Source organism: Mauremys reevesii, linkage group 23 (assembly GCF_016161935.1).
Source record: "Mauremys reevesii isolate NIE-2019 linkage group 23, ASM1616193v1, whole genome shotgun sequence".
In the NCBI taxonomy this organism is placed as follows: domain Eukaryota; kingdom Metazoa; phylum Chordata; order Testudines; family Geoemydidae; genus Mauremys; species Mauremys reevesii.
The window spans coordinates 1099959-1239451 of record NC_052645.1 but is presented as its reverse complement, the minus strand read 5'-3'; the positions used below and the strand labels follow the sequence as shown (position 1 = coordinate 1239451).

Genomic DNA, 139493 nt, shown 5'->3' with positions numbered 1-139493 from the left:
TGCCAGAATCCTGGCTCCAAGCACTTCCTGGCATTCCCCAGGCAGGCCCAGTCACCATGATAACTTTCTAGCCACTTATCAAACACTGTGAGGTGAAGTGACAGATTTTGCTTTTCTCTTCTCTTGAAAACTGCAGGAACTTCTGGTTTCATAGGGAAAATTCCTGCCCTGATTCCTTGTCCTAGATCTGGGGGGTGAGGGAGGTGGGAAGGGGTTTATCACTATCTTCCACAGCATTCTGGACTCATTCTTTCTGAAATCTGGATTCATTGAGAACATTGTTAATCCAGAGTCACTGTATGGAAAGACAGGGAGTGACTCCAGATGGACAGTGGGGCAAATGAGATTCTCCCTATGAAGAGGGGCTCTCATTAGCAGCTCTCCCCAGAGAGCTAAAGGAGGGAAGCTGCTCAAACGCTCTGTCCCTCTCTGCTCAGGACATTGGGGTTCAGCTTCCTGGGTCAGACGCTGCAGCCTCCATTGTGATCTGGGAGACCAGGCTTAGCAGCTGCTGCTCCCCCAGCGGGGTTCTGTGCTGGGAAGTGACCTGAATTAAAGCTGCTTCTCTGCCCAGTCCAGGTGATGACTTTCTGCAGCTGGTACTAGCAGCCCTGGGCTTTGTTAATACAAATTCTGAGCCACAGACTCCAGGTAACAGACAGACCTCAGAGAAAGTGCTGGGGACTGGCAAGAAAGTGACTCTGCACAAACAGCACCCCCCCCTCACCCCCCAATATCTCCTCTCATTAGTAGTTGCCAAGAGAAAATCTAGCCATGGGAGAGCAAAGAGCCAGGAATGGGCTTTCCCAGCCAGAAGGGCAGGGAGAGAGGACTGGGGAAGGAGAGACTGAAAGGGGCAGTGGGAGAAATGAGCGGGGGGAGAGATTTTCAGCCCTCTAGTCCACCAGACACATGTATTGCAACATCCCTGGGCAGAACCACTTTCCAGTGAACAAGAAAAGGATCAGACAGAGGAAAAAAGTCTTCCAGACTCCATATTCCCCCTGCTGGGGTGTGGCTGCCGTGGGGTCAGTGTCCGAGGGAATCCCCCACAGTGAGTCCTTTGGTTCTGCTCTTTTCTAGCCTTGTGTTCAGAGACAAAGGGCAGGTCTATGCTACCACCGGATCGGCAGGTAGCTCTCTCCCATCAACTCCAGTACTCCACTGCCTCAAGGGGCGAATGCGGAGTCGATGGGTTAGCAGCAGCAGCAGTCGGATGCTGCAGTAAGTCGATCTAAGTAAGCTGACTTCACCTCCGCTATTCTCATAGCTGAAGTTGCGTATCTTAGATCAACCTCCACCTCCAGTGTAGACCTGGGTTTTGTTATGGGATGGGGGGAGGGAGAAGGGAGGTTAAAAATCTCTGGGCTTAGCCTGACAGAAGAGGCCAGGTCTACACTGTAATAAAGAGATTGAGCATTTCTCAGCATGGCAGAATCTAGGATGTCTGTCTGCAGGGAAAGGGCCTGGGGGAATCGTGATGTGAAACTAACTAAAACCTGTTCTGTAACCCCCACAACTGCCCTTCTCGCCCTGCCAGGCTGCAGAATGACGTCCATGTTTCGCTCCAGCTCATCCCATCCTCCCACGGGATAGGGGAGAGAAATGGCTGCAGTGGAGTCAGCTAAGGTAGGGATTATCGGGGGGTTGCTGGTGGGTTCCTGCAGGAGGGAGAGGGACAGCAAGTACACCAGAGATGGGAAGGTTTGCCTAGTCTGGTTTGGAGGTTGGAGCAGGGCAGGAAATGCACAGGTTGGGAAAGGGAGAATGACAGATTGTGGCAAACCTGCTGGGAGTTGTTTAATAAATGGCTTAGACTCTAGGAGCAGACCCATGAGATGAGGAGGTTGAAATGCCCTCAATTCTGGAACAGAAAATAACCCACCTACATGGGGCTAGGAAAACTGACCAGACTCCCAGTGCTGGAGCCTGACCCGACTAACCAGCGGCTGCTGTGAGATATGAAGGGGGCACCCACCAGTGAGGGTTAGGGGAGATTCCCCTCCCTTCATATCCAGCTCCTCACAATGAGGAGAGTGTTGGGCTTCCTACCACCGAACTCTCCCTGGTCCCTGCTAGAAGCTCCATCTGTATCAGTCTGTGGCTAGTAGGTGTGTGATGGATCTGCTGGGAGAGACAAGGGGCTCTTGCTTCATCCCCTCACCCTGGTGTTTCCAGGATTCTCTGAGTGGGGTGGGGGTGGGACTCTGTTGACTATCATCCACAGAGCTTCCATTTGATTGAAAGTGTGAGTGGTGCAGCAGGTACTGAGTGCTGGACCCTTGCTCTTTCAGGGGCCATTGACCTTCGAGGAGGTGGCTGTGTATTTCACCAGGGAAGAGGGGGCTCTGCTGGACCCCACTCAGAGAGCCCTCTACAGAGACGTCATGCAGGAGAACTCTGAGAATGTGACCTCACTGGGTAAGGATTCCCATCCCTCGGTTCTTGGAAGGGGAAATGAAGAGAGATGGTTCATGCCACCCCCCAATGACATCCCTACTCTGCCCTGTTTCTGCATCACTGCAATATGCCAGTGACACACACACTGCCACAGACCGTCCCCTGCTGCAGAACACTTTGGGAACAGCACACAGGAGCCGTATCGCACAGTGTCAAATATCTCCTGTTTGCTCAAGTAAAACTGGGGTTTAGGTCCAGCATAACGTAAGAACATAAGAATGTCCGTGCTGGGTCAGAGCAAAGGTCCATCTAGCCCAGTATCCTGTCCACTGACACTGGCCAACTCGAGGTGCCCTGGAGTGAGTGAACCCAACAGGCAATCACCAAGTGATCTCTCCTGCCATCCATCACCCTCCTCTGACAGACGGAGGCTAGGGACACCATTCCTTACCCGTCCTGGCTAATAGCTATTAATGGAGTTAACCTCCATGAATTTATCCAGTTCTCTTTTAAACCCTGTTATAGTCCTAGCCTTCACAACCTCCTCAGGCAAGGAGTTCCACAGGTTGACTGTGTGTTGTGTGAAGAAATACTTCCTTTTGTTTGTTCTAAACCTGCTGCCTATTAATTTCATTTGGTGATTCCTAGTCCTTGTGTTATGAGGCATAAATAACACTTATTCACTTTCTCCACACCAGTCATGACATATAGACCTCTCTCATATCCCCATTGTCTCTTTTCCAAGCTGAAAAGTCCCAGTCTTTTAATCTCGCCTCATACAGAAGTTGTTCCATATCCCTAATCATGTTTTTGTCCTTTTCTGAACATTTTCTAATTCCAATATATCTTCTTTGAGATGGGGAGACCACAGCTGCATGCAGAATTCAAGATGTGGGCATACCATGGGTACATAGAGAAGTGATATGATATTTTCTGTCTTATTATCTATCCCTGTCTTAATGATTCCCAACTTTTTGTTTGCTTTTTGACAGCCGCTGCACGTTGAGTGGATGTGTTCAGAGAACTATCCACAGTGACTCCGAAATCTCTCTTGAGTGGAAACAGATAATTTAGACCACACCATTTTATATGTCTGGTTGGGATTATGTTTTCCAATGGGCTGCACTATGTGCTATCCTGACATCCAGTAGTCCTGAGATCCTGCATTCAGTGATCTCCCTGCCCTTCCTGTTCCCTTTCTCCACTGAACCCCACCAGCCCATGGTTACTGTTCCCAGCTTCCCCAGGACTCTCTCATTGTCTCTGGACCTCACCGTCAGCAAGAAGCAGTGGCAGGGAGACTTGCCCTCTTCTGGAGTCTTGGATTTCTGGGACATGGATTTACTTTCTCTGTGTTTTGGGAGCCTCTTTGAAATTGAGTGTCTGTGACATTAACCACAGTGCAATCTGGAGTGTTGAACAGCTGTGTCCCCTCAGTTTCCCAGGCTGGGGTGCCTTTTACACTGCTCTACTGTGAGAGCAGCCACTCCTGGGCAGGTAACACGCAGTCTCCAGTATGTAACTCGCTCCCAGCTACACAGTATTCAGTGCTGCTAGTCAGTGACTCACGAATTAGAGTACCCCATTGGAGAACCCCAGAACATTCTCTGTTCCCAGACTTCCCCCAGAAATGTGCATCTTGTCCTGTCCAGCACACTACAGAACAACGCAAGCTCATATGAAGTCTGTTATTTCATCAGTGGAAAATGACACGTGCCAACCTTGTCATTCCAAATGGAGTTTCCAACACACTTGAATCCAAACACACTGGTTAGGTAAAACAATAAAACAAAATTGTTAACTGCCGGAAAAAAATCTTTTCAGTGACTATGGGTAATGAGGCATAAAAGTCAGAATTGTTTACAAAAGAAATGCAAAGATAAAACACAAACTAACACCTAAGTTAACAAGCTAAAATGGATTCAAAGCAAATGTTCTCTCACCACGTGCTGAGACAGGCTGGTTTTCCTTTCAGCCAGGACTCCCCCTAACCTGCCCCTGCTGCCCAAGTTCAGTTCTTCAGGATTTGTCATGGGCAGAGGGAAAGGGGAGAGAGAGAGAGATTTTCCTCACTTCTTTTTATAATTCAGTCCTTTCTATTAGAAACAACTTCAGTTCTCAGCTGAATCATGGTGCCAGGCTGTCTTCTCGTAGATATGAGTTTCAAGTGTCCCTGTGATGGAATGTAAATGTCTTCTTCACACCTTCCCCCTGCCAGCGAATGGCTGTTTGACCAGCGGTTTGCCTTGCTGTCTCTGAGGAACTGGTCTGTGGGTGTTCCCAGAATTGTAACTTTTGTAATATCATACAGTAAAATCTCATAACTTTACATACAGTGTTACACATTTTAACAGGAGGATAATATTCAGTAGATTATGCAATTTCAAGTGATAGTTCACAAACCATACTGTGTACAAAATTGATCATAATTTTCCAGAAGAGTGAACATAGGATTACAGACTGACACAGGGCCTGTCTGTGTGTGTTCCCAGCAGATATGTGGCTATTTCAATCCCTCCTAAGCAGAGTGTTCTGCATCTTCAAGGACCTGGGCAGCTGGTTCTGGGAATTCACTGGTTTACTAAGTGTGACACTGTCTGGAATTGTGCGACACTTTATATTATTATTACTTTATTATTCCAATCTGATAAAATTGCAATGAATTGTGCTAGATATGCCATGTTAGGTGTCAGGGAAAATGTTATAATTTTCCAAGTATGATCATTTTGTTTGTATCACCTTTGTAGTATGAGCTATAGATACATAGGGTATATCTGTATTCCAGACTGTGGACTGTGATTCTGGGTGACACACCCAGATCTATTGGCATCAGCACTGCCTAGCCTGTTTGATGGTCCATCCAGGGTCATCAGCTGTACAATGAACCCACTGAAAGGATCAAGGGGATACACCTATTGACTCAGCAAGACATGCAGGGATATGCCTGTGTACTGAGACCTCCAAGGCTTTTCCATGCCCTGTGCAGTGAAGCTTGTGTTTGGGACACAGGAAGTACAAGCCACATGGCAAAAGGAATGTAAAGGGCAGCTGCATCATCTCCATTTTGTCTTCAATCCCTCTTCCTGCCTCTGGAGCAACTTCTCTACAAACCGACATAGACCCCGACTCTGTGGGTGCTCTGCACCCACCAGGGAGCTCAGCTGTTGGCAACTGCCAATCCCCTATTTAGCATGCTCAGCAGCCCTCAGCAGCTCTTTGGCTGGCTGTGGCCAATCAGCTGTTTGGCGCCAATGCCCGCCTATCAGCTGTTTTCCCTGCAGCTGCTGTAGCTCCCAGCTCCACTGCAGCCGTGTGTGTGAGTCCTTTTAATTTTCAGGGCTTGGCAGCTTCTGGGCTAGGGGTGGGGTGGGCAGCCTCGCGGCAGAGGGCTGGGGGGAGACGGCTGGGCAGCTTCTCGGCTTGCCCCAGGGGGCTGATGGGAGCAGTACGGACTGGGGGGGAGTTTCTCAAGGACTGAGCCAGCCATTCTCAGCCCACCCTGGTGTCTCCCCCAGGACCTGTGCTTCCCCCTCCAGCCAGGAGAAACCAGCGGTGGGCCCCCTTAGTGCTGGGCAGGGGGACAAACCAAAAGACATTGCTCCTTTAAGAAAAGCTTGCCCTGGTGTCTGATGAGTGAACTTGGCCTGAGGCCAGCTGCTCGCCTCCCCGTGCTCCAGCCGGGTGCACCCAGCCATGGCCAAAGGGAGAGGGGCTTCACTGCAGCCCTAGCCCCAGGTGCAGATGAGCAGCCCCCTTCCCGCCGGACCCTGCCTGTGCCCAGACTCCTCCCATGGGGCTCTGGGAGCTCCCAGCCCCTACGGCTCTGACCCAGGTCCCAGGGCTCTGCATCCATTCCCCATGTGTGGGGACAAGAGGGCCAACACACCACCAGTGCTTCTAGCCGCATCCTCCCGTGGGCTCTTCTCCATGGCCGGCTCTCATGCCTGGGAAAGTAACGCTTGCCCCCCTCAAAGCTGTCTCCCCCTCCCCTGCCCAGAGCAAGCTTGGCTGAGGGGCTTTTCCTCCCCGAGAGGAAGTTTATCCCTTCCCGCACTGACCAGCATCTGCATCAGGAAAGATTGATTTCCTTCCCCTGGATCCATCCACCCCCCATCTCCTCTTCCCTGGGAGCTGCATTCACCCCCGTGTATGAGCTTCAAGGCAGGAGACACGGCCCTGCTTCACCTTGGGATGTCTGAGCTTGTCTTCCTTCAGGGTGCTGGGCTGCTGCAGCCCGGGGGAGGAAGCAACCCCTCCCCCTGCCTTTGGCCATGATCCCATCAGGGCTCCCCGCCCACAACGTTGCAGAGCGGGTGAGGGAGTCAGCGAGCGAGCTTCAAAGTGGGGGTGGGCTGCAGCCTGGGGCACTGGGAGGAGCTGGAGTGACACAGCAGCCCATACAGCCGGATGAATAAATGGGCCATTTCTATGCTGGGCTGTTGAATTAAATTTCTCTCTCTGGCTCAGGGTGGGCAGTTCCTGGGCTGGCCACAGTGGGTGGGGCTTGGGGAAGACAGAGCTGCTTTGAGTGCGTGGGTGGGAGCGGGCACTAAACAGAGGCACCAGGAGGTGGGGAGCAGAAAGAGAGAGATGGGAAAAGGGGCCCAGGTAGAGAACAAGAACTGAGAAACATCAGGAAGGGGAGATACCAGTTACAGACACACTTTCAATGAGTACACTGGAAATGTATAAATATGCTGAAAATAGCCTCCCCTCAAAACTGGCAGAGCCCCCCTCCAGCACAAGAACCCTCGCCCTTACGGCAGGAAGGGGTGCAAAGGAGTGAGCGGTAGGTAGGAGGCATTTAGGGCAGGGGGTCAGTAAGGAGGTGGCATTCAGGAGAGTCTAGGGAGATGGGGCAAGAAGAAGTACAGTGGGGGCGGGGCTTTGGAGAAGGGGGCGAAGCCAGGATGGGGCACCCACCGGCAAAACCAAAAGTCAGCACCTGTGCAAACTGAAGCCTTGAACAAAGGACTGGATGACCCATCCAAGCTGTGGCTGTGTTCCAGACGGACTTTCAAGCCGGCAACTTACCAATACTGCTAAGAACCTGATATATAGATTTCTGAATGTATCTGACTCCTTTCCCATTTAACAACTTTCTTTCTGTTTCTGGTTCCTTTCTCTTTCTTATCTAAACTTTTAGTTTAGATGCTAAAGTATTGCCTGGCATCATGGTATTTTCAGTAAGATCCAAACCCATACTGACTTGGTAACGTGGCTGACCCTTTGGGGTCAAAAGAACATTTTGTTTATGTGCGCAGAGTTTTTAAATAACCTCTCACTGTACCGGACCTAGGTGCTGACTGGGAGTCAGAGAAGTGCAATGCAATAAAGGGGGCCGTGTAATTTCTTTTTTCAGCTTCTCAATAACCCGTGTGGGGGATCAGAAACACAGTTTGTGTCTGGTCAGTGAGTTTAACTTCAGTGTTAACCACCAGTTTGGGGAGCATCTGCTCACCCTTTTTCAACCTGCCCTGACCCAGGCACACCAGGTCACACTAAGCACTGAAGATAAATTAATAGAATGTTTTTTATGACCAAGTCTTCAGAAATCCACTGAACTCCTTTTGTTTTCTTTTATCTGAGCAGGGTTTCCAGTTTCCCAACCTGATGTGATCTCCCAGCTGGAACAAGGGGAAGAGCCATGGGTCCCAGACCTCCAGGGTTCAGAGGAAATAGAGATCCTGAGAGCTCCCTGCACAGGTGAGGAAACATTAAATCAACTCAGAATCTGTAAGTGCCTGAAGGAAACATCTGGGATGCCCTACAAAGCCCTTGGAAGGTCTCTCAGTTCATTATTATCCCTAGCAGGGGTCGTATCCTCAGGGTAAATATAGCTCATGGCTTCCTGTAGACCCTAGCAGACACCAGACAGTAGCTTCCTCCCTTCCCCCGTGAATTTGGATGGGATGTGGAGGCTGAATTGATCCCCTCCTCTCTCCTGTTTGGGGCAAGAGTTTGGGGGAGTTCAGTTCCTGATTTTTATTTGACTTCCCTTCCGCACTTGTTTTGGTTTAGCCTTCCCCTTTCCATCCCTGTTTGAGGTTTCTGTCTCTATCACAGCAGGTGACGCAATGGTAGGTGAGAAAGAGGAGCAGAATTCTCAGCAGGAAAATGTTGAGCAAGTGGATAAACACAGAGAATTATCGCAAAGATCAAAAAGAAATCTGTCGAAGAGTCATGAGCAGGGAAGATCCTGTGAGATTCAGCACAGACCAGAAAGAGAGCAGGGAAACCAGCCAGGAGAGAAAATGGGTAAATTTATTTCCTGTCGGGGAACTCAGAAGAGCATCAAGGAAACCACAACACAGCAGGAAATCCTCATGGGAAAGAGGGAAAATACATGCACTGAGTGTGGGAAAAACTTCACTCGAAGATCAACCCTTTCTGCTCATCAGAGAATCCACACAGGGGAGCGGCCCTATAAATGCCATGAGTGTGGAAAATGCTTCACTGTAAGATCAGCACTTTCTGATCATCAGAGAATTCACACAGGAGAGAGACCCTATGAATGCAGTGAGTGTGGGAAGAACTTCACTCGCAGCTCAAACCTTATTGCCCATCAAAGAATCCACACTGGGGAGCGGCCCTATAAATGCTGTGAGTGTGGGAAAACCTTCTATTGCCACTCAAAGCTTATTGCCCATCAGAGAATCCACACAGAGGAGTGGCCCTATAAATGCAGTGAGTGTGGGAAATACTTCACTGAGAGCTCAGCCCTTTCTGCACATCAGAGAATCCACATGGGGAAGACGCCCTTTGAATGCCATGAGTGTGGGAAAATCTTCAGTCGCAGTTCACACCTTATTAGACATCAGACAGTCCACACAGGGGAGAGGCCCTATGAATGCAGTGAGTGTGGGAAAACTTTCAGTTTCAGCTCACATCTTATTAGGCATCAGATAGTCCACACAGCGGAGAGCCCCTATGAATGCAGTGAGTGTGGGAAAACCTTCAATCGCAGCTTGCACCTTATTAGGCATCAGAGATTCCACACAGGGGAGAGCCCCTTTGAATGCAGTGAGTGTGGGAAAACCTTCAGTTGCAGCTGGAACCTTATTAGGCATCAGAAAATCCACACAAGTGAGAGAACCTATGAAAGCAGTGAGTGTGGGAAAACCTTAGGGCCCAAAGAAATTTTGTCCAACTCCACTTCCTAGTTCAGTGTGTCTCATTACCGTTCCAGAGGATACCAGGGTTAGATTGAGAACAACCATCCTTCACCGTTTGGATGCAAAGAGAGAGTGCTTCATAGGACAGTCCTTCCCTGTGGATCCCAAACTGGCTGCCTGGTTGGGTAACAAGGACTTTCAGGCTGTAGAAATGATGGTAACCAATGAGGCAATGAATGTGTCAAGCTCCAATTTCAGACTTCTGGATACTCGCATGCTGAGTCCTGATTCCAAGGTTTTGTGTCTGACGCTCTGGCTACACAATAAAGCTGATGTTGGTGCAGCTGTAGCACTGCTATTACAGATGCTCTCCACCAATGGGAGAAATCTCTTCCCTAGGACTTTATTAGTCCAGCCCCCACAAGTGGTGGTGGCTATGTCGGCAGGCAAAGCTCTCCTGCTGATGTAGTGTTATTTCACAGGGGAGGAGGGTTTTGTAACTACATTTCTCACCAGTGTGTATTTTTCATACCTCTGAGAAATAGAGTTACACCAATAAATGTCTTTAGTGTAGACTAGACCTTAGTTTTCTCTTGTTTTATGTATTTACATCACTTCTCTTTGAAAGATTAAAAAGTGTGACAAGAGAGTTATTTTCCCCCATGATGCAAACATTCCTATATAAGAAACCCCTTCCACCAACACACATGGCAAAAGAGCCAGGGATATATGAACTCACATGTAGTGTAAGGAGTTCTGGTAGAAAACCTCCCTCCAAAGGCTGAGATGGGAGAATGTGTGTGAGAAAGAGTGTATGAGAATATTGGCCCAGTATAGATTTAAATTTTTTGTATTTCAGATAAACTTTGAAGCTAAGCAAAATACGTTCTATTTCTATTAAAAGGAAAACTACTCGAGGAGACAAGTTGTATAACTTTTTACCCACTTAGCCTGTAAGGGTCACTGAGTTCCCCACGTCTCTAATTTGCAAAGGAAAGGCCTGACATCTGTCATAGGATGTGTCTAACAGGTAGGAAAGCTGCAATTGTCAACCATCAATATCAAGGAAAAGGCTGGACTCCACTGCCTTTCATGTCTAAAAGCCGGCTAGAGGCTGATCTACAATGAAAAGCTATGTTGACATAGCCACATCTCTCGGGTGTGAAAAATCTACTCCACAGAGAAGTAGTTAATGTGAGCCCCAGTGTAGACAGGCTTGGGTTGGGTTGTCAGAAGAATACTTCCAGTGTTTGAAATGTAGACATAACCTTAGGGCTGGTCTACAGTATGTGGTTATTTTGGAATTAGCCGAGTTAATTCAAAATAAAACTGATTCCGTCTATATGCCCAAATCTTTTTTTTTTTTTTTAATTTAAAGGGCTCTTTAATCCGGTTTCTGTACTCCACCTCAGCAAGTGGAGTAGTGCTAAAATCGAGATTGCAGTTCCGAATTAGAGGTACTGTGGACACAATTTGACATTATTGGCATCCGGGAGCTATCCCAGAATGCTTCCTTGTGACCACTCTGGACAACACTCTCAACTCCGATGTACTTGCCAGGTAGGCAGTAAAAGCCCCGGGAACTTTTGAATTTCATTTCTTGTTTGGCCACTGTGGTGAGCTCATCAGCACAGGTGACCATCAGGACAATCCACCATCACAGACGACCATGCAGAGTCCATCATCATGAGAGCCCACGCAGTCCTGGATTCACAGATGAGCTCCAGCATGGTCTGAATGGGAGGTACTGGATCTCATCGCATGTTGGGGAGACTCATCTCTTATGGGAAACACAAAAAAAGAAACACAAATACACCTCTACCCTGATATAACGCTGACCTCGGGAGCCAAAAAATCTTACTGTGTTATTGGTGAAACCGCGTTATATTGAACGTGCTTTGATCCACCGGAGTGCGCAGCCCCCGCACCCCACCCACCCCCGTTATATCTGAATTCATGTTATATTGGGTTGCATTATATTGGGTAGAGGTATATGTACGCTAAATTCTCCAGGGTCATGAGGGAAAGAGGCTACTCCAGGGACACAGAGCAGTGTCATGTAAAAATCAAGGAGCTCAAGCAAGCGTATCAAAAAGCTAGGGAGGCGAATGGGCTCTCTGGGTCACAGCCCCATACATGCTGCTTCTACCGTGAACTGCATGCAATTATGGGGGGTGATGCCACCACTACCCCACCACTGTCCATGGACGCGTGCAAGTTGGGAGTGTTGTACTCAAAGTACTATACAGGATCTTTTCAGGGGGATTAAGGCAAAACGCCACATTTATTAGTAATACAGGTATCAATTAATACTCTGATATGCATATGAGATATCTCACAGTCATGCATTCACACACACACACACAGACACAAACACACTCCGTCTTGCTGCTGTTACCAACTAGTTGCTCCCCTTAACTGCACTGGCCAGGTGAGTTAGATGGGGGAGGGGTGGAGCCAGGCTTCTGCCGATCCGGATCGATGCTCCGATGGTGACAAGACGAGACCCGGGGTCCTTCTGCAAGACACCTCACATTTATAGCAGCTTCCCTCTTATGCAAATCTAGACCAGATTCAAAATCTGGGTCTGTGTCCATTGGTCTGTGTCCATTGGTCTTTGTGCTGCTTTTCTCTGGGTGTTGTCCCAATGCTGCTCAAAGAGGGTGTTTTCTAAAGAAGGTGCTGGCTTCTAATCCCTGAGGCCGTCAATATGTCTGCTCTTCTTTGTTGGGCCCACTTGACAAGCTGTATTGTCCTTTGCTCCGGCTCCCATTCCCTCTGCAACTGTTGTAGCTGTCTGGAGGTGGGGGTCTTCCAAGCCTCACTCATTCACACCTCATTCAGTCAATAGGGCAATTGATTACAGAGTGGGGGGGAAGATCTTATTCTACTTCTAGCAAAAAGGCACATGTTTCTTTTACTTTAACTATACTATCCTTAGGGGCTATAACATTTGATACAAAGTTTTCTACCAATTTTCTATATAGGGATCTAATACAAAGTTGTATGAAAACAGAGAGGCCCAATGCCAAGTCATATGAAATACAAAATAACATCATGCAAGATGCAATGTCATAAAGATACTTAATACAAAATAACACAATGCAACGTCATAAAGATTTATAGAGATTGTTAATACAGAGATTTCTCTACAGGAGTTGCAGGGAGAATGACTTTTTGGAGGATGAAGAGGAGAAGGAGGAGGACAGTGCACAAGCGACAAGTGGGGAATCCGTTTTCCCCTATCAAGGTTCCCTCCCCACTCTGAACTTTAGGGTACAGATGTGGGGACCTGAATGAAAGACCCCCTAAGTTTATTTACCATCTTAGGTTAACAGTAAGGTGCCACCACCAAGTGTATTCCAAATCTTAGGGGAGAGCCACTTGGAACTCTGCCTTTCCCCAAATATCTCCCAAGTCCCTAACCTGTCCTTTCCTGGGCAGCCTTGAGACTAATCCCCCCCCCCAAGTCCCTACACCCCTTTTCCTGGGTAGGCTTGAGAGTATACCCTCACCAATTAGTCCTGGCAAACCTGGTGGCTGAACTTGGTGACTTTGTCCTCACCCATAACTATTTCACAGTTGGGGACAATGTATACCTTCATGTCAGCGGCACTGCTATGGGTACTCGCATGGCCCCACAGTATGCCAACATTTTTATGGGTGACTTAGAACAACGCTTCCTCAGCTCTTGTCCCGTAATGCCCCATCTCTACTTGCTCTGCACTGATGACATCTTCATCATCTGGACCCATGGAAGAGAAGCCCTTGAGGAATTCCACCAGGATTTCAACAATTTCCATCCCACCATCAACTTCAGCCTGGACCAATCCACACAAGAGCAGTATCAACAGGAAAGGGAAGCTGAGAGACTCTATGCACTGCAGCTTGCTGTGAATGGAGAGCTGGCTGCTAGAAGGGGGTGGCAGCGTGAATGGGGAACAAGTGTGCCCAAGGAGTAGAAAGCTTTGGCTCAGATAGCACCCTCAGAAGACTTCCCCAGACTGGTTTAGGGATGCCGGTGTGACCTCTCTTGGCAGCCCCCAAAGAAGGAACTGGGTGGACTAAATGGACAGTGCCCCTCTCTATCTGAAGCCTAGCAAGGGAGGTACGTGAATCCCACCAGAAGTTAAAATGGTAAGTAAGGGAGGGGAGGCTCTACTAGAGGGCCTGGGCAGCTTCAGATACAGTACAGGAGGATTTCCACTTCTGAGCCATGAAAATAGAAATTGACTTTTCCTTTCCAGATTTATCTAATATTCAGAAAGAGAATCTAGCACCTGCCTTCCAGATTTGAACACCCTCACAATTCAGGAGTGCTCAAGCTCAATTTGGGCAACTGTTATTTCATTTCTCCCAAATCAAATATGCTGATCCACTGTCATTTGCTGTAGAAAAAGTAGGATACAATTGAGCAACAAATGCTGGGGTCTTCCCAGTGCTAACTAGGGCTGGAATTGCTATTTTCAACAGCCATTACCATTTTTTTTGTTTTGTTTGTTTAAAAGGAAGACAGTGATATTGCACTGGCAAATTCCCCATAGAAACAAAGAATGGAACAAAAGAATAATAAAGGCACCTCAACTTTTCCTCATTTAGGTAGGACAGTCTTATAAGCTGGATCCAAACATCTTCCAAACACACAAGCTGAAAATTGTTCCACTTTACTGCAGTTCTGTAACCATGCGGAACCAGTCCTGTCTGTGTTCTGTGCACATCCAAAATCCCTACTGAATGCAGAAGTGCCCTGCTTTTGTGAACATCCCACCTGATATGTTCAGCCCTTGTGAGCGAAGCAGGTTCTCATTTAGTAATTGGATGGGAAGTCTCTCAGAAAGCGTTAAGTGCTGTAGGAGGTGTTGCTTATTCACTAGGTGAAGTGAGACCTTCCTGTTACACTAGTAAACCAGTGCTGCACAGAATGCACTTTGCTCCTAGAGTCTAGAATGGGCCCTTTGCTTCTATACACAGCCCATTAAAGACAATGAAAAGACTCCCACTCACTTCAACAGGCTTTGGCCAGAACTGGTTATACACAGGGTAACTCCACTGTCTGTACAGGGTCCTGGTCCCACAGCGGAGGGCTTGTGAGCTTGTTGCAGAGCTGCTGCTCAGGGATGGGAGCCTCCTGGCACCCCAGCCTCCAAAATCACTCAGGCTGCACTTTCTGCACGACTAGGTGCTGGCTGAGGGGCGTGGGAATTGGTGGCCTCTGCTGCAGTGATGGGCAGCTCAGGTACTTAAAGCCATGGCCTAGAGGAGGGGCTGAGGAGGATCTGTCAGAACTGATCAGGTATCTGCTGGCTGTGGAACTCTGAGCTGAGACTAGGACCACATGCCGTGACTGGTGACATAGGGGGTACTGGAGACATGGCTAGAGAGGGTCTAAATGAGGAAGGAGATACATCTGGGACGTTTCCTTGGTCACTGTGAAAGTTCTACTCACTGTGGACACTGGTAAACCCATGTGGGTGTACAGCTCAATGAGAAAACCCGGGGCTGAGGAGCTGTGTATTGCAATGCATATAGTCATGTAGGGTGTGTGATCAAAATGAAAAATGTCTCTGAGGTTCAGTACTGGCTATACTATGGCACCAATGGCACTGCCCCACCAGGTCCACACTCAGAGCCCACAGTGACTACATAGGGGCCCATAAATATGTTTAGCGCCAGGGATCAAAAAGGTTAATCCAGCCCTGACTGCCCGAGCACTATTTCAGCCCCACATTTTTGGGTGGACCTGCCACAGTGGGAGCTGCAGAGCACTCCCCCCACCACCACACACACACATACACACCACCCCCCTCCTGGTGTTGGGAGGAGAACAGGAGAAAGGACAAAAGAAGCAAGAGAAGAAGAGAAAGGAGGAAGGGAGGGATGGATGGAGGAAAAGGTGAAACGAAAAGGACAAACCCTAATGTCCCCAGTGATTCTAGGGGACAAAATTCCAGGTGCAGAATAAAATTCAGCCTCCTTAAGCTCATGTTTTCCATGCCTAGAATTCAACTGTCACCTGATGGATCAGGCTGAACAGGTTTCAAACCTTGAGGAGGCTCTTACCTTCTAAACAGGGACATCTGTTTTCCAGTAAAATCAGGAAAAGGGAAGGAGAAAACTTGAAAGAGGCCCCTCCTGGCGCTCAAGTACGTGAACCCGAATACTCTCTCAGTCCTCAAAGAGAGACCTGGAGAAGGAGACTTGCTGAAGCAAAGCCACAGGGTCTCTGAGGTTTCCCTGGCCCCTCGCCCCTGTCCTGCCTGGCTGATGTCAGCATCTCTCTGTGAGGTCACCACCTCCCCACCATCTTTGACCAATAGTCTGAGGTCCTTCAAAAGGCCTTTGTGATGTCACTACCACACCCCTCCATCGCTGTGCTAATGTCCTGCCCCTGGCCAGGCACTTTGGAGGTTTGAGCTACTCCCTGTGGATCACCCCACTCAAGGAGCGTTCGTTCTAGACAGCAAGCTGGCTAGACAGGAAAACATCAGACACTGCTCCCAATGCTACACTCACTTTTTCAGAAATTAGTCAACTTTATGGCCAGAAGAGACCATTAGAGCAGCTAATCTGACCCCCTGCATATCACAGGCCTCCTGTATGACACAATAGCTACTTTTGGGACAAACACATTCCAGAAAGGCAGCTAGTCTTCATTAAATGACATCAAGAGATGGAGAATCCACCACTTTCCTTGGTAGCTTGTTCCTGTGGTGAATCATCCTCGCTGTTGAATATTTGTGCCTTAGTTGTAATATGAATTTGTCTCTTTTCACGTTCCAGCCATTGGGTCTTGTTATGCCTTTCTCTGCTCGATTAAAGAGCCCTTTCATACCCAATCTTTTCTCTCCATTAAGGCACTTCAGCACTTCAATGAAATCACCTTTCAATCTTCTTTTGATAAGCTAAACAGGTTGAGCTCGTTCAATAGCTCACTAGAAGGCATTTTTCTCCAGCCCTCAGAACATTTGGTGGCTCTTTGCTGCCCCAGCTCCAATTTCACAACATCTTTTTCAAATGAGGACACCAAAACTGGAGGCAGTATTCCAGTATCAATCTCACTGATGCCGTGTCACCTCCTGTGATATTATTGACATAATCTGTAACTATAGCTCACTGTTGCAACCACTCATATATTTGCAGCCAATATTGTAGAAAGATTGTCGTGTAAGGGGTCTATGGAGAGGTTCTGATTGGCTGATTATAATGATACTATCTCTAGATGTGCATCTTTTTTGTAGTTGATGTTATGAATTTTGGCTCTATGCTGCCCGTATTTCAAACTTGTGCAATGCTTCCGGGGAACACCCCAGCCAGACAAGTTGGTGTCAGTTCTGCCTAGCCTGCTTGATGGCTCATTAAGGACCATGAGTTATACAACTGACCCACTGAGAGAAGGCAGATACGCCTTGTGACTCAGCAAGGTATGCAGGAACCTGCCTATGGACAGAACTCTAAGGTTTTTCTATGTCATGTGCTGGATAGAGTGTCCTTGGGACAAAGAAAACAAAGACCACATGGCAAGAGACTATAAAAGGCTTATGCCTCGTCTCCATCTTGTCTTCAATCCTGCTTCATTCCTCTGGAGGGACTTTGCTACAAACTGAAGCTCTCTACAAAGGACTGAATGACCCATCCCAGCTGTGGATGGACTCCAGAGACTTCATTTCAACCTGCAGTTTATTCCATCACTGCTACAAGCCTGACCCAAGAACTTTGCCATTACTGGATGTGAAGGGTTAAAATACATGTGCATTTTATATAACAACCCGGTTTATTTTGCCAGCTCTTTTCCAGAGCCAAAGTGCAGAGTATGGTCAAGGGACCAGAGGCCTAGCAAATAGTGATCAGCTAAGAGAAAGCTGGGTAAACAGAAAGCCTTGCTTGCTAAGATAGGCCTGGTCAGCAAATTGCCAGGTGTTGGAGCTAAGAACTAAAGAATTGTGTCTTATTCAGAGTTGCAGATTGAACAAAGAATCCCTGTTCCTATTGTGTTAGTCTCTTCTGTAGGGAGACGTTCTTCCCACAGATACAACCTTGAGTTTACGAGAAGTTGGCACATGTCAGTATAAGATATGGCATCCTTCCACCTCCCTTCCCAGGGACCAATGCCTGCCTTAAAACACACAAAAAACAATCTTTATTGCCATATACTTTCATTGTTTCTTTGCTTTAACCCCTAGGAATGTACCTGTTGGACAATCAAAGGAGTTGCTCCATTCCTATGGACCCCAAATCAGAATTCAAGATTCATATTTTATGCTAATAATATTTTATCAAAGTATTGTTAACTTGCTAACTTGAGACCATGGGCGGAGACATTATGTAACCTGTTAACAATTGGCTACTGTGCTATCTTGTCTTGCTGCAAAACCTGTCCCGGGGTGTGGAACTGCCTTCCCCATCACTTTCCCCCACCCATGGAAAACCTATATATTCTATTGTAATCAATTGACTGACAGCGTCTCTGAGCCTAATAAGCAAGGTGACACTCCGCCAGCGCTGTGTGTAATAAACTCCTCTGCTTGACCTCTACACGCTGTGGATTTACGTCCTTCAGAGAACAAAGAGAGAGGTGGAGGCCAGGTGACCAATTTGCCTGGGAAACAGAACAAAGGCCAGAAGAGGGACAAATGTATCCACCTCAAAACAGGGCAAACTGCAAAAGGCAAAAATGGGCCACTCATCTGGTCAGACTGAGGGATAACGGTGCTGCAAACAATTCAAACAGCTTCAAAAGTTACTGTCTGGGAATCAGGAAAAAATATTAAAGAAAAAAAGTCTGGCGAGCCCTAGAGGTGTTTATGGTGTTGGTCTCCCTGGCAGATTCTCTCATGGCTCACAGGGGCTGAGTGACAAGAGAAGCTTTTCACACAGGGCATTCACAGGGCCACTCCCTCTATGGATTCTCTGATGTTTAGAAAGCGCTGAGGTGTTAGTGAAGCATTTTCCACACTCACTCATCCCTTTCTGAACATCAGAGAATCCGCACATGGCAGAGGCCCTTTGAATGAGGTGTGTGGGGTCATGTCCCCACCTGGGTTAGGTATCGCCTGCTACATCATGTGGTGCTGCCAGCACAGCAAGGAGGTGCCTGGGGCAGCCAACGGAGAGGGGAGGCACGTCCAGCTCTTCAGCGGCAATTTGGCCCACTCAGTCCCTCTCGGAGGGAAAGACTTGCTGCCGAAAAAAGTAGAGCTGCCATCGATTGTGGACTCTTTTTTTTTTTTTTTTTTTTTTTTGATGCTTGGGGCAGGAAAAACGCTGGATCTGGCCCTGTTCCGTGGAAAACAAGTTGTTAAATCCCAGATGAGTGGAGTTATATCAGTTCTCAGCCTGAGTCCTTAGGTCTTAATCCTGAGGCTATGTCGGGTTCCTCCGGTGGGGGAGTGGAGCAGCTGTTCGTTTTCCTGTTCGCACTCCTCTGCGGTGTGAAAATCGGGGAGGGGAGGCAGAAGCCCCACTTCCCTCCCGACATGACACCCAGTGGGGGAAGCCAGGACAACAGGGCGGGGCGGCAAGTGGTGACCAGACTCTCACCGCCAGGGTTTAGTCTAGCTCAGGGTCCAGCTCAACCTCCTCCCCGCGCCACTGGCCCCCAGTCCCCTTCCACCACCAGGTCAACCCGGGCACTAGGGCAGGAACGGGGTGAGGCAGCAAGTCAAGCTGAGCAAGGCAGGCCAAAGTGAGTCTTGTCTTCATGGGCCGCTCACAATGACGTCCTTTTTGTGTGCGACTGCTACAAAAACATCCCAGGCAGAGAAGCAACAGGCCAAAAGGCTACTTATACAGCTGCCAAAGTAGCTCAGTTGGGAGAGCGTTAGACTGATGATTTGAAGGTCCCTAGTTCAATCCCAGGCTTTAGCAAGCCCTTTCATCCCTCTTTATGCAGGGGTGGCTTGTTTTCTGGGAGCCCAGTGGTGCCTGCACCAAGGGTGAGTTCCTGAGCTTGGGCTCTGCAGTAGGAAAAGATACTGTGGGCTTCTGCTCCTAGTTGGCTGCCTGACCTTTAACAATGAGGGACAGGAACTGTCTCTCCTACATGAGTTATTGGTGGACCCAATATGGCAGGAAATGAGTGACAGAGGCTGGCCCTCATGGGGCCCCTGCAGGGCCTGGGACAAATTGCCCCACTTGCCCCCCCTCTGGGTGGCACTGAAGGTGAGTCTCTGATCTTTGCTCTGCAGTAGGAAAACACAGAAGGGGCTTCTGCCCCTAGTTGGCCCATCTGACCTTTAACAAGGAGAGATGGGAGCTGTCTTTCCCAACATGGCAGGAAGAGAGCAAGGCAGGGTGACCCTCAGGAATGGTGCCAGAGGGCTGCTAGGCAGTGACAGGCAGGGACTGGGGGATGGAAACTCCTCTGTGCGGCTGAGCGAGGGCAGTGCCAGGGAAGAGTCATCTGTGAAAATGGCCATGTGGAAGGTGGAACGGATTTGGGGGCCCAGGAGGCAGCACTTGATGTTCATTGCCTTGGAGTAGCTGGACTTAGACAGGGTGGGTGTTCATAAAATGCACATTAACAACTCTAGGGTAGCTTGATGGTGATTGGTGGAAGGGCCCATCTCTCTGGTCCTCCAGGCCAGTGAAGAATGATGGGGTTGGAGTCTTGTTCTTCACATTCATGGTGCGAGTACAGAAAGGGCTGGAGCTCCAACCAGGGGGGGCATTACTGGTGGGCGTTGTGCTCTGTAGCACTGGTTATGGCTCTATTAGTGCGTATGGTCCCCAGTTAAGGCGTGAAAGGAAAGTTCTATGAAGGAACTGGCTCCCTTCCTCTGGACCGCACGGTGTTTGGTGTCAGGGGGGATTTCAATTGTTGCACCGGCCTGAGGACTGCTGGTCCTGGTTTCCCAACTGTCAGAGGAAACTCTTCTATGATGAGCACTACCTGGCGCAGGTCTGTAGTGAGGTCGGCTTAGAGGACGTGTTTCTCCGTAGTGGAACCAGTGGAGGGTGGGTGGTAGCCTCCTATTCCTCTGACCCGAGCTCACACCAGCCGCAGAGGGGATACACCTTTCTGCGGGGACAGGCCAGGAGTCGCACTGACCGGATTTACATGAAGGAGAGCACGTCGACAGCCCAGTGCAGGGTGGTGCCAATGGACTGTGCGGATCACACACCTCTCACTGTGTGCTCAATGTGGGCAATTCCCTGACCCAGGGCAGAGGATATTGGAAGCTGAACATCCAGAGCTGGCAAGATAAAGGAGCAGGGGGGTGAGGCCTGTCAGTGTTGGCAGAACAGGAAAGCATCAGAGGGTTCTGTGGTTACCAGGGGGATTGGTGGGAGTCAGTCAGGGAGGAGTTGGGGGCTTTGTTCCGGTGGCCGGGGAAACACCACAACATTAAAGAAACCAACAGTGCCAAGTCCTGCAGTGTCACCTGTGGGATTTCCACAAGAGCATCCAGGCAGGGGAGCCAGTCAGCGTGTGACTGTACGATCGGATCAAGCGACAGCTGCCCGAGTTCCAGGAGATGAGGCTGCAGCTGGCTGATATGAGCGGGAGCACCGAGTGAAGGGAGGAGCAGACTCCCCTGACATTTTTGCAGCCTGCAGGGAATGGAGACAAAGCAGGGGGATGCAGGGACTCAGGGCAGGACCCGTGGATCCGGTAGTGCAGGACCACAGTCGCTGGAGGAGGAGAGAGAGTCCCGCGAGAGGAAGCTGCTGGTGGGAAGCAATAAGTGCAGAGTGCAAACCAGCCAGCTGAGAGTCACAGGGGTCTAGAAAATGGAACAGCAGTAGGTCCCATGGTGTAATGGGCAACACTCAGGACTCTGAATCCTCAAATCTGAGTTCAAATCTCAGTGGGACCTCCTGGAAATATGCAATTTTGCTGCAAAGCCCTGGAGCTCAATGTGCTTGGCTACCCTCTCTCAGGGTGAACTAGAGTGAGTTTTTTCCCTCCCACTGGAGATAGGTCTTTGGTCTGGCTGGTTCAATGGGCTGGCGGCTATAGGTTGGGGTCCTAGAACTTAACAGTCTGGCTAGAGAGTCCTGTGGTTTGACCATATGGTTGTTTCTCGCTGCTTCACCTGATGCCCACAACTTTGGTCCCTGCAGCTGCCACACTCTTCCTCTTGCCCACATGGTATTTAAAGGAAGGAGGGCCAGGGCCAGGCTTCATAGTCAGGGCTAGGCAGGAGGGAGGCAGAGTCCCAGGCTGGAGCCCAGCACCTCTCCTCCTCTGGGGACCTAGAGCAGAGGCGGCTGGTGCTGACAGCTCCAAGGGAAGGCTTAAAAGCCACAGAGCAACCAAGGGCAGGGCAAGAGGAGGGGAGAACCATGCCTATGCGTGGCCAGCAGACAGCCACAAAGACACCCGGCCAGCCTGCTCCCTGGCATGCCAAACCCCCATTGAAGGCCACCCACAGACCAGCATTCATTCTGCAGCAGCATCACAAGGTGGTTGGAAAGCAGGACCAGCCCCCGAGTGGAGCCTCTGTCCGTTCCCACTCAAGGGGCTCCTTTTGGCAGTGGGGCAGGAGACATTTCCCCCAAGAGGCTTTTTCCCAGCTGCTGAGAAGCACAGAAGTACCTGGTGTTTGCTCTTGCGGTGAAAGGGGTTAATACGTTTAGCCGGCCTGGCTAGCTCAGCTGGCAGCACCTCTGGCTCTTACTCTGAAGGTTGAAGTTACAATTCCCTGTTTGGGTGCTTGGGGCTCCTCTTCAACAATACAACACACAATCTGCCTAAGCCCCCACCCAGTAACCTGGGGAAACTAACCCTGGCCACTGGGTGCCTCTAAGAGGCGATACTTTCCCCACTCACACGCTCTGAGTGTAGAAGAGAAACTTTAATAAAAAGGAGGAAAATCACCTTGTATTAACTTGGGAAAACACCACAATCAGGATTCATAACACAACACTATGAGCAAAACACCCCCCCCCCCCAGTGAGCTGGGTAGTGGCCTTTTGCCTCGGGCTCCTAAATCCAGACACCAGAAGCTCTGTGGATGTGCTCCTCCCTTCACTGCACCTCACCCACAGCTGCTGTCCTGGATCAGTGAAAACCCAGAGTTCACCTCTCGCCTCCTGGGGGGAAAGCCCCTTTCTCCCTCCGCTGTCTGGCCACATTGCCGGTCACTTGCCGTTCCACCCTGTCACCGCTCTGCTGGCCACCCTCTCTGCTCTGGGACGTCTTGTGGTCCCACCAGAAGCAGGGCAGGCTCCCTAAAAGCAGGGCTGCCCAGAGGATTCGGGGGCCTGGGGCAAAGCAGGAGAGCGGACATAAAAAAAGGTGCCACCCGCTGCGATGCTTCTACTCACTGGGCAGCGGCCGAGTCTTCAGTGGCAGCGGGTCCTTCACTCGCTCCGCGTCTTTGGCAGCACTGAAGGACCCTCTGCGGAAGTGCATCCAAAGACCCGGACCGCTGCCGGGTGAGTAAAAATTAAAAAGGCGCCTCTAGCCAGGGAAGGGATTCTCGGCCAGGGCTTGTGGGGCCCCTGTGGGGTCGGGGCCTGGGGAAAATTGTCCCATCTGCCTCACCAGGATGGCCCTGCCTAAAAGTGGTGGCCACCAGAGCCCAAACAGTAGCCCCATCCCTTCCATTTAAGCCCACACCCCTGCACCACCCCACTTCCCAAGGCCCCACTCCTACACTGCCTCTTCCCCAATGATCCCACCTCCCTCTCACCGCTCTCCATCCCTTCCCCCCATCATAATTAACAGGTGCTCCAGTGGCACAATTGGTTAGCGCACAGTACTTACAGGGCAGTGCTGAGAGAAGCTATGCTGAGGTTGTGAGTTCAAGCCTCACCTGGAGCACTGGTTTTCATTGACCACAGGGCATCACCCCCTCATTTGGCCTGTGGAATGTAGAATTCCAGCCAGGGGGACACTGAGGAGGAGTCAATAAAGGCCCCCTTCACTTATTACCTCCTCTCCAGAGCACAGGTCAGACTCTACAATCCTTTCTACTCCCAGCCCCTGTGCCAGGATCCCTCAAGCAGAGCCTGGAGTCCTGCCCCTGGCGTCTGTACTATTGACAAAGACTAAGTGACAGGGACAAAACACTCAAATCCCGCCTGGTGCGGGGAGCCAGGTTTGCTCTTCAAATTCTGTCGTTGGTACATTTCCAGGCCTGGGAATGTCCCACAACAGCATTGAATGGGAAGCTGCCTGCAGAACAGTTACACTGCACAGAGCTCCTGTGGAGGAGGGGTGGGAATTAGTAACATTTTGAGGATCGTTTGGGAAATGAGCCTTTGCTGACAAGGTTTGTCTCTGGTCATATTTCACCTTCAGGTGTTATGTTGAGGGATCTTTAGTGTATTTTTGTGAGGTTAATAACTATCTCCTCGACTTAAAAATTGGTGTCACTTGATTTTTGCATCTCCCTGTGACAATACAACTGACACGTGTGGCTTTCTACAGGGGGTCATGATGTTACAGTTGGGGAATTCAGTCTCTGTACTTCTTGGGGGGAGGGAGGTTGCTTTTTTACAGCTGCCTCACGGCCAGGCACACCGGGCTGTTAGCTGCACCCACTGTCCTTGCCAGGGGCCCCTGCTGAACCCTGGGCGGCTGCACTGCCGTGCTGGGGTGACTCTGCAGGGGGAGAAGCTGCTGTGGAGCAATGTAGAGCAGGTGCAGGAAGGAGACGGGGTCACTATTCACATTCTGAACTGCACAATTTTCCAAATTTGGGAAAAGATAAATAGATTCATAGACTTAAGGTCAGAAGGGACCATTATGATCATCTAGTCTGACCTCCTGCACAAGGCAGGCCACAGAATCTCACCCACCCACTCCTGTAACAAACCCCTAACCTATGTCTGAGTTATTGAAGTCCTCAAATCGTGGCTTAAAGACCTCAAGGTGCAGGGAATCCTCCAGCAAGTGACCCGATCCCCACGCTGCAGAGGAAGGCAAATGTCCGAGAACAATTCTAAGGGGAAGGTGAACGCAGAGCAATGACACTGGAGATGCCCAGACCTCCAATAGGGGCAATGTGGAAATTAATAATGGGAAGATCATTTGCGAAATTAGTCATCACTGACAAGATTTGTCTCTGTTCCTATTTCACGCTGTGGTGGTAGTTAGAGGAATCAAGACAGATTTTTTTACTATATTGATTAAACACTTAATTTTATTTAATCAAGCCAAAAACTTAGTGTCACTTATTTTTTCTCTGTCCTAGCAAGAGTGAATTGAATTTTGTGACTTTCTGGAAAGTGCAGCAAGATTAAATGTGGGGAATTCAGTCTCTGTGGTTGTGAGCTGATGTTTTCCTCTCACAGGTCAGTGCCTACATTGAAATGCCAAGAGGGATCTAAGGGCTGGTGTACGCTGGGCACTGAACTGGCAGAGCGACGTCTCTTAGAGTGTGAAACCCACCCCCAACCCATAGAGTTAAGGTGACCTAAGCCCTGGTTAGATAGTGCTAAAGAAAAGGAAGAATTGTTCTGTTCATGTAGCTATTACAGGGATTGGAAAACCCTTCCAGTCATCTGCCTGCTCACTCCAGTGGCTGCCGGCCCCTCCGCATGGCAGGGTGGGGTGGGTCTGTGCCTCCACGCGCTGCCCCTGTCCCGAGCCCCTGCAGCCAATGGGACACTGTGGGGGTGATGCCTGGGGGCAGCAGCACATGGAGGCCCCCCAGCCTGCCCTGCCTTGGAGCCCCAGGTAAGCGCCACACCCTGACCCCTTCCTGAGCCTGCACCCCCACCCCTTCCCACACCCCTCCCGCCTACTCCCAATCTTCCTCCCACAGCCCACAACCCCACCCCTACTCCTGTTCCCCCTTCCTCCTGCCCCAGCCCAGAGCCTGCACCAGCACCCAAACTCCATCCCAGAGCCTGCAGCCCAGACCCCCTCCCCAACCCAAACTCCCTCCAAGAGCCCAGCCTCTCACCCCTTCTGCACCCAAACTCCCTCCAGAGCCTGCACCCCAATCCCCAGCCCCAGCCCAGGGCCTGCACCCTAGACTTCCTCCCCCCACCCAAACTCCCTCCCAGAGCCTTAGGCAGGTGAGGGGCAGAGGGGAGAGAGTTTTCCTGTGGGTGTAGTTAATCCACTTCCCAAGAAGTGGCAGCTATGTCAGTGGGAGAAGCTATATCGGTGGGTGTGCAAGCTGTGGTGTTTGCCACATTTAAGAAGTTTAATCAAACCCCATTTTGAAAACCACCTGTGGTCTGGGAATGGCAAAGGAGCTCGATGAAGCAGGGTCTGTCCTTCAAAGTCCTGGAGATCACAATTCTATATTCCTGTTGTCACGGGGGTATAGCTCAGTGATAGAGTGCTTCTTGCTGCTCACAGTGGTACTTGGTCAAACTCCTGTGTTCTCTTATAACCTTTTTCTTTTTTAAAAAGGAAAACATTTTCATTTCCATTCTCCATTATGTTCAGGAGCTCCTCTATACGGGGGTGCTTGATATGAATGTAAACACTCAACATTTTGCTGTTCAAATGCATAAAAACCTAGCGAAGCTGTCCATCAGCTGAAATCAGTTCCAATCCTCTAAGTGTCTAGTTTATGTTTTCATCAATTAAACAAAGGTATCATACGAATGTACATTTGCAGATCCCTCCTCTCCAGGAGCTGTGCTGTGCAGAAGAACAAGAACCACATCCAGCTGCAGTTGAGAAGTCTGATAACGAAAGAGCCAACAAATGTTCTGAGGGCTGGAGAAAATGCCTTCTACTGAGCTATTGAACGAGCTCAACCTGTTTTGCTTGTCAAAAGAAGATTGAAAGGTGACTTCATTGAAGTGTTGAAAGGCCTTAATGGAGAGAAAAGATTGGGTATGAAAGGGCTCTTTAATATAGCAGAGAAAGGTATAACAAGACCCAATGGCTGGAAGGTGAAAAGAGACAAATTCATATTACAAATAAGACACAAATATTCAGCAGCCAGGATGATTCACTACAGGAACAAGCTATCAAGGAAAGTGATGGATTTGCCATCTCCTGATGTCATTTAATGAAGACTAGATGCCTTTCTAGAATGTATTTGCCCCAAAAGTAGCTATTGTGTCATATGGGAGGCCTGTGATATGCAGGGGGTCAGATTAGATGCTCTAATGGTCTCTTCTGGCCATAAAGTCGACTAATTTCTGAAAAACTGAGTGTAGCATTGGGAGAAGTGTCTGATGTTTTCCTGTCTAGCCGGCTTGCTGCCTAGAACGAACGCTTCTTGAGTGGGGTGATCCACAGGGAGTAGCTCAAACCTGCAAAGTGCCTGGGCAGGGGCAGGACATTAGCACAGCAAGGGAGGGGTGTGGCAGTGACATCACAAAGGCCTTTTGCAGGACCGCAGACTATTGGTCAAAGGTGGTGGGGAGGTGGTGACCTCACAGAGAGATGCTGACATCAGCCAGGCAGGACAGGGGCGAGGGGCCAGGGAAACCTCAGAGACCCTGTGGCTTTGCTTCAGCAAGTCTCCTTCTCCAGGTCTCTCTTTGAGGACTGAGAGAGTATTCCGGTTCAGGTACGTGAGCGCCAGGAGCAACCTCTTTAGAGTTTTCTCCTTTCCTTTTCCTGATTTTACTAGAAAACAGCCATCCCAGTTTAGAAGGTAAGAGCCTCCTTGAGGTTTGAAACCTGTTCAGTCTGATCCATCTAGTGACAGTTGAATTTTAGGCATGGAAAATACAAACTTAAGGAGGCAGAATTTTATTCCGCACCTGGGATTTTGTCCTTTAGAATCACTGTGGTCATTAGAGTTTGTCCTTTTTGTCAAGTATCAGAGGGGTAGCCGTGTTAGTCTGATCTCTGTAAAACAAAAGAAGAATGGTGGCACCTTATATAGTCTATAGGTGCCACAGGAACACTTTGTTGCTGTCCTTTTGTTTCACCTTTCCTCCATCCATCCCTTCCTCCTTTCTCTTTGTCTCTTGCTTCTTTTGTCCTTTCATGTGTTCCCCTCCCAACACCAGGAGCAGTGTGTGTGTGCGTGTGTGTGTGTGTGTGTGTTGCGGGGGAGTGCTCGACAGCTCCCATTGTGGGAGGCCCACCCAAAAATGTGGGGCTGAAATAGTGCTCGGGCAGTGATCCCCACTGGTGGCCTGGCCATCCTTTGGGCTCTCTGGTGAGAACCTCAGCCTCCCGTCCTCAGTCTCTACCCTGATTGGCTGAGCAGGGGGTTATTGACAGGGAGGAGACTCAGGTCCTTGTTGTTCTCTTTTAAGACCAAGGAAATAAGTCAGAACCAGTCATATGTTTGATGAATTTTGCTGCTTTGCTGCATTAATGGTCTCTGAGCAGTTCATGATTCTCTCTAACATTGCAGTTCTCCTCAAATACTTGCTGAATAATTATTGTGCACTGTTGTTGGTCTGGAGCTCATCCGAGAGCACTTTATTCAGGTCATTCAATGTCTGAAATTCAAGATGTGATGGTTAGTTTGAAAATCAGGGCTCTTGGGTCCTATTCCCAACTCTGCCATGGGCTGGCTGTGTGACCTAAGACAAGTCAATTCTCTTTTCTCAGCCTTAGCTCCTCCCTCTTTCAAGTAGGGATAATAATGATCCGCTCCTACCTACCTCAACACACTCACTGTCTCTCCCCACACACACAAAGTCTCCACACTGCACTTGAAAGGCAGCTGGCAATCTAGTAGGATGCCCACAAAACGATGGGAGAGAGAAATCTGCATCATTGAAAGTACAGCCATGGAGACACCACACACCAGCCTTCCCTAGCTGGCAAGAATCAAACTTCCACAGAAAAACCCCTATGGTGTCATAGCCCAGCTCCCTAAGCCCTCAGCCACAACCACTTAACACATGGATCTTTCTACACTCTGGTTCTGTTCTCACTGAAGGGTCATTTCCAATTGTTTGCTCAGACCAGCTTCCCCAGCACACTCACTGTTGTGCAGCTCTGTACATGTGGCCATGGCTGAGCAGCAAGAATTCCTGCCCTTTTCCCTACTGGCTGGAGCATGGCTAGAGTGTGTCTGTGGTTAATGATGTTACTGTAGATTGTTCATTCCCTGCCTTGGCAATTCAGACAGTCCCTTTTCCCAACATATTTCCAGCACATCAGTCTCTGGCTGGTGTCTCCTGGGCAGTGGAAAACATCCCTTGTTTGGTGCTGCCAAGGGGATCGTGCAGAGCTGAGACATCCCTCGGCTTGGAACAAAGGGGGAGTTGGATGGAATTTATCACACAACCCTCCCTGCTCCCCAGAGCCCCATGGGGAGAATCTAGAGAGGGGGGAGTCATTCCTCCCCTGCGCTCCCAGAAGAGCTGCTAGGGCTCCTTCCTGCCAGCTACTCACCCCTGGATACACCCTCAGCTCCTGGGAACTTTCTGCTCCAAAGGCTCCAGAGGCCTGGGGTGGGGAGGGCGTCACTGCACAGTCTGAAACACAAGGGAGGTTTCTGGAATTGAAGGAAGGAGCAGGAAATGGAGAGGACAGAAACAGAGAGAAAACGCCTCTTCTCCTCCCCTCCCAGCAAGAAATGTGACCAAGGACCAGCGTTAGGGAAATGGTGCCCGGGCAAAACTTGTACTTTGGCACTTCCCATTGCCCCGGACGATCCGCCTCCCGTTTACAGCTAGCTCCTGCACTCCCAACCCTTGTGCCTCCTTCACCCCTAACTCCTGCCCCTCCTGTGCCCTAACCCTACACTGTCGCCTTTGCCCTTAACTCCCGCACTCCCCTCCTGTGCAGGGCCGACTCCAGACCCCAGCGCGCTAAGCGCGTGCTTGGGGCAGCATCCCGTGGGAGGGCGGCAGGCGGCTCCGGTGCATCTCCTGCAGACGTGCCTGCGGAGGGTCCCCCGGTCCCGTGGCTTTGGTGGAGCATCCGCAGGCATGCCTGCGGGAGGTCCACCGGAGCCGCGGGACCAGCGGACCCTCTGCAGCCACGTCTGCAGGAGATGCACCGGAGCCGCGGGACCGGCGACCGCCAGAGCGTCCCCCGTGGCGTGCCGCCCTACTGGGGCGGCGCAAATCCCAGAGCCGCCCCTGCTCCTGTGCCACCAGCCATTGCCCCTCTGCTGCACCCCCTTCATCCCTAACCCCTGCACCCCCTCCTGCACCCACGTGGGGACACTGACCTGTGTACATGGAGCCGCTGGCATTGCTGCCTGCTCCTCCCTGGGATGCTGCTCCTCCGGGCACCCCGAGGGGCTGCAGGGCGTGGGGAGGGGCGAGAAGCGACATCATCCGAGCTCCCTGCATCCAGGTCACTTTCCTCAGCCGGGCTGCATCAGGGGAGGGCAGAGAGCAGCAGCTTCTGATGCTCCCCTCACAGCACAGCCCAGCTGGGGAAAGTGACCAGGACGCATGGAGCACATAGTGTTGCTCCTCGCTCCCCCCACCCTCTGTGGGGCCACGGAGGAGCACTGGGGCAGGGAGAGCAGTGAGCACCTTTGCACTGCCACACGGTGCCCTTTGACCCCTTGGAGCCCTGGGCGGCTGCCGGGGGCCCCACCCCTAAGGCCGGCCGGGCTCCCCAGTACGAACAGCAGAGACACAGGGAGACTGGCCACCCACTGAGCAGAGGTAGCCTGGGCGGCTCGTAATGGAGGCTCGGGGGGCTCAGCCTCCCCAAACCTTGCGTCGCCCAGGGGGCAGTGGGGCCCATGACTAGGGGCCCTGGCCAAACTGGGCCCCCTGGAAAACTCTCCCCCATGTCGGCCCCAGGAGTGGAGGAGCTCCCACTCCCTGCTACGGCCCGGGGGCTGCAGCAGGGGCACAGAGCATCTCTGGTCTCGGGGCCCCAGCGGGGCAGGGGTAAAGGAGTGACAGGGTGGGGCCAGTGGGGGAAGGGGTGGAACAGAGGTGACAGTGGATGGGGCCGTGGGTGGAAGGTGTGGAAGGGGGCAGAGCCACAGACAGTAACGGGGGGTCATGGTTCCAGTGCTGGGGCCCCGCACTTGTTCTCCCTTCCCTGGGCTTTGGCATCACTAGCCCCTGCTTAGCGAGTAGGGTTCAGTGGTCCCCAAAATGTGGGGCATGACTCCTAGGGGGACACAGAGGAACATTCATGGGGGCACCTCAGGGCCTGAGCCAGCCCCCATGGAGGGAGCAGCGCTCAGCCCCACTCTGTCCCAGCTCTTCCCCAACCCCACCCTCAGCCTGGGCCTCTGGCTCCCTCCTTGGCCTCGACCCCCTTACCCCTGTCTGCACCCCTCTCCCCAGCAAGCAACAGCCCCACTCCCAGCCCCAGCCTCGACCCACTTACCACTTACCCGTTTCTCAACCGTGGCTTCTGAAGGTATGATGCTGCCCCGCGCAGGAACGTGCTGCGCCGCTTCACCCCTTCCCCCCCCCCCGCACAAAGCGGCTGGTCGGGGCGGGGGCCGGGGGGGAAGCTCCTGCAGCCGAAATGCCCCACCCCCGGCACAGGGCAGGTCTGTGCGGGCGGGTCCGGCTGGGTCTGGCTCTGTCCGGGACTCGATCCTGTGTCCACCCCGCGGGATGTTCCCGGCGCCCCTTGTTCGCTGGGGCTGTAATCCACCCCTGCATCTGGGTGTGAGCGGGTCTGGGTGGGTCCGCTGGCCTCGGCACTGGCTGCGTGTCACCCCGACTCCCGCTGCCCCGGCCCCGCCCCTCCCCGGGTGAGCCCGGCTGTAAACACCGCAGACAGACTTGGCCTTCCCGCAAAGCCCTGCCCTGCCCCCTCATTCCCTGCCCCTGCTCCCCATACCCCCAAAGCTCTGTCCCTGCCCCCCCCCGCCTGGTCACTGCCCACCCCCGTGTGGGGGCACCAGCACTGTGCCGGGTCGTGATGGGAAATTGTCCACGCTGGCCCAGGAGAGACGTGTGTGTCCCTGCTGCCCCCTGCTGGTGGGGCTGAGCCCCGCTCTGTGTGTGTGGTGGCTTTGCAGGATTTTGTATCCTGCAGCAAGTGACACACACACACACATTGACGCACAAAGGGACTCACACAATCCCAAGAACACACACACAACACACCCAGAGGGGCATGCTAGCCCAACCCCCCCAGAGAGAAACAATCACACCCCACAGCCGCACTCTCAATCACACACACACACACCAGAATATTCGCAATCTTGCACAGAGACACAACTGCACACAGTTCACGCCCACTGCTCCCAACACAAGGACCTCCTGCCCCACACAGCCTGTGCCGAGGCCTGTGGAACTCACTGCCACTGGACAGCTACCAATGAGAATGATCCCCTCCTGCTGGATCATCTGCTTGGCCCCCCAATCCCTCTCGGGACGTGTGTGGCGTGGCTGGGGATTGTGCAATGGCCCAGCACCAGGCAATGCAGAACAGACACCACACGCCCTGCTCAGCCTCACCTGAGCTGCTCTCCAGGTGCATTGGAGCCCAGCACCCCACACCGTGGCACTCCTGCCCCACAGGGGGTGAGCTGCAGCCCCTGCCACACTCCGCGGAGGGGAGAAGGGTCAGGCCAGCCAGCCCTTGTAAGATGGGGAAATCACCATCGGGGTCAACGGTATGGGGGCTGTGACATATTGAGAAACGGTTGTTGCACTGGCAGAGGGCAGCAGAGCATGCGCACACACACACAATTGCAAACATACACAAACACATGCATGAATCCAGCCACACACACACAATTGGTAATGTACACAAACATCCGCACAAATCCAGCCAACACCAACACAAGCCTGGGAGCCAGGGGAGCAGAGCAGGCTGGGGCTGGGTCACTCCACTTCCTGCAGGAAGTAGCCAGCCCCCCTGGTCCCACGATGGCCTGGGACCAGCCCCCCTCTGCTTCCCCCCACAGAGACCTGCGGCCCCAGCCTGCTCTGCTCCCCTGGCTCCCAAACTTGGGAAGGGGGGAACTGCCCCACAGCACTCGCCGGCGGCGTTGCTGGGAGCAAGGGCAGTGGACCAGGCTGGGGCTGGGTCACTCCACTTACCATGCAGTGAGTGCAGGGGCAGGGGCCATGGGGACGAGCCGGGCAGCCCCCCCTGCAGCAGCTCCCCTCCCCAGCTCACCTCCGCTCCACCTTCTCCCCTGAGCTCGCCACGTCTCCCGTCTCCCAGGCTTGTGGTGCCAATCAGCTGTTTAGTGCGGCAAGCCTGGGAGGGGAGGAGAATCAGAGCGGGGGCGTTGTGCTCAGGGGAGAAGACGGAGCAGAGGTGAACTGGGACAGGGAGCGGTTCACCTGCACGCTCCCACCCCTGTTACTTGCTGTGGGCAGCCCTCCCCCCGCACCTCCCAGCCCCCTGCCCCAGCTCACCTCCACTCCCCCACCTCCCCATAATGCGTTTTTTGGTGCCCCCAACCACTTGGCACCCTGGGCGGCCGACTAGTTCGCCTAGTGGTTGCACTGGCCCTGGCCACTGCCTATCAGCAGGATTCCCCCTCCTCCTCCTCAGTGAGAATAAATCTCCACACCTAGACAGCTGGTCCGTCCGTAGCACCACAATCCCCCATGCCTGAGCCTCCCTGCCAAAGCCCTGCACCTGGCTCCAGAGAATTAAGTCTCACGTGTCACTGGGAACTCGACTTCTTGTGCCCAAAGAGTCTCGGCCCCCCTCAGTAGCTGACCTGAGAAACACAGTGTCTGCAAAAGCAGCAAAGAGTCGTGTGGCACCTCACAGACTAACAGACGTATTGGAGCATGAGCTTTCGTGGCTGAATCCCCACTTCGTTGGATGTGTCAGTGTCGGCCTTTTCCAAAGAAGTGCCTGGAGGGCCTTTTTTTTCTGTGTAACCACGTGGCCTAATGGATAAGGTGTCTGACTTCGGATCAGGCGATTGAGGGTTTAAATCTTTTCGTGGTTGTGCTCGTGCAGTTTTACCATTGTGCTGAAAGTCCTGCTCCCTTCAGGGCTGGAACTTCTTCTTGGCGGCTCAGGCCAATGCTCTGGCCTGGAGGATGGAGACCCCAGCGACTGGTGACCTGGTGACCTGGTGACCCGGAGACCCAGCTCAGGAGTCACAGCCAGTTCTGGCCAGTGAGAGGACAATGGGCTGCGGGGAGAGGACCCCGTGACCAACCTGTTCCAGCCAGAGGGGGACGGAGAGGAGAGGAGGCCCAGGCAACCCTGTTTACCTGGAGAAAAGACAATGGACAGAGGCGGGGCCTGGGGCCGGGGATATCGGAGGCCCAGCTGGGGAGCAGGGGGGCTTGGGGCTGGCGAGGGGAAGCAGGCAGAGCCCACCTGGCTGCAGGGGGACTGGGATGTGCTGGGCTGAGGGAGGCCAGGCCTGAGGCCCTGAGAGTTTCTTGTGCTGTGTTCAACTCTCAATAAACCCTCCTGTTTTATGCTGGCTGAGAGTCACTCCGGTCTAGAGAACAGGGGGCAGCAACCCCTTCGGGGGTGAGGAGGCCCAGGGGGTCCAGAGCGCGTGGACTCCCTGAGGGGCCCACGGCGAGAGACAGACGTGCTAAGGCTCAGAGAGGTGCGGCTCCAGGAGGTGGAGGGGCCTGACCCCGAGAGAGAGTGGACCCCCGAGAAGGGCTGTCGCACTGAAAGGGGCACCCCCCACGGACCGCACGGGGCCATGAATGGGCACGATCTGTGAGTCCGTGACAGGCAGTGACATCACAAAGGCCTTTTGCAGGACCTCAGACTATTGGTCAAAGGTGGTGGGGAGGTGGTGACCTCACAGAGAGATGCTGACATCAGCCAGGCAGGACAGGGGCGAGGGGCCAGGGAAACCTCAGAGACCCCTGTGGCTTTGCTTCAGCAAGTCTCCTTCTCCAGGTCTCTCTCTGAAGACTGGGGGAATATTGGGGTTCACGGACGTGAGCACCAGGAGGAACCTCTTTCGAGTTTTCTCCTTCCCTTTTAGTGATTTTACTAGAAAACAGCCGTCCCTGTTTAGAAGGTAAGAGCCTCCTCGAGGGAAGGGGTGTCCTGGGGGTGTCACAGTTCGGATGCCAGTGGCCCCCCTACACTGTAAGGAAGTTCCCGCCACCGGCTTTGTGTTCGCAGTGCGGGAGAGAGCAGCATCCATGGCAGTGATTTGCTCCTGGCTGCCGGAGCAGAGCAGCAGGCTCAGCTGTCAGGACTTCCCAGAGCGATTAAAGGGGAGGGGCCCATGGCTCTGTAGCAGGAATGCAGGGCAGGCGAGTTCACGGCGGGCATTGTGGGATACTGGAGGAGGCCAGTTATGGTGATATAATGAACAGCAGCATCTACACTGACACACAGGGTACGTCTACACTACGGGATTATTCTGAATTTACATAAACCGGTTTAGCAAAACAGATTGTATAAAATTGATTGCGTGCGGCCACACTAAACACATTAAATCGGTGTTGTGCGTCCACAGTCCGAGGCTAGCGTCGATTTCTGGAGCGTTGCACTGTGGGTAGCTATCCCGTAGCTATCCCATAGTTCCCGCAGCCTCCCCCCCTCGTTGGAATTTCCGGGTTGAGATCCCAGTGCCTGATGGGGCAAAAATCATTGTCGCGGGTGGTTCTGGGTACAGCCTCACCCCTCCCTCCCTGAAAGCAGCAGACAACCGTTTCGCGCCTTTTTTGCTTGGTGAACTGTGCAGACGCCATAGCACAGCAAGCATGGACCCTGCTCAGCTCAATACCGCAATCGTGGATGTTTTAAACACCTCACGCATTCTCGTGCAGTATATGGTGAACCAGGACCTTCAAACCGAGGCGAGGAGGAGGCGGATACGGCAGCGCGGCGATGACAGTGATGAGGACGTAGACACAGAATTCTCTCAAACCACGGGCCCCTGCGCTTTGGAGATCCTGATGGTAATGGGGCAGATTCTATCGATTGAACGCCGATTTTGGGCTCGGGAAACAAGCACAGACTGGTGGGACCGCATTGTGTTGCAGGTGTGGGACGATTCCCAGTGGCTGCGAAACTTCGCATGCGTAAGGGCACTTTCATGGAACTTTGTGACTTGCTTGCCCCTGCCCTGAAATGCCATAATACCAAGATGAGAGCAGCCCTCACAGTTGAGAAGCGAGTGGCGATAGCCCTGTGGAAGCTTGCAACGCCAGACAGCTACCGGTCAGTCGGGAATCAATTTGGAGTTGGAAAATCTACTGTGGGGGCTGCTGTGATGCAAGTAGCCAAAGCAATCACTAAGCTGCTGCTACGAAAGGTTGTGACTCTGGGAAATGTGCAGGCCATAGTGGATGGCTTTGCTGCACTGGGATTCCCTAACTGTGGGGGTGCGATAGATGGAACCCATATCCCTATCTTGGCACCGGAGCGCCAGGGCATCCAGTACGTAAACCGGAAGGGGTACTTTTCAATGGTGCTGCAAGCTCTGGTGGATCACAAGGGACGTTTCACCAACATCCACGTGGGATGGCCAGGGAGAGTTCATGACGCTCGCGTATTCAGAAGCACTACTCTGTTTAAACGGCTGCAGCAAGGGAATTACTTCCCAGACCAGAAAATAACAGTTGGGGATGTTGAAATGCCTGTCGTTATCCTGGGGGACCCAGCCTACCCCTTGATGCCATGGCTCATGAAGCCATACACAGGCAGCCTGGACAGTGGTCAGGATCTGTTCAATTACAGGCTGAGCAAGTGCAGAATGGTGGTGGAATGTGCATTTGGCCGTTTAAAGGCGCGCTGGCGCACATTACTGACTCGCTCAGACCTCAGCCAAACCAATGTCCCCTATGTTATTGCTGCTTGCTGTATTCTCCACAATCTCTGTGAGAGTAAGGGGGAGACCTTTATGGCGGGGTGGGAGGCTGAGGCAAATCACCTGGTCGCTGATTACGCGGAGCCAGACACCAGGGAGATTAGAAGAGCACACCAGGAAGCGGTGCGCATCAGAGAAGCTTTGAAAACGAGCTTCATCAATGGCCAGGGTACACTGTGACTGCTGTGTTTGTTGATTAACACCCCCCCCCCTTGATTGACTCATTCCCTGTAAGCAACTCACCCTCCCCCGTCGAGTACAGCTTACTTATGCAAATAAAGTCACTATAGTATAAAAATCAGGAATTCTTTATTAATTCATTATAAAAAGAGGGAGAGAAGTAAGGGTGTGGTTTGGGAGGAGGATAGGAGGGATGGAGAAGGCCATTTAAAAATTTCACAGTAATGACAGCCTTCTGGTTGGGCTGTCCACGGGGGTGGAGTGGGCGGGTGCAGGCCTCCCCACGCTGCGTTCTTACACGTCTGGGTGAGGAGGATGTGGAACATGGTGAGGGTTGAGGGTGGTTATACAGGGGCTGCAGCGGCACTCTGTGATCCTGCTGCTGTTCCTGAAGCTCCACCAGACGCTGGAGCATGTCAGTTTGATCATGCAGCAGCCCCAGAGTTGCATCCTGCCACCGCTGATCTTCCTGCTGCCACCGCTGATTTTCCTGCTGGTCTTCCTGCCGCCACCTCTCATCTCCGGTGTCTTTCCTGTCCTCACGTTCACTGGCATCTTTCCTGTAATTTGATACCACGTCCTTCCACTCATTCAGATGAGCTCTTTCCTTGCGTGTAACTTCCATAATATCTGAGAACATTTCATCTCGCATCTTCTTTTTCCTCCGCCTTATCTGTGCTAGCCTTTGGGATGGAGGAGGGACACTTGAAAAATTTGCAGCTGCATGAGGGAGAGAAATATTTTAAAAGATACATTTTACAGAACAATGGTTATACTCTTTCACAGTGAACAGCACTATTCACCTTACATAGCACATGTGATTTCCCTACAAGGTCGCATTTTTCATCTTAATACTGAGTGCCTGCAGCTCTGGAGTTACAGATCTCACAGACACAGGTCCAGGCATCAGAATTCAGCTTGCATGCGGCCATGGTAAGCCACTGTCTTTCGGCTTCTGTAGTGATTTACCCCTCCCCCCAATGCATGGCTAATACCATGCTAGCTCCCTGCTAATCAACACCCTTCCCACCCCGCCACCCACTGCGTGGCTGGTAGCTTGGGGAAGATCCCCGCTGACCAAACACGAAAAAGATCATCGGCATTTCACTCCTCCCCTCCCCCCGCTTGGCTAAGTGCAGGAAAGTTTTTTTTTAAGCTGCTGCAGTCCACGAACCCAGTAGGAAAATGGCCATCCCCCTTACTTAAATTCCTGATTTTTAACCAGGTTATCCTGAACGATATCACTTTGCTGAGGATCACACAGCGAGATAAAGAACGGATGCTTCTTGAATGCCAGCAGTCACCGGGACCATACGCTGCTATGCTTTGCCATGCAATGATACCTGATTACTTGCTACATGCATGGCGTGGTAAAGTTTCCTACCATGGTGGGCGGAACAAGGCTGCCTTGCCCAGAAACCTTCTGCAAAGGCTTCTGGAGTACCTCCAGGAGCGCTTCATCGAGATGTCCCTGGAGGATTTCCGTTCAATCCCCAGACATGTTAACAAACTTTTCTAAGTAACTATACTGTCTGCGAATGCGTCCCAAGTCCTCAGGGCAAATCAATCATTAAAAAACGCTTGCTTAAAAAACAATGTTTGCTATTTGCAAAGGTTCACTCACCAGAGGTCCCTTCCATGGCGTCATTGTCTGGGATAGTTGCTTGGGAGGGCTGGGAGGAGGGTAATTCCATCAGGGTGAGAAAAAGCTCCTAGCTGCTGGGGCTCATGGAGTGCTGTGTGCTCTCTGCTAGGTCATCCTCCTCTTCTTCATCTTCATCTTCCCCGTCCGCAAAGTCCTCAGACATGGCAGAGATTACGACCCCCACCTCAGAATCCACGGTCAGGGGTGGGGTACTTGCGCAGCCCCTAAAATTGCATGCAGCTCAGCATAGAAGCGGCATGTTTTTCGACCTGCCCCAGACCTACCGTTTGCTTCTTTGGTTTTCTGGTAGGCTTGTCTGAGCTCCTTAACTTTCACTCTGCACTGCAGTGAGTCCCTGCTGTGGCCTTTATCCGTCATAGCCTTAGAAATTCTTTCAAATACTTTTTCATTTCGTCTTTTGGAACGCAGTTCTGTTAGCACTGAATCCTCTCCCCATATAGCGATCAGATCCAGTACCTCCCGTGCAGTCCATGCTGGGGCTCTTTTTCGATTCTCAGGAGACTGCATTGTTACCTGTGCAGATGAGCTGTGCGTGGTCACCTGTGCTGATGAGCTCTCCACACTGGGGAAGCAGGAAATGAATTTCAAAAGTTCGTGGGGCTTTTCCTGTCTACCTGGCCAGTGCATCAGAGTTCAGAGTGCTGTCCAGAGCAGTCACAGTGGTGCACTGTGGGATACCGCCCGGAGGCCAATACCGTCGATTTGTGGCCACACTAACCCTATTCCGATATGTTAATCCCGATATTAGCGCTACTCCTCTCGTCGGGAGGAGTACAGAAACCGATTTAAGAGCCATTAAAATTGATATAAGGTGCCTCCTAGTGTGGACGGGTGTGGCGTTAAATCGGTTTTATGCTCCTAAAACCGGTTTAAACGCCTAGTGTAGACCAGGCTTTAGAGACGCCGAGGACTGGAACTGATTTCAGCTGCTGGACAGCTCTGCTAGGTCTTTATTCATTTGCACAGGAAAATGCTGAGAGTTTAAATTCATTTCAACCCCGCCACTCCCTGCCTTCAGCAAACTCCTGAACATACTGGAGATGGGTCTGGAAATCGATTTTCATTTGAAAAAGCTTTTTAAGGGAATCACTTGGATTGGAACTAGGAACCCATTATGCTGTAGGGAAACATTCACCCACTGAGCTATACTCTCAACAAAGAGTGTCATGTATAGCCCAGAGCAGGAACAGTTTTTAATGTGGGGGTTAGTAAACTTTATCTCTGTACAAACACCACAGCTTACAAACTCCCCACCCCCGCTCTGTGTCACCAGAGCACAACAACAACTCTCCTTGGAGCACACACAGCTCCCCAGCTCCCTGCCCGTCAGTCTCTCCAGCATTGCTCCAATCCCTTAAAGCAGGGTCTCAACCTCAATTTACCTTAGGGCCAGGGCCAGTCCTCCAGTCCTCCCAGTGGGCCAATAATGTCACTCATACTGCCCAGAACCCATCCCCCAAAACTCCATTCCCCAACCTGCCTAAGGCTCTGGGAGGGAGTTTGGGTGGGGAGAGGAGGTCTAGGGTGCAGGCCCTGGGCTGGGGATTGGGGTGCAGGAGGGGTGCAGGCTGTGGGGGGAGTTTGGGTGCAGAAGGGGTGAGAGGCTGGTCTCTGGGAGGGAGTTTGGGTGGGGGAGGGGTTCTGGGGGGCAGGCTCTGGGATGGAGTTTGCAGCACCGTAACATGGGCGAGGCGAGTGAGGCACTTGCCTCGGGCGTGCAAAGTGGAGGGGCACAGCTCTACCACGATCAGCGACACTTCGGCGGCAGCTCTACCGCTGCCACTTCTTCGGCAGCAATTCGGCAGTGGGTCCTTCTCTCCGAGAGGGACTCAGGGACCCGCTGCCAAATTGCCACCGAAGGATGAATGAAGCAGCGGTGGCAATTCAGTGGCAGGTCCTTCCCTCCAACAGGAACTCAGGGACCTGCCGCCACAGAGCCTGGAGCCGGCCCTTGCCTCGGGCACAAAAATTCCTTGTCATGGCTCTGGGTGTTGGGGGGCGGGGTGCTGGCTGTGGGTTGGGGCTGGGGTTAGGGGGAACTGGAGGTGGGGTGGGGTGCACGCTCTGGGAGGGAGATTGGGGCAGGCGGGAGGGGGTGTGTGGAGGGAGAGGGCACAGGCTCTGGGAGGGAGATTGGGGCAGGCGTGTGTGGACCGGGGTGCAGGCTCTGGGAGGGGGTCAGGAGTGTGGCGCTTCCCTGGGGCTCCAAGGTGGGGCAGGCTGGGGGGCCTCCATGTGCTGCTGCCCCCAGGCATCACCCCCACAGTGTCCCATTGGCTGCAGGGGCTCGGGACAGGGGCAGCGCGCGGAGGCACAGCCCCACCCTGCCCTGCCATGGGGAGGGGCCGGCAGCCACTGGAGTGAGCAGGCAGACGTTGCTCAGCTCCGCTGCACTGACGGGGCCCCTGGGCGGGGGGGAAAGCGCCTGGGGGCAGCAGGTGGGGCCAAGGGAGTGACCCAGTCCCAAAACTGCTGGAGCCGTACGGGCGAGACCTGGGGACCAGGACTGCCAGCCAGACAAACACCTTTAAGAGGAGGCGTCCCTCTCCCTGTCAAAAACTGATCTTCCTCCTTCAGTTCAGTGACAGCCTGAATTAATCCGGCAGAGCCAGAGGACTGAAAGCAGCAACATCAAACCCCTGTGTAGCTCGCAGGAATGGACATAAACACTCCCTGGTGTCTGAGGAGATGTTCAGCTTTGCCCTTGGTCAACTACAAGGCCAAAGGGAAAGGAGGTGGCACCAAAGGGAAAGGAGAGTGAAACACGACACATCATAGTTATGCCCATGGTGGCTGCAAAATCTTTTTATGTACTTCCTCTTATCAGCAGTGTATTGTTTTCTCTGGAGTCTAGACCTTGACTATACCTTGGCCAAGAAATTTGTACCTTGATAAAATAATTGACTGCTCTTGTGAAGACAATGGACTTGACACCCACTGGGGTGTCCCTACACAGGTACAAGTACTAACAACAGTGGCTGCCTTTTAGCCATAGATTTTAATCAGGGCAATAAATACAAACCCCTGTTAAATCATTTCTCAGCCCGAGTCCTTCTCCCACATTCCCTAGAGCATTGGGCCACCATGTGGATGTTTCATTTCCTGCCTCAATTTCACACAGAGACACAATTTCCTTTGCACAGATCCATGAACAGCAAAATCTTCCTGTGTCTCTGGTCTGAGCCAGGGCATTTGATTTCAGTGAACCCTTCACTCCTGCACTGGCGATAGTCAGACAGCGGGATCATGGCACCTGCATCCCTGCCAGGAGATATTGGCTCGGCTCTTTCTTTCTGCTGCTGTTGTTAGTCCATGAAACATCAAGGGTGGAATGCAAGGCTGAGTTCATGCACCAGCCCCCTGAAAAAATTTCAGTGCCCCAGAGAAATCCTGTCCCCAGCTATTGGAACGATGTGCTGGAGATTTGACTAGGAAAGGGACTGTCTGAATTGTCAGAGTGGGGAATGAACAACAATCTTCAGCAATGTCGTTCACACAAACACACTCTCATCCTGCTCCAGCTGGAAGGGAAATGGGCAGGAATTCTCGCTGTTCACCCAAGGACACAAGTACACTAATGCACAGCCGTGAGTGTGCTGGGGAAGCTGGTCTGAGCAATTTGAAGTGACAATTCAGTGAGAACAGAATCATCATGTAATAGAACAGCTCTATATCAAGTAGTTGTGGCCAAGTCATTAAGGGAATGGGTTAGGCATCTATTGGGGTCACCCTGCACAAGTTCAAATCCTGCCAACTATGCAGGCACTGTACTGTTGTTATTATTACTCTAGTCTTAGTGCCTGAGCATCCAGAGTGCAAAGTGGAACCAGATCTACTTTCACTCTGTCTACACTTAAAAGGCTGCTGTGGCGCTGCTATAGCACTTTGGAGTAGACAGTGACTGGAGGTGTTTTCCCATCCCTGTAAGAGCTCCATGGGCAGAACAATTCTTCCTTTTATTTAGCACTATCTAACCAGGGCTTAGGTCACCTTAACTATATGGGTTGGGGGGGTCACACCCTGAGAGACGTCGCTCTGCCAGTTCAGTGCCCGGCGTACACCAGCCCTTAGATCCCTCTTGGTATTTCAGTGCAGGCACTGACCTGTGAGAGGAAAACATCAGCTCACAAACACACAGACTGAATTCCCCACATTTAATCTCGCTGCACTTTCCAGAAAGTCACAAAATTCAATTCATTCTTGCTAGGCCAGAGAAAAAATAAGGGGTCATTCAGTCCTTTGTAGAGAGCTTCAGTTTGTAGCAAAGTCCATCCAGAGGTAGGAAGCAGGACTGAAGACAAGATGGAGGCGAGGCATCAGCCTTTTATAGTCTCTTGCCATGTAGTCTTTGTCCCAAGGACACTCTATACAGCACCTGGCATAGAAAAACCTTAAAGTTCTGTCCATAGGCAGGTCCCTGCAGACCTTGCTGAGTCACAAGGCGTATCTGCCTTCTCTCAATGGGTCGATTGTACAGCTGATGGTCCTTAATGAGCCATCAAACACGCTAGACAGAACTGACACCAACTTGTCTGGGGTGTTCCCCGGAAGCAGAGCACAAGTTTGAAATATGGGCAGCATAGAGCCAATATTCATAACATCAACTACAAAAATGATACACATCTAGAGACAGCATCATTATAATCAGCCAATCAGAACCTCTCCATAGACCCCTTACACAACAACCTTTCTACCATATTGGCTGAAAATATAGAACAGTGGTCGCAACAATGATCTATACAGTTATAGATTATGTCAATAACGTCACAGGAAGTGACACGGCATCAGTGAGACTGATACTGTAATGCTGCCTCCAGTTTTGGTGTCCTCATTTGAAAAATATGCTGTGAAATTGGAGCTGGGGCAGCAAAGAGCCACCAAATGTTCTGAGGGCTGGAGAAAAATGCCTTCTAGTGAGCTATTGAATGAGCTCAACCTGTTTAGCTTATCAAAAGAAGATTGAAAGGTGACTTCATGGAAGTGTTGAAGTGCCTTAATGGAGAGAAAATATTGGGTATTAAAGGGCTCTTTAATCGAGCAGAGAAAGGCATAACAAGACCCAATGGCTGGAAGGTGAAAAGAGACAAATTCATATTACAACTAAGGCACAAATATTCAACGGAGAGGATGATTCACCACAGGAACAAGCTACCAAGGAAAGTGGTGGATTCTCCATCTCTTGATGTCAATCAATGAAGACTAGATGCCTTTCTGGAATGTGTTGCCCCCAAAAGTAGCTCTTGTGTCATACAGGAGGCCTGTGATATGCAGGGGGTCAGATTAGATGCTCTAATGGTCTCTTCTGGCCATAAAGTCGACTAATTTCTGAAAAACTTGAGTGTAGCATTGGGAGCAGCATCTGATGTTTTCCTGTCTAGCCGGCTTGCTTCCTAGAACGAATGCTCCTTGAGTGGGGTGATCCACAGGGAATAGCTCAAACCTCCAAAGTGCCTGGCCAGGGGCAGGACATTGGCCCAGCAAGGGAGAGGTGTGGCAGTGACATCACAAAGTCCTTTTGCAGGACCTCAGACTATTGGCCAAAGGCGGTGGGGAGGTGGTGACCTCACAGAGAGATCCTGACATCAGCCAGGCAGTACAGGGGCGAGGGGCCAGGGAAACCTCAGAGACCCCTGTGGCTTTGCTTCAGCAAGTCTCCTTCTCCAGGTCTCTCTTTGAGGACTGAGAGAGTGTTCGGCTTCACGGATGTGAGCGCCAGGAGGAACCTCTTTCGAGTTTTCTCCTTCCCTTTCAGTGATTTTACAAGAAAACAGCCGACCTTGTTTAGAAGGTAAGAGCATCCTCGAGGGAAGGGGTGTCATGGGGGTGTCACAGTTCGGATGCCGGTGCCCCCCCCCCAATGTATGGAAGTTCCCGCCACCCTGCTCTGTGTTCGCAGGGCGGGAGAGAGCAGCATCCATGGCAGTGATTTGCTCCTGGCTGCCGGAGCAGAGCACCAGGCTCAGCTGTGAGAACTTCCCGGAGCTATGAAAGGGGAGGGGCCATGGCTCTGTAGCAGGAATGCAGGGCAGGCGAGTTCACGGTGGGCATTGTGGGATACTGGAGGAGGCCAGTTATGGTGATATAATGAACAGCAGTGTCTACTCTGTCACTTTAAGTTTGCTGCAAAAAGCTCTAGACCTCTCATCAAAGTCATTTTATTTTGTCAGCAAAACAGGGCAGTTTTGTCGCCAGACGTGGTATTGCAGTGTGTACACCAGCCACAAGCTGCTGACTGAGGGAGCTTAGTGTGTTTTTCACACACCTGAGCAATATAATTCTGCTGAAACAACTTTGTAGTGCAGACCTGGCCAAAGATTGACTCACACACAGCTTGCAAGGAAAACCTCACCTGCTCCGCTGCTTTGCAGAATCCAAACACAAGCAAAGCTTGTCAGGTCCCGGTAGAGATGGCAGGGAGTCAGGTGTGGGCAGGGCCGGCTCTGGCTTTTTTGCCGCCCCAAGCAACAAAACAGCGGGGGGAAAAACGGCACAGCTGGAGCGGCAAAGTTGGAGGGGACAACACAAAAATGGGGGGGGGGGGCTGGAGCAACAAAGCAGGGGGGTGGGGGGAAAAACAACGGCACGGCCGGCAAAGCAGGGGAAAAACAAAACAAAAAACCCTCCATGGCGGCCAGAGCCAGTGGACTCCCTGTGCTGCACAGTGCGCACCCGGTCTAGCGGGGGGGAAGGGGAGGGAGTGGGGGGAGAGAGAAGGGGGGCGGCCAGCGCTTCAGCGGGGCACTCACCACGTGGCCCCGACCACCACACTGCCTGGTACCCTCACTCCTTCTCTAGACTAACCAGTCCTAATATACTGTAACATGGTTATATTCCACCTCCTTCACTGGTCACACCCAACAAAATTAATTATACAGCAGACAGAAACAATCACAGAACCAGACAGAGACCATGCAAATAAACATACAAAACAATACAGAAGGGCGGATTTCACAACTATACATCTATACATATATCTATCTCTTCTGGCCATAAAGTCGACTAATTTCTGAAAAACTTGAGTGTAGCATTGGGAGCAGCAACTGATGTTTTCCTGTCACAGCAGGAAAGAAACAATCACAGAACCAGACAGAGACCATGGAAATAAACATACAAAACAATACAGAAGGGAGGATTTCACAACTACAGATATGCCTTGTGACCTTGCTGAGTCACAATAGACAGGGTTTTCCAGCTGGGTCTATTGATAAGTGAGTTCTTGCCAGACAGGATGCTACCAAACTAAGTTTCCCTTTCTCTGGAGGTGATGGAATATCAGGACAGGATTGTATTCCTCACAGCCCAATAGCACCTTATTTCAATGTGACTAGTTGGGAATGTGTGAATGTGACCAGACACTTCCCACCTTATGGCTGCCTTTGCTGCTTAGCCGAAGAACCAGGCCTCAGACTGTCACAGTAAGAGAAGGCCATTACACAGACAGACAATGATTTTTTATTCTCTCTTTTATATCTTTATAACTAGCTAAGTGATAAAAATACACCTAAATTCTTAAAGTACAGGCCTCTGCAGACAGGCCTGAATCTCTGTATCCTAACAGTCCTCGAGGTCAGGCAGCCTCTGGGTAAGGGGGTGGGGACTCAGATCCTTCCACAGGCCAATTCCACCAGGGTCATGTATAAACCAGGGAAGTTTGCCACAATAGCCAGACCAGATGCCCCCTTTACACTTGTGCTCTGTTCTCATTGCTTCTCTGTCTCTCTTCCCCTCATCTCTGCTGCTCCCCCTCTGGGCTTTCTCAGCACCTGGCCCCTCAGCGCTTCCTGGCAGCAAGAGACTGCGCTATCTGCACCTGCAGCCTCTCTCCTGCTTGCTAAGGAAAGGAACCTTTCCAGGAAATGGCCACAGCTTCTGGGAATCCCTGTGTGGCTGTGAACAGAGTTTGGCTCCTGGCACACAAGGCAACTTAAAAGCTGAGCGCCCAGACAGGGGCTTGAACCCTGGACTCTCATGTTAGTGGCATCAGGCATCTATACTAGGCCTGAATGAGCCAAAGTTATTTTGTGCTTGTCCAAAGTCCCTCCATGTTAAACTTCAGTTGAACTCCTAGGTTAGAAGTGAGAATGGAATGTGTAAAAGCTTCTTATCAGTGTAACTGGCACCAGCAGATAGTAAAAAGAGGCCACTCGTCTCTGGTTTAGGAGGAGGAGGAGGGGGGGAGGAAAGGTAATAAATTCAGAAGTAAACTAACCTAACAGCCCTGAAAAGTTACTAAGAAAATGAATTGCTTGTTGTCAAGAATGATTTAACCTGTTTAATGTAATCCTTAGCTATACAATGTGTCTATTATATGGGAGGGGACTTATAGGATAGGAGGGGGGAGTAGATAGTGGGGGGTAATAGGGATACCTAGCTGGACTTGTGTATAAGAAGAGAGACACAGCTTATGTCTGGGTTGCTCGATTTGAGATGTGTGTGTGTCTCCGAGCATCCTGTTATTTGAGAACTCAAATAAACATTTAACTGCTTCTCCACCTTGGTGTGTCTATTGGAGCGAGATACACCGGGCAAGAACCACTGTTTGCTGCCTCAGGCCTTTTAGGTCGGCAACAGTCTTGGCGTCCCTGGGTGGGCTCGAGGCTAAAATCTAGCCTTGCCCGGACCCCTCCTGGAGGTCGACGGATTGCGGCGACGACCGACGCCCAGCGCGCACCGGTGATTTCATCGGGGGCCTCGGCGAAGACGCAGTGTGGTCGACCCCGGAGGGCACTACGGTGCAACGCGCTCAAATAGTGGAGAAGCAGCTGCGGGCGACAGTGGGGAACCGGTCCCGTGGATAAGGTAGGAACAGTCCAGTGCTGTTAACCTTTTGTTTGCCTGTTAAGACCTGGGGACGCCCAGTGTCTTCCCATAGGTATGGGGCAGGAACAGAGTACAGGCAGGGCACGGTGTACACCCTTAGAATGCATTCTGATTAATTGGAAAGTGTTTGAAAAAGATCCATTGACTAAAAGTAAATTGAAAAGATTCTGTACAGTAGACTGGCCTCAGTACCAGCTAGAGGGCCAGGAGAGGTGGCCACCGGAGGGATCACTTAATTACAACACGATCCTTCAATTAGCTTTGTTTTGTCAGCGAATGAATAAGTGGAATGAATTTATGTATGTACAGTTGTTTATGATGTTAAGAGATAAGTCAGATCTCTTGTTGAAGTGTAATTTGACTCCGACAGGTTCGGTAGTCACTAGTGTTAGTTCCCCGAACCCCTCCCTGGTTGTAATGGCAGAGTCGGTGTCCCCTTCGGCTCCTACACCCCCACCATATAAAGAACAGGTACTCTGTGCTCCGGGGATTTCCCCCTCAGTGGGACTTTATCCGTTGATTACTGAGACTGTGGTAGCCCGACATGGAGCGGAGGGGCGCCAGGCCACTACTATGCAGGTTTACACGCATGTGCCTTTTAATCCGGTGGACCTAGCAGCCTTTAAGGTACAGGCAGGGGAATTTTCAACGAACCCCAGCAAGTTTATTTCGGTTTTTGAGGGATGTTTTGCCAGTCACAAGCCTGACTGGGATGACTGTAATATCCTTATGAGGACCCTGTTGTCTGAAGTGGAGAGGAATCAGGTTATAGCCAAGGCAAGGGAGGAGGCACAGCAGAGGCATGATCGGGATCCGGTTAATGTCCCCATTCCTGCCGACATGGTCCCCACAGCAGATCCTAGGTGGAATCCTAATGATCCTAATGGTCAGACCCGCCTCACTGTGTACAAGGAGCTGCTTTTGCACGGACTCCGACGCTCAGCTGTTCGCCATAACAATTGGGCCAAGCCTTATGAGCTCATACAGGAGCCTAAGGAAAGTCCGGTCGCTTTTCTGCAGCGCATCCGGGATGCCATTCGGCAACACACTAATGCAGACCCTGATGCTGAGGCAACTGAGGCAATTATAAAAGGTATCTTTACCAGCCGTGCGGCCCCTGACATTAAAAGGAAATTGCAGAAAAAGGAGGATTTAATGGGAATGTCTATGGCTCAGATTTTGGAAACTGCAAATAGGGCTTATAGCCTTAGAGAGGGAGAGAAGGAAAAGAGGCAAGTGAAGATGATGGTTGCAGCAGTACAGGCTGGTGGCAGAAGAAAGTTTCAGGAAGGAGGTGGAAGGGGCCGGGGAATGAGAGGCCGTGGACGTGGGCGCCCTGGCCCACAGGAAAGGCGTTTGGGTCGCAATCAGTGTGCCATATGCCGAAAGGAGGGACACTGGAAAAATGAGTGCCCCGAGAGGGAAGATATTCCTATGATGGCAGCAGAGAATCAAGACTAGGGGTGTCAGGGGAGACGGACTATCCTGCCCCCGGAACCCCGAGTAAAAATGCGGGTGGGAAATTCAGAAATAGACTTTTTAATAGACTCTGGAGCAGCTCGAACCGCTGTAAATCAACCCCTTCAGCTGCCTGTGGCAGATTCCCTCACTGTGGTCGGTGCTACAGGGAGAGGAACCAAGTGTCCAGTGTATGCCCCAGCAGAATGTGCTTTGGGAGACAGAACTCTCTCCCACAAGCTGGTTTACCTCCCTGACTGTCCAACGCCTCTACTAGGACGGGATCTGCTTTGTCGCTTAGGTGCAACCCTGCATTTCACCCAAGATGAAATCACTCTCACCCTACCCCCAGAGAATGCCTGGATAATGACTCTTGCAGTTGAGCCCTCAGCCATGCAAGCCCCAGAGTGGAGCCAGTGGGAGGACCAGGTTTTTCCTCTAGTATGGGCATCGGGGGTCCCAGGAAAGGCAGCCCATCATACCCCCATTAAGGTTCAGCTCCTGCCAGGAAAAGGTCCAGTGCGGATCAAGCAGTACCCGATCAAAAGGGAAGCCAGAGAAGGGCTGCAGGAAACTATAGATCAGTTTTTGAAGTATGGGGTACTGCGAGAATGTCAGTCAGCCTGGAACACCCCCATCCTGCCTGTTCGAAAGCCCAATGGCACCTACCGGTTGGTCCAGGACCTGAGGGCGGTTAATGAACGGGTTAAGACTCTGCACCCCCTTGTTCCAAACCCGTATACACTCTTGGCATCTATAGGGGGGCAGTACACCCACTTTTCGGTCCTGGACTTAAAAGATGCTTTCTTCACAATTCCGGTTGATACTCAATCTCAGGAGATTTTCTCCTTTGAGTGGGAGGATGGGAAAAGAATTAAGAAACAGCTTTGCTGGACTGTGTTACCTCAGGGATTTAAAAACTCCCCTACCCTTTTCAGCCAGGCTCTGGCTAGAGATTTGGAAGAATGGGATAATGCGGACAAAATCCTCCTCCTGCAGTATGTAGATGATTTATTAATTGCAGCTGTGGGTCTGACTCCTTGCCTTAAGGCTACTGTGAGCCTCTTGAATTTTGTTGGACTCCGAGGATATCGGGTGGCTCGGAGCAAGGCTCAAATTGCCCTCTTAGAAGTACAGTACTTAGGGTTTCACATACGGCAGGGAGAGAGACAGCTCTCAAATGAAAGAAAGGAAGCAATCTGTCAAATCCCTGTCCCCAGCAATCGTAAACGGCTTAGGGCTTTTCTGGGCATGGCAGGCTTCTGCAGAATATGGATCCCAGAGTTCGGATTGTGGGTTAAACCTTTGTATGAATGTGTTAAGGGAGCAGACCACGACCCCTTTCACTGGTCCTCAGAAGCTGACAAGGCATTTAAAGTGTTAAAGAGAAAACTAATGGAAGCTCCAGCCCTCGGTCTGCCTGACCTTTCTAAGCCGTTTCAACTGTATGTGCATGAAAGAAAAGGAGTAGCCCTGGGAGTACTTACTCAATTATTAGGAACCTGGAGACGTCCTGTGGCATATTTCTCTAAACAACTGGATCAAGTTGCTAAGGGATGGCCAGCATGCTTGCGAGCGGTCGCAGCAACTGCCCTAGTGCTTGGTGAAGCGGAGAAACTGACTTTGGGGGGAACTGTGCAGGTGTATACCCCTCACATGGTCCAAGCCCTGCTGGACACTAAGGGTGGTCTCTGGCTTACCCAGGCTCGGGTAGCTCGGTACCAGGCTAAACTCCTAGAAAATCCTGAGGTTTCCCTGCAAACCTGCCCCTCCCTTAACCCAGCCACTATGTTGCCAGAAACAGAGGAGCAGGAACATGACTGTTTAGAAATCATAGATGCCCAATACTCCAGCCGTGCAGACTTAAAAGATCAGCCACTCCCAAATGCAGACCATGAGTGGTACACTGACGGCAGCAGCTTTGTCACAGACGGACAAAGGAGGGCGGGTTATGCTGTTGTAACTCTCCACGAAACTGTGGAAGCAGAGGGTTTGCCTGTCGGAACGTCAGCCCAGTTGGCTGAATTGATAGCCTTAACCCGTGCACTCGAATTGTCAAAAGGAAAAAGAGTTAACATTTTTACTGATTCCAGATATGCCTTTGGAGTGCTGCATGCTCATGCTGGTTTATGGAAGGAAAGGGGAATGCTGAAAGCTGAAGGTTCCCCAGTTAAACATGGGACACAGATCCTCCGGCTTCTGGAAGCGGTGCAGCTCCCCTTGGAGGTAGCAGTTGTACACTGCAAGGCTCATCAACGAGAGGATCAGAACGTAGCCAAGGGCAACGCTAGGGCCGACAGGGAAGCCAAGCGAGCTGCCACCCTGAAACCATTGGGAGCTGAGGAGGCCTATATGCATGCTCTCATCCCATCAGTGGGTGAGCTCCCAGCCCCTCAGTACTCTCGCGAAGAAAGGAACTTGGCTAATTCACTTGGGCTCCAGGAAAAGGAGGGATGGCTCCACTCCACAGAAGGGAAAATCCTCCTACCTAAAAGCCTAATACGGCCAGTACTACAGAAACTACATCAGACTACTCATGCTGGAAGGGAAGCTCTCACCCAGCTTATGAATAAGTATTTTCTAACCTCTGGACTTAGACCCCTGGCTTCCCAGGTACAGGCTGAGTGTTTAGTCTGTCAAAAGAATAACCCTCGGCCAGGAGTGTCAGTGCCGCCAGCCACTCTGGAACCTACCCCAGGACCAGGATTGGTGTGGCAAATAGATTTTACTGAATTCCCCCGAACCCAAGGCTTCAGATATCTCCTTGTCTTAGTGGATCGATTTAGCGGATGGCCTGAAGCCTTCCCATGCCGTAACAACACTGCCAGAACAGTGGCTCTCAAGTTTGTCAAGGAGATCATTCCTCGCTTTGGACTCCCCCAGTGGATGGAGTCTGATAATGGAACACACTTCACATCGCAAGTTATTCAGGGGATTTCAGATGTCTTACAGATCCCCTGGAAGCTCCACACTCCATGGAGACCACAGGCCAGTGGAGTAGTGGAACGCACTAATCAGACACTCAAGCGGCATCTCTCAAAGGTCTGCCAAGAGGCTTCTCTTCGGTGGCCTGATGCCTTACCCCTTGTTTTGCTCCGAGTTCGTGCTCTCCCAAAGGGCAGGTTAGGGCTTAGCCCCTTTGAGATTATGTTCAGAAGGGCATGGCCTATGAATGGTACACCGGTTCTGCTAGGGGAGTGGGAGGTAGGCTGCGGTTTCTTATCTCAGTACATGTGCTCTCTGTCTGCTGTTCTCTGTTCTCTCCACAGGTATACCAAAGATTTGCAGCCTCTCCCGCTGGATGCCCCTGTCCACTCCCTGCAGCCCGGTGACTCCGTTCTCGTTCGTACCTGGAAGGACGAGCCTCTTCAAGAGAAGTGGAAGGGACCCCACACCGTCCTGCTGATCACCCACACAGCAGCAAAGGTCGAGGGATACAAGAACTGGATCCACCACTCTCGTCTGAAAGCAGTACCAGCTCCTGAACGGTGGACTGTCCAGCCCGCGGAGAAGACTGCCAGCGACGATCTGGGACTTAAGCTGTTATTCAGGCGACAGTAAGGCCTACTGGGAATGCCCTGTGACCCCTTTGGACAGTTACAGCGCACTCCCCGTGAAAACTCTGAGCGTTGGCTGTGTTTGTTTTCACAGGGCCAGCCTAACTTGTGGGCCTGGTTTCTTTTGTTTTTAATCTGTTTGTTATTGGTAGTTGTTATTTTGTGGATATTTGGGGAATTGTAATTGTTAGCTTAGAGTTACTTGCCCAGTATGGATTTAGGCCTAAGGTTTGCCACAGTGTTATTCTTTGCTATGGGAACACTCCTCTTGTTAACCCCCGTTTCTCCCCAGGTACATGCGGGATGGAGGGGAATCCCTAACAAATTAGAAGCAAATACGTACGAGGGCCTGAAAATTTGTTTTGCCCAAGAGTTTAATCTCTCTAACTGTTGGATATGCTCCCAAATCCCGCACCATGCAGCTGGGTTGCCCTGGAGGGCAGTTCCCCAAAATTGGTCAGATCTTTGTTGGGGATGGTTTAGTAGGGGAAGAAACATTTCGGGTACCCTCTTGTCACAAAATTGTACTATTGAATCACAGTATGCATTGAGGGATGACCCCTGGGAACCACAGGCCAACTCAACACGTATTCCTACCCCTATTAGGTTGCGGTCAGTGGACCCTGGGTTGGTGTGTTATCGACAGTTTCAATCTGACAATCACACCTGGTCCGCTGGAAATAGCACCTGTCAGTATTATTTTTCCCTTGACAGGAATGATTCTCTCCCGGTCTATGTTAATGGCAAATCTAATTCTACCGCCCGAGTTGGAACTCTTAGTGGTGCCCGAGCAGAACAATGGAGAAGTGGGAATAATGGGTTGGTAGGAAATGGCCACTCCTTTTACATTTGCGGTACCTCTGCCTATAAGTGGCTACCGCATCGGTGGTATGGAAGTTGTTACGTAGGATATCTTGCCCCTCCCCTTCGAGTGCTCCCTAAGCTGCCCCCTGGCCGTCCCAGGCAGCGCAGGTCCTTGTATGCCACCCCAGAGCCTATTAAGGAGGGAGACAGACTTGGTATGATTCTCCTCCCATCTTATGGGGTGGGACGGCTGTCCCAAATTTACCGTAAGCTCTCTATGTTTCTCACCAAGTTTGCCAATGAGACCCTGGCCATAGAGAAAAGCCTTAACTCAGAGCTTTATCAGCTCCGGTTGCTGACCTTGCAGAACAGACAAGCCCTGGATTATGTTTTAGCTTCTCAGGGCGGGGTATGTGCCCTTATTGGGAACGAATGTTGTACTTATGTCCCAGAAAACTCACAGGACATTAATAAACACATCCTGTCAGCCGAACAGGCTTTCAAGCAGTGGAAGGCCCAGGAAGGGGAACCTACAATTTTTGATTCCCTTTGGAGTTGGTTGCCCGACCTAGGAGGATTGGGAAATGGCCTTGTGCGTCTCCTCCTCATAGGTGTGGTACTGTGCCTAGTCACCCTCCTTTTGATTACTTGTTTTAAACTGCTTCTTCATAAGCTTTGTGCTCCCCGTGCCCCGAAGGTCCCTATGTACCCTCTCATTGAGAGCCCCAGCTCCAAGGCACTCAATCGCATTTTGTCCACAGTATATGAGAACACTCAGCCAAAGGTTTGTTGAGTATTCTCAAAGGAGGGAATTGTTGGTGGCATCAGGCATCTATACTAGGCCTGAATGAGCCAAAGTTATTTTGTGCTTGTCCAAAGTCCCTCCATGTTAAACTTCAGTTGAACTCCTAGGTTAGAAGTGAGAATGGAATGTGTAAAAGCTTCTTATCAGTGTAACTGGCACCAGCAGATAGTAAAAAGAGGCCACTCGTCTCTGGTTTAGGAGGAGGAGGAGGGGGGGAGGAAAGGTAATAAATTCAGAAGTAAACTAACCTAACAGCCCTGAAAAGTTACTAAGAAAATGAATTGCTTGTTGTCAAGAATGATTTAACCTGTTTAATGTAATCCTTAGCTATACAATGTGTCTATTATATGGGAGGGGACTTATAGGATAGGAGGGGGGAGTAGATAGTGGGGGGTAATAGGGATACCTAGCTGGACTTGTGTATAAGAAGAGAGACACAGCTTATGTCTGGGTTGCTCGATTTGAGATGTGTGTGTGTCTCCGAGCATCCTGTTATTTGAGAACTCAAATAAACATTTAACTGCTTCTCCACCTTGGTGTGTCTATTGGAGCGAGATACACCGGGCAAGAACCACTGTTTGCTGCCTCAGGCCTTTTAGGTCGGCAACACTCAGATTAAGAGCCTGATACTCTACCACCTGAGCTACCTGGGCTTGTTAGGAAAGAACTTCACCATTCACCACAACAGTGATTATCCCAGTGTGCAGGCAAGAGTGAGCAGGCAGGCAAAAGAGAGGCAAAAAAAGTCCCAGGAACCCCTCCTCTTTTTCTGCACAGCCACTGCCTGTCAGAAGGATTCCTCCTCCTCCTCAGGGAGACTAAATCTCTGTGCCTAGACAGCCAGTCCATCCGCTGCACCTCAATCCCCAATGCCTGAGCCTCCCTGCCAAAGCCCTGCACCTGGCCCCATACAGTTAAGTCTCACGTGTCACTGGGAACGTAACTTCTTGTGCCCAGAGAGTCTCGGCCCCCTCAGCAGATGACCTGAGAAACACAGTGTCCGGCTTTTCCAAAGAAGTGTTTAGACCCCCTCATCATGTGGCCTAAAGGATAAGGCATCTCCCTGTGGATCGGATGATTCAGGAGTTGAGTCCCCTCGTGGTTGTGCTCACTTTGTGCTGCAAGTCCTGCTCCCTTCAGGGCTGGAACCTCTTCTTGGCCGCTCAGGCCAATGCTCCGGCTTCAGCTAGAGCCCCGGGAAGGAGTTGGGGGTTGGGTGTCACAAAGGCTGGGGCATGAGCCCCAGGTGCTTCCAGTCTCACCTTTGCCCTTCCTGACTTGCCAAAGAAAATGGGCGGCTCCACTTCCAAAGTCAGCACCATGAGTGGGAACGGTCAGAGGCCCCACCAGGGGGGCTGGCCCTGCTTTCCTACCCTCTTCTGATGTTGGCCACAGAGCATCAGCAGCCGCCCTGCATGCTGGCCTGTGGGTGGCCGTCAGTGGGGTTCAGCACAGCAGGGAGCAGGCTGGCCCTGTGGCTGTCTGCTGGCCACACATAGGCATGGTCCTCTCCTCCTCTTGCCCTGGCCTCTGTGGCTTTTAAACCTTCCCTTGGAGCTCTCAGCACCAGCCGCCTCTGCTCTAGGTGCCCAGAGGAGGAGAGGTGCTGGGCTTCCGCCTGCCCAGCCCTGACTATGAAGCCTGGCCCTGGCCCTGCTTCTTTCAAGCGCCAGGTGGGCAAGAGGGAAAGCACAGTGGCAAGTGCCAGACTTGTGGGCACCAGGTGAAGCCGTGAGAATCCCAACCCTCAGGTGTCAGTTCTAGAGCCCTGACCCATCCAGCAGGAGGGGAAAAAATGGCACTTGCACAGCTGGAGACAGGGAAGTGGAGCAGTGGGAGCTCCAGGGCTTTACCACAAGGTCCCACTGAGATTTGAACTCAGATTGCAGGATTCAGAGTCCTGAGTGCTGCCCATTACACCATGGGACCAGCTTGTGCTGCTTTCTCTGCACATCAGTGACCCTCACAGGGCTGGCTCATGTAAGGGACTGTTGGCCCCTTACTAAAACTTAGTGGGGATTTTGGTTGGCTAGTTCCCTGTCCCAGTAGAAGGGGGAAGGGCCAATGGGAAATCAGGACCCTGAGACTGACAGGCCCCTGGGCAATGGGGAGAGGCCAAAGCTCCAAGTTAGCTGCACTGACAGGCCAGGCAGTGTAATGAGGGAGTCACCAGGCCAGGGGGTCCCATCCTCCGTGGGAGCTGGAACTGCCTGGGTCAGAGTGGGGCAGAGCTAAGGAGAGAGCAGGAGCCCAAGAAGAGCCGGGGAGCAGAGCTGCGCAGGTGTAGTGCCAGAAACTGCTCCCTGTAGGACTTTGCTACCTGTAGCAGTTACTGAGACCTGAGGTTGTTCTTATTTGCTGACTTGTCCTAATTGGCTAAAACTTGACAGTGGTGGGGGATGGAAGCATAAAGTCTTCGTCCTCCAAACGACCCTGCCTGGTGTCCATCTGTATCTATTACCTCTTAACACAGGATTGTAAAAAATAGAGTGAGGTCATTTAAACATCATTTATTTTGCAGCTTCATTTACTGTGCTAACAATGTAGCATCCTGACACCGATACTTCTGCCCATGTGCCCTGTGGGTTGGATTCATTTTAGTGGGATGTGGGACATGTGCAGGATAATTTAAACTCTTAATTTCCTTATGGTTTCCCTGCAATATACTTCTCTGCTGGTGCGATTTCTGACCATTGCACATCTATTGTATTTATTACAATAGCACAAGTAAGTCACACAAGTGACATAGTCTAGGGGCTTGGCTACACTTGCAAGTTAGAGCCCATTAAAGCAGCCCCGGGCGCCCTAACTCCTGAGGTGTCCACACTGGCAAGGCACATGGAGCACCTGGGCTCTGTAGGTGGAGCGCTCCTGGTAATCCACCTCCATGAGAAGCATAAAGCTCGCTGAGTCCTGCTGAAACGCCCGGGCATCACTGTGAGTGCGGATCTCCCTCAGCCTCCCCCGCAATGCTGGTCAGTTGTACTGGCACTGTGATAGTCGGTGCTTCCCTTCAGGGCCGGCCCTAGAGGGGTGCAGGGCCCAGGACAAATCCTCCCTTTTCTGCCCTGTCTCCACTCCACCCCTTCCCCCAAGCTCCCACCCCTGTCCCCTCTATTCCCATCCTGCACCTTCCTGCCCCATTCCTCTCCCGCCCCCACCTCTTCCCGTCCCTGCTCCTCCCCCTCCCCGCCCAGCGCCTCCTGCACCCCACTGAACAGCTGATCACTGGCAAGTGGGAGGCGCTGAAGGGGAAGAGGAGGAGCTTGTCAGCAAGGCCTGTAGTGGGGCGGGGGAGGGAGGAGCTGGCTGCCAGTGGGCGCTGAACACCTATTTTTGCTCTGTTGGTTCTGCAGCCCCGTAGCTCCCATGGAGTCACTGACTTGGCTCCTTTCACACTCTAGAGAGAGGAGCAGAACCAGGGCTATGGCTGATCTATGGGGCACCAGGTGAGTGGCAGAGGCTTCAGGGGCTGAGAGTTTGCCCGACCCCTCAGGGACGCAGTGTGAGGGGGTGTCCCAGGGATCTCTATGAAAGGAGCAGAACAGGATTTACTTGGGGTGGGGAGAGAATTGAGAGTGTCTCAGGGGGTTGTACAGAGGTGTTGCCTGGGTGAGAGACTGGCTAAAACACAGACCTCGCTGTGAGCAGGATTCAAACCTGTGCAGGGGAACCTTATTGGATTTCAACTCCAACGCCTTAACCACTCGGCCATCACACCTGTGAGCACAAAACTGTCCCAATGCCAGAGAAACTGGTAAAGAATCACAATGCCCAGGTGTGAAGTCATCTGAACTACAGAATTCCCACCACAAACCTGGCTCCCAAAGCACAGGGGGGATTGGGGGTTTGTTCTCTTTGCTTAGCCATGTGAAGTCGCACAGAGAGCGCGTTTAAAAGTCTCCCGTCCCACAGAGCAGGAATGGGAAATGATTCTCAACTTGAAGCCTGACGTAGGGTGACCAGACGTCTTGATTTTATCGGGACTGTCCCAATATTTGCTCTCCCCCCGACACACACTCTAACCACTGGCCCCCACACCCCTCCCAGGGCTGGAGATAGAACCCAGGAATTCTGACCACCAACCCCCCTCCCCTGCTCTGACCACCAGACCCCACACTCCCCTTTTAGATTTTAGGCTCACTGCCTCTTCTATCCATGCACCCCACCTGTCCATCCCTTTGCTGCAGCTTTTTAGGGTGTCACCCCTGCTCTGCACTCCCCCAGTGCAGCCCAAGGCTTTTCCTCCCCCCAACCACACATCCTCTCCCCACACTGAGTGGATTAAGCACATCTTCAGTGGGGGTTTGGCAAGGCAGGGACAGGGGCAGCTCTAGGCATTTTGCCGCCCCAAGCATAGCAGGCAGGCTGCCTTCAGCGGCTTGCCGAGTCGCAGGACCAGCGGACCCTCTGCAGGCAAGTCGCCGAAGGCAACTCTGCCTGCTGCCCTTGCAGCGACCAGCAGAGTGCCCCCAGTGGCTTTCCGCCCCGGCCTGGAGCCGCCCCTGGGCAGGGAGCAGGCTGGCTGGGTGTCTTTGTGGCTGTCTGCTGGCCACACATAGGCATGGTTCTCCCCTCCTCTGGCCCTGCCCTCATTTGCTCTGTAGCTTTTAAGCCTTCCCTTGGAGCTGTCAGCACCAGCCACCTCTGCTCCAGGTGCCCAGAGGAGGAGAAGTGTGTTGGGCTCCAGCCTGGGACTCTGCCTCCCTCCCTGCCTTTCCCTGACTAGGAAACCTGGCCCTGGCCCTCCTTCCTTTAAATGCCATGTGGGCAAGAGGTAACGTGTCGCTGCAAGTGAAATGGCCAAACTTGTGGGCCTCATGTGAAGCAGCAAGAACGCCAACCACCTGGTCAAACCACAGGCATCAGGGTAACACATTCTAGATCCCCAACCCATTGTGGCCATCACAACCCAAGACCTGGCTCCAGTGGGTGAGTCACCCAGCTGGAGGGGGGAGATTGGTTCTTGCACAGCTGGAGACAGGAAAGTTGAGTACTGGGAGCTCCAGGGCTTCACCACAAGGTCCCACTGAGATTTGAACTCAGATTGCAGAATTCAGAGTCCTGAGTGCTGCCCCTTACACCATGGGACCAGCTCACATTTCCTTCTCTGCACATCAGTGACCCTCACGGGTCTGGCTTGTGTAAGGGACTGTTGGCCCCTTACCAAAACTTAGTGTGTGTGTGTGGGGGGGGGGGGTTGGTTGGCTAGTTCCCAGCACCAATAGAAGGGGGAAGGGCCAATGGGAAATCAGGACCCTGAGACTGACAGTCCCCAGGGGCAATGGGGAGAGGCCAAAGCTCCATGTTAGCCGGACTGACAGGCCAGGCAGTGTAATGAGGGAGTCACCAGGCCAGGGGGTCCCATCCTCCGTGGGAGCTGGAACTGCCCGGGCCAGAGTGGGGCAGAGCTAAAGAGAGAGCAGGAGCCCGAGAAGAGCCAGGGAGCAGAGCTGCACCAGCCAGGGAGAACCAGAGCAGATCTGTGCTGGGAGCCGAGCCGAGCCGCAGCAGCACGAGCCATAGAAGCTGCCCAGGGAGCAGATCTGTGCTGGGAGAAGAGCTGCAGCAAGGGGAGCCAGAGGAGCAGCCCAGGGAGCTGGAGGCAGAGCCGCAGCAGCACTGGGGCTGGAGGTGGGTGCAGGGAGCAGTGTGGGAGAGCGAGGGGGACCCTGGGCAGAAGGCCCAGTGCAAGGAGATGCCACCCGTCAAGAGACCTTGCAGGCCAGACTTTTGGGGGTGGGGGGATCATATCCCCTACATGGGGGCTGACACTGGGAGCAAGGGGCCTGTGACCTAGAGCATGTGGCCACCACCAGAGCAAGTGTCCAGCCCGTGGTGTCCCTGCAGCACAGCCAGGGCCTGGGGAGGAGGCCTGGGACATGTGAGGGAGAGACTGTGACCTGCCCTGACCCTCCAGAGACGCTGGTTGTGATCTCCCTGCGCCACAGAACAGGGTGACGTGTTTTCCTTTCCCATCTTTCCTTGTGTTTTACATTGATTGCTGGGTAGTAAATGGTGTTTGCTTGAAGCACATGCAGTGAGGAGTGGGTCAGGGAAGTGCCCAGAGTGGAGACACTGTAGCCCCCGTTCAAGTGATCATGACAAGGTCGGGGGTCATCAAACCCCCCAGGATTCCTGGGCCCAGCCTTGTTGGGGTTACGAGGTCTCTGCCACACAGGAGAGTAGAAAGAGCCTCCTTGGGGTCAGGCAGCCTCTGGGTAAGGAGGTGGGGACTCAGATCCTTTCTCTGGCCAATTGCACCAGGGTCGTGTATAAACCAGGGAAGTTCCCCACAATAGCCAGACCTGAACCCCCTGTACACTTGTGCTCTGTCCTCATTGCTTCTCTGTCTCTCTTCCCCCCATCTCTGCTGCTCCCCCTCTGGGCTTTCTCAGCACCTGGCCCCACAGCGCTTCCTGCCAGCCAGAGACACTGTGTTCTAGGCCTGCTCCTGTGGATGTGGCCTCTCTCCTGATTCCTGAGGAAAGGAACCTTCCCAGGAAATGGCCACGGCTTCTGGGAATCCGCATGTGGCTGGTGGACAGCACCAGGAATCATTTGGCTCCTGGCACACAAGGCAACTTAAAAGCTGAGCGCCCAGACAGGGGCTTGAACCCTGGACCCTCAGATTAAGAGCCTGATGCTCTACCAACTGAGCTACCTGGGCTTGTTGAGATCATCTTCACCGTTCAGCACAAGAGCGAGCAGGCCGGCAAATGAGAGGCAAAAAAAGTCCCCAGAACCGCTCTTCTTTTTCTGCACAGCCACTGCCTGTCAGCAGGATTCCTCCTCCTCCTCCCTCCTGTGCCTCAGTGCGACTAAATCTCCAAACCTAGATAGCCGGTCCGTCCGCTGCACCCCAATCCCCCATGCCTGAGCCTCCCTGCCAAAGCCCTGCACCTGGCTCCAGAGAATTGTCTCACATGTTGCTGGGAACTCGACTTCTTGTGCCCAGAGAGTCTCGGCCCCCCTCAGCAGATGACCTGAGAAGAACAACGTCCCCCTTTTCCAAAGAAGAGCTTGGAGGGGTTTTTATCATGTTACCAGGTGGCCTAATGGATAAGGTGTCTGAGTGTGGATCAGAAAACTGAGGGGTCAAGTCCCTTGGTGGTTGTGTTTCTGCAGTTGTGCTGAACATCCTGCTCCGTTCAAGGCTAGAAACTCTTCTTGGCCGCTCAGGCCAATGCTCTGACTTCAGGTAGAGCCCCGGGAAGAAGTTGGGGGGTGGGAGTCACAAAGGCTGGGGCATGAGCCCCAGGCGCTTCCAGCCTTTGCCCTTCCTGACTTGCCAAAGAAAGTGGGCGGCTTCCCGGGCTAGCGTGTGCGCCTGTCCCTGTGCTGGAGGGGGGTTGCTACATAGCGTCTTCTGAGCCTGGGTGTTTCTCTGCTTCTTGCCAGCTGGGGAAAAGCCTCTTGGGGTAAAATCTCCTGCCCCACTGCAAAAGTCAGCACCTTGAGTGGGACCAGTCAGAGGCCCCACCATGGGGGCTGGCCCTGCTTTCCTACCATCTTGGGACGTTGGCCACAGAGCATCAGCAGCAGCCCCGCATGCTGGTGACCTTCAGTGGGTGTTTGGCATGGCAGGGAGCAGCCTGGCTGGGTGTTTTTGTGCCTGTCTGAAAGCCACACCTAGGCATGGTCCTGCCCTCCTCCAGTCCTGACCTCAGTTGCTCTGTGGCTTTTAAGCTTCCCTTGGAGCTGTCAGCACCAGCCGCCTCTGCTCCAGGTGCCCAGAGGAGGAGAGGTGTTGCTGGGTCACTTTTACAGATGCCCCTTCCCTGGTACTGCCCTTGCTCAGCTGCGCAGAGGAGCTTCTATCCCCACTCCCTGCCTGTCACTGCCCAGCAGCCCTCTGGCACCATTCCTGCCTCACTCTCTTCCTGCCATGTTGGGAAAGACAGCTCCCATCTCTCCTTGTTAAAGGTCAGGTGGGCCAACTAGGGGCAGAAGTCCATTCTATGTTTTCCTACTGCAGAGCCCAAGCTCAGGGACTCACCTTGGGTGCAGGCACTGCTGTGCTCCCAGAAAACAAGCCACCACTGCACAAAGAGAGATGAAAGGACCCACCAAAGCCTGGGATTGAACCAGGGCCCTTTAGATCTTCAGTCTAACGCTCTCCCAACTGAGCTATTTCGGCAGTTGCTTAATAGTTTTTTGGCCTGTTGCTTCTCTGTCTGGGATGTGTTTGTCAGCAGTTGCACACAAAAAGGACAGGAAAACGAACGGCTGCTCCACAGCCCCACCGGAGGAACCCGACGCCCTTAGCTGTGGGGAGTAAGAAGTGGCTGTTGGCTGACAGGGCCTGTCCCCGAGGATCTGGAACAGCAGCTGCCGCCTCCCCCTCGGCTCCAGGCTGTGGGAAATGCTCATTGCCTGGCTGCATGGGCGGCTGCTGCTCCGTGCTCTGGAGAGGGTCTGTATTGCTCTGTCAACCCCCCGTCTTCACTGAGCCAGTCTGGTAAGGTCCCAAGTGCCCCCTCCGGCCTGGCAGCTGAGAGTCTGTGCAGACATCAGCCCCCCTGCCAGCCCCACAGGCAGCAGCAGCACCAGCCCCCCAGCACCACAGGGGCACTCAATGCACTTCCCGTGGGGAAATGGCTCCTTGGCGTCCAGCTGCTAGAGTGAGAGCCAGGGGAGAGCAGTGTCTGGCTCACCGTGGGGGAGAGAAGAGACCTGGTGAGTGCGGATCTCCCTCAGCCTCCCCCGCAATGCTGGTCAGTTGAATTGTCATTGTGATAGTTGGTGCTTCCCTTCACAGCCGGCCCTAGAGGGGTCTGTGACAAATCCCCCATTTCCTCCCCAGGCCCTGCCCCCACTCCAACCCTCCCCCCCATCCCCCCCCCCGAACCCATCTCTTCCCACCCGGCACCTGCCTGCCCCATACCTCTCCCTCCCCCACCTCTTACGGTCCCTTCTCCTCCCCCTCCCCGCCCAGTGCCTCCCTCACCCCACTGAACAGCTGATCACTGGCAGGTGGGAGGGGCTGAAGGGGAAGAGGAGGAGCTTGTCGGCAAGACCTGTAGTGGGTGGGGGGGAGCTGGCTGCCAGTGGGTGCTGAGCACCTATTTTTGCTCTGTTGGTTCTGCAGCCCCGTAGCTCCCATGAAGTCGCTGACTTGGCTCCTTTCACACTCTAGAGAGAGGAGCAGAACCAGGGCTATGGCTGATCTATGGGGCACGAGGTGAGTGGCAAAGGCTTCAGGTGCTGAGAGCTTGCCTGACCCCTCAGGGACACAGGGTGAGAGGGTGTCCCAGGCATCTCTATGAAAGGAGCAGAACAGGATTTCCTTGGGGTGGGGAGAGAATTGAGAGTGTCTCAGGGGGTTGGACAGAAGTATTGCCCGGGTGAGGGACTGGCTAAAACACAGGCCTCGCTGTGAGCAGGATTTGAACCTACACAGGGGAACCCTATTGGATTTCAACTCCAACGCCTTAACCACTCGGCCATCACACATGTGAGCACAAAACTGTCCCAATGCCAGAGAAATTGGTAAAGAATCACAATGCCCAGGCGTGAAGTCATCTGAACTATAGAATTCCCACCGCAAACCTGGCTCCCAAAGCACAGGGGGGATTGGGGGTTTGTTCTCTTTGCTTAGCCATGTGCAGTCGCACAGAGAGCGCGTTTAACAGTCTCCCCTCCCACAGAGCGGGAAGGGGAAATGATTCTTAACTTGAAGCCTGATGTAGGGTGACCAGACGTCCTGATTTTATCGGGACTGTCCCAATATTTGCTCTCCCCCCGACACACACTCTAACCACTGGCCCCCACTCCCCTCCCAGGGCTGGAGATAGAACCCAGGAATTCTGACCACCAACCCCCCTCCTCTGCTCTGACCACTAGACCCCACACTCCCCTTTTAGATTTTAGGCTCGCTGCCTCTTTAATCCATGCACCCCACCTGTCTATCCCTTTGCCGCCCCTGGGCAGGGAGCAGGCTGGCCGGGTGTCTTTGTGGCCGTCTGCTGGCCATGGTCCTCTCCTCCTCTTGCCCTCAGTTGCTCTGTAGCTTTTAAGCCTTCCCTTGCAGCTGTCAGCACCAGCCGCCTCTGCTCTAGGTACGCTGAGCAGGAAAGGTGTGTTGGGCTCCAGCCTGTGACTCTTCCTCCATCCTGCCTAGCCCTGACTATCAAGACTGGCCCTGGCACTCAGGGCCGGCTCCAGACCCCAGTGCACCAAACGCGCACTTGGGGCGGCCTTTTGCCGGCAGGCGGCTCCGGCGGACCTTCCGCAGTCATGCCTGCGGGAGGTCCACCGGAGCCGCGGGACAGGTGGACCTGCCGCAGTCATGCCTGCTGGAGGTCCACCGGAGCCGCGGGACAGGTGGACCTGCCGCAGGCATGACTGCGGATGCTCCACCGGAGCCGCGGAACCAGCGGAACCTCCGCAGGCACGTCCTGCTTGGGGCAGCAGGATTGCTAAAGCCGCCCCTGCTGGCCCTCCTTCCTTCAAGTGCCATGTGGACAAGAGGTAATGTGGCTGCAAGCAAAATGGCCAAACTTGTGGGCATCAGGTGAAGCTGTGAGAATCCCAAGCATCTGGTCAAACCACAAGACTGCAGGCATCAGCAACCAGGGTAACAAGTTTTAGAGTCTCAACCCATTGTAGCCATCACAACCTGGCCCTCGTGGGCGAGTCACCCAGCAGGAGGGGAAAGATTTGCTCTTGTACAGCTGGAGACAGGGAAGTTGAGCCCTGTGAACTCCAGGGCTTTAGCACAATCCAAAACAAGGTCCCACTGAGATTTGAACTCAGATGGCAGGATTCAGAGTCCTGAAGGATGCCCGTTACACCATGGGACCAGCTCATGCTGTTGTGTCTGTGCATCACTGACCCTCACGGGGCCGGCTCAAGTAAGGGACTGTTGGCCCCTTACTAAAACTTAGTGGGGTTTTTGGTTGGCTAGTTCCAAGCACCAATAGAAGGGGGAAGGGCCAATGGGAAATCAGGACCCTGAGACTGACAGTCCCCAGGGGCAATGGGGAGAGGCCAAAGCTCCAAGTTAGCTGCACTCACAGGCCAGGCAGTGTAATGAGGGAGTTACCAGGCCAGGGGGTCCCATCCTCCCTGGGAGCTGGAACTGCCTGGGGCAGAGCTAAGGAGAGACAGGAGCCCGAGAAGAGCCGGGGAGCAGAGCTGCACAGGTGTAGTGCCAGAAACTGCTCCCTGTAGGACTTTGCTACCTGTAGCAGTTACTGATACCTGAGGTGGTTCTTATTTGCTGACTTGTCCTAATTGGCTAAAACTTGACAGTGGTGGGGGATGGAAGCATAAAGGCTTCGTCCTCCAAACGACCCTGCCTGGTGTCCATCTATATCTATTACCTCTTAACACCGGATTGTAAAAAATAGAGTGAGGTCATTTAAACATCATTTATTTTGCAGCTTCATTTACTATGCTAACAATGTAGCATCCTGACACTGATACTTTTGCCCATGTGACCTGTGGGTTGGATTCATTTTAGTGGGATGTGGGACATGTGGAGGATAATTTAAACTCTTAATTTCCTTAGAGTTTCCCTGCAATATACTTTTCTGCTGGTGCAATTTCTGACCATTGCACGTCTATTGTATTTATTACAATAGCACAAGTAAGTCACACAAGTGACATAGTCTAGGGGCTTGGCTACACTTGCAAGTTAGAGCCCATTAAAGCAGCCCCGGGTGCCCGAACTCCTGAGGTGTCCACACTCACAAGGCACATGGAGCACCTGGGCTCTGCAGCTGGAGCGCTCCTGGTAATCCACCTCCATGAGAAGTATAAAGCTCGCTGAGCCCTGCTGAAATACCCGGGCATCAGTGTGGACGACATGTTGCATCACTGCACTATGTTTGGCATCAGGAAATGTCCCATAATCCCCTGAAGTCAAGTGCCCACTCTGGTCATTGTTTTGAAATCGGTTGCAGGCATGTGGATATCCCCTTTCAAAGCTCCGTTTCTGACAGCCGGCTGCTTATCTGCTCTGGGACAAAGCAACCATTAGTGTGGAATGCTGCTGTTGTGAGTGTGTGTGAGAGAGGGGGGGTCTGCTGCTGTCCGAACACACAAGACAGCATGCTGAGACACTGTCAGCCCCCCAAACACACTGCCGCTCCCCCCATGTACACACAACACACTCCCTGTCACACTCCATCCCCATCCCCCATTTGAAAAGCACGTTGCAGCCACTTGCACACTGGGATAGTTACCCCAGTGCACTGCTCTCTGTGGCATTGCCAGAGCTGCTAATGTGGCCACTCCAGTGCGCTTGCAGCTGTCAGTGTGAACACATGGCAGCGGTTTCCCTGCTGTGGTTTCACTCCCAGTGCTCTACATCTGCAAGTGTAGCCAAGCCCTAAATTTGCCAGACCAACCAAACTCAGTAACTGCCCTCCACCACCATGTGCAGTAAGGAGGGGCATGGTGAAGCACACACCACACTTGCTGGCTCAGCCTTGGGCATGGTGGGGTGGCCATCTCCCCGTTGATGAGACCTGGTCCCACCATCTCTGTGGAGCTCCAGGCTGCCCTGCTGCCATCCCTGTCTGTGTTGTCTTCTCTAGCAGTTGACTGGAAGGTGAGCACTGGCCGCATGCCATGTAGCTGTGTTGTCTCGAAGGGCGAAAGCAGGAGGAATGGTGCCTTCATAGCCCACCCAATATTCCATAACATAGTTAAGGAAAATATTTCTCAATAAACTCAGTAAAAGATCAGAAGCAGCCAGTGTCCACATCAGTCTACGAGCATTGGTATTTTCTTGAAATTTGTCAGACCAACCTAACTAACACCTAACACACATTTGAAGTTCTTCTTTTCACACTGTTGCTCATTCTCAGGTTCTGCTTTGTCTCCAGACAGATCCAGTCTCTTTCAGAACTGCCTTGCTCTTTCTGTCTCTTTCGCTCATGGATGTTTTGGAGTAAACACTCCCCTTCCCTCTATTCTCAGACAAACACTAGTATTAACTGTTTGCTGCTGATGGGTTTAGAAAGCATTTGTTAAGTGGAAGATTGCTCCCAAGATCCAGTACTTTGGGTTCAAACGTCTCCCAGCTTCCTTGGGGAAAATAACACCAAGGCTTCTTTGCAATCTACAAGAAGAAAGGCGTTTTTCACCCCAGATGGGACTTGAACCCACAATCTCTGGCTTAGGAAGCCAATGCCTGATCCATTAGGCCACTGGGGCCCTGAAAAGCAACAAAAACAGGGATGGAAATTCCCTCTCAGGATTGCACATTCCTCACATTCATTCAGAAGCCAAATACCCCCATTTAATGGCCTTACAGAAACGTCTGCATCCCGAGGCAGCTGGGCAGGTGGCTGACAGAGCTGAGCACCACGTTTCTGCCAGCCATCTTTAGAGAAGAACCCCACCCTAGAGTCACCCCTCCCTCCTTCAGCACCTCCACGGCTGTGGCTCTGAGTGGCAGTAGGATGATTAGGGGGTGAATCCGGGGCTGGAACGGGGGTGAGGTCGGCCTGTGAGGAGGAACCAGGTGGGGCAGACCCAGGGGGAGGCTGTGGGCTGCTGGTCGGTTGTTGGGATCCGAGCTCTAGATCAAAGCTGCACAGGGACCTGACACCCAGGGTTATAGGGCTGACATAGTGACCCTCTTACTGGCCTCGGTGACCCCCAAACCCTTGTTACTAAGGGCATTGAGGAGTCTCTGTCCCTTAATAACTTCTGGGAGCTCCCAGCAGGCTGCGGGCGTCAGCCGCCTCCTGCCTCACAGGTTAGACTCTTGGCGCTGTGCCAGCCGCCCCCTCGCTTGCAGGCCCAGTGTGAGAAGCAGGAGGCCCGGTGCTGGCAGAAGAGGGTTTTGATTAATCGAGCTCTGTGTGATGGGCACAGGACGCTTCCACTCAGTAGCATAGCTGGGGGGGAGCAAGGGGAGCAGCTAAGGGAGTCGGGTGCCTCCGGTGGGGGTGTGGAGCAGCCGTTCGTTTTCCTGTTCACACTCCTCTGCGGTGTGAAAATCGGGGAGGGGAGGCAGAAGCCCCACTTCCCTCCAGAAATGACGCCCAGTGGGGGAAGCCAAGACAACAGGGTGGGGCGGCAGGCGGTGGCCAGACTCTCACTGCCAGGGTCTAGTCTAGTTCAGGGTCCAGCTCAACTTCCTCCCCATGCCACTTGCCTCCAGTCCCCTTCCACCACCAGGTCAACCCAGGCACTAGGGCAGGAACGGGGTGAGGCAGCAAGTCAAGCTGAGCAAGGCAGGCAAAAGCGAGTCTTGTCTTCATGGGCACCTCCCAATGATGTCCTTTTTGTGTGCAACTGCTGCAAAAACATCCCAGGCAGAGAAGCAACAGGCCAAAACACTGGCATACAGTTGCCAAAGTAGCTCAGTTGGGAGAGCGTTAGACTGAACATCTAAAGGTCCCTGGTTCAATCCCAGGCTTTGGCAGGTGCTTTCATCCTCTTTGTGCAGGGGCAGCTTGTTTTCTAGAAGCCCAGTGGTGCCTGCACCCAAGATGAGCAGGGTTTCCCTGGGGTAAAGCAATTTTGGGGGCCCCTTCCATTAAAAAAAAAGTGGCAATACTGTATTCTCACGGGGCCCCTGCAGGGCCTGAGGCAAATTGCCCCACTTGCCTCCCCTCTGGGTGGCCCTGAAGGTGAGTCTCTGATCTTGGGCTCTGCTGTAGAAAAACATAGAATGGGCTTCTGCCCCTATTTGGCCCACCTGACCTTTAAGGATGAGAGCTGTCTTTCCCAACATGGCAGGAAGAGAGCAAGACAGGGTGACCCTCAGGAATGGTGCCAGAGGGCTGCTGGGCAATGACAGGCAGGAATAGGGGATGAAAACTCCTCTGTGCAGCTGAGCAAGGGCAGTACCAGGGAAGGGGCATCTGTAAAAGTGGCCGTGTGGAAGGTGGAAGGGATTTGGGGGCCCAGGAGGAGGTGCTTGATGTTCAGTGCCTTGGAGCAGCTGGACTTAGCCATGGTGAGTGTTCAGGAAATGCCCATTAATAACTCTAGGGTAGCTCAATAGGCAGAGGGTGATTGGAGGAAGGGCCTCCTGGCCAGGGAAGAATGATGGGGCTGGAGTCACATTCGTGGTGCGAGTACAGAAGGTGGTGGAGCTCCAACCAGGGAGGGCATTACTGGTGGGCTTTGTGCTCTGTGGCACTGGTTACTGCTATATTAGTGTGTATGGTCCCCAGTTAAGGCATGAGAGGGAAGATCAAAGGCTCCCTTCCTCTGGACTGCATGATGTTCGTTGTTGTTGTTGGGGGGGGGTTAATTGTGTCAGCCAGCCTGAGCACCGCTGGTCCTGTTTTCCCAACCGTCAGAGGAAACATTTTCACAATGAGCACTACCTGGCGCAGGTCGGCTTAGAGGAGCTCACTCCAGCCACAGAGGGGGTTCACCTTTCTGCGGGGACAGACCAGGACTCGCATTGACCGGATTTATGCTTAGCTTCTGTGTCTTTAGCACGTTGCTTCTCAGATTCTTTCTTGGCCTGACTTGTTACACTTTGACACTTAACAGGCCAGAGTTTGTGCACCTTCCTATTATCCTCACTAGGATCTGATTTCCAAATTTTGAGGAATGACTTTTTGCCTCTAACAGCCTCCAGTACTCGGCCGTTTACCTAGAGTGGCGTTCTGCTGGTCGTCCTATTGTCATTTCTGATTTAGGGCAAACGTTTCATCTGAGCCTCTAATTGCGGCGTTTTTAAACGGTCTGCATGCTGCTTGCAGGCACCTAACACTTGTGACAGCAGCTCCTTTTAATTCCCATCCAACCATCTGTACTTATGCCGATAGGTCGACTTTAGGTCTTTAACTTTGAGCGGTAGCTGAGAAGATGGTAAATCGGGCAGAAACCCATTCGACAAACCTCTTCATTTCCTTGTTATTTCCTGACTTCTTCATTCATCCCCTTTTCCTTATTTCCTGGCTGAGGCGGCGGCCTGCCAGGGAGCTCCCCGGCACCTCTGGCTGCCTGGGCTGAAGGCAAGAGGCAGGCCTGGGGGTGGTGAGGGCCTCTTGTCCCGTAATGAGGCCGCAGTGCTTCCTGGTCCCCTTTTCCCACCCACACCGGCAGGCGGCTGCTGCGGGAGAACACGAGGGAGGCTCTCGGGATGCTAGGCAGCGCTGTGTGGCTGTCAGGGGAAAGAGCCTTCTTCTCTAAAGATGGCTGGCAGAAAGGTGGTGCTCAGCTCTGTAAGCGACCTCCCCAGTAGCCTCGCTGCCAGGGGATGCAGACATTTCTGTAAGGTGCAGAAAGAGGTTATTTGGCTTCCAAGTTAATATGAGAAATATGCATTTAGGAGATTGAATTTCCATTTTTCCACAGGGCCCCAGTGGCCTAATGGACAAGGCAATGGCTTTCTAAGTCAGAGATTGTGGGTTCAAGTCCCATCTCGGGTGAAAAACTGCCTCTATATTGCAAGGAAACCTTAGCCTTATTTTCACTAAGAAAGCTGGGAGATGTTTGAACGCAAAATATTGGATCTTGGGAAAAATGCCCCAGAAATGGGCATCTTGACAAATGCTTTCTAAACCCCTCAGTAGCAAACAATTAATGCTAGTGTTTGTCTGAGACTAGAGAGAAGAGGAGTGTTTACTCCCACACCTCAGTGAGTGAAACAGACGGAAAGAGCAAGGCTGTTCTGAAAGAGAATGGATCTGTCTGGAGACAAAGCAGCCCCTGAGAATGAGCAACAGTGTGAAAAGAAGAGGTTGAAATGTGTGTTAGATGTTAGTTAGTGTTAGAGGGTTTATCCCTTCACCCTCCCATTACCGGGTCCTTCTTGCGTACACACAGAGCAGCAATACGCAAAGTCCCAAGGTGCAAACAATTAGATGTTTATTGGGTTGAACTTCCAGCAAGCAACGATTCCAGTTTCCTTCCTCAGTGTCCCCATCCCAGCCCTGACGCCACAGAGCCTTGCCTGTGTCCCTGTTCCCATTCTCCCCCTTAGCAAAACATAGGACATATGGTGACACATTTCCTGATAGGGCCAGGCATCAAGGTGGAAGGTGTTGATATTCCATTTGTCCCACTGCCCCTTGCGTAGTGCAGTGCCCTGCACCTTCTCTCGTACAGGTGGGCCACACCTGTTCCAATTAGCGTTCCAGACTTCCCACTATAGTGGGCCCGGGAAGGTTGCGTCCAGGTTGTCTAGTACAGGGGGGGGGGGGCTTACTCCATTACTTCTCGGTTATTTCCACAGGCAACGTCACACAAGTATACTTAGCAATACACCAGCTGCTGTAACAATCCACAGCAACACCGAGAGACCTGAGCACTGCAGCATGGTCCAACATCCCGGCCACCACCGAAACACCTCCTCTCCTCCTTCGACGGGGTCAAGCTCTTAACATGCCCAGTTGCAATACGCTGCCGCTGCAGGTTTTCGTGCTTTTGTCCATATCATAAGTCCATTGAATGTCCACAGAGAAATGGGTTATTGTCCAAACCAACTTAACCTCATGGTGTGGAATCAGACTGTATGCTCTGGTTCGATTATTCACAGCAGTAAGATTCACAGGTCTATCTGTGCGCCAAAGCCCAGAGAGCAGTGTGTAGTGTGGAATTTGGTTAGGGGCTGGGGTAATTGTGCCCCCAGTAATATGTACATTTCCAGCAAAACACCTCATACACAGTACACCCAATTGTCCACCCCTTGCCACGGGCCATTGGGTGTGCTCCTCCACGGCCATCAGGGAGGGGCACATTCAAACATCTTCTCTGGATTTACACCATTTTACACACCCCTCCATTGATTCCCAGCGAGCAAATCCCCTTCTCATTATTCCCATAGGGCTTGTGGGGCCCACCTTAGCTGCCGATTCACTTCCAGATACCACGGTAGCTATTACACAGGTGCTGGCCTCCTTGTCGAGCATTTTGAATGTCCACACACATCTTCCCCCAGGTCAGCCTTTTGAAGCCATCCCCACCCATGTCATGAGGTTTTCTGTTCATTGAAACACAACAATGCTAACAACAAGACAAATACCACAGACAAACAATACAAAACATAGATTCATGGTATTATGGTTTAGTCTTTTGCTGGCACCAGCTTGCTCGTAGAATGTCTGAAAAACAAAAGAAACAATTTCCACACACACCCCCCCGTGGGGACAGATTAGTGCTTAATAATAATAATACCACTTCCTTTTACAAATTTCCTTGCTAATTGCAGGAAAAACAGAAGAATTCCCTCCAGGCTGTCCTTATTTTGTTCTATAGTCAGATAGTGAATTACTCCCCTCACTGGTCATTTATGAAATTCATGAAGTGGTGTGCCTCAGTTTCCCCTCTTGTACAACAGACCAAGTTTGCAATAGTTTCTCTGCTGCACCAAGCATTAAGTTTATCCTCAGGTAACAGCTGAGAGACAGCTTTAGATTTAGCTTTAGCACTGTACACACACACACACACACACTCCTTAGGGTTAACTGTCCCCCTTATTTTCAGGCTTGACTTGTTTTTTCACCCCCTTTCCTGGAGGGCCACAATCTGAGTCTTCCAGTAGCTTGTTTGCTGACCAGATGTATTTATTATTTGCAGCTCCTTTGTGCTGCCACTGATGGGCAGTTCTCTCCTTCCCCCATCAGCTAGGTCATTTGCATTCACCCCGGCTTTCGGGCTTGGCTTTTGGATCCAAAGCCATCAGCAGCTCAGAGACTGTCTTAAAAGGGACACAATCAACTTCCACCTGAGTTCTGATTACTTTCCACTTTCATCTTCTGCTTCAAAACACACAGATCTGAAAAAGAAACCACAGCCTATTGTGGCTCCCTTTGGAGCCCTAATAGGGTTTGAGCTAAGTACCATGTTTTGTTTGCATTTCTTTTACCCCTTCTCCAATATACACTGCACACGTCCTGGGAAAAAGCACATTCCTTCCATAGTTTAACCTTCATGACATTATATTACAAACCATAAGTCTCAGTTTAGGTTTTTAAAACCTTACACAATTACACAAAACATTTTGTTTTGTCTAACAGCCCTTGCACTGCAATAATTTTTTTTACACAACTGTACCCCGATTACACGTCCATCTTGTACAACCAGAGCCAGCCAGGGGCAGGCAAGTTAAGTGCCAATAGAAACCCCGGACATTCCTTTAGTGATTTTGCTTACATTACCCAGGAGTCAAATCATTTTGATGAGATCATCTCTCCGCCTGCTGCCTGCAGCCATCCCCTATAGACCATTTCTGTGGGCAAAGGGCCCATTTCCCCTCAGAATGGCTGTAAAGGCTTCTCGGGACAAAACATAGTAGTGGTAGCAGCCACTTTACCTGACCCTCTTGTATAATTTAATTACTAAGCTTCCATCCAACAGGAGTGCACAGAGCTGCACATACAGTTACCTTTATATAACTGGGTTTTATTATTAAACCAAAAACTGCCCTTCTTGTAACACCACAACTGTTGCCTTTTCCTATTTCCACAACTCACAAATGTTTACTTTCCTCCAAACTCTGTATTATTAATTTTTGCAAAACCCTGGGCGACTGCACTGCAGTGCTGGGGTGACTCTGCAGGTGGAGAAGCTGCTGTGGAGCAATGTAGAGCAGGTGCAGGAAGGAGCCGGGGTCACTGTTCACATTCTGAACTGCACAATTTTCCAAATTTGGGAATGTCCGAGAACAATTCTAAGGGGAAGGTGAATGCAGAGCAGTGACACTGGAGGTGCCCAGACCTCCAACGGGGGCGGTGTGGAAATTAATAATGGGAAGGTCATTTGCGAAATTAGTCGTCACTGACAAGATTTGTCTCTTCTTATTTCATGTTATGGTGTTATTTAGCGGAATCAGGACATATTTTTACTATGTTAATTAAATACTTAATTTTATTTAACTGAGCCAAAAACTTAGTGTCACTTATTTTTTCTCTGTCCTAGCAAGAACTAAATGAATGTTGTGACTTTCTGGAAAGTGCAGCGAGATGAAATGTGGGGAATTCAGTCTCTGTGTTTGTGAGCTGATGTTTTCCTCTCACAGGTCAGTGCCTGCATTGAAATACCCAGAGGGATCTAAGGGCTGGTGTACGCCGGGCACAGGGGTGTTCGCAGAAGGGGCGGGGCCTCAGGTGGAAGGGGCGGGGCAGGGCGTTAGTCTCCCCCAGCTGGCGGTTCTCGCCCTGCCCATGGTGTTGCAATGACAGAGGCTGCCCAGGCTGCACTTGTAGTGAGGTTCCCCCACTACGTGGCCGGGCAGAGGCTGCAGGAGACAGGCAGGTGGCAGCAGGGGAAGTGGCGACACAGGAGCTCTCAGCAGCAGGGTGAAGGACAATGCCGTGGAGCAGCAGCGACGCAGAGTGAACAGGGCAAACCGAGAGCCAGTTGAAGGAGTGGCAGCAGCAGAAGCTGAGGTTTCGCTTGATGCCTTCCCTTCCCTCCCCCACCCCTGGGGCTTTGCTGCCCAAGGGGAGTGGGGGTTGGGGGAAGGAGAGCGGAGGGGTCTGGTAAAGGAACATTGGATTGGCCTGTCACACTGCAAGGTGAGAAACTGAGTCACAGCACTGCCCAGTGTACTTTGGGGTGGGGGGGTTGCTGATGAGCGTAGATTTGAATGTGGTTGTGGGGTTTTCCCAAACTCAGGCTTGATTCTCTTTCTCTTTTAATAGAAGTTCTCATTGGCTCTCTGCCCAAGCAGAGCTGGGGAGTGGGGGCCTGTTGGCTTTTCCACAGGCAGCAGGGTGACACCTGCCTGGCGAGTGAGGGTCGGTTTGGGTGACCCCCACTCAGGGCAGGCTAAGGGCAGGTCTCTGCCCTTTACTCAGCCCAGGAGGAGTTTTTTGCACTAACATCCCAAGTGTGCAAGTCCGTCCCCACAGAGCAGCCCCATAGGGTGACCTTAAAGCAACTGAGGAAAACGGGACGGGGTGGGGGGCAATAGGCTCCTATATAAGAAAAAGTCCAGCCAAACCGGCCTGTCCCTTTAAACATGGGACATCTGGTCACCCTGGAGCAGCCCCACACTCCTGCTCCCCGGTTGGTGCGTTTGTAACCCGGGGGCTGAAGCCGACCCGAGAAAGGGAAGGGAGCGAGCTCGGAGCTCTCCGGCGCCACCTGCTGGGAGCAGAGGGCAATGACTGAGCGATGTCCTGGCTAATTTAAATATCACCTGGTTCTCTGCCGGGTGGCTCCACGGCAGAGCTGGGGAGAGGCCTGAGTGTGGCAGCACCTTATTTGCATATATTAAAAGCAGCAGTTTGGGGCCATTGGGTTAAAATAGGAGTAAGTTTTGGGGTTGGTCCCCACATGTTTCGTGCAGGCTGTGGGGAGCCGGGCTGAGCAGAGCCTGCCCCGACGGGGTGTGTGGTCACCCTGAGCTGGGAGCGTGTGGCCAGACATGGGGAAGGGGGGAGGGAGGGAGAAGGTTGGTTGTGGAAAATAGCAGAAAGTGTTTCCCTCTTTTTTGGGTGTCTGGTCGGGGTTCTTGTTACCTAATGCAGAGCAGTGGTGGGGGAGGGGAATTGAGACTCTGCTTTGGGGGTTGCTGGGGGGGGCGTGACACGAGCCACCCGCCGCTGGCTGCTGCTGTGGGGCATAGGACAGGTGGGGGGGCGGGGCTGTCTGGATCCTTGAGATGAGGGGCGGTTCCCGGTTGGCTGGTGCCGGCCTGCCTAGTGTTTTCTGACAGCTGATCTCCCATTGGCCCTCGTGCGGGGCGGGTCTCTGAAAGCTGGTCTCCCATTGGGCCCTCCCCACCTGACGTTTCTGACAGGCTCATCTCCCATTGGTGACGTTGTCTGACAGCGATGCGGGGCGGAGCCGCCAGGGCCTTGTGCGCTCAGAGCTCAGCGCCGCCCGCGAGAAGCGGCGCGAGGCCGCGCGGGGCGGGTCCCGCTGCCGGGCGGAGGGACCGAGACCGCAGCCGCGGCGCCGCCTCCCGCCTGGCGCGAAGCCGCAGCGCCGGGGGGGGGGGGTCACAGGGCGCGAGGCGCTTCCGCGCGCGGCTGTTTCCTGCCGGTCGCGGGGTGACGGGTCCTGCCCGGGGCGGCCGCGGGGTCCCGATGGCAGCGGGGGGCTCTGGCATCCGCCCGCCCGCGGCGGCTGGGAGCTGCGGGGCCCCCTGCACTGGCCGGGGGCTGCGGCTCCTCCTCACCCCCCCCCCCGCCCGGTGACTGGGAGCTCCGGGCTCTGCCTGCGGTGTCTGAGCGCCGGGGGCTCCTCTCCTGCCCGGGGCGGCCGGGAGCTCCCGGGGCTGCGGCTTCTCCTCACCCCGGTGACTGGGAGCTCGGGCTCTGCCTGCGGTGTCTGAGCGCCGGGGCTCCTCCTGCCGGGGCGGCCGGGAGCGCCCGGGGCTGCGGCTTCTCCTCACCCCCCCGGTGACTGGGAGCTCCGGGCTCTGCCTGCGGTGTCTGAGCGCCGGGGGCTCCTCTCCTGCCCGGGGCGGCCGGGAGCTCCCGGGCTGCGGCTCCTCCTCACCCCGGTGACTGGGAGCTCGGGCTCTGCCTGCGGTGTCTGAGCGCCGGGGCTCCTCTCCTGCCCGGCGGCCGGGAGCTCCCGGGGCTGCGGCTTCTCCTCACCCCGGTGACGGGAGCTCCGGGCTCTGCCTGCGGTGTCTGGCGCGGGGCTCCTCTCCTGCCCGGGCGGCCGGGAGCTCCGGGGCTGCGGCTCCTCCTCACCCCTCCCGGTGACTGGGAGCTCCGGGCTCTGCCTGCGGTGTCTGAGCGGGGCTCCTCTCCTGCCCGGGCGGCCGGGAGCTCCCGGGGCTGCGGCTTCTCTCACCCCGGTGACTGGGAGCTCCGGGCTCTGCCTGCGGTGTCTGAGCGCCGGGGCTCCTCTCTGCCCGGGCGGCCGGGAGCTCCCGGGCTGCGGCTCCTCCTCACCCCGTGACTGGGAGCTCCGGGCTCGGCCTGCGGTGTCTGAGCGCCGGGGGCTCCTCTCCTGCCCGGGGCGGCCGGGAGCTCCCGGGGCTGCGGCTTCTCCTCACCCCGGTGACTGGGAGCTCCGGGCGCGGCCTGCGGTGTCTGAGCGCCGGGGGCTCCTCTCCTGCCTGGGGCGGCCGGGAGCTCCCGGGGCTGCGGCGCTGCAGGGTCTGTGAGCAATGACGTGGGGCTGCAGGGTCCTCACCCATCAATGCCTGTTGGGAAATCCTGGGTCCCTCCGCAGCGGCCGGGAGCTCTGGGGTCACTCGTAGGAGCTGCAGGGTCCATACGCAGTGGGGTGGGGCTGTGGGGGCTCCCCGGCCACCCATGGCTGCTGGGAGCCCCAGGGTCTGCCTGTGGGAGCTGTGGGGAGATGAGGGGTTTGGGGTGGAGGAGGGCTCCAGCCTGCAGGATGGGGCCGAGGATTCAGAGTGCAGGAGGGGGCTGTGGGTTGAGGCAGGGGGTCGGGGTCCAGGACGGGGTGATGGCTCTGGGGTGGGGGCAGGGATGATGGGTTCCAGGTGTGGGAGGAAGCTCTGGGCTGGGGCAGGAGTTTGAAGTGCAGGGGGGTGAGGGCTCTGGGGTGCAAGAGGGGGCTCTGGGCTGGGGGGGTTCAGGGCTGGGGCAGGGGGTTGGGGTGCAGACTTACCTCGGCGGCTCCTGGTCAGCGGTGCAGCAGGGGGGACCTACTGGCCACTTCCAGGGCGCAGCGCGGTGCCCTAGGACACGTAGGGACCAGCCTGCCTGAGCCCCGCAGCTCCGCTGACCGGACTTTATAACCCAGTCATCCCACTGGGAGCTCCAGGGTCCCCCTGTCACATGTGGTGGCTGGGAGCTCTGGGATCCACCCACAACAGCTGGGAGCTCTGGGGGCCTCCCGCTGCTCACAGTAGCTGGGAGCTGTGGGGTCCATCCGTGGTGGCATGGGCTTGTGGGAGCCCCTTCCGACACTGGTGGCTGATAGCTGTGAGGCCCCCACCGGCCGACAGCTCCAGTCTTGCTGCCCCAGGGCTGAGGTGGAAAATGTCACTGAGATCTCTGAAAGTCACAAATTCTGTGACCCCCCTTTATATAATCTTAGCCTTAATAGTTGTTGACTGTCTCTCTCAATCTAGTGGTCTGCTCTAGCGCAGTTGGGACAGGGAAGAAAGAAACTCACTCCCCAGCACAGGTTTGGGCAAAAATGGCTCTTGGGCTATTTGCTGAGCATGCAGAGGACTTGTCCAGGCTGCTGGAGCAGCTCAGCCAGATGAGGAGCTGGAAGAAGGAGACCGGAGCAGCCTGGAGATCCCACTTTTTCTCCACAGCCACTGCCTGTCAGCAGGATTCCTCCTTCTCCTCAGTGAGACCAAATCTAAGCACCTAGATAGCTGGTCTGTCCGCTGCACCCCAATCCCTCATGCCTGAGCCTCCCTGCCAAAGTCCTGCACCTGGCTCCAGAGAATTGTCTCACATCTCACTGGGAACTCGACTTCTTGTGCCCAGAGAGTCTCGGCCCCACTCAGTAGAGGACGTGAGAAACACAGTGTCTGCCTTTTCCAGATAACTGTTTGGAAATGTTTTGTTCATGTGGCCTAACGGATAAGACGTCTGACTTCAGATCAGGCGATTGAGGGTTCGAGTCCCTTTGTGGTTGTGCAATTTTACCTTTGTGCTGAAAGTCCTGCTCCCTTCAGGGCTGAAACCTCTTCTTGGCCGCTCAGGCCAATGCTCTGGCTTCAGCTAGAACCCCAGGAAGCAGTTGGGGGTTGGGTGTCACAAAGTCTGGGGCATGAGCCCCAGGTGCTTCCAGTCTCGCCTTTGCCCTTCCTGACTTGCCAAAGAAAATGGGCGGCTGCCCGGGCTAGCGTGTGGAGCAGTTTCCCTCTTCCAAGTGTGCGCCTGTCCCTGTGCTGGAGGGTACTTGCTACATAGCGCCTTGGGAGCCGGGGTGTTTCTCTGCTTCTCACCAGCTGGGGAAAAGCCTCTTGGGGTAAAATCTCCTGCCCCACTGCCAAAGTGAGCACCTGGAGTGGGAATGGTAAGAGGCCCCACCAGGGGCGCTGGCCCTGCTTTCCTACCATCTTCTGATGTTGGACAAAACGCATCAGCAGCCACCCCACATGCTGGTCTGTGGGTGGTTTTCAGTGGGGGTTCGGCATGCCAGGGAGCAGCCTGGCTGGGTGTCTCTGTGGCTGTCTGCTGGCCACGCATAGGCATCGTTCTCCCCTCCTCTTGCCCTGCCCTTGGTTGCTCTGTGGCTTTTAAGCCTTTCCTTGGAGCTCTCAGCACCAGCTGCCTCTGTCCTAGGTGCCCAGAGGAGGAGAGGTGTGTTGGGCTCCAGCCTGGGACTCTGCCTCCCTCCTGCCTTTCCCTGACTATGAAACCTGGCCCTGACACTCCTTTCTTCAAGCGCCATGTGGGCAAGAGGAAAAGTGTGGTAGAAAGCACAAGGGCCAAACTTGTGGGCATCAGAAATCCCAAACACCCAGTCAAACCATAGCCACTTCTAGACCCCATTCCAACCAAAGACCTGGCTCCAGTGGGTATGAGTCACTCAGCACAAGGTAAACAACTCATTCTTAGACAGCTGGAGATAGGAAAGCACTTGGATCTCCAGGGATTTACCACAAGGTTCCACTGAGATTTGAACTCAGATTTTAGCCTGCCAACCCTTACACCATGGGACCAGCTTGTGCTAGTTTCTCTGAACATTGGTGACCCTATCATAGAATACCAGGGTTAGAAGGGACCTCAGGAGGTATCTAGTCCAACCCCCTGCTGAAAGTAGGGCCAATCCACAGACAGATTTTTATCCCAGATCCCTAAATGGCCCCTCAAGGACTGAGCTTACAAACCTGGGTTTAGCCGGCCAATACACAAACCACTGAGCTCTCCCTCCCTCACAGGGCCAGCTTGTGTAAGGGACTGTTGGCCCTTTACTAAAACTGAGTGGTTTTTTTTTTGATTGGCTACTTCCCAGTCCCAATAGAAGAGAGAAGGGTCATTGGGAAATCAGGACCCTGAGACTGACAGGCCCCTGGGGCAATGGTCACCAACTGGTAGGGAACAAGTGAGAATTTGTTAATGAGTAAAATTCCTGGTGAAAATTGGCAAAGCTGTGGAGATTTTGAAAAGTTCCAGTGAATTTACACATGAAGATACAAACAGAGAGACAAATAGAGAGAAAGAGAACATCACAGACTGCACAGGCCCACACAGACATAAACAAAAACCAAACCCACACAGCACACACAGCCATATACACATAAGGGAAAGCCACACAAAACATAGAACAAATCCACACCAAAAAATACAGCAAAAGCCCACAAGAGGAAAGCACAAAAACCACATACCAAAAGAATACTTAGCAAAAAACAATCTGCATGCAAAAGTCATACTCACACACACACAAAACTATGCCAGGCATCCACAAAAATCACACAGGACCCACATGCACATCAACACGACAGACAAAAAAACCCCAGAAAGCCAGGCAGGGTTTGAGTCTCACAGCGAAGAGGGTGAGCACACAGGTGGTTTGGGGAGTCGGGGGCAGTGCTCTGGGCTCTGCCTGACCCCTCCTGACACAGGCGGCTGGTGGAGAGCAGAGCCTGGTAGATCTGTGGAATCTGCCCTGCTCTCTGTAAAGCAAGGGGACCTCGGTGTCTTCTGAGCTGCAGTTGTATTTTCTGCAGGGCAAAATGATTGGAAGAAGCCATTTGCTTAAAGGAAACTAGCGCTGTAGGTGAGGTTTGAAGTCACAACCTCAGCATGACTCCACTCACCACTGCTCTGTAAGTACTGGGCACTAACCCATTGCATTACTGGACTCTGTGTTCAGGAGCTTGTCTCCATGTTTCATGGATGGATTAGGGGTTGAGGGGGGTTGCATTAGCTAAAACAAATCCTTATTAAAGGCTGCAGGATGGCAGCAGCAGAGGTGGGGAGCCTCCTTCCGTGTGATAGAGCTGGTTCCCCCTTCCATTGCTGAGGGGAAGGTTGGTGCTTTGAGCCCACCCGGTGCTGGAATGTCCCATGGGTGAGATTAACGGGACTCTTGGGAAGGGAGGGGAAGTCTTTTCTATCCCTGCCTAGCTCCATTGGTCTCTTGTGGCCCTTTCGGCTCTCTGCTCCCCTGTTGGGGAGATGCAGAGACAAGCCCCCATCGGGGTGAGTCACCCAGAGGCTGTGTCCCATGGCATGTGGGGGGGAGAGGGAGAGGGGTGGGATGGGGCTCAAGGGGAGAAGGTTCTGTGTGACAGTGTGTGGGGAGGGATAGAAATGATGGAAAACACAGGGGCAGTGACAGTGAAGCCCCGTGTCTGAGTGTTATGACCCTGTGTGGTGCCGCCATTCACCTTCCCCTCCTATGGTCTCAGCTTTCATTGAATCCAGCATTTTTTCACCCGTCCTCACCACAGAGGTGTCCCACGTGCCTCAGCTACCGAGTGTCCCTCTTAGAGACGCCGAGGACTGGAACTGATTTCAGCTGCTGGACAGCTCTGCTAGGTCTTTATTCATTTGCACAGGAAAATGCTGAGTGTTTAAATTCATTTCTCAATGAACTCCTGAACATACAGGAGATGGGTCTGGAAATCGATTTTCATTCGAAAAGTTTTTAAAGGGAATCACTTGGATTGGAACTAGGAATCTATTACCCTGCAGGGAAACATTCACCCACTGAGCTATACTCTCAACAAAGAGTGTCATGTATAGCCCAGAGCAGGAACAGTTTTTAACCTGGGGGTGAGTAAACTTTCTCTCTGTACAAACACCACAGCTTACAAACTCCCCACCCCCGCTCTGTGTCACCAGAGCACAACAACAACTCTCCTTGGAGCACACACAGCTCCCCAGCTCCCTGCCCGTCAGTCTCTCCAGCATTGCTCCAATCCCTTAAAGCAGGGTCTCAACCTCAATTTACCTTAGGGCCAGGGCCAGTCCTCCAGTCCTCCCAGTGGGCCAATAATGTCACTCATACTGCCCAGAACTCACCCCCCAAAACTCCACCCCTCACCTGCCTAAGGCTCTGGGAGGGAGTTTTGGTGGGGCGGGGGAGGAGGTCTAGGGTGCAGGCCCTGGGTTGGGGCTGGGAATTGGAGTGCAGGAGGGGTGCAGGCTCTGGGGTGAGTTTGGGTGCAGAAGGGGTGAGAGGCTGGTCTCTGGGAGGGAGTTTGGGTGGGGCAGGGGTTCAGGGCTGCAGGCTCTGGGATGGAGTTTGGGTGCAAGGTGCAGGCTCTGGGCTGGGGCAGGAGGTAGCGGGAACAGGAAGAGGGGTGGGGTTGCAGGCTCTGGGCGGGAGACTGGGGGCAGGCAGGAGGGGGCGTGTGGGAAGGGGGAGGGGGTGCAGGGTCTGGGAGGGAGTTTGGGGGCTGGGGGCATGGAGGGAGAGGGTGCAGGCTGTGGGAGAGAGTTGGTGGGCTGGGGAGGTGTGGGAAGGGGGTGAAGGCTCTGGAAAGGAGTTTGGGACTGGGAAGAGGTATGTGGGGAGGGGGTGAGGGTGCAGGCTCTGGGAGGGGGTCAGGGATGCAGCGCTTACCTGCGGCTCCAAGGTGGGGTGGGCTGGGGGCCTCCGTGTGCTGCTGCCCCCAGGCATCACCCCCGCAGTGTCCCATTGGCTGCAGGGGCTCGGGGTGGGGGCAGCGCGCGGAGGCACAGCCCCACCCTGCCCTGACATGCGGAGGGGCCGGCAGCCACTGGAGCGAGCAGGCAGATGCTGCTCAGCTCCGCTGCACTGACGGGGCCCCTGGGGGGTGGCGCCGGGGATGGCAGGTGGGGACAAGGGAGTGACCTGGTCCCAAAACTGCTGGAGCCCCACAGGCGAGACCTGGGGACCAGGACTGCCAGCCAGACAAACACCTTTAAGAGGAGGCGTCCCTCTGCCTGTCAAAAACTGATCTTCCTCCTTCAGTTCAGTGACAGCCTGAATTGTTCCATATCCCGGCAGAGCCGGAGGACTGAAAGCAGCAACATCAAACCCCTGTGTAGCTCGCAGGAATGGACATAAACACTCCCTGGTGTCTGAGGAGATGTTCAGCTTTGCCCTTGGTCAACTACAAGGCCAAAGGGAAAGGAGGTGGCACCAGGTATAAAGAGTGAAACACGACACATCATAGTTATGCCCACGGTGGCTGCAAAATCTTTGTATGTACTTCTTCTTATCAGCAGTGTATTGTTTTCTCTGGAGTCTAGACCTTGACTATACCTTGGCCAAGAAATTTGTACTTTGCTAAAATAATCGACTGCCCCTGGTGAAGACAATGGACTTGACACCCACTGGGGTGTCCCTACACAGGTACAAGTACTAACAACAGTGGCTGCCTTTTAGCCATAGATTTTAATCAGGGCAATAAATTGAAACAACCCCCTGTTAAATCATTTCTCAGCCCGAGTCCTTCACCCACATTCCCTAGAGCATTGGGCCACCATGTGGACGTTTCATTTCTGACCTCAGTTTCACACAGAGAAACAATTTCCTTTGCACAGATCCATAAACAGCAAAACCTCCCTGTGTCTCTGGTCTGAGCCAGGGCATTCGATTCCAGTGACCCCTTCTCTCCTGCAATGGCGATGGTCAGACAGAGGGGACGTGGCACCTGCATCCCTGCCAGGGAGATATTGGCTCGGCTCTTTCTTTCTGCTGCTGTTGTTAGTTCATGAAACATCAAGGGTGGAATGAAAGGCTGAGTTCATGCACCAGCCCCCTGAAAAATTTCAGTGCCCCAGAGAAATCCTGCCCCCTGCTATTGGAACGATGTGCTGGAGATTTGACTAGGAAAGGGACTGTCTGAATTGTCAGAGTGGGGAATGAACAACAATCTACAGCAATGTCATTAACACAAACTCACTCCCATCATGCTCCAGCCGGAAGGGAAATGGGCAGGAATTCTCGCTGTTCAGCCCAGGACACACTTACACTGATGCGCAGCCGTGAGTGTGCTGGGGAAGCTGGTCTGGGCAAACAATTTAAAGTGACAATTCAGTGAGAACAAAATCATCATGTAGTAAAACAGCTGCATGTCAAGTAGTTGTGGCCGAGTGGTTAAGGTGATGGACTAGAAATCCATTGGGGTCTCCCTGCGCAGGTTCGAATCCTGCCAACTACGCAAGCGCTCCGTTGTTGTTGTTATTATTGTAGTCTTAGTGCCTGAGCATCCACAGTGCGAACTGGAGATAAATCTAGTTTCACTCTGTCTACACTTAAAATGCTGCTGTGGCACTGCTATAGCACTTTGGAGTAGACAATGACTGGAGGGGTTTTCCCATCCCTGTAATAGCTGCATGGACAGAACATTTCTTCCTTTTCTTAAGCACTATCTAACCAGGGCTTAGGTCACCTTAACTCTATGGGTGTGGGGGGAGGAGGGATTCACACCCTGAGAGATGTCGCTCTGCCAGTTCAGTGCCCAGCGTACACCAGCCCTTAGATCCCTCTGGGTATTTCAATGCAGGCACTGACCTGTGAGAGGAAAACATCAGCTCACAAACACAGAGACTGAATTCCCCACATTTAATCTTGCTGCACTTTCCAGAAAGTCACAAAATTCAATTCATTCTTGCTAGGAGAGAGAAAACATAAGTGACATTAAGTGTTTAATTAATATAGTAAAAATCTGTCCTGATTCCTCTAACTAACACCACAGCATGAAATAGGAACAGAGACAAATCTTGTCAGTGACGACTAATTTCACAAATGATCTTCCCATTATTAATTTCCACGCTGCCCCCATTGGAGGTCTGGGCATCTCCAGTGTCATTGCTCTGCATTCACCTTCCCCTAGAATTGTTCTCGGACATTCACCTTCCTCTGCAGCGTGGGGCTCGGGTCACTTGCTGGAGGATTCCCTGCACCTTGAGGTCTTTAAGCCACGATTTGAGGACTTCAATACCTCAGACATAGGTTAGAGGTTTGTTACAGGAGTGGGTGAGAGAGATTCTGTGGCCTGCCTTGTGCAGGAGGTCAGACTAGATGATCATAATGGTCCCTTCTGACCTTAAGTCTATGAATCTATGAATCTAGTCCCAAATTTGGAAAACTGTGCAGTTCAGAATGAGAATAGTGACCCCCGTCTCCTTCCTGCACCTGCTCTACATTGCTCCACAGCAGCTTCTCCCCCTGCAGAGTCACCCCAGCACAGCAGTGCAGCCGCCCAGGGTTCAGCAGAGGTCCCTGGCAAGGACCGTGCGTGCAGCTAACAGCCCGGTGTGCCTGGCCGTGAGGCAGCCGTAGAAAAGCAACACCCCCTCCCAGAAGTACAGAGACTGAATTACCCAACCTTAACATCATGACCCCCTGTAGAAAGCCACACGTCAGTTGTATTTTCACAGGGAGATGCAAAAATCAAGTGACACCAATTTTTAAGTTGAGTAAATAAAGTTGAGGAGATAGTTATTAACCTCACAAAAATATACTAAAGATCCCTCTACATAACACCTGAAGGTGAAATATGAACAGAGACAAACCTTGTCAGCAAAGGCCCATTTTCCAAACAATCCTCGAAATGTTACTAATTCCCACCCCTCCTCCACAGGAGCTCTGTGCAGTGTCACTGTTCTGCAGGCAGCTTCCCATTAAATGCTGTTGTGGGACATTCCCAGGCCTGGAAATGTACCAAGGACAGAATTTGAAGAGCAAACCTGGCTCCCCGCACCAGGCAGGATTTGAGTGTTTTGTCCCTGTCACTTAGTCTTTGTCAATAGTACAGACGCCAGGGGCAGGACTCCAGGCTCTGCTTGAGGGATCATGGCATAGGGGCTGGGGAGAAAGGATGGTAGATTCTGACCTGGAGAGGAGGTAATAAGTGAAAGGGGCATTTTTTATTATCCCCCTCCTGAGGGTTCCCAGGGCTGGAATTTTACATTCCACAGGGCAAATGAGGGGGTGACTCCACTTGGTTAATGAAAACCAGTGCTCCAGGTGAGGCTTGAACTAACAACCTCAGCATAGCTCCTCTCAGCACTGCCCTATAAGTACTGTGCGCTAACCAATTGTGCCACTGGAGCACCTGTTAATTAAGATTCTCTGAGACTCCTAGGTTGATACAGGCGAGGGGTGACCCCAAAACATTCTCAGTGGGGTTGAGAGCAGGTAGCGACAAGTGTTGTACTCGGTGGGGTGGATTCTTCTTAAGGGTTCTAGGCCCCATTTGACCCTTTTGTTCTTCCCTGTGTAATAACAGAGCTAGTTAAGACTCAATGGAGAGTCTTGCTGCAGACCAACAGATCTGAAATCACTGAGAACCAGCTCTAAGCATTAGTCCTGCTTTGGGACAGTGTCTCTCCTGCAAGAAACTGCCCAGTCTGCGCTAGCAGTGAGGCTCCCTCACTAACAGCTGAAATCAGGGAGAGCTGTGTGAAGTGCAGGGCCCCAGGGGGGAACAACACCCCAGGTGCCCAGAGGAGGAGAGGTGTGTTGGGCTCCCGCCTGGGACTCTTCCTCCCTCCTGCCTAGCCCTGACTATGAAGCCTGGCCCTGGCCCTCCTTCCTCTAAATGCCAGGTGGGCAAGAGGAAGAGTGTGGCAGCTGCAGGGACCAAAGTTGTGGACATCAGGGGAAGCAGCGAGAAACAACCATCCGGTCAACCCGCAGGAATCTCTAGCCAGACTGTTAAGTTCTAGGACCCCAACCTATAGCCGCCAGCCCATTGAACCAGCCAGAGCAAAGACCTATCTCCAGTGGGGATCAGTCACCCAGCAGGAGGAAGAAATCTCACTCTCTACCTGAGAGAAGGTAGCCAAACACGTTGAGCTCCAGTGCTTTGTAGCAAAGCAATGTATCGCCACGAGGTCCCACTGAGATTTGAACTCAGATTCCAGGATTCAAAGTCCTGAGTGCTGCCCATTACACCATGGGACCTGCTGCTATTTCATTTTCTAGACCCCTGTGACTCTTGGCTGGTTTGCACTCTGCACTTATTGCTTCCCACCATCAGCTTCCTCTCGCCGGACTCTCTCTCCTCCTCCAGTGACTGTGGGTCCTGCACTACCGGATCCGTGGGTCCTCCCCTGAGTCCCTGCATCCCCCTGCTTTGTCTCCGTTCCCTGCAGGCTGCAAAAATGTCAGGGGAGTCTGCTCCTCCCTTCACTCGATGCTCCCGCTCATATCAGCCAACTGCAGCCTCATCTCCTGGAACTCAGCCAGCTGTCGCTTGATCTGGTCGTACAGTCACAGGCTGACTGGCTCCCCTGCCTGGATGCTCTTGTGGAAATCCCACAAGGTGACACTGCAGGACTTTGCACTGTTGGTTTCTTTAATGTTGTGGTGTTTCCCTGACCGCCGGAACAAAGCCACCAACTCCTCCCTCACCGACTCCCACCAATCCCCCTGGTAACCACAGAATCCTCTGATGCTTTCCCGTTCTGCCAACACCTCCAGGCCTCACCCCCCTGCTCCTTTATCTTGCAAGCTCTGGATGTTCAGCTTCCAATATCCTCTGCCGTGGGTCAGGGAATTGCCCACATTGAGCACACAGTGAGAGCTGCGTGATCCGCACAGTCCATTGGCACCACCCTGCACTGCGCTGTCGACGTGCTCTCCTTCACGGAAATCCGGTCAGTGCGACTCCTGGCCTGTCCCCGCAGAAAGGTGTATCCCCTCTGCGGCTGGTGTGAGCTCGGGTCAGAGGAATAGGAGGTTACTGCCCACCCTCCACTGGTTCACTGTGCAGAAACACGTTCTCTAAGCCGACCTCGCTATAGACCTGCACCAGGTAGTGCTCATCGTAGAAGAGTTTCCTCTGACGGTCGGGAAAACAGGACCAGCAGTCCTCAGGCCGGTGCAACAATTGAAATCCCCCCCGACACCATACACCGTGCGGTCTAGAAGAAGGGAGCCAGTTCCTTCATAGAACTTCCCTTTCATGCCTTAACTGGGGACCATACACACTAATATAGCAGTAACCAGTGCCATGGAGCACAAAGCCCCCCAGTAATGCCATCCCTGGTTGGAGCTCCAGCCCCTTCTGTACTCGCACCATGAATGTGAAGAACAAGACTCCAACCCCATCATTCTTCCCTGGCCTGGAGGACCAGAGAGATGGGCCCTTCCTCCAATCACCCTCTGCCCATCAAGCTACCCTAGAGTTGTTAATGTGCATTTCCTGAACACCCACCATGTCCAAGCCCAGCTGCTCCAAGGCACTGAACATCAAGTGCCTCCTCCTGGGCCCCCAACTCCCTTCCACAGGGCCACTTTCACAGATGCCCCTTCCCTGGTACTGCCCTCCCTCAGCTGCACAGAAGAGTTTTCATCCTCTATACCTGCCTGTCACTGCCCAGCACCCCCTCTAGCACTCTCTTCCTGCCATATTGGGTCCACCAATAACTCACTTAGGAGAGACAGCTCCTGTCCCTCATTGTTAAATGTCAGGCCAGCCCATTAGGGGCAGAAGCCCACAGTATCTTTTCCTACTGCAGAGCCCAAGCTCAGGGACTCACCTTGGGTGCAGGCACCACTGGGCTTCTAGAAAACAAGCCACCACTGTGCAAAGAGGGATGAAAGGGCCTGCCAAAGCCTGGGATTGAACCAGGGATCTTTAGAACTTCAGTCTAACGCTCTCCCAACTGAGCTACTTTGGCAGCTGTGTGGTAATATTTTGGCTTGTTGCTTCTCTGCCTGGGAGGTTTTTGCAGCAGTTGCACACAAAAAGGACGTCATTGTGAGCGGCCCATGAACACAAGACCTGCTTTTGCCTGCCTTGCTCAGCTTGACTTGCTGCCTCACCCTGTTCCTGCCCTAGTGCCCGGGTTGACCTGGTGGTGGAAGGGGACTGGGGGCCAGTGACATGGGGAGGAAGTTGAGCTGGACCCTGAGCTAGGCTAGACCCTGGCAGTGAGAGTCTGGCCACCACTTGCCGCTCCACCCTGTTGTCCTGGCTTCCCCCACTGGGCGCCATTGAGGGAGGGAAGTGGGGCTTCTGCCTCCCCTCCCCGATTTTCACACCGCAGAGGAGTGCGAACAGGAAAACAAACGGCTGCTCCACACCCCCACCGGAGGCACCCGACGCCCTTAGCTGCTTCCCCTGCTCCCCCCCAGCCATGCTACTGAGTGGAAGCGTCCTGTGCCCAGCACACAGAGGTTGATTAATCAAAACCCTCTTCTGCCAGCACCAGGCCTCCTGCTTCTTACACTGGGCCTGCAAGCGAGGGGGCGGCTGGCACAGCGCCAAGAGTCTAACCTGTGAGGCAGGAGGCGGCTGACGCCCGCAGCCTGCTGGGAGCTCCCAGAAGTTATTAAGGGACAGAGACTCCTCAATGCCCTTAGTAACAAGGGTTTGGGGGTCACCGAGGCCAGTAAGGGGGTCACTATGTCAGCCCTGTAACCCTGGGTGTCAGGTCCCTGTGCAGCTTTGATCTAGAGCTCGGATCCCAACAACCGACCAGCAGCCCACATCCTCCCCCTGGGTCTGCCCCACCTGGTTCCTCCTTACAGGCCGACCTTACCCCCCTTTCAGCCCCGGATTCGCCCCCTTATCATCCTACTGCCACTCAGAGCCACAGCCGTGGAGATGCTGAAGGAGGGAGGGCCCCAATGGCCTAATGGATAAGGCATTGGCTTCCTAAGCCAGAGATTGTGAGTTCAAGTCCCATCTGGGGTGGAAAAACTCCTTCCTTCTTGTATATTGCAACAAAGCCTTGGTGTTATTTTCCCCAAGGAAGCTGGGAGACATTTGAACCGAGAGTACTGGAACTTTGGAGCAATCCCCCAGAAACAGCATCTTCCACTTGACAAATGCTTTCTAGACCCATCAGTAGCAAACACTTAATACTAGTGTTTGTCTGAGAATAGAAGGAAGGGGAGTGTTTACTCCGACACCTCAGTGAGTGAAACAGACAGAAAGAACAAGGCTGTCCTGAAAGAGAATGGATCTGTCTGGAGACAAAGCAGAACCTGAGAATGAGCAACAGTGTGAAAAGAAGAACTTCAAATGTGTGTTAGGTGTTAGTTAGGTTGGTCTGACAAATTTCAAGAAAATACCAATGCTCGTAGACTGATGCGGACAGTGGCTGCTTCTGATCTTTTACTGAGAATTCATTGAGAAATATTTTCCTTAACTATGTTATGGAATATTGGGTGGGCTCTGAAGGCACCATTCCTCCTGCTTTTGCCCTTTGAGACAACACAGCTACATGGCACGCGGCCAATGCTCACCTTCCAGTCAACTGCTAGAGAAGACAACACAGATAGAGATGGCAGCAGGGCAGACTGGAGCTCCGCAGAGATGGTGGGACCAGGTCTCATCAATGGGGAGGTGGCCACCCCAGCATGCACAAGGCTGAGCCAGTAAGTGCGGCGTGTGCTCCACGGTGCCCCTACTCCCTGCATGTGGTGGTGGAGGGCAGTTACTGAGTTCGGTCGGTTTGGGAAATTTACGGCTTGGCTACACTTGCAGAGGTAGAGCGCTGGGAGTTAAACCACAGCAGGGAAACCGCTGCCGTGTGTTCACACTGACAGCTGCAAGCGCACTGGAGTGGCCACATTAGCAGCTCTGGCAATGCCACAGAGAGCAGTGCACTGTGGTAACTATCCCAGTGTGCAAGTGGCTGCAACGTGCTTTTCAAATGGGGGACGGGGGTGGAGTGTGACAGGGAGTGTGTTGTGTGTACGTGGGGGGAGTGACAGTGTGTTTGGGAGGCTGAGAGTGTGTCAGCATGCTGTCTTGTGTGTTCGGACAGCAGCAGACCCCCACCTCCCCTCACACACACTCACAACAGCAGCAGCATTCCACACTAATGGTTGCTTTGTCCCAGAGCAGATAAGCAGCCGGCTGTCAGAAACGGAGCTTTGAAAGGGGATATCCGCATGCCTGCAGCCGATTTCAAAACAATGACCAGAGTGGGCACTTGACTTCAGGGGATTATGGGACATTTCCTGAGGCCAAACACAGTGCAGTGATGCAACACGTGCACACTGATGCCCGGGTATTTCAGCAGGGCTCAGCGAGCTTTATGCTTCTCATGGAGGTGGATTACCAGGAGCGCTCCACCTACAGAGCCCAGGTGCTCCATGTGCCTTGCCAGTGTGGACACCTCAGGAGTTAGGGCACCCGGGGCTGCTTTAATGGGCTCTAACTTGCAAGTGTAGCCAAGCCCCTAGACTATGTCACTTGTGTGACTTACTTGTGCTATTGTAATAAATACAATAGACGTGCAATGGTCAGAAATTGCACCAGCAGAGAAGTATATTGCAGGGAAACCATAAGGAAATTAAGAGTTTCAATTATCCTCCACATGTCCCGCATCCCACTAAAATGAATCCAACCCACAGGGCACGTGGGCAGAAGTATCAGTGTCAGGATGCTACATTGTTAGCACAGTAAATGAAGCTGCAAAATAAATGTTTAAATGACCTCACTCTGTTGTTTACAATCCGGTATTAAGAGGTAATAGATACAGATGGACACCAGGCAGGGTCGTTTGAAGGACGAAGCCTTTATGCTTCCATCCCCCACCACTGTCAAGTTTTAGCAAATTAGCACAACCTCAACTCTCATTAACTGCTGCAGGTAGCAAAGTCCTACAGGGAGCAGTTTCTGGCACTACACCTGTGCAGCTCTGCTCCCCGGCTCTTCTCAGGCTCCTGCTCTCTCTTTAGCTCCGCCACACTCTGGCCCAGGCAAGTCCAGCTCCCACGGAGGATGGGACCCCCTGGCCTGGTGACTCCCTCATTACACTGCCTGGCCTGTCAGTGTGGCTAACTTGGAGCTTTGGCCTCTCCCCATTGCCCCTGGGGACAGTCAGTCTCAGAGGCCTGATTTCCCATTGGCCCTTCCCCCTTCTATTGGTGCTGGGAACTAGCCAACCAAACCTCCCACTAAGTTTTAGTAAGGGGCCAACAGTCCCTTACATGAGCCGGCCCTGTGAGGGTCACCACTGTGCAGAGAAAGCAGCACAAGCTGGTCCCATGGTGTAACGGGCAGCACTCAGGACTCTGAATCTTGTAATCTGAGTTCAAATCTCAGTGGGACCTTGTGTTGGCTTGTGGTAAAGCCCTTGAGCTCACAGTGCTCAACTCCCCTGTCTCCAGCTGTGCAAGAGCCAATCTTTCTCCTTCTGCTGGGTGACTTGCCCACAGGAGCCAGGTCTTGGGTTGTGAATGGCCAAAATTGGTTGGGGCTCTAGAACTGGTTCCCGATGCCTGTGGTTGGGATTCTTGCTGCCTCACATGAGGACCACAAGTTTGGCCATTTTGCTTGCAGCCACATGTTACCTCTTGCCCACCTGGCACTTGAAGGAAGGAGGGCCAGGGCCAGACTTCATAGTCAGGGAAAGGCAGGAGGGAGGCAGAGTCCCAGGCTGGAGCCCAGCACCTCTCCTCCTCTGGGCACCTAGAGCAGAGGGGGCTGGTGCTGACAGCTCCAAGGGAAGGCTTAAAAGCTACAGAGCAACCGAGGTCAGGGCCAGAGGAGGGCAGGACCATGCCTATGCATGGACAGCAGACGGCCACAAAGACACCCGGCCAGCCTGTGCCCTGCTATGCCAAACCCCCACTGAAGACGTGCTTAATCCACTTGCTGATCAGGAGGAAAACCTGTCAAAATCTGTGTGTGAGGAGAACTCACTTGGCTCGGAAGGGAGTGAGGAAAAAGAGCAAGTGAACAAAATAACTTGTGACAGAGCAAGCGAAAAGAACGTGAAAGGCAGAGAAAGAAATAAAGGGAGAGAAAAAACATTAGAAAAAGAAGGAAAGAAAGGAAGAGCGTGAAAGGCAGAGGGGAAAAAAGAAAGCAAGAACATACAAGCTAGAGAAGGAAAGGAATGAAAAAGAACGAATGAGCCACAAGCGCTAGTTGAAGCTGGAATGGGACAGTCAGAGAAAGGACAGACTGACCCATTAAGTAAGGTTGCACCCCAGATTCTCCATGTTGGGGGAACAGGCCTCCCATTTCAGTCCTGGCCCTGCTTGGGGGGACCATCCATAGGTGCCTATTGGTACCCCCATACTCTGAGCAGGGGACAAGCCCCCCCATACCCTCCCCTCGGGACACGGGCTCTCCCCAATCCTGACCCCCTTCCCGCACGCTCCTGGGAATGGGGGGAAGGTGGGGAGAAGGCGTGTGCTGAGCAGCACCATGGGTGTCTCTCTCTGGGGCGAAGGAAGAGGATATTTTTTGTACCAGAAGGAAAGAGCAGGGGGCGGGGGCATTTGTGGAGCCGGGGCGCACACCAGAGAGAAGAACTGAACACAGCCCAGCGTGAGCCCAGTGCCAGTTGGAGCCGAGACGCCCGTACCTGGAGGACCATCTCCAGAACCTACCTTGATGGTGCCGTCCATCACCGCTCCCACATGGAGCTTCCCACCTAGACCTGCCTGGACGAGGTGAGGTGGTGCATTGGCAAAGGGGGCTGTTTGAGCGGGGCTCTGTGTGTGTGTGTGTGTGTGTATAATTTTAGGAAGTGAAGTCACAAACTGCTGGGGCTGGTTTCCTGTTGGTGTGAGCTTTTTCTTTTTTCCTCTCATCTTCTTGTTTTAGGGCTAGGGCTGGGTGGCTTCCTGCGCTGCCGTTGTCGAGGGCAGCGGCACAAGGGGCTCAGGGTGCAGAATCGGGGAGGGGGAAGGGTGCACGGGAGGTCACAGGGATAAGAATCACATTTAGCCCTTGCACGGTAATGGTGGTGCACTCACGCACTGCCACACCTTTTAGTATCATGACTGTTTATCTGTACAACAGCAGCACCTACAGAGACCGGCGCAGAATCAAGGCCCCCGTTGGGCCAGGCGCTGCCCAGACACAGCGAGAGACAGGCCATGCCCCAGAGAGTTTACAGGCTCCATAGCCAAAGAGTGGGAGGAGAAACAGAGGCCCAGTGTCACACAGCAGCACTGAGAATAAAACCCAGGACTCCTGGCTCCTCCTGCTCTAACCACTAGACCCCACTCTGCTCCCAGAGTTGGGGACAGAACCCAGGAGCCCTGGCTCCCCAAAAGGGCGGGAGTGGGGTCTAGTGGTTAGAGGAAAAGATGATAGATGTCAGGACTCCTGGGTTCCAGTCCCAGCGCTGGGGTTAGAGTGGAGTCTCATATGTTACCACAGGTGGGGCTGGGAGCCAGGACTCCTGGGTTCTTCCCATCCCCCCCAAACCATCTTGCACAGCAGGAGGGAGCTGGGCAGGAAGTGGTGATGGGGTGAAAACTACCAAGAAATGCAAACCCTTGAAGGAGCCTGTGCCAGACGATCCAGCACGAGGGGGAGAGGATATGTGGTTGGGGGGAGGAAAAGCCTTGGGCTGCACTGGGGGAGTGCACAGCAGGGGTCCACCCCAAAAACCTGCAGCAAAGGGATGGACAGGTGGGGTGGGTGGATAGAAGAGGCTGCGAGCCTAAAATCTAAAAGGGGAGTGTGGGGTCTAGTGGTCAGAGCGGGGCGGGGGGTTGGTGGTCAGAATTCCTGGGTTCTATCTCCAGCCCTGGGAGCCAGTGGTCAGAGTGTGAGTCGCGGGGGGAGCCAGGATTCCTGGATTCTCTACCTGGTTCTGACGCTCTCTTGTGCAATCCCTCGGCAGTTACCCAACTCGCCAGCGTGTGGGAGCGAGGGGCTGGGGACGGGTTGTGACACGGCCCAGAGTCCCATACTGCCCCTTTGTTACCCAACCCGGGGCAGGGTGGGGGATGGCCTGGGAGACCCGCTAAGAAAGGCGCTTCCGGTGGTTTTGTGTGTGGTCACACTGCCCCCTGCTGGATAGACCCCCTCTAGGTCAGAACCAGTCTCAGCCCGGGTCAGACCCTGGAAGCCCAGCCCCCTCTGTCGCCACGGCAATGTCTATTGGTCTCCTGGAAAGGTCCATTCTCATGGGTAGCTGTCCAGTGGCAGTGAGTTCCACAGGCCTCGGCACAGGCTGTGTGGGGCAGGAGGTCCTTGTGTTGGGAGCATTGGGAGTGAACTGTGTGCATTTGTGTCTCTGAGCACAATTGTGAATATTCTGGTGTGTGTGTGATTGTGAGTGTGGCTGGGGGTGTGATTGTTTCTCTCTTTGGGGGTTGGGATAGCATGCCCCTCTGGGTGTGTTGTGTGTGAGTGTTCTTGGGATTGTGTGAGTCCCTTTGTGCATCAATGTGTGTGTGTGTGTGTCACTTGTTGCAGGATACAAAAGCCTGCAAAGCCAACACACACACACACACTCACACAGAGCAGGGCTCAGCCCCACCAGCAGGGGCAGCAGGGACACACACGTCTCTCCTGGGCCAGCTTGGACAATTTCCCATCACGACCCGGCACAGTGCTGGTGCCCACACGGGGTGGGCAGTGACCGGGCAGGGGGCAGATGTGCTGGATTCAGAAGGAAGCACTTTGGGAAAATCAGTCAAGGCCCTTAGCAGAGCTGGGACCCGGACCCAGTGACCCCTGCCCCACCCTGGGAGGAGTGGGGTCAGTGGTCAGAGCAGGGATGGGGTTGGGCACCCAGACCCTGGGTTCTATCCCTGGCTCTGGGAGTGGAGGGGTCTAGAGCAGGGGAGGAGCCAGGACTCCTGGGTTCCATAGGGGAGACTTTTTCCTGGCCTTCCCTCCCTAGAGATCCCAGCCCAGCCCCGTAGTGGAGAGTGTGTGGGAGCGGGGGAAGTTGCTCTCCCACTTCAGAAACATGATTCAACCCCCGCCCCCATTGGCTGTGACATCATGGAACCTTCCCCTCCCCCCACCAGAAAGTAGAAGCCCCGCCCCCCCAGAAAAGGGGGGGGCCCTAATCGCACCCACATCACACCCACTCATAGTTGCAAAGAAACCTCACAGCCACCCTGCCCCCTGCTAGGACCGGATCTGCTGCTCCCACTGCTTTCCTTATCACCAGGAGTTGCTCCCGGCCAGGCACCACACCCCAGTCACACGCCTTTGGTCACTATGTAGCTCAGTAGCAATCACTGCCCCGAAGTGACTCCGGTGCAGGCACCCACAGCACGAACTCCCCACACCGGATTCTGTCCACACGCAGAGAATTCTCTCCGCCGGGCTCCTTCGGTTCCTCTCGCTGTTCCCCGTCCTGCCGCCAGACACTGCTCATCTGCATAGCCCCGCCCATGCACACGTGACCCCTTCTGTCGTTTTGGTCTCCAGTGAATGAGTTGCCTGCGGGGAGTGGGCACGTCACCGGACGTCACAGCCTCAGCGCACGTCACAGCCGCCGGGCGGGGATTGTCTGTGAGCCCCGCGCTGGGGGCGGGGCTTCAGGGAGAGACCCAGCCCCATAGACAGACTGGGGCAGGGAGATATTGGGGAGGATGAGGGGATGGGGCGGGAAAGGGAGAGACCCAGCCCCATAGACCTGTAGGGGCAGAGGATCTTGGAGTCAGGAGGGGAGAAGGGAGATTGGCAGAGACCCAGCCTGGGGTGGAGGGAGACATGTGGGGGGGGGGGGTTGTGAAATGTTGGTCCAGGGAAACTGAGTCACTCCCAGGACATGCTGTGCAGGGGGGAGCACAGGGGCAGGGAGAGAGCCCCAGCCCCACAGAGCCCCAGAGGGATATTGGGGGCAGGGGAGGGGATGGAGGGAGGAGAGACCCAGCCTCATACACCCCTAGAGGCAGCAGGATATGGGGGGTAGCAGAGGGGATGGCAGAGGAGACACCCATCTCCATAGACCCCCAGAGGCAGGAAATGAGGGGAGAAGGAGGGAGGGAGGGATCCAGCCATATAGACCTGTAGGAACCAGGAGATATTGGGGGCAGGAGGGGAGAAGGGGGGTTGGCAGAGACCCAGCCCAGGGGGCAGGGGAAATGGGCTGGTTTGGAAGGAGCTGGGGAGGAGAAGAGACACAGGGCAGGACACACCTTGGGACAGGGAAACTGACTCACTCCGAATACATGCGGAGCAGAGCAGGGCAGGGCGGAGGCAGATCATGCTGGTCCCAGGGTAATTTCGGGGGGCTCTGATTCCCCACTCAGCCGGGGGCTCCCCTCTGGGCTGAGGAGCCCTGGGGTGGGGCGGGTGCAGGGGCTGTGTGTGTGTGTCAGGCTGGGGGAGCTGCCTGGGCAGAGGGGGAACCAGGCGCGGCTGCGTTGGGGTGACAAGCTGCAGGGGGGGGGCTCTGCTGGTCACCACTAGGGCAGCAGGCAACTCAACCCCTCCCCCACTCTACCCCCCTAGTCCCACTCCCCTCCCAGAACTGGGGGAGAACCCAGGAGTCCTGGCTCCCAGCCCTGCCCCTCCCCCATATGGTTCCATCCAACAGCCCCCCCCCCCCCGCCCCCGAGTGGGGAGAGACGAGGCCAAGGGAAGCAGGCGGGGGTGGGCGCTGCCGGGGCGAGACCCCCGGACACGCGAGTTCGCGTCAGGAGCCGGAGGGGGGCGGGGCCGGGGCTCTCTGGGGGGGCGGGGCGGGGCTGAGGAGTTGTGGGGGGGGAGGTGTCAGGTTGACCCAGGGACCCGCCCTCACCTGGGCTGGAGAGGACGGAGGCGCCCCGGGGCAGGCTGGGAGTTGTAGTGCCTGGCTCGTCTCAGAGCGGAAGTGACGGACAGTTGCTCAGACAACGCCCCCCTCCCGGTGCACTCTGGGAAGCGTAGTTCTCTCTCTCTCTCACACGCGGCCTCTATTGGAGGAGGGGCCGTAGCTCATCACTTCGCCGCGCCCCTCCCCGCTCCCTGATTGGCGGAGAGAGCGCGGGACAGAGACAGTGGGACCCGCCGGGGCGCTGCTGGGGGTCCCGGAGCGGGGGATGGGGACGCGGCTCGGGGGCAGCCGGCGGGGGCGGGGCCGGGGCGCTGGGGCGGGGCGGTGAGTGGCGGCTCCGCACGGGGGGGCCGGGGGCTCAGACCCCCAGTTCCAGGCGCCATCAGCCCCACCCCCTCCTCTCCCTCTGTAGGGCCCCGTCAGGCCCCCCTGTGTCTCCCCGTCTGTTGTGAACCTCTCGCCAGCCCCTCCCCCATCTGTGGGGATCCCTCAGCCCCCGGCGTCCCATCCCCCATCCTGTCCGCTCTGCCCGGCCTTTCCCTTTGCCCCCCTCCTCCCCCAGCCCCTAATTGCCTCTAGCCCATTTCTCCATGGCTGGGCCCCACTTCCCCATCCCCCCACTACCCCAGCCCATCCCCAGGGTGTGAGGTTCCTCATCTCCAATCTCTGCTACCCCCCAACCTGCCGGGTTCCCCTTTTCAGCCACTGGGGGGTCCTCCAGCCCGCCTCCACCCATCCACTCTGGGCTCTCTAAATCCCACATTCCCACAATGCCCCTTGGTAACCCCACCCTCCTCTGTCCCTAATCCCCCTAGTCCCTTCCCGTGGGTCCCCCTGGACACCCCAACCCACAGTCCGGCCCCCACATACACCCCAGTCACTCATCACACGCTGAGCTAGTCCTTCAGGGGCCCCCACAGCCCCCCAAACTCCTCCATCCATGAGCCCCGTGGGCCTGTGGCCGGGAAGTGGGGGAAGCTCCCACTTTGGCTGGGCTGGGTGGGGGTGTTAATCTTTTCCTGGCTTGTGTGTGCTGAGCTCACAAAGGCCTTTTGCTCCCTCGGGGTGGGGGGTGGTTTTGGCCGAAGGTGACGTGGTTTGGTAGCCCTGTGGATGCTGCATGGTGTCTGGAATGGGGCGTGTGTGTTCCCATCATGCCCCTTCCCCTCTGCCTGCAGAGCTGAGCACAGACAGGCCTGAGGAGCAGAGCAGGAGCTCTGGGAAGGAGAAGAGCAATATGAAGATGGAGTCTAAGACGAGGCCAGGTGACTTCTGTGGAGGGAGACATGCTGGACAGCACCAAGGATTGGGGAGACAACCAGGTGTGAGCCCCGGGCTCAGATTTCTGATTGTAGCTGTGATGGCAGACTGGGAGGAGGGTTGAAGCCGGAGCCCTGGGGTGCGGGAGTAGCGAGAAGAGGAGCCTCGCCACCATTGCTTTTTCATTTGTGTTGTGTTTCATACCAAGGGAAAAGAAGTCGCGGGGACGGAGTCCAGCTCTGAGGTGAGATGGAAAGTGAGCAAGAGCAGTGACAGGGTGAATCCTGTTGATGCCAGGCAAGACCTGCCCAGCTGGGATGAGAGTAGCTGTCTCTGTCGGTGAGAGAAGTATCTGGTTTGGGGAGGGCTCTGGTCACAGCCCCCCTGGTTCCAGGCAGGGATGTCCCGTTACCTGGGTGTGGGTTTCTGGACTAGCTGTGGCTTCAAGGGAGATGATGTTGCCATTTGTGGGGGCTGATCATCTCTCTGGCCAGGAGTGGTGTGTGCTCCCTAGCAGAAAGTTGGATCCATGAGGGTGACTCCCTGTTCTGAGTTTCTTTCTTTCTCCAAGGTTTCTCTCTCTGTGTTGGCCAACTCACACTCAAACTCTCTCTCTCCTTTCATGGACACCTGTCATGTTCAGTTGCCTGCATCCTCTTCCTCTGCTCCTCCTCCCCCAGTCTCCTATGGGCTCAGCTGGGTCTATCTGCCCACGGGCAAGGTCTCTGCCATACTGGGAAGGATTTGTCCTGCCTGCCAGGATAAGGGGGTTGCTCCTCCCACCCCCTATCTTCGGGGAGACCTCATTGCTGTCACCGGGTCACAGCGTGAGTGGCCGGTCATGTCTTTGGGGCTGTGGGGTCTGAGACTGAGAGGAGTGGGCTCGCAGTCATGGCTTTGGGCACAGGATTAGAGATGCCCAGAACCCCCCTTATCACCCGCTAGCTCCATTACTGCATCACCCAAAAGCCTCGCTCAGGGTCCACTATGCCTCCTTGTGCTGGGCACTGCAGGGACAATCAGAGGGACAGCAGGATGCATGAGGAAATAGATGAGTGTGTGAGGCAGATGGGTGAAGGGGGGTGTGTGGCATACATGGGGGATGGATGGGAGGTTGAGGGTTGGACGGACAGCGGGACAGATGGAGAGCTGCAGGGACGGATGGTGACATCACAGGCTGGACTTGTGATGGGTTCAGCTCATGGCCACTGGCCCTGTCATCTCCTGCCCCCATCTGCCCGTCTGACTCTGCCCCTGTCTCTCACAGGCAGCACTCAGCAGAGTCTGGCCCTGTCGTTACACTGGTGCCTACATCCAGTGCACACCTGTGTGTTATGTGCTCCTGGAGAGCTCAGGCAGGGACAAGCGTGCGGCTCACGGCTGCTGAACCAGCTACTCCAAAACTGCCACAGATCTCCCCCTCCTTGGGCAGCAAGACCCTGGCCGGGGGGTTCCCTGTCCCTCCTCGCTGCCAACGCAGCCTGCTCAGCACAGAGACCGAGGTCACCTGCCTCCGCCCAGCCTCTAGCTGGAGCTGCTCCAGCCCCGAATTGCTGGTATCCAGCCTGGCCGGAGTTGGTGCGATGTCCTAGCGGAGTCCGTTCTTTCTCCCCGGTAGATGACGATTTTCCCCACTGCAGTTAGTGGCTCTTTCTCTGCTTCCCCATAGCCCCTCCCCAGTGATAGTGACCCCTGCTGGCCAGGCACGGGAGTGTCCTGTAGGTGCCTTCTTGTAGGAGCAGTGACTCCTGGTGGCGAGGGGCAGCAATGCCTGGCATGTATCCCCCCTAGCATTGCTGCAGCGACCCCTGGTGGCCACTGAGGGCAGTTGCCTGTGTGACCCCACCACTGCCATTGCGCCTGTGAGCGCTGGTGGGTAGGTGAGGCAGGGCCCTGTATGTATATCAGCCATTGGGGCAGTGCCCTCTGCGTATCCCACTCTCATCTCGGTGACTCGTGTTGCCCAGGTGGGGCAGCCCCCTGTGTGTATTTACTCCCCCCCCAACCCCTGCATTGGGCCAGTGAGCACTGGTAGCCAGAGGAGTCAGTGCCTGAGGTGTGTTCTTCACCTCCCCCAAGGTGGCAGGGTGCCTGGGTGGCCGTGTCAGGCAGTGCCCTGGGTATCTTCCAACCCCTTTGTGGCAGTGAGCCCTGCTCCTGGTGTGTGTCACTCCCCCACTACGGATGTGCACTGGTGGTCAAGTATGGCAGTGCCCTGTGTTTAGCCCCCTCCCTCCCCCCCACCCCAGGGTGACCAGATAGAAAGTGTGAAGAATCGGGACGGGGTGGAGGGTAATAGGCACCTACATAAGAAAAAGCCCCGAATATCGGGACTGTCCCTATAAAATCGGGACATCTGGTCACCCTTTCCCTTCTACCCCTGTGCCAGGCATGGCAGGCACTGATCCCTGGCATCCCCGTGGGGCAATACCCTCTGTATATCCCCCTATTGGGGCAGTGACCCCTGCTGGTCAGGTGGGGCAGTGCCCTCTGTGTTTGTCCCCCCCTATTTAGGTAGTGACCCCTGGTGGCTAAGTGAGGCAGTGGCCTTTGATTTCCTCTTTTCTCCCCAGCCCCCTCTCTCTCTGGGGTAGGGCACCCAGTTGGGGCACTACCCAATGTGTATCTCTACTAATTGGAGCAGTGACCTCCCTGTGGTGCCCTGGTGTGGCAGTGCCCTATTGGTATTTCCCTCCCTCTCTCCCCACACCATTGTGGTAGTGGCCATTTCAGGCAGTGGCCTGTTTATCATCCCCCCACACCACGACCACCACCATTGCAGCAGTGCCCCCTGGTGGCCATGTGCAGCAGTGCCCTGCATGTATCCCCCCCAACCATTGCTGCAGTGACCCCAGGGGCCCAGTTTGAGTAGTAGCCTGTGTGTACCTCACCTCTTGGGGCAGTAACTTGTGGGGCCAGCTAAGAGAGTGCACAGTCTGTGACGTCTGGGGGCCACGGACGGCAGTGGCCTGTATGTACCATCTCCTCTGGAGCAGTGACCACTGGTGTCTTGGTGCTAAGATGCAGCCACCTCTGGGTTACATGGTGGGGCTGTTTACAGGACAATGGAGACAGGCCCCCCCCGTTCCAGGAAGTAGGGGACTGTCTGGTGTTCAGGGCAGAGCGTTCCACCTTCTATTGAACTGTGATGCTCTGAGCACCTTTCCCCTGCATGAAGACGACCCTGTGTGGCTCCAAAGCTGGTCCAGTAACAGGTATCACCTCACCTGCCTTGTCTCCTGGTATTCTGGCCAGTGTCCAACTTCCCCTTCACTGTTGGTCCTCAAACCTCCTCCAAGCAACCCCGCCCCCAGTCCCTTAAGATGCCAAACCTCCCCTGGAGCCCAACCCTGGCGGGGGGCACCCCACCTGAAAACCCTACGGCACCATGGGAGTGGTAGTGTCCACTGCCTCCATCTCCCACCAGCCAGGACGGGCCCCACAGCACCATGGGAGTGGTAGTGTCTCCTGCTTCCATTTCCTGACAGCCGCTGCCAGGCAGGGCCCAGACTTCCCATTTCTGGTGCGAGTCCGGAAGCAGATGCTGCCATGAGGCGATGCTGGGAAGGGTGATGCTGATGTCAGAAGAAAGCAGGAGGAGTAGGTGGGGTCTGTGCTACTGTCCCCCTAATCCCTGCTCCCCCCCTCTGGCACCCAACCCTGAACCTCCTCTGGTGCCCCCAGGCTCTGCACCCCTAACCCTGTGCCCCCTCCAGTTCCCCTAACCCCTACACCCCTAACCCCTGCCTCCTCCCGCACCCGTAATCCCTGCACTGTCCCCCCTTTCCCCCTAATCCCTGCACCCCCTCCTGTGCCCACTTGGGGAAACTGACCTGGATGCACAGAGTAGCTGGCATTGCTGCTCGCTCCCCCCGCCGCCCCTGAACACTGCTCCTCCACACATTGTTAGGGGACTGTGAGAGTTGGAGCAAGGAGCAACATCGGGGCTCCCTGCATCCAGGTCACCTTCTCCCTCTGGGCTGCTGCTCTCTGTCCTCCCCTTATGCAGCCCAGGTGGGGAAGGTGACCTGGATGCAGGGAGTCCTGATGTCCCTCCTTGCTCCCCTCTCACAGCAATTCCCTGGTGTCACCCACCCCTAAGGCTTGCCCTGGCTATGGGCTTCAGAGGGAGTGACCAGACCGGGCGGCCATGGAGAGCTCCAGCCCCTGTTCTCCCCTCCCAGCTTCTAGCAATCAGAGGCCAGGGACATGCTTCCATGCTGATGACAGGTACTGCTCAATAACGATCCAAAGTACATTCATATTCCTCATCTGAGTCAGCCACCAACCGAAGATTGATTTTCCTGTCTAGTGGTTCAGGTTCTGTAGTGTCTGCATCAGCGTGTTGCTCTTTGAGGACTTCTGACAACATGTTTCACACCTCGTCCCTCTTGGATTTTGGAAGGCTCTTCAGATTCTTAAACCTTGGCTCGAGCGCTGTAGCTGTCTCTAGAAATCTCCCGTTATACCTTCTTTGCGTTTTTTGTTAAATTTGCAGTGAAAGTGTTCTTAAAGTGAACATGTGCTGGGTCATCACCCAAGACTGCCATAAAACGAAATATATGGTAGAATGCGGATAGAACCATGGAGCAGGAGACATACAGTTCTTCATCAAGGTCTTCAGTCACAAATTAATGCATTTTTTTAACGAGCGTTTTCAGCATGGAAGCATGTCCTCTGGAATGGTGGTTGAAGTATGAAGGCATATGGATGTTAGCATATCTGGCACGTTAATACCTTGCAATGCTGGCTGCAAAAGTGCCATGAGAGAGCCTGTTCTCACTTTTAGGTGACGTATATGTGACACGGGCAGCATTATCTCCAGTAAATGTAAACAAACTTGTTTGTCTTAGCGATTGGCTGAACAAGAAGTAGGACTGACTGGACTCTAAAGTTTTACATTGTTTTCTTTTTGAATGCACTTATGCAACAACAACGAAAATCTACATATGCAAGTTGTACTTTAATGATAAAGAGATTGCACTACAGCACTTTATAGTTTACAGTGTAAATATTTGTAATAAAACTATATATAGTGAGCACTGTACACTTCGTATTCTGTGTTGTAATTGAAATCAATATATTTGAAAATGTAGAAAAACAAAAAAAATTAAATTAGTATTCTATTGTTTAACGGTGCGATTAAAACAGATTAATCATGATTTTTTAGAGTTAATTGTGTAAGTTAACTGCGATTAATTGACAGCCCTAGATTTGAATGTTTCTGTCCCATGCAGGACGAGCTGGAATATCCGTGTGCAGGGAAAGAGCCTGGGGGGAATTGTGCTGGGAAATTATTTCCTGTTCTGACATGTCCCCAGTTGCCCTTTTTGCCCTAACAGGCTGCAGCGCAACATCCATGTTTTGCTCCAGCTCATTCCGTCCTCCCAGGGGCAGGGGAAGGGAAATGGCTGCGGTGGAGCCAGTTGAGGGAGGGATTATCAGGGAGTTGCTGGCGGGTTCCCTTGGCGGGGAGAAAGGGCCGTAAATACATAGAGGGTGGGAACTTCCAGGAAGGTTGGTCTGGGTGGGAGAGGGCAAGAAATCCCCAGGGTGGGGGACAGGGTGTGACAAACCTGCTGGGATTTGTTTACTGTGAGGCTCCAGCATTTCTCAAATGTGGCCACCAGGGGCTTTAATTGTGGCCACAGTGTCCTGGGCTGTAATTGAGGGAGAGTCGGGGGCAGCAAAGCAGCGGCTCTTCCCCCGGGCTGCCTGCAGGGGCTGGTCCCTACCCCCTTCCGGAGTCATAAACACTGCAGGAGCAGGCAACCAGTGGGAGTTCCCCTCCTCCCCACCTGCGGTGGGGCTCAGGCTTCTGCTCTGGGATGGTGGGCGACAGGCTCAGTCAAGATACATGGAACGTAGGCTGGGTGGGGAGAAGTCCGTGTAACTCATCCAGTTATTGATATACATGTGACCTCGAATATTACCAATCTGTGTGTCCCCCCCCGACACACACACAACCCCCCCCCCAACCAACCATCTCCCAAACAGACCCTCAGTCCGGAAAACATTCATCTCTCGTGTTGTTGAAAAGACTCACAGCAAATAGAAGAATTTCAGTTTTTAAAACAATCCTCTAGCAAGACAAAGAAACTCACAGCTGTAGACTCAGAAAACACTCCCAAGAAATTTTAACAATATGTTGTTATGAAGAAAGTGCTAAAGATACCTGATTTTTCAACTACTTTAAAAAAAATCTTCTCAAATCAGCATCTTTAGAGTGAAACTTTTTCTGCTTTTCTAACCAGACAATTCTCCCCAGAAGGAGAAGCACTGGTCCTGGAGACACTGCAATACCAGGTCAATGCATGGGGTAGACAGAGCAAGCTCCTATTCCAGCCCCCTGTTTCAAAAATCAGTTTAATATACAGTCCTCAAATAAAGGACCTATCAGATATTAAACTGATAAGAACAGATTTAAATTTTATTAGAGAATATTTAAAATAAACGATACAAAGTGTTTGAAGCGTCAGTTATTGTGTCATTGGGGGTAACATACAGGTTGTAGGGGGATGTTAGCATTTTGGTATTGGATGGCATATACATATACACGGTCTGTCATGTCCCCAATGCGGGGTATATGGTGGGAGAGTTCAAGGTACAGCCAGCAAGCAGTGAGGGCACATCACTCATACAAACAGGTTATGGATAGTCGTGGGCGTGAGTAAATGAGCGGACTGGGTAATGGTGATAGGGTGCCCCTCACAGGGCAGAGTTCAGTTAGGTTGGTTCAGGGCTCAGGGGATAAAGTCCAACAGAGGAAGTTTACAGGTCTCTTCCCCCTTGCGGGTGCGTGGAGTCACGCCGGCTCACTCTTGGTATTGACGGTGGCCGGTGACGTGCTCTGTGTAAATGTCTCTGGACCACCGAATAGCGTCCGAGACCATTAGGCATCTCATGAGCCGCGCGTAGCGACGGCCCACCCCACAGGTCCGCAGCACGCGCTCATTAAGGGGGTCCCAGGCGCCCAAGGCCCCAACAATCAGAGCGTCGGTGTAGACCTCGTAGCCCTTTGCTCGCAGGGTGTCAGCCAGGGGAGCGTACTTTTCGAGTTTGCGGGCTCGGGCTTGGCGGAAGGCCGTGGTCCTATTCTCGAACAGGATCGCTACCATTGATCTTAGCTCAAAGAGCCGAGAAGCGATGCTCGGGCTTTGCGGCACGCGCACACCCCCTGCCCCCACCGCTTTCTACCTCGCCGGGGCGAGCACTCAGCCACGCAACGAACACCGTAGCGAGGTCACTCTAAGTGAGGCTCACTTCCCTAAAATGACTCCAGTGGAAGAATTCAAAGCAAGAACCCTTGACACACAATTCTGTTAAAAAAAAAAAAGAAAGAAAAAAAGAGACAGTTCCCTGTACGCTCCTCCTTTCCACAAAAACCCACCCACTGACCTGCTGCCCCCGAGCCGCTCGCGCACCGCCCCCCCCCCCGACACTTTTTTTTTCTTTAATTATTTTCCTTGAGTCACGCTAGGAATGTGACTCAAAGGGCCACAACCTTCCTCCTCTTCTGCTCCTATGAAGTAGCCCTCGTCTGGGCAAAACATTTACAGAGACTGTTTCCTAGGTTAAGAGGGTGGCATTTTCCCAATGGGAAAAGGGATGGAAATTTTCTCTTCTGTGGGGAGACGAGGGAAAGAACGAGCCAAACCATGCCATTAATTCTGGAAGGTATACTAAAGAGAGCAGTTTAAGAACCTACACAGAATAGACTAAGAAAGCAGCTGTTTAACTGACCTACAAACAACGACAAAGTAAAATCTGCAAGAGCAGCCTTTCAACTCAGAGGCTTAATCATAAGATGTAACTAATAACTGATGAAAGAGTCACAGATGACTCGAAACCATACTCTTAGTACAAACCAAATGGTAACACAGACAACACGACTTTTCTTCGCTGCTCTTCAACCACGATATTCTCCCCATAGGAGGCCCACCGTTCCTGGAGGTTCAGTGCCGCAATAACGGGGCGCTGTGTGCAGTGGATGGAGGAAGCTGCTATTCCGTCTCCCTATTCCAAAAAATCAGTGTAATAGCTAGTCCTGAGATAGAGGAAGTATCAGTTATTAAAGTGATAAGAACAGATTTAAAACTGTGATTCCAGCGAATGTTAAAATGATCTAAACTACAGGTTAATAAAAGTATTTCTAGTCCTCTGCACAGAATGCTTAAATTATCCCCAAATCGCAAGTTTGGGTTTAAAAAGTCATAAAAGGCACATCATCCAGTATCTGACACTTGGTGAAATCTCAGTCTAGAACGTACAACCATTTTGGGGGTTGTGCCCTGCTTCTCAACAGTCTGCCCTGAGGTTGCCACTCACAGTCACGAGCTACTCCAGACGGCTCAAACCCCTCCCTCTCATGGATCAGTAACTGGTTAGCAGATAGGAAAGAAAGGGTAGGAATCAAGAGTCAGTTTTTACAACTGAAAGGGGTAAATAGCAGGCTTCCAAAGTATGAGACGAGACTACAGACATTAGGGCTTGTCAGCTTAGACAAGAGATGACTAAGATCCCTATAGGATACAGCACCGGTTCTCAACCAGGCGTCTGCCAAAGGAAACCTGGGCTCGACCCACCTCCGCGGGCCACCAAGCCTGCCTGCCTGGTTTGCAGCAGGGAGGGCACAACAAAAATTGCAGCATCACTGCCGAACACAGAGAGAGCTGTCCCCCTGCCATCATCGGTAAGGGTTGCCTCCCAGCCACAAACAGGCAGCAGCTAGCCAAGGAAACACACACCACCGCTCTGTTCAAGGCGCAAAGTCCGACCCCATTCTGCTTTCTTCCCGACGTGAGATAACAATCTCACAAAACTGGGGCGGAAACGCATAACGGTTACTCTCCAGGAAAAGCTGTGCTTGTGCTTTTGCTTTTCGGGAGCGGGGAAGCAGAGGGAGACAAAAGATTTATACCATCTGAAGAGAAACCAGAACAACCTGCAGAGGCACTACCAGGGGAAAGGCGCCTTCCGCTCAACTCGGAGTAACTACACCGACAGCCCCACTAAACCTCTCCCTTTTAGAGGAAATTTAATTGAACCGATTTAAATGCCAAATTGGCTCATGGGAACCGGGGACATTGGGAGCAAAACCAGCCCCTTGAGCAGCGACTGGCTTCGCTGCACGCAATGCACCGTGGGTATGGAAATGAGAGTTCCCCGCCGGCCTCCAGCGCTCAAAGGAGTCTTTTCTCAGGGCTGCGTTCCCCAGCTGGGCGGAGATTGGGATGCGGGGGAGGGGGAAAGCTGCTCTCCTGAGACAGTCCCGCTGACGCCCAGGCGCATGGCGGAGGGAGCCGGGCGGGAAGCCAGAGGGCAATCGGGCCCCCGCTGGGTTAGCAGGCTTAAAACCCAGGAGCCGACGCACACACCTTGCAAAGGAGCAGGAGGCGGGATCGTGAGCAAGTGTCAACGTAGGGGGGAGGGGTAGCTCGGGGGCTTGAGCATTAGCCTGCTAAACCCTGGGTTGCAAGCTCAACCCCGGAGGGGGGCCCTTTAGTGGGGGATCGGTCCTGCAGTGAGCAGCAGGTTGAACCTCCTGGCAGCCTCTGATTTTACTAAGATGATGGGTTTTTTTTTCATTTGTTTGTTTGTTTGTTTTTAAAAGTGTAGGCCACAGAGTTTAGGCGTAGAAGTTTCTGGTGGTCAGGGAATAACCTACAGATTGTTGAGGGGGTGCAAAATTCAGTTTAAGATCAGGTGGCATAAGGAATACATCATCTGCCATAGCCCTGATTGGGAGTAAAAGGTTAACGGGTCAACGTACAGACACTGAGATAGGAGGGTAGGTTGTTCATATGACGGCTATGTTCAGGTGTGGAGTATAACGAGTGGATATGATGATGGGGCTGGGTTGACCCTCATTTGGTGAGATTTAACGTTCAGTGAGTTTACGGTTCGAGTTCATACGGTCCAACGGAAAACGTCTCTCGGTCATTGAGATTGTATCTGCCAGCCGGGGTGCAACCCGGCATTGTACCTGCTGCTTGGTCTGCCTCTGCTACAAAGTAGCTTACCTGAGATCCTTGGGGTTCGGTGAGCTGCAGCTAACCTGACCTGATGCACGGGAGCAGCTTTAAACAGCGCCGTCTCTGCCTGTGCGTGCAAACAAAACAACCAACCAACCAACCATCTCCCCAACAGCCCGGAAAGCCTTCATCCCTCATACTAACGGTTGAAAAGACTCGCCGCAGAAAAAAAGGATCCCAGCTCCTTAAACAATCCTCTAGCAAGACAAAGAACCTCACATATCTATCGACAGCCTCACAAAACATTAGACCCCAAGAAAACATAACAATATTTTATTGTAAAGAAGACAAGGGTTTCCAATCTGTTTTCAACAACTCGAACAAATCTGCTCTAAAGGGGCATCATTACAGTAAAATTCTTTCTGCTTTTCTAACCAGAAGATTCTCCCCAGAAGGAGAGGCACCACCGGTCCTGGAGGCACTGCAATACCAGGTCAATGCATGGGGTGGACAGAGCAAGCTCCTATTGCAGCCCCCTGTTTCAAAAATCAGTTTAATATACAGTCCTCAAATAAAGGACATATCAGATATTCAACTGATAAGAACAGATTTAAATTTTATTAGAGAATATTTGAAAATGAACGATACAAAGTGTTTGAAGCGTCAGTTATCGTGTCATTGGTGGTAACATACAGGTTGTGGGGGGATATTAGCGTTTTGGTATTGGACAGCATAGATTTAAATGTTTATTAGAAAATGTTTAAGAATAGATGATACAGAGAGTTTGTAACATCAGTTATTGGTCATCAGGGGTGACATACAGAGTATAGGGGGATGCTAGTACTTTGGTATTGGACAGCACATAACTTATACAGTGTGCAATGTCCCCAATGTGGGGTATACTGTGGGCGAGTTCAAGATACAGTCAGCAAGCAGTGAGGGTACATCACGCATACAAGAGTTAAAGACAGTCACAGGTATAAATAAGCAAGCCAGGTAATGGGGATAGAATGACCCACACATGGCAAAGTTAAGGTCTGTCGCACTCGACCTGAGCTCAAATAAAGGACCTACGAGATACAACTTAGATAATGTTTCTTCAAGGTTCCCAAGACACAGACCAGGTTTTCATCTCGAGGCCAAAAGACCAATAATATCAAGACAATTGATCACGGCCTTGGATAGGCCAAGAGACTACTCACCCCATCTGAGCTCAAAGAGCCGAAACTGATAAGCATAGACACTATGCTTTTGATCTTAGCTCCAAGGAGCCGAGAAGCACAGAGCTTTACAGAGCATAAAGAATTTTGATCTGTTTTTTTTAAACCAGTATGTTCTCCCTGGGGGAGGTGCACCGTGCCCAGAAGTATTGCAATACCAGGCTGATGCGTAGAGCGGATGGAGCAAGCTCCTATTCCAACTCCCTGTTCCAAAAATCAATTTAATATACAGTCCTCAAATAAAGGACATATCAGATATTAAACTGATAAGAACAGATTTAAATTTTATTAGAGAATATTTAAAATAAACGATACAAAGTGTTTGATGTGTCAGTTATTGTGTCATTGGGGGTTACATACAGATTGTGGGGGGATGTTGACGTTTTGGTGTTAGGCAGCACATACATATACATAGTCTGTCATGTCCCCAATGCGGGGTATATGGTGGTTCAGTTCAAGGTACAGTAAGTAAACGGTGAGGGTACATCACTCATACAAACAGGTTACAGATAGTCATGGGCACAAATTCTGTACACGAATTCTGTAAGGGGCCCACACTTTCCTTGACTTTCTTCTTGTTGCTAACCTCCCTGAAGAAACCCTTCTTGTTGTTACTCTTAACATCTCTTGCTAGCTGCAATTCCAAGCGTGAGTTGCCCTTCCTGATTTCACTCCTGCGTGCCTGAGCAATATTTTTATACTCCTCCCTGGTCATTTGTCCAATCTTCCACTTCTTCAAACGGCGCTGCCTGCCAGTGCACTCAGCCTCACTTGGCAGGTAACAAAAGGGATCGAGTGGCCGTCCAGTTTCTGGAGAGTGGCTGACAACACCCGACCTTCTGCCCTGAGGAGAAACTGACGTGAGACAAGGCAGGGGAGGTCACTCTTGTATTGGACCAACTTCCGGTGGGGAGAGAGCGAGAGAGAAGCGAAATGCAAGCTGCACTCTTTCCCCAGCAGCAGGTGGGCCACGTCGTCTCTCTGATGGCCTGGCTTCCCGGGACGGGACCCGCTACAACTTAGATAATTTTTTACCTCAAGGTTCCCAAGACACAGACAAGGTTTTCATCTCGAGGCCAAAAGACCAAAAACATCAAGACACTTGATCAAGGCCAAGCACTTGGATAGGCCAAGATTTAAAAGTTTATTAGAAAATATTTGAAAATGAACGATACAGAGAGTTGAAATGTCAGATATTGGTCATCGGGGGTGACATACAGAGTATAGGGCAATTTTAGTTTTAAATGTTTATTAGAAAATGTTTAAGAATAGATAATACAGAGAGTTTGTAACATCAATTACTGGTCATCAGGGGTGACATACAGAGTATAGGGGGATGCTAGTACTTTGGTATTGGACAGCACATAACTTATACAGTGTGCAATGTCCCCAATGTGGGGTATACTGTGGGTGAGTTCAAGATACAGTCAGCAAGCAGTGAGGGTACATCACGCATACAACAGTTAAAGACAGTCGTAGGTATAAATAAGCAAGCCAGGTAATGGGGCTAGAATGACCCTCACATGGCAAAGTTAAGGTCTGTCGCACTCGATCTGAGCACTACACCCCATCTGAGCTCAAAGAGCTGAGCACACAAGAGCAGCGGCCCGGGCGGGCAGGGGGAGGGGCCCGAGCGGAGGGGCGGAGCCGCCTGAGCAGGTATGCAGATCTGTGTGCGAGCAGAGCATCGTGGGAGCGGACGCAGGCTGCCAGGCAGGGCCCGACTTTGGCACCGGGAGCTCGGCGTGGGGAAGGGATGGTCTCCGGGGGCCAGGTCGGGGCAGCTGTCGGCAGTGGGGGCCGGTGTGGGCGAGGCCGGCGGTGGGGGCGCGGCGGTCCGCCCGTGTGTTATAAGTGCGGGGCGAGCGAGGGCGGGTGGTGGCCGGGTAGCAGGAACTCATACTTACCTGGCAGGGGAGATACCATGATCATGAAGGTGGTTTTCCCAGGGTGAGGCTCATCCATTGCACTGCGGGTGTGCTGACCCCTGCGATTTCCCCAAATGCGGGAAACTCAACTGCATAATTTGTGGTAGTGGGGGACTGCGTTCGCGCTCTCCCCTGGTGATTGGTTTGAACAACAGACAACCGATAGTGGGCTGTTTAGGCTTAGTGCACTGCAAAGCAGATTCCCAAGAAAACAGCTGTTATTCTGGGTCTTTGGGAGTGCTCTTTTCCACAGGCCCTGTACTTCTAGGTATCTTTGTCACATGTTCCTCCTTGTAAGCAAAGCTCAGCTCTGAAACTTTACTTGGGTCTCTCTGTGTTCTTGGCTTTCCCTAGTCTTTTGCAGCTGATCTGCTCTCTAGTCTGCTTTTGGGGGGCTTGGACCGGTGCCTTCCTTGGCTCTAAGGGGAGCTGCCTGCCTGCCTGCCTGCTCTGCTTCTTTCCCTGCTTGTAGCTTCTTGCCTGGCCCTTCTTCTCGGGCTTTTCCTCTTTTGACGGGAGGACGGCCTGTCCAAAACGCCTGTCCCACCCGGTCTCCTCGTCCAACAGGCAGCCTCGCCCCCTGCCCTGGGGCCGCTTTGGCTTTCGCTGTCTGTTCCTGTCTCTTGGTGGCCACCCTGTCTGTGCTACGGAGACTAGGCTGTCACAACCCTATGCTGGAGGAGGGCTTTCTGTCGCTTGAGGCCCACCCACCGCCTCCCCGAATGCCCTTTAGCTACGCTGCGGGTTAGGGCGGCGTGGCCGTGTCGCCCAGGAGCGGGTTTTCCCTTTTGCACACCTCTGACGGACGGAGCTGTTTTGACTTAACTGTTCAGCACGCACCGACCCTCGGGCCTGGGCTGCACGGGGAACGTAAATCGGGCGCGCTACATCAGTCCGCGCCTTGGTCGGAAGAATTCTTCCGTCGACCTAGCTCCCGCCTTCAGGGAGGTGGATGGCCGGCACCAACGAGGAAAACCCTCTCCAGGACCCTTCTCCGGGAACAGTGCCCTTCCGTTTGGGGAGATTATGCTGCTTTAAAAAAGAGAAATTGTTTAACTGCCTTTCTCTGAGGCAAGGTTGACTTTGTATTGCTTCCCTCGTGGCTCCTTATAGCAGTTGTGTTCTGAAATCTTTAGGGTTTGACTTCATTTATGATGAAATCTTGCTGTAACTTTATTCTAATTTTCAATGAGTAACTAGACCTGAGCTGTTTGGTGTGTTAGTGGAGGATTGTTTAAAAACCTGGGATTCCACTTTCGGCAGCCTTTCCATTCCATTTCCTCTGAAAGCCACCGAAAGCCTCCACTTCCCACATAACTCTCTCAAACCTGCAGTCATCAGGCATACAGAAGATGCTCACAGTTTCACTCCATACGAGTCCAGTTCCTCGCTGTTTCCTGTCTAACCACTGCACACATATGGTATCCCCTCCCTACCCGGAGCTGCTTCCTGGCTTTTGCGCTCAGGACAGGAAAACGAGAATGGAGAGGTAAGCTGTGCAGGGAACTCTTCCTCAGCTCGCACTCCACCCCCCAAGGGCCTTTCGAGGTCTTCTACGGACTTCAGGTTTCATTTGATTTCCAAGGTTTATGGGCTCATTAATTAGCCATCTCTCCTAATGCAGGGATCCTACGGGTCAGACCAAAGATCGATGGCCCAAAAGAGCTAAGAAACAGAAATAAAGCTCAGTGCTAGGCGTTACATTCAGATGAGCATCCAGAATCTGAGTGTGCCCTGGCATGTTCAACGCTGCCGAAAAGAAGGAGCTCGTCAGGTCCCTCTGCTAGCACCCAAATCTGGTGGCTAGTCGGTCTGCTGGGAAATAAGGAAAAGGAAATGAATAAAGGAGTCAGGCAATAACAAGGAAATGAAAAGGTTTGTCGAACGGGTTCTGACTGATTTACCGTCTTCCCAGCTACCCGTCAAAGTTAAAGACCTAGCCCAGTATCCTGTCTGCTGACAGCGGCCAATGCCAGGTGCCCCAGAGGGAATGAACAGAACAGGGAATCATCAAGTGCTCCATCCCCTATCGCCCATGCCCAGCTCCTGGCAAACCGGGATACCTAGCTAGGGATACCATTGGCGAAGCGCCATAGATGGACCTATCCTCCATGAATTTATCTAGTGCTTTTTTGAACCCTGTTACAGTCTTGGCCTTCGCTACATCGTCTGGCAAAGAGTTCCACAGGTTGACTGTTTGGTGCGTGAAGAAAGACTTCCTTTTGTTTGTTATAAAGCTGCTGCCTATTAATTTCATTTGGTGACCCCTAGTTCATGTGTTATGAGAAGGAGTAAATAACTCTTCCTTATTTACTTGCTCCACGCCGGTCATGGTTTTATAGACCTCCCTCGTATCCCCCTTTAGTCGTCTCTTTTCCAAGATGAAAAGTCCCAATCTTATGAATCTCTTCTTAGACGGAAGCTGGTCCATATCCCCTCATCATCTTTGTTGTCTGTTTCTGACTCTTTCCCATTCCCATATATCTTTTTTGAGGTTGGGGCGACCGCATCAGCACGCAGTATTCAAGATGTGGGCGTACCATGGATTGATATTGAGGCGATATGATAGTTTCTGTCTTATTACCTGTCCCTTTCTTAATGATTCCCAAAGCTCCGCTGCACATTCAGTGGATTTTTTTCAGAGAACTATCCACAATGACTCCCAGATCTCTTTCTCGAGTGGTAACAGCTAATTTAGACCCCATCGTTTTATAGGGATAGTTGGGATTATGTTTGCCAATGTGCATTACTTTGCACTTATGAGCACCGATGTTCATCTTCCATTCGGTTGTCCCGTCACCCAGTTTTGTGAGATCTCTTTGTGGCTCTTGGCAGTCTGCCTGGGACTTAACTCTCTTGAGCAATTTTGTATCATCTGCAAATTTTGCCACCTCACTGTTTAGCCCTTTCCCCAGGTCATTTATGAATAAGTTGAACAGTACTGCTCCCAGTACAGACACCTGGGGATAAGAGAGGGCAGATCCTCTTCTGACACTGGCAGACCAGGTGCCAGCTCATGCCAAGGCCCCTAGGCCTTACTGAAAAGTGACAAACGCATGGCTGGAAACTAGTCTTGCTCACCTGTTTGTTAGTGTTGTTAAAACAGGCATTAGCTTTATAAAAACGTGTTTAGAGTCTATGACAAGCTCGTGAGTTGCTGCATGCATTATTCTCACCTTTAATAGCCGTAGCCCATGTTGTAAGGTGATATATAAGCGTTGGCACTAAAGCTGTAAAAAAACCCTTGCCGCCGCCACGCCACCAGTCAGGAGAGAAGCATTACCAAGTGTGAAATGGTAGTTTACCAGAAGAGGCGTCATCTCCTTTCCAACAAGAGAAGGCCCTGACTGAGACATCAGGCAAGCCACTGTGGATCATCCGTGGACAAAAGACTTGGCTGATTGCTCCTCCTCACACACCTCCGAGGAGGCAGAGCCCTGCACAAACACTTGCCCCCATCAGCTTGAGCTCTGGGGGAATGGAATAAAAATCCCTGTCAGGAAGAAACTGTTGTTCCCCCCTCCCCACGATGCTGCTTGGACTTCAGGGAGCCGGCACATCTTCTAAGCAGCAGCAAGGGATCCTGGCTGTTTGGCTAGGGTTAGCCCTAAAGGACATACAGCGCTTGCGTGTTACAGCAGCTTCTACTACCCCTGGGTAGCAAGATAGAGTCAGGGTGCCCAAGGGGTCTGTCTGTGACTCCATGTTAAGGCTGTTCTAGTGCCTGAGGAGTTCACACTTGATACTTGGTGGGTGAAATTAAAGTGAGGAGCCCCGCTGCCTGCCAGCCCCAGGCGCCGGGGGCTGCTGCTCTCTGGGGCTCTGGCCACACTAGAAAGGTAAGTTTCTAGCTTGCCTGGTTCAGAAAACCAGAAGGGAAAGAAAGAGAACCCACATTACATTTTTTAAAAAAAGAATCCTCCTGATTTGTAAGCCACTGTCATGATTTGGGGGATTTTCCAATAGTGAGGATGGCAACAATGAGAAGCTAAGGGTTATTATTGAGCATTTAGATTACAGTAGGCTTGGGGGAAAAAAAATCAGGATTGGGGCCCCTGTGTGCCGGGCGCAGCACAACACCTAGTGCCTTGTCTTGATCTTACGAACCAAGATACATAGAACGTAGGCCGGGTGGGGAGAAGTCTGTGTAACTCATGGAGTTGTGGATATACACGTGACCTCAAATATTACCCACCGCCCCACCCCAAACCACCCCCCAAAAAACAAACAAAAACAAACCAAAAAAACCCCATCTCCCCAACAGACCCAGAATCTGGAAAGCATTTGTCCCTCATACTGTTGAAAAGACTCACAGCAGAAAGAAGGAGTCCAGCTTCTTAAATAACTCTCTAGCAAGACAAAGAAGAACCTCTCACATCTATAGACTCACAAAACACTTCCAAGAAACTGTAAAGAAAGAAAAACACCCAGATTTTGCTGCTACTTCAAAAAACATTTGCTTTAAAGAAAGTGTCACAGTTCAACTTTTTTTCTTCTTTTCTAACCAGAAGGTTCTCCCCTAAAGGAGATACACCGTTCCTGGAAGCACTGCAATACTAGGTCGATGCATGGGGCAGACAAAGCAAGCTTCTGTTCTAACCCCCCCTGCGTCAAAAATTAAGCTAATATACAGTCCTCACATCAAGGACATAACAGAGATTAAACTGATAAGAACAGATTTAAAGTTTATTAGAGAATATTTGAAAATGTATTAGAGAATATTTAAAAATAAACAATACATAGTGTTTGAAGCATCAGTTATTGTGTCATTGGGGGTAACATACAGGTTGTAGGGGGATATTAGCGTTTGGGTATTGGACAGCATATACATATACACAGTCTGTCATGTCCCCAATGCGGGCTATACCATGGATGAGTTCAAGGTACAGGCAGCAAACAGTGAGGGTACATCATTCATACAAACCTATTTCCAACATACTGCAAAATCCACATGCAGACTCGTACACGAAACCTTGCAAGAAAATCTTCCTGAGGGGGTCTGAAGCACCTGCTGCTGGAGGGAAGGAGGGAGCTGTGGGTTGGGATTGAGGAGCAGCTTGAGGAGGGGGGGTCTGTGGGTTGGGATTGAGGGGCACTGGGAGGTGCCTGTGGAGGGATTCACCACCTCCTCCCACTTGTGGGTCTTTTGGGCTGTACTGAACCCAGTCAGCCGCACTGCTACACCTCTGCAGAGAATTGTATCGGTCATCAAGGGCCCCAGCAAGGTACGCGTACCAACAGGACACTAGTTTTGCATTTGTTACATCCAGACACGGGTATTTTAAGTGTGGGCACCGGTGACCCTAAAAATAGTTTTTCCCCTGTTATGTTGTATTGTTGCCTGTTTAATATAATTGTTGTGTTGAATATATTTTTATGTGTTGTGTTATTTCTTGGAAGTCTCCAACTATCTGGCAAATAAGTGGGGATTCCTCTGTAGTTAGAATTTTCCGCCCAAGCTGCCCTGGTGACTCTGCCAGGAAGGAGCGAGGGGGGTGGAGGCACCGCCAACTAATTTCATAACCAAAAAAGATTCACCCTACTGAGTGGGTGGCGGGATCCAAAAGAACCCAGACCTGTCCATCAGAACATGTAAGCGGATTGCCAGTAAAGGAAGTAATCAGGTGGAGAGGGGAGGGCAAAACCAGAGCTTGAGGGATTCAGCCCTGAGTGGTGGGGCTCAGACGTTTGGCTTCAGCCCCAGGCACCAACAAGTCTAATGCCAGCCCTGGCAACCCCATTAAATCAGAGTCACATCCCACTTTGGGGTCCTAACCCATAGCTTGAGAACCACTGCTCTATGCTGAGGGGAGAGAGTTTTCCTGTGGGTGTAGTTAAGCCACTTTGCAAGAGGTGGCAGCTATGTCAGTGGGAGAAGCTATATCGGTGGGTGTGCAAGCTGTGGTGTTTACCACATTTAAGACGTTTAATCAAACCCCATTTTTAAAACCACCTGTGGTCTGGGAATGGCAAAGGACCTCAATGAAGCAGGGTTTGTCCTTCAAAGTCCTGGAAATCACGATTCCCTACTCAGGTCATTGTGGGGGTATAGCTCAGTGGTAGAGTGCTTGACTGCAGCTTAAGTGATCCTCAAGTGGTCAGATTAGATGCTCTAATCATCTCTTCTGGCCATAAAGTTGACTAATTTCTGAAAAACTGAGTGTAGCATTGGGAGCAGCGTCTGATGTTTTCCTGTCTAGCCGGCTTGCTTCCTAGAACGAACGCTCCTTGAGTGGGGTGATCCACAGGGAGTAGTTCAAACCTCCAAAGTGCCTGGCCAGGGGCAGGACATTAGCACAGCAAGGGAGGGGTGTGGCAGTGACATCAAAAAGGCTTTTGCAGGACCTAAGACTATTGGTCAAAGGTGGTGGGGAGGTGGTGACCTCACAGAGAGATGCTGACATCAGCCAGGCAGGACAGGGGCGAGGGGCCAGGGAAACCTCAGAGACCCCTGTGGCTTTGCTTCAGCAAGTCTCCATCTCGAGGTCTCTCTTTGAGGACTGAGAGAGTATTTGGATTCACAGATGTGAGCACCAGGAGGAACCTCTTTCGAGTTTTCTCCTTCCCTTTTAGTGATTTTACTAGAAAACAGAGGTCCCTGTTTAGAAGGTAAGAGCCTCCTCGAGGTTTGAAACCTGTTCGGTCTGATCCATCAGGTGACAGTTGAATTCTAGGCATGGAAAACACGAGCTTAAGGAGGCAGAATTTTATTTCACACTTGGGATTTTGTCCCATAGAATCAGTGGGGACATTAGGGTTTGTCCTTTTTGTTTCACCTTTTCCTCCATCCATCCCTCCCTCCTTTCATAGAATCATAGAATCATAGAATCTCAGGGTTGGAAGGGACCTCAGGAGGTCATCTAGTCCAACCCCCTGCTCAAAGCCGGACCAAACCCAACTAAATCATCCCAGCCAGGGCTTTGACAAGCCTGACCTTAAAAACCTCTAAGGAAGGAGATTCCACCACCTCCCTAGGTAACCCATTCCAGTTCTTCACCACCCTACTAGTGAAAAAGTTTTTCCTAATGTCCAGGCTAAACCTCCCCCTCTGCAACTTGAGACCATTACTCCTTGTTCTGTCATCTTCTACCACTGAGAACAGTCTAGATCCGTCCTCTTTGGAACCCCCTTTCAGGTAGTTGAAAGCAGCTATCAAATCCCCCCTCATTCTTCTCTTCTGCAGACTAAACAATCCCAGTTCCCTCAGCCTCTCCTCGTAAGTCATGTGCTCCAGCCCCCTAATCATTTTTGTTGCCCTCCGCTGGACTCTCTCCAATTTCTCCACATCCTTCTTGTAGTGTGGGGCCCAAAATTGGACACAGTACTCCAAATGAGGCCTCACCAGTGCTGAGTAGAGGGGAATGATCACATCCCTCGATCCCCTGGCAATGCCCCTACTTATACAACCCAAAATGCCATTAGCCTTCTTGGCAACAAGGGCACACTGTTGACTCATATTCAGCTTTTCGTCCACCGTAACCCCTAGGTCCTTTTCTGCAGAACTGCTGCCCAGCCATTCGGTCCTTTTCTCTTCATCTCTTGCTTCTTTTGTCCTTTCTCCTGTTCCCCTCCCAACACTAGGAGCGGTGTGTGTGTGTGTGTGTGTTTCAGGGGAGTGCTCGGCAGCTCCCACTGTGGGAGGTCCACCCAAAAATGTGGGGCTGAAATAGTGCTCGGGCAGTGATCCCCATCAGTGACCTGGGCCATCCTTTGGGCTCTCTGGTGAGAACCCTCAGCCTCCCGTCCTCAGTCTCTACCCTGATTGGCTGAGCAGGGGGTTATTGACAGGGAGGAGACTCAGGTCCTTGTTCTCTTTTAAGACCAAGGAAAAAAGTCAGAACCAGTCATATGTTTGACAAATTTTGCTGCTTCTCTGCATTAATGGTCTCTGAGCAGTTTATGATTCTCTCTAACATTGCAGTTCTCCTCAAATACTTGCTGAATAATTACTGTCACTGTTGTTGGTCTGGAGCTCATCTGAGAGCACTTTATTCAGGCCATTCAATGTGTGAAATTCAAGATCTGATGGTTAGTTTGAAAATCAGGGCTCTTCGGTCCTATTCCCAACTCTGCCACTGGCTGGGTGTGCAACCTAAGACAAGTTAATTCTCCTTTCTCAGCCTTAGTTTCTCCCTCTTTCAAGTAGGGATAATAATGATCCGCTCCTACCTAGCTCACGGTGGGTGGAGGATGGGGATCCATTGGAGAGTGTCACTAGGAGTATCAGAGGGGTAGCCGTGTTAGTCTGGATCTGTAAAAGCAGCAAAGAGTCCTGTGGCACCTTATAGACTAACAGATGTATTGGAGCATGAGCTACTGCACATGGCTAAGCAAAGAGAACAAACCCCAAATCCCCCCCTGTGCTTTGGGAGCCAGGTTTGTGGTGGGAATTCTGTAGTTCAGATGACTTCACACCTGGGCATTGTGATTCTTTACCAGTTTCTCTGGCATTGGGGCAGCTTTGTGCTCACAGCTGTGATGGCTGAGGGGTTAAAGAGTTGGAATTAAAGCCCAATAGGGTTCTTCTGCGCAGGTTCAAATCCTGCTCACAGTGAGGCCTGTATTGTAGCCAGTCTCTCACCCGGGCAATACCTCTGTACGACCCCCTGAGACACTCTCAATTCTCAACCCAAGTTAATCCTGTTCTGCTCCTTTCATAGAGATCACTGGGTCCCTGAGGGGTCTGGCAAACTCTCAACACCTGAAGCCTCTGCCACTCACCTGGTGCCCCATAGATCAGCCATAGCCCTGGTTCTGCTCCTCTCTGTAGAGTGTGAAAGGAGCCGAGTCAGCGACTCCATGGGAGCTACGGGGCTGCAGAACCAACAGAGAAAAAATAGATGCTCAGCACCCACTGGCAGCCAACTTCCCCCCCCCCCCACTACAGGCCTTGCTGACAAGCTCCTCCTCTTCCCCTTCAGCACCTCCCACTTGCCAGTGATCAGCTGTTCAGTGGGGTGCAGGAGGTGCTGGGCAGGGAGGGAGAGGAATGGGGCAGGAAGTTGAAGGCTAGGAAGAGATGGGACAGGGGTGGGGGCTCGGGGAAAGGGGTGGAGTGGGGGCAGGGCCTGGTGCAGAAAGGGGGGGGATTTGTCCTGGGCCCTGCACCCATCTAGGGCCAGCCCTGACAGGAAGCACTGACTGTCACAGTGACAATAAAACTGAGCAGCCTTGCGGGGGAGGCTGAGGGAGATCCGCACTCACCAGGTCTCTTCTCTCCCCCAAGCTGAGCCAGACACTGCTCTCTCCTGGCTCTCACTTTAGCAGCTGGACGCCAAGGAGCCATTTCCCCTCAGGAAGTGCATTGAGTGCCCCTGTGGTGCTGGGGGGCTGGCGCTGCTGCTGCCTGTGGGGCTGGCAGGTGGGCTGATGTCTGCACAGACTCTCAGCTGCCAGGCCGGAGGGGACACTTGGGACCTTACCAGACTGGCTCAGTGAAGACGGGGGGTTGACAGAGCAATACAGACGCTCTCCAGAGCACGGAGCAGCAGCCGCCCATGCAGCCAGGCAATGAGCCTTTCCCACAGCCTGGAGCCGAGGGGGAGGCGGCAGCTGCTGTTCCAGCTTCTCGGGGACAGGCCCTGTCAGCCAACAGCCACTTCTTAGTTCTTACTCCCCACAGCTAAGGGCGCCGGGTTCCTCCGGTGGGGGTGTGGAGCAGCCGTTCGTTTTCCTGTTCGCACTCCTCTGCGGTGTGAAAATCGGGGAGGGGAGGCAGAAGCCCCACGTCCCTCCCGAAACGACGCCCAGTGGGGGAAGCCAGGACAACAGGGTGGGGTGGCAAGTGGTGACCAGACTCTCACTGCCAGGGTCTTGTCTAGCTCAGGGTCCAGCTCAACTTCCTCCCCGCGCCACTGGCCCCCAGTCCCCTTCCACCACCAGGTCAGCCCGGGCACTAGGGCAGGAACGGGGTGAGGCAGCAAGTCAGGCTGAGCAAGGCAGGTGAAAGCGAGTCTTGTCTTCATGGGCCTCTCCCAATGACGTCCTTTTTGTGTGCAACGGCTGCAAAAACCTCCCGGCCAGTGAAGCAACAGGCCAAAATACTAGCACACAATTGCTAAAGTAGCTCAGTTGGGAGAGCGTTAGACTGAAAATCTAAAGGTTCCTGGTTTAATCCCAGGCTTTAGCAGGCCCTTTAATTCCCTCTTTGTACAGTGGTGGCTTGTCTTCTGGGAGCACAGGGGTGCCTGCACCCAAGGTGAGTTCTTGGGCTCTGCAATAGGGGGAAAAAAGAACGGTGGGCTTCTGCCCCTAGTTAGCTGGCCTGACCCTTAACAATGAGGGACAGGAGCTGTCTCTCCTACATTAATTATTGGTGGACCCACTTTGGCAGCAAGAGAGTCAGGCAGGGTGGCCCTGAGGAATGGTGCCAGAGGAGGTGCTGGGCATTGACAGGCAGGAAAAGGGGATGAAAACTCCTCTGTGCAGCTGAGCAAGGGCAGTACCCTGGAAGGGGCATCTGTGAAAGTGGCCAGGTGGAAGGGATTTGGGGGCCCAGGAGGAGATGCTTGATGTTCATTGGCTAGGAGCAGCTGGGCTTGGCCATGGTGGGTGTTCAGGAAATGCACATTAACAACTCTAGGGTAGCTCGATGGGCAGAGGGTGATTGGTGGAAGGGCCCATCTCTCTGGTCCTCCAGGCCAGTGAAGAATGATGGGGTTGGAGTCGTGTTCTTCACATTCATGGTGCGAGTACAGAAGGGGCTGGAGCTCCCACCAGGGATGGCATTACTGGGGGGCTTTGTGCTCTGCAGCACTGGTTATGGCTATATTAGTGTGTATGGTCCCCAGTTAAGGTGTAAAATGAAAGTTCTATGAAGGAACTGGCTCCCTTCCTCTGGACTGCACGGTGTTTGGTGTCGGGGGGGGAGGGATTTAAATTGTTGCACCGGCCTGAGGACTGCTGGTCCTGCTTTTCCAACCCTCAGAGGAAACTCTTCTTTGATGAGCAGTACCTGGCGCAGGTCTGTAGTGAGGTTGGCTTAGAGGACGTGTTTCTCCACAGTGGAACCAGTGGAGGGCGGGCGGTAGCCTCCTATTCCTCTGACCTGAGCTCACACCAGCCGCAGAGGGGATACACCTTTCTGCAGGGACAGGCCAGGAGTCGCACTGACCGGATTTCCGTGAAGGAGAGCACGTCGACAGCCCAGTGCAGGGTGGTGCCAATGGACAGTTCGGCTCACGCAGCTCTCACCGTGTGCTCAATGTGGGCAATTCCCTGACCCACGGCAGAGGATATTGGAAGCTGAACATCCAGAGCTTGCAAGATAAAGGAGCAGAGGGGCGAGGCCTGGAGGTGTTGGCAGAACGGGAAAGCATCAGAGGGTTCTATGGCAACCAGGGGGATTGGTGGGAGTCGGTGAGGGAGGAGTTGGCGGCTTTGTTCCGGCGGCTGGGGAAACACCACAACATTAAAGAACCCAACAGTGCCAAGTCCTGCAGTGTCGCCTGTGGGATTTCCACAAGAGCATCCGGGCAGGGGAGCCAGTCAGCGTGTGACTGTACGATCGGATCAAGCGACAGCTGCCCGAGTTACAGGAGATGAGGCTGCAGTTGGCTGATATGAGCGGGAGCACCGAGTGAAGGGAGGGGCGGCCTCCCCTGACATTTTTGCAGCCTGCAGGGAATGGAGACAAAGCAGGGGGATGCAGGGACTCAGGGCAGGACCCACGGATCTGGTAGTGCAGGACCACAGTCACTGGAGGAGGAGAGAGAGATCCGCGAGAGGAAGCTGATGGTGGGAAGCAATAAGTGCAGAGTGCAAACCAGCCAGCTGAGAGTCACAGGGGTCTAGAAAATGAAATAGCAGCAGGTCCCATGGTGTAATGGGCAGCACTCAGGACTCTGAATCCTGGAATCTGAGTTTAAATCTCAATGGGACCTACTGGAGATAGGTTAGTTTGCTGCAAAGCCCTGGAGCTCAATGTGCTTGGCTACCTTCTCTCAGGGTGAACTAGAGTGAGTTTTTTCCCTCACACTGGGTGACTGATGCCCACTGGAGATAGGTCTCTGGCCTGGCTGGTTCAATGGGCTGGCAGCTATAGGTTGGGGTCCTAGAACTTAACACTGTGGCTAGAGATTCCTGTGGATTGATCATATGGTTGTTTCTCGCTACTTCACCTGATGCCCACAACTTTGGACCCTCCAGCTGCCACACTCTTCCTCTTGTCCACATGGCATTTAAAGGAAGGATTTCCAGGGCCAGGCTTCACAGTCAGGGCTAGGCAGGAGGGAGGAAGAGTCCCAGGCTGGAGCCCAGCACCTCTCCTCCTCTGGGCACCTGCAGCAGAGGTGGCTGGTGCTGACAGCTCCAAGGGAAGGCTTAAAAGCCACAGAGTAACCAAGGGTAGGGCAAGAGGAGGGGAGAACCATGCCTATGCGTGGCCAGCAGACAGCCACAGAGACACCCAGCCAGGCTGCTCCCTGCCATGCCGAACCCCCACTGAAGGCCACTCACAGACCAACATTCGTTCTGCGGCCGGCCAGCATCACAAGGTGGTTGGAAAGCAGGTGGGGCCTCTGACCCTTCCCACTCAGGGGGCTCCTTTTGGCAGTGGGGCAGGAGATATTTCCCCCAAGAGGCTTTTTCCCAGCTGCTGAGAAGCACAGAAGTACCCGGTGTTTGCTCTTGCGGTGAAAGGGGTTAATACGTTTAGGTGGCCTGGCTAGCTCAGCTGGCAGCACCTCTGGCTCTTACTCTGAAGGTTGAAGTTACAGTTCCCTGTCTGGGTGCTTGGGGCTCCTCTTCAACAATACAACACACAGTCTGCTTAAGCCCCCACCCAGTAACCTGGGGAAACTAACCCTGGCCACTGGGTGCCTCTAAGAGGCGAAACTTTCCCCACTCACAACCACTGAGTGTAGAAGAGAAACTTTAAGAAAAAGGAGGAAAATCACCTTGTATTAACTTGGGAAAACACCACAATCAGGATTCATAACACAACACTATGAGCAAAACACCCCCCCCCACACACACACAGTGCGCTGGGCAGTGGCTTTTTGCCTCGGGCTCCTAAATCCAGACACCAGAAGCTCTGTGGATGTGCCCCTCCCTTCACTGCACCTCACCCACAGCTGCTGCCCTGGGTCAGTGAAAACCCAGAGTTCACCTCTCACCTCATGGGGGGAAAGCCCCTTTCTCCCTCCGCTGTCTGGCCACATTGCCGGCCACTTGCCGTTCCCCCCTGTCACCGCTCTGCTGGCCACCCTCTCTGCTCTGGGACGTCTTGTGGTCCCACCAGGAGCGGAACAGGCTCCCTAAAAGTAGCAGCCACCAGAGCCCGAACAGTAGCCCCATCCCTGCCACTCAAGGTCACACCCCTGCCCCCCCTTCTCCCCAAGGCCCCGCTCCTGCGCTGCCTCTTCCCCCAAGACCCCGCCTCCCGCTCACTGCTCTCCACCCCCTCCCCCCCTCACTCACCCTTACGGTCATTACAAAGTGGCAAGGCAGAGCCCTCCCATTTTTTAAAGTCCTGGGGTGTTGTTCCCCCCTGTTCAGGCCCCCCTGGGGCCCTGCACTTCACAGAGCTCTCCCTGATTGCAGCTGTTAGTGAGGGAGCCTCACTGCGAGCGCAGACTGGGCAGTTTGTTGCATGAGAGACACTGTCCCAAAGCAGGACTAATGCTTAGAGCTGGTTATCAGTGACTTCAGATCTGTTGGTCTGCAGCAAGACTCTCCATTGAGTCTTAACCAGCTCTGTTATTACACAGGGAAGAACAAAAGGGTGAAATGGGGCCTGGAACCCTTAAGAAGAATCCACCCCACCGAGTACAACACTTGTCGCTACCTGCTCTCAGCCCCACTGAGAATGTTTTGGGGTCACTCCTCACCTGTATCAACCTAGGGGTTTTGGAGACTCACAATTAACAGGTGCTCCAGTGGCACAATTGGTTAGCGCACAGTACTTATAGGGCAGTGCTGAGAGGAGGTTGTGAGTTCAAACCTCACCTACAGCATGGGTTTTCATTAGCAAAATGGCTTCACTCCCTTATTTGGCCCTGTGGAATGTAGAATTCTAGCCCTGGGGAAACTGAGGCAGGGGAGAAGTCAAAAATGCCCCCTTCACTTATTACCTCCTCTCCAGAGTGCAGGTGAGAATCTACAATCCTTTCTCTCCCCCCTGTGCCAGGATCCCTCAAGCAGAGCCTGGAGTCCTGCCCATCCTTGACCCCTGAGCCTGGAGGGAGAGGAGCAAGGAGCCATTGTTAGAGGGCTTTCCCTTCCCCCGCCCACTTCCCTGGCTCTTGTCACACAATCAATAAGCAGCAAAAGACCAGAAGTCGGAAGCGCAGACAAAGGGATGTTTACTGGGGTTATTTTCCAAGCCAGCAGATTTCAAAGCCCTTCACACCAGTTGGGCTTATCTCTATACACCGACAGAGTCTGTTCCACCTTGTTCCCTTGCCAGCTCTGACACCACAGAGCGTTTACCCCACATCCCTACAGACAATTCTTTCCTGGGTGCTGGCGGGTGAGTCCTGCCCACACGCTCAGGGTTTAGCTGATCGCCATATTTGGGGTCAGGAAGGAATTTTCCTCCAGGGCAGGTTGGCAGAGACCCTGGGGGTTATCACCTTCCTCTGCAGCGTGGGGCACGGGTCACTTGCTGGAGGATTCTCTGCACCCTGAAGTCTTTAAACAACGAGTTGAGGACTTCAACAACTCAGACATAGGCCAGGGGTTTGTTACAGGAGTGGGTGGGTGAGAGTCTGTGGCCTGCGTTGTGCAGGAGGTCGGACTAGATGATCATAATGGTCCCTTCTGACCTTAAAGTCTATGAGTCTATGAGCTCTGACACTGCAGCGTGTTTACCCCATGTCCCCCTTCCCAGCTCTGACACCACAGAGCTTTGGCTGTGTCCCTGTTCCCCGTTCCCTATTCCCATCCCCCCCGTTAGCATGATTCCAATTTCCTCTTCCACTTCCAGTCTGACCCCAGTTTACACAGTAATATTCTCAGCTAGACCTTAACCAATCATTGTAACTAACCAATTCTAACCTATTGTAACAGAATTCTCTAACCAATTACATCCCACTCCCCTAATTAACTTACACCCAGCAAAATTAACTCGGCAGCAGCCAGAAACAATCAGAGAACCAGACAGATGACAATAGAAAAGTGGGGGCCGGAAAGATAAACCCTACAGAAATGAGGGTTTCACAACCACAACCATTGAGAAGGGATTTCGTGCCAGACCGGATGCTCCCTTAAGATCTGTTTCGTTATCTGGTGGTGATGGGCACTATCGGGACAGGATCGTCTTCCTAACAGCCCAACCCCACCTTGTTCAGTGTGACGGGTTTGGGAGGTGAGGATGGGACCGTTCACTTCCCAGCTTATGGCTGCCCCTGCTGCTTAGCCAAAGGCCTTCGCCTACGAACAAGGGCTCAGACTCTCCGAGGGAGAGAAGGCCCAGACACAGGCAGACTGGGATTTTGGGTCTTTGTTTTATTCCCCTGTCACTAGCTAAGTGATAAAAATACACCTGAGTTCTTAAAGTCTAGGCCTGTGCAGGCAGCCTGAATATCTCTATTCTAACAGCCATCGGCCCCTGTGGAAAAATGATCTATTCAGGGTTGTCCCTAGACATTTTGGTGCCCTACACGGCACCCCTGTCCCCCAGGCCGAGCTGGCAGAGCGGAGCGGGCTGGGGCCAGGTCACTCCACTTCCCGCCGCCTGGTAATTGCAGGGCAGGCCTGACCCCACACTCACGGGGCGGTGGGAAGTGGAGTGATCTGGCCCCAGCCTGCTGCACTCTGCTCCCAGCCTTGGAACTTGGAAGTTGGGAGGGAAACACCCCCCAGCACTCACCAGTGGCGTGGCTGGGAGCTGGTGGAGCAGAGCAGGCTGGGGCCAGGTCGTTCCACTTCCCACCGCCCGGTGAGTGCAGGGTGCGCCTGATCCCTCCTGCAGTCCACCGGGATGTAGCTCAGGGGAAGGGACGGAGGGGGGGGGGGAAATGGAGTGGGAAGAGGCGGCATGGGGGCAGAGCAGGGGTGGGAAGAGGGGGGTGGGGGCAGACTAGGGGGGTGGGGGCTGTGGGGAAGAGGCAGAGCAGGGGCAGGGGCAGCTTTCCTGGCCGGCTCAGCCAGCCGGGGGTCGAGTTCCCCGCTGGAGCAGTACGCAGCTGCGTAGGGCACCAGGAAATTTCGGGCAATTTGGTGCCTCCACATCCCTTAACCAGGCAGCGTCCCTGTGGTGTGGGCTGTCTTCATAGGGCCTTTCTCAATCTTTCTCACCCTCTTGTCTGGAGTCTCCTGTGTCTCTGCTTTCTAAGCACAGATTAACTCTGGCTGTTCAGAGGAGGGCAGGACCATGCCTATGTGTGGCCAGCAGACAGCGACAAAGACCCCTAGCCAGCCTGCTCCCTGCCATGCCAAACACCCACTGAAGGCCACCCACAGACCAGCATGTGGGGCGGCTGCTGATGCTCTGTGGCCAACATCAGAAGATGGTAGGAAAGCAGGGCCAGCCCCCCTGGTGGGGCCTCTTACCGTTCCCACTTCAGGTGTTCACTTTTGCAGTGGGGCAGGAGATTTTACCCCAAGAGGGTTTTCCCCAGCTGGGGAGAAGCAGAGAAACACCCAGGCTCCCAAGGTGCTATGTAGCAAGTACCCTCCAGCACATGGACAGAGGGAAACTGCTCCACACGCTAGCCCGGGCAGCCGCCCAGTTTCTTTGGCAAGTCAGGAAGGGCAAAGGCGAGACTGGAAGCACCTGGGGCTCATGCCCCAGCCTTTGTGACGCCCACCCCCCAACTCCTTCCCAGGGCTCTAGCTGAAGCCAGAGCATTGGCCTGAGCGGCCAAGAAGAGGTTCCAGCCCTGAAGGGAGCAGGACGTTCAGCCCAAAGGTAAAACTGCACAAGTACAACCACGAAGGGACTCGAGCCTTCAATCACCTGATCTAAAGTCAGACGCCTTATCCATTAGGCCACGTGGTCACACTAGAAAAATTTTTCCAAGTACTTCTTTAGAGAAGACGGACACTGTGTTTCTCAGGTCATCTACTGAGGGGGGTTGAGACTCTCTGGGCACAAGAAGTCAAGTTCCCAGCGACACGTGAGACTTAATTCTCTGGAGCCAGGTGCAGGGCTTTGGCAGGGAGGCTCAGGCATGGGGGATTGAGGTGCAGCGGATGGACCGGCTGTCTAGGTGTGGAGATTTAGTCACACGAGGCACAGAAGGGAGGTGAAGGAGGAATCCCGCTGATGGTCAGTGGCTGTGCAGAAAAACAGGTGTTGATTCCCCCATCCTAAATGGGCTGGTTGGCTTGACCCTTCTCTCTGCTGCAGAGCATGGTGGGGATTGCAGCTCACCCTCTTGTGGGGCAGGAGGGCACAGGTGCAGGGTGCTGGGCTCAAATGCACCTGGGGGGGCAGCTTCGGTGGGGTGGGGCAGGGCCTGTGGTTTACGTTCTGCGTTGCCTGGTGCTCGGCCATTGCACAATCCCCAGCCACGCCGCACAGCGCACCCCGAGAGGGGGCAGGGGGCCAAGCAGATGATCTACCATGAGGGGGAGAGGATGTGCGGCTGGGGGGAGGAAAGGCCTTGGGCTGCACTGGGGGAGTGCAGAGCAGGGGTGACACCCCAGAAACCTGCAGCAAAGGGATGGACAGGTGGGCTGGGTGGATAGAAAAGGCAGTGAGCCTAAAAGGGGAGTGGGGGCTAGTGGTCAGAGCAGGGAGGGGGCTGGGTGCTAGGACCTCTCGATTCTATCCCTAGCTCTGGGAGCAGAGGGGGGTCTAGAGGTGAGAGCTGGGGGACTGGGAGCATCTTCCTAATTCACAGGGTAGTTCTCGTCCCAGCTCGTGCGAGGGCAGGAAGCGCCACCAGCCCCATTTCCTGGACGGGAGAACTGAGGCCCAGAGAGGCTGAGTGATGTGCCCAAGGACACTCGGGAAGTCTGTGGTGGTGCGGGGGCGGGGTCTCAGGAGAAGGAGCAGTGGGAGGGTGGGGTCTTCAGGGAAAGGGGCGGGGATTAGGGGGAACATGCGATGTGAGGGGGGACCTCGGGGTTAGGGGCAGAGTGAGGTCAGGACCTCGGGGGAAGGGGGCAGGGCTTTGGGGGAAGGGCGGAGTGAGGGTGGATCAGGGCAGGACCTCGGGGGGCGGGAGAAGGGCTTTGGAGGAAGGGCAGAGCGAGGGGTGGCAGGGCTTTGGGGAAGGACACAGCGGCGGGGCAGGGCTTTGGGGAAGTGGGTCCGGGGCAGGGCTTTGAGGGCGGGCACAGCGGGGGGGGCAGGGCTTTGGGGGCTGGGGGAAGGAGCAGGACTCATTCAGGCCGGGGGCGGGTCTGTCTGGGGGGTGACGCTGTCCCTGCAGCGGGTGTTTGGAGCCGGGCTCACCCGGGGGAGGGGGTCGGGGCCGGGAGCAGCGGGAGTCGGGGGGTGACGCATGGCCGGTGCCTGGGCCCGGCGGACACACCCAGCCGGGGGGCGGGAGGGGTTACAGCCCCGGCGAACAAGGGGCGCCGGGAACATCCCCACGGGGCGGACACAGGGATCCAGTCCCCACACAGAGCCAGACCCGGCCCGGCCCCGCCCCGCATGGACCCGCCCCCTCCCGGTGCACTCTGGGAAGCGTAGTTCTCTCTCTCTCTCTCTCTCTCTCTCTCTCTCACACGCGGCCTCTATGGGAGGAGGGGCCGTAACTCGTCACTTCGCCGCGCCCCTCCCCGCTCCCTGATTGGCGGAGAGAGCGCGGGACAGAGACTCGGCGCGTGGCGGGAGGCCCTGGTTCCCTCGCCCCGAGGCTGCGCTGCCCCCCCACCCCGGGCGCGCTGCGGCCGTTGGGATTCGAATCCCGCTCGCGGCCAGGAGCGGTGCTGGAGGCGGGGGCGCGAGCTCGGGGGCAGTGGGGACGGTGATTGGCGGCTCCGCATGCAGGCGGGGGCCGGGGGCTCAGACCCCCAGTTCCAGGCACCAGGCCCAGCCCCTGCCGTAGGAGCAGCCCCGGCCTGTGGGATCCAGGCTGGGGGGGGCACAGGGCAGGGGCAGCGCGGAGTGAAAGGGCTTCACCCCCCCAGCCCCGCCCCCTCCTCTCCCTCTGTAGGGCCCCGACAGTCCCTTCAATCCCCCCCAACCTGCCTCCCCTTGTCTGCTGTGACCCTCCCGCCAGCCCCACCCCCATCTGTGGGGATCCCTCCGCCCCCAGCGTCCTCCCCTCCATCCTGCCCGCTCTGCCTGGCCTGTCCCTCAGCGCCCCGACCCCGCCCTCCTCCTCTCGCCCCACCCCCACCCTCAGCGCCCCGCCCCTAATTGCCTCCAGCCCATTTCTCCATTGCTGGGCCCCACTTTCCCATCCCCCCACTGCCCCAGTCCATCCCCAGGGTGTGAGGTTCCTCATCTCCAATCTCTGCTGCCCCCCAACCTGCCGGGTTCCCCTTTTCAGCCACTGTGGGGTCATCAGACCCACCCCCACCCATCCACTCTGGGCTCTAAATCCCACATTCCCACAATGCACCTTGGTAACCCCACCCTCCTCTATCCCTAATCCCACTAGTCCCTTCCCTGGGGTTCTCCTGGACACCCCAACCCACAGTCCGGCCCCACATACATCCCAGTCACTCATCACACGCTGAGCTAGTCCTTCAGGTGTAGGGATATTAAAGAAGGTTTAATATTAGACATGTTTTATATGAAAAATAATAAAAATAATTTATTGTTAAAAATGATTTATTGATAATTGATACTTTTAAACTGAAGGTTTATATTAGAAGTAAATGTGATTCCCAAGATTTAGCCTCTAACCTGCAAGCCACCAGCTGTGTCTGTGTGAAGCCTGCTCAAAGAAATACTTTGTATAAAATTTCTTAAACATTAATTAACTCTAAGTAAGCCAAAACAGTAGCTGTTATAGTATATAGATAGAGACCCCCACCCTCTGTAAGTTTTCATCTCACTTTATTTTTGATTGTTAAAAGACAGGGAGTCTCACATATTGGTAACACCCCAAAAGGTAAAGAGACAGTAAAATAGATGTGATTAAAATAGAGAATGTATGTGAATGAGTGCCTAGTTGAAATAATGAATGAATGGTTAGGGAGTTACCAGCCTGAAGAATTCAGTGTCGGCCAAAGAAGGTGTCAAGTGGGATCAACCAGATAACCCCCGGGGGGGCAAACTGGAATCCACCTCACCACACCTCAAAGGAAGGAAAAACAAACATCTGACAACATGGAGCCAGCACCTGCTGATTGATTTAGCAACAGCAGAATGAAGCAACTCTCATGGGCTGACATAAGAATAAATTCCTATAAAACTGAACTCTGAAGACTAAGGACTTTGAGTCTCTGGTTCTGCTGCCAGCCTCCAGGAGCATCAGGTGCATCTGACACAGACTCGGCTCCATCCTCATGACCAAGATACCTGGACAGTAACTTGGCATGAGCAACATCTAGACTGGTAACTATAACACCTATACAGAACCTGAATGAATAAGGGCTTGGCTACACTTACAAGTTGCAGCGCTGGTGGAGGCTTTCCAGCGCTGCAATTAACACCCCGTCCACACTTGCAGGGCACAACCAGCGCTGCAACTCCCTGGTTGCAGCGCTGGCTGAAAACCCATCCGGGTTGGGGTATAAGAGTGCAGCGCTGGTGACACCAGCGCTGCTCAGCAGGTGTGGACACTCACCAGCGCTTTACCTGTCCTCCAGGGAATAAGGAGCTATCCCAGAATTCCTGTTCAGCCACTCTGCACATCAGTTTGCACTCTACTGCTCTTGCCTCAGGTGACCCGCCCTTTAAATGCCCGGAAATTTAAAATCTCCTTCCTGTTTGCTGCAGCCAGGTGTGGAGTGCAATCAGTTAATCAGTTACAGGTTACAGGTAACCATGCCTCCACGCGGCAAACGAGCCCCAGCATGGAGCACAGGTGAATTGCAGGACCTCATCAGTGTTTGGGGTGAGGCGTCTGTTCAGGCACAGCTGCGCTCCGGCCGTAGGAATTACGATATCTTTGAGCAGATAGCAAGGGACATGCTGGATAGGGGCCATCAACGGGACGCACTACAATGCAGGGTGAAAGTTAAAGAGCTGCGGAGTGCCTATTACAAAGCCCGAGAGGGGAATCGCAGATCCGGATCCGCCCCCACGACCTGCCGTTTTACTTGGAGATGGACAACATACTTGGGGTGACCCCACTGCCAATCCCAGGGTAACGATGGACACTTCTGAGCAGGCTGGGGACAGGAGGAGGAGGAGGCTGCGGGGAGAGGAAACCGCGAGTGAAGCTCCTGGGATGGGGAAGAAACCGCAGATTCCCTGGAGGCATGCAGCCAGGAGCTCTTCTCAAGCCAGGAGGAAAGTACCCAATCGCAGCAGCAGCCAGCAGTTGCAGAAGGACAAGCAGAGGAGCGGTGTACCGGTAAGCGGCTTTTATTTTCTGGGTGGAAATGTTTCTGGAGAGGAAGGGGGGTTATGGATGCATGCATGGCAGCGTCTAGATGTGGAATAGCCCGTTGATGTGGTCTATCACGCGGTAATCTGCTTCAGTTATCTCAGCAAAAGCTTCATCCAGAGCGTGGGCAATATGCCTGCGCAGGTTTATAGGCAGAGCCACTGTGTCCCTTGTCCCAGTGACGGTGACGCGTCCGCGCCACTCTTCGGCCGGGGGGGGGGGGGCCCATTTCTGAACACAGGCCCGCCGCATGGGGACCCGGCGGAATCCACATTGCTCTAAAAGAGCCCCCGCTGTTCCCTAGTGACTGCAGTAGGGAAACATCTTCCAGGATTAAGTCCTGTGAAAATGTTGGGAGACTCTTTAGTGAAGAGATAGGGAGATAAGATCACCCCTGCATCTGCATCTTCACTCAACCCCTCTAGCACTCCAGATTACCCGAAGCAACCAGCTCCCCTCTCACTCAAGCCCCACTCCTCACTCACCATTTCGTGGCTTCTGTTGTGTTTTCCTTTTGGGATAAAGAATGCAAGTGAGAACTTGCAAGTGAGAACTCCCTCAGTGTAACAATTCATGTCTGGAGATAGTGGATACAATGCTGCCCGTGTTAAATGTTGTCATTTCTGTGTGTACAGTGACCTTGACTGGACTGCCCAGATGTTCAACATCACAGAGGCTTCAAAATTTGAGAAAAAATCCCCGAAAGAGCAAAGAGGACATGCTGAAAACTGTTCTTCAGCACTCTGCTACAGAGAGAAAAGAATTGAAGGAGTGGCGAGAGAAAGAAAGCAGGACCCGCAAGAGAAATGCAGTGGCCAAGAGGAAAAGCACGGAGCGGCTGCTAAGCATCCTGGAGCGCCAAGCGGAGTCTATAGAGTCACTCGTTGCCATGCAAGCAGAGCACTACCGTGCTACTCCCCCACCCGCCCCGTCCTTTGTGCCTTGTGCCCCAATGTCAGCTCCAACCACCTTTCCCCAGCATCCAGGCTCTTACCACCACCAGCTGCCTCCAACACCTGTACGTTCCCCAACCAGCCCTGATACCTACCACCACCCTTACCCTCTGCATTCAACCCCCATCACCATGCAGTATATGCACCCTGAAGTGCAGGATTCATTAAACAGCAGTCCAGACATGGCATATGCAAACTTGTGACTGTACAGTTCACCAACCCACACCCTTGCCCTCTTGTGTTAATGAAATGTTGTGTGTCTGTCTGTCTGTCAAGGAAGTTTTTTTCTTTTCAATAAAACAATTCTTGGCTTTGAAAACAGTCTTTATTATAGCAGATAGTGAAAGACACCTTAGCCCAGTAAAGAAAGAGGCACTGCAAATCATATTATTATTATGGATAATAGAATAACAGTGTAAGCAGTGCAATTCACTCCCATGCAAGGCAGCAAGCATTACTGTTGGCTTTCAGCCTCAAATTCTTCCCTCAAGGCATCCCTAATCCTTGAAGCCCTGTGCTGGGCCTCTCTATTAGCCCTGCTCTCTGGCTGTGCATATTCAGCCTCCAGGACTTGAACCTCGGTGGTCCATGCCTCACTGAATGTTTCACCCTTCCCTTCACAAATATTATGGAGGGTACAGCAAGCGCTTATAACCGCGGGGATGCTGCTTTCCCCCAAGTCTAGCTTCCCATACAAACATCTCCAGCGAGCCTTTAAACGCCCAAAAGCACACTCCACAGTCATTCTGCACCGGCTCAGCCTGTAGTTGAACCGGTCCTTGCTCCTGTCAAGCTTCCTGTATAGGGTTTCATGAGCCAAGGCAGTAACGGGTATGCGGGTCTCCAAGGATCACAGTGGGCATTTCGACATCCCCTACTGTGATCTTCCTGTCTGGGAAAAAAGTCCCTGCCTGCATCTTCCTGAACAGGCCACTGTTCCGAAAGATGCGTGCATCATGCACCTTTCCAGGCCAGCCTGTGTAAATGTCAATGAAACGCCCGCGGTGATCCACAAGCGCCTGGAGAACCATAGAGAAATACCCCTTACGATTAACGTACTCTGATGCCAGGTGGGGGGGGGCCAGAATAGGAATATGCGTCCCATCTATCGCCCCTCCACAGTTAGGGAAACCCATTTGTGCAAAGCCATCCACAATGTCCTGCACGCTCCCCGGAGTCACGGTCTTTCTTAGCAGGATGCGATTAATTGCCTTGCAAACTTGCATCAAAACGATTCCCACGGTCGACTTTCCCACACCAAACTGGTTCCCGACCGACCGGTAGCTGTCTGGATTTGCCATCTTCCAGATTGCAATAGCCACCCGCTTTTCCACCGTCAGGGCAGCTCTCAATCTTGTGTCCTTGCGCCGCAGAGTGGGGGCGAGCTCAGCACACAGTCCCATGAAAGTGGCTTTTCTCATACGAAAGTTCTGCAGCCACTGCTCGTCATCCCAGACTTCCATGACGATGTGATCCCACCACTCAGTGCTTGTTTCCCGAGCCCAAAAGCGGCATTCAATGGTGCTGAGCATTTCCGTGAATGCCGCAAGCACTCTAGTGTCACACGCGGCAGACAAATCCATATTGATATCATCGTCGGACTCCTCACTGTCACTTTGGAGCTGAAGGAATAGCTCGACTGCCAAACGTGTTGTGCTGGTGACACTCATCAGCAGAGTCCTCAGCAGATCGGGCTCCATTTGCCACAGAAATCGCGATTCACAGAGAGTAACAGAAAGACACTCACAATGGCGCCAAACGCTGCCGGAATGAATGCTGGGATGTGAAGCGATGCACCACGGGGCGCTGGCAAACAGGAAGCGGAATGACCCGCACACTTCCTTCCCCTTCCCACAATACTCAGCGCCAAAACGGCGCCAAAACGGGACGAGGTGTTCTGTGGGATAGCTGCCCACAATGCACCTCTCAATACAGCGCTGGAAAGTGCTGCAAGTGTGGCCACACTGCAGCGCTGGTAGCTGTCAGTGTGGCCACACTCCAGCGCTGGCCCTTACACAGCTGCATGAGCAGCGCTGTAACTCCCAGCGCTGCAACTTGTAAGTGTAGCCAAGCCCTAAGTGTGTGTGTGTGTGTAAGAAATAAGTAGTGATAGAAATAAGTAGTAAAACAATGTTGTTTGCTTTTATCTTTTGCTTTACTATTATATTTACAATAAATGTGGCATCTTTGCCTTATCCCTCTTAATAAGATCCTGCTGGTTTTTATTATGGTATAACACAGGGACCCCCACAGTCCATCAAACTTCTCCATCAATGAGCCCCATGGACCTGTGGCCGGGAAGGTGGGGAAGCTCCCACTTTGGCTGGGCTGGGTGTGGGTGTTAATCTGTCTTGTGTGTGCTGTGCTCACAAAGGGTTTTTGCTCCCTCGGAGTGGGGTGTGGTTTTGGCCAAAGGTGACGTGGTTTGGTAGCCCTGTGGATGCTGCGTGGTGTCTGGAATGGGGCGTGTGTTCCCATCATGCCCCTTCCCCTCTGCCTGCAGAGCTGAGGACAGACAGGTCTGAGGAGCAGAGCAGGAGCTCTGGGAAGGAGAAGAGCAATATGAAGATGGAGTCTAAGATGAGGCCAGGTGACTTCTGTGGAGGGAGACATGCTGGACAGCGCCAAGGATTGGGGAGACAACCAGGTGAGAGCCCCGGGCTCAGATTTCTAATTGTAGCTGTGATGGCAGAATGGGAGGAGGGTTGAAGCCGGAGCCCTGGGGTGTGGGAGTAGCGAGAAGAGGAGCCTCGCCACCATTGCTTTTTCTTTTCCTCTTGTGTTGTGTTTCATACCAAGGGAAAAGAAGTCGCGGGGACGGAGTCCAGCCCCGAGGTGAGATGGAAAGTGAGCGAGAGCAGTGACAGGGTGAATCCTGTTGATGCCAGGCAAGACCTGCCCAGCTGGGATGAGAGTAGCTGTCTCTATCGCTGAGAGAAGTGTCTGGTTTGGGGAGGGCTCTGGTCACAGCCCCCCTGGCTCCAGGCAGGGATGTCCCGTTACCTGGGTGTGGGTTTCTGGACTAGCTGTGGCTTCAAGGGAGATGATGTTGCCATTTGCGGGGGCTGATCATCTCTCTGGCCAGGAGTGGTGTGTGCTCCCTAGCAGAAAGTTGGATCCATGAGGGTGACTCCCTGTTCTGAGTTTCTTTCTTCCTCCGAGGTTTCTCTCTCTATGTTGGCCAACTTACACTCAAACTCTCTCTCTCCTTTCATGGACACCTGTCATGTTCAGTTGCCTTCATCCTCTTCCTCTGCTCCTCCTCCCCCAGTCTCCTATGGGCTCAGCTGGGTCTATCTGCCCATGGGCAAGGTCTCTGCTGTACTGGGAAGGATGTGTCCTGCCTGCCAGGATAAGGGGGTTGCTCCTCCCACCCCGTATCTTCGGGGAGACCTCATTGCTGTCACCGGGTCACAGCGTGAGTGGCCAGTCATGTCTTTGGGGCTATGGGGGCTGAGACTGAGAGGAGTGGGCTCGCAGTCATGGCTTTGGGCACAGGATTAGAGATGCCCAGAACCCCCCTTATCACCTGCTAACTCCATTACTGCATCACCCAAAAGCCTCGCTCAGGGTCCACTATGCCTCCTTGTGCTGGGCACTGCAGGGACAATCAGAGGGACAGCAGGATGCAGGAGGAAATAGATGAGTGTGTGAGGCAGATGGGTGAAGGGGGTGTGTGGCATACATTGGGGATGGATGGGAGGTTGAGAGTTGGACGGACAGCGGGACAGATGGAGAGCTGCAGGGATGGATGGTGACGTCACAGGCTGGACTTGTGATGGGTTCAGCTCATGGCCGCTGGCCCTGTCATCTCCTGCCCCCATCTGCCCGTCTGACTCTGCCCCTGTCTCTCGCAGGCAGCACTCAGCAGAGTCTGGCCCTGTCGTTACACTGGTGCCTACATCCAGTGCGCACCTGTGTGTTATGTGCTCCTGGAGAGCTCAGGCAGGGACAAGCGTGCGGCTCACGGCTGCTGAACCAGCTACTCCAAAACTGCCACAGATCTCCCCCTCCTTGGGCAGCAAGACCCTGGCCGGGGGGTTCCCTGTCCCTCCTCGCTGCCTGCTCAGCACAGAGACCGAGGTCACCTGCCTCCACCCAGCCTCTAGCTGGAGCTGATCCAGCCCCGAATTGCTGGTATCCAGCCTGGCCGGAGTTGGTGCGATGTCCTAGCGGAGTCCGTTCTTTCTCCCCGGTAGATGACGATTTTCCCCACTGCAGTTAGTTGCTCTTTCTCTGCTTCCCCATAGCCCCTCCCCAGTGATAGTGACCCCTGCTGGCCAGGCACGGGACTGTCCTGTAGGTGCCTTCTTGTAGGAGCAGTGACCCCTGGTGGCGAGGGGCAGCAATGCCTGGCATGTATCCCCCCTAGCATTGTTGCAGCGACCCCTGGTGGCCACTGAGGGCAGTTGCATATGTGACCCCACCATTGCCATTGCGCCTGTGAGCGCTGGTGGGTAGGTGAGGCAGGGCCCTGTATGTATATCAGCCATTGGGGCAGTGCCCTCTGCGTATCCCACTCTCATCTCGGTGACTCGTGTTGCCCAGGTGGGGCAGTCCCCTGTGTGTATTTACTCCCCCCCCAACCCCTGCTTTGGGCCAGTGACCACTGGTAGCCAGAGGAGTCAGTGCCTGAGGTGTGTTCTTCACCTCCCCCAAGGTGGCAGGGTGCCTGGGCGGCCGTGTCAGGCAGTGCCCTGGGTATCTTCCAACCCCTTTGTGGCAGTGAGCCCTGCTCCTGGTGTGCGTCACTCCCCCACTAGGGATGTGCACTGGTGGCCAAGTATGGCAGTGCCCTGTGTGTAGCCGCCTCCCTCTCCCCCCCCCCCGAGGGTGACCAGATAGAAAGTGTGAAGAATCGGGACGGGGTGGAGGGTAATAGGCACCTACATAAGAAAAAGCCCCGAATATTGGGACTGTCCCTATAAAATCAGGACATCTGGTCACTCTATCCCCTCTACCTCTGTGCCAGGTATGGCAGACACTGATCCCTGGCATCCCCATGGGGCAATACCCTCTGTATATCCCCCTATTGGGGCAGTGACCCCTGCTGGTCAGGTGGGGCAGTGCCCTGTGTGTGTGTCCCCTATTTAGGTAGTGACCCCTGGTGGCTAAGTGAGGCAGTGGCCTTTGATTTCCTCTTCTCTCCCCAGCCCCCTCTCTCTCTGGGGTAGGGCCCCCAGTTGGGGCACTACCCGATGTGTATCTCTACTAATTGGAGCAGTGACCTCCCCGTGGTGCCCTGGTGTGGCAGTGCCCTATTGGTATCTCCCTCCCCCTCTCCCCACACCATTGTGGTAGTGGCCAGTTTATCACCCCCCCACACCACCACCACCACCACCACCATTGCAGCAGTGCCCCCTGGTGGCCATGTGCGGCAGTGCCCTGCATGTATCCCCCCCAACCATTGCTGCAGTGACCCCAGGTGCCCAGTTTGAGTAGTAGCCTGTGTGTACCTCACCTCTTGGGGCAGTAACGTGTGGGGCCAGCTAAGACAGTGCACAGTCTGTGACATCTGGGGGCCACGGAGGGCAGTGGCCTGTATGTACCATCTCCTCTGGAGCAGTGACCACTGGTGTCTTGGTGCTAAGATGCAGCCACCTCTGGGTTACATGGTGGGGCTGTTTACAGGACAATGGGGACAGGCCCCCTCTTCCAGGAAGTAGGGGAATGTCTGGTGTTCAGGGCAGAGCGTTCCACCCTCTATTGAACTGTGATGCTCTGAGCACCTTTCCCCTGCATGAAGAAGACCTTTCGTGGCTCCAAAGCTGGTCCAGTAACAGGTATCACCTCACCTGCCTTGTCTCCTGGTATTCTGGCCAGTGTCCAACTTCCCCTTCACTGTTGGTCCTCAAACCTCCTCCAAGCAACCCCCCCCCAGTCCCTTAAGCTGCCAAACTTCCCCTGGAGCCCAACCCATGGGGGGGGGCACCCCACCTGAAAACCCTACAGCACCATGGGAGTGGTCATGTCTCCTGCTTCCATTTCCTGACAGCCGCTGCCAGGTCCAGCCCAGACTTCCCATTTCTGGTGCGAGTCCGGAAGCAGATGCTGCCATGAGGCGGTGCTGGGAAGGGTGGTGCTGGTGTCAGGAGAAAGCAGGAGGAGCAGGTGGGGTCTGTGCTCCTGCGGGGAGGTGCTGCACATGCTGTGAAAAGGCCCCGCCATTAGGGGAGATGTCATCTCCCTGCCCTGCCACGCTCTGCACCAGCCCCTGCTTGTCACAGG

The 139493-nt window shown here is 53.3% G+C and overlaps 1 protein-coding gene, 1 long non-coding RNA gene and 20 other non-coding genes across 22 annotated transcripts; 9 read left to right on the top strand and 13 right to left on the bottom strand.

Annotated features, from left to right (window-relative positions):
- The first annotated feature begins 9401 nt into the window (after positions 1–9401).
- LOC120389217 lies at positions 9402–12795 on the top strand. Its single transcript, XR_005590817.1, has 3 exons — positions 9402–10545; positions 10894–11075; positions 12671–12795. It is a non-coding gene; the product is annotated as an uncharacterized LOC120389217 (long non-coding RNA).
- A 6511-nt stretch (positions 12796–19306) lies between these two features.
- TRNAI-GAU lies at positions 19307–19379 on the top strand. The gene has a single exon. It is a non-coding gene; the product is annotated as a tRNA-Ile (tRNA).
- A 3810-nt stretch (positions 19380–23189) lies between these two features.
- TRNAV-UAC lies at positions 23190–23283 on the top strand. The gene is made up of 2 exons: positions 23190–23227; positions 23248–23283. It is a non-coding gene; the product is annotated as a tRNA-Val (tRNA).
- Positions 23284–48196: 24913 nt separating this feature from the next.
- Positions 48197–51799, top strand: LOC120389405 (protein NYNRIN-like). The gene is made up of 2 exons (XM_039511954.1): positions 48197–51301; positions 51449–51799. Exons 1-2 carry the CDS (start codon positions 48231–48233, stop codon positions 51738–51740), a joined length of 3363 nt encoding a protein of 1120 aa, XP_039367888.1. The 5' UTR covers positions 48197–48230; the 3' UTR covers positions 51741–51799.
- A 3403-nt stretch (positions 51800–55202) lies between these two features.
- Positions 55203–55274, bottom strand: TRNAQ-CUG. The gene has a single exon. It is a non-coding gene; the product is annotated as a tRNA-Gln (tRNA).
- Positions 55275–56984: 1710 nt separating this feature from the next.
- TRNAS-UGA lies at positions 56985–57066 on the bottom strand. Its single transcript has one exon. It is a non-coding gene; the product is annotated as a tRNA-Ser (tRNA).
- Positions 57067–59942: 2876 nt separating this feature from the next.
- On the bottom strand, positions 59943–60015 carry TRNAK-CUU. Its single transcript has one exon. It is a non-coding gene; the product is annotated as a tRNA-Lys (tRNA).
- A 2704-nt stretch (positions 60016–62719) lies between these two features.
- Positions 62720–62800, bottom strand: TRNAS-UGA. The gene has a single exon. It is a non-coding gene; the product is annotated as a tRNA-Ser (tRNA).
- Positions 62801–66439: 3639 nt separating this feature from the next.
- On the bottom strand, positions 66440–66512 carry TRNAR-CCU. The gene has a single exon. It is a non-coding gene; the product is annotated as a tRNA-Arg (tRNA).
- Positions 66513–67658: 1146 nt separating this feature from the next.
- Positions 67659–67731, top strand: TRNAF-GAA. The gene has a single exon. It is a non-coding gene; the product is annotated as a tRNA-Phe (tRNA).
- Positions 67732–83171: 15440 nt separating this feature from the next.
- TRNAS-AGA lies at positions 83172–83253 on the top strand. The gene has a single exon. It is a non-coding gene; the product is annotated as a tRNA-Ser (tRNA).
- A 1803-nt stretch (positions 83254–85056) lies between these two features.
- On the bottom strand, positions 85057–85150 carry TRNAI-UAU. Its single transcript has 2 exons — positions 85113–85150; positions 85057–85092 (listed from the first exon to the last, which is right to left on the bottom strand). It is a non-coding gene; the product is annotated as a tRNA-Ile (tRNA).
- Positions 85151–85931: 781 nt separating this feature from the next.
- Positions 85932–86003, bottom strand: TRNAQ-UUG. The gene has a single exon. It is a non-coding gene; the product is annotated as a tRNA-Gln (tRNA).
- A 1648-nt stretch (positions 86004–87651) lies between these two features.
- Positions 87652–87724, bottom strand: TRNAF-GAA. The gene has a single exon. It is a non-coding gene; the product is annotated as a tRNA-Phe (tRNA).
- A 3319-nt stretch (positions 87725–91043) lies between these two features.
- TRNAQ-CUG lies at positions 91044–91115 on the top strand. Its single transcript has one exon. It is a non-coding gene; the product is annotated as a tRNA-Gln (tRNA).
- A 12943-nt stretch (positions 91116–104058) lies between these two features.
- On the bottom strand, positions 104059–104243 carry LOC120389491. The gene has a single exon (XR_005590964.1). It is a non-coding gene; the product is annotated as a U2 spliceosomal RNA (small nuclear RNA).
- A 1477-nt stretch (positions 104244–105720) lies between these two features.
- LOC120389506 lies at positions 105721–105914 on the bottom strand. The gene has a single exon (XR_005590978.1). It is a non-coding gene; the product is annotated as a U2 spliceosomal RNA (small nuclear RNA).
- Positions 105915–108219: 2305 nt separating this feature from the next.
- On the bottom strand, positions 108220–108405 carry LOC120389501. The gene has a single exon (XR_005590973.1). It is a non-coding gene; the product is annotated as a U2 spliceosomal RNA (small nuclear RNA).
- A 702-nt stretch (positions 108406–109107) lies between these two features.
- Positions 109108–109292, bottom strand: LOC120389493. Its single transcript, XR_005590966.1, has one exon. It is a non-coding gene; the product is annotated as a U2 spliceosomal RNA (small nuclear RNA).
- A 1590-nt stretch (positions 109293–110882) lies between these two features.
- On the top strand, positions 110883–111046 carry LOC120389426. Its single transcript, XR_005590912.1, has one exon. It is a non-coding gene; the product is annotated as a U1 spliceosomal RNA (small nuclear RNA).
- Positions 111047–115434: 4388 nt separating this feature from the next.
- Positions 115435–115623, bottom strand: LOC120389503. The gene has a single exon (XR_005590975.1). It is a non-coding gene; the product is annotated as a U2 spliceosomal RNA (small nuclear RNA).
- Positions 115624–120967: 5344 nt separating this feature from the next.
- Positions 120968–121040, top strand: TRNAF-GAA. The gene has a single exon. It is a non-coding gene; the product is annotated as a tRNA-Phe (tRNA).
- Positions 121041–139493: the final 18453 nt, after the last annotated feature.

Bases quoted from the DNA above. Each gene is read 5' to 3' on its own strand.
- LOC120389405 (XM_039511954.1), top strand. From the start codon at position 48,231: ATGCGGGTGGGAAATTCAGAAATAGACTTTTTAATAGACTCTGGAGCA. The intron at 51,302-51,448 runs GTTAGGGCTTAG...TTCTCTCCACAG, and splicing joins CGTGCTCTCCCAAAGGGCAG to GTATACCAAAGATTTGCAGC.